Genomic DNA, 142248 nt, shown 5'->3' with positions numbered 1-142248 from the left:
AGTAAAAATAAGCGAAAATTAAAAAAAAAATTAAAACAATTGTTAAGTTAGGTATGATATTAGCAAAATATTTATACCTCCTAATAGTACTAATAGCTTCTAATAGCTCCTATTAGGGCTGTTAGGAGCTCTAAGAGATAAGCTCAGACCCCTAAAACTTGGCCACCCCTAAACTCAGCCACTTAAGTAAATCAAACCCCACCACTTTTAAAGCTATCTATTCTTAACCAAATTAATCTAATATTCCACCCCTATATGCTATTTAGTAAACCGGCCCTAGCCTTTCTATTTAACGCCTTTTAAGGCTTTACTCTTGTCTCCTTAGCCCTTATTTTATCCTCTTTCTCCTCTACCTCCTCTATATCTTATTTAATCAATTATATATTTATAAATTATATAATAATAATAATAATAATAATTCATTGCTTAACGTCCGATTTGGATCCCTATTAGGCCTATATAGACTACTCCTTATGTACATATAGGGAGAAAACTCTATTTAAGAAAACCCCGTAATCCATCTCCCTACCTTTTAGGACTCGCCTATAAGGCGCCTACGAGTTACCTATAGTGCTCCTACTACCTTACTTTTTAACCTCCTTAGGAACCACTGCTGCCGTAATAAGCCTATGGACGCGCTAGTATTATAAACTTTACTCTACTACTATAGAGTTATTAGGGGGCGCCCGTTACTCGCCCCCCCGCCCTCTATTACTATTTCCTTTGCAACCCAGAACTAGTTTAGTACATTTTAGCTAATAAGCCACTAGGTAACCGCCTTAAGGCCTTTTTATATTAAGAGTATTACTTCTTAGTTAGTGCGTAAGGGGCATAACAGTATTATATGTTTTAGTGTTTATCTTAGCTAGCTACATTCGCATCTTAGGCTACCTACTAGGACACCTACCCAGTAGAGCTAGTCTTTTAGTCCTACTATTCCTATTCTTAAGAGTATTGCCATTATATTTTCTGCCTTCGTTAAGCCTTCTCAGAGCCCTAGAGTATTTACCCCCTATAGCGTTAACCATGCTATAGCTTAGGTTCCTCTTGCCTTAGTTAGCCTATATACCTTTAACTCCCATATACCTCTTTAGCGTTGGTTTAGCCAGTATTATATTACTATAAATAGTTTCCCGGCGTTCTTTTGTGCTTTACTTTAGCTCCTTTCTCTCTCTTACTATTATCCTTACTGGCCTCTTACGCGTCTCCCTTTCTCCTCTATATAGGCCTAGGCCCTAAAGCAGCACTATTCTTCTTCTACTTTCTTCACCTATTTCTCCAATATATCTTCCCTACTTTAGGGTTATTAGTTTATTCTCCTATAAAGCGCCCTAGGGTCCCTCCATAGTTTATTTAGGCGTGTCTTAATATACTTTATAATATTAGAGTTACATTCCTTTTATGCCCTTTATATTATAGCGGCTTTAATATATAGTTATAGGGGGGGAATATTAGCTTCCTTCTTAAGCAGTACTATAGCCGTTCGCTTATATCCGCCTGTTATACTCTAAAGGCAGGCTATTTAGACTTTTTAGAGTAGTTTGAGGAGCGATTTAGGGGGGCCTTTCTCGGATTCTCTAATGGCCTAAATACTGGACCTATATATTATAGTTGGCCGGATAACTGCTATATATAGTAAGCGTGACCTTTAGAAGTATAGACCCTATATAAAATTAACGATCCTAGATAATACGCTGTACTATACTTAGCCCTTATAGGCCGCTTACGCTATATATACGCTCTACTAGAGCTTACTATCTACCTATACTCCTAATACTCTTAGGCCCTAAACTAGTTAACCCCTAAAGCCTTAGATATAAATTATATACTAAAGATCTGCAGATTAGTTGCGTTTTCTTATAAAATAAATTAGCTAGTATTTCTCTAGTAAGAATTAAACTCTATATCGCCTTACCTATTCTATATAGGTGTTATAAGCTTTCTCTAGTGTTTTACAATTCTCTACGGCTGTTGGCCCGTATATAATTAGGTTTATATTATTAATAAAGCCTATCCCCTAGGTCGCCCCTTCCTTAAAGGAGTTAAGTAGGTTGCTTATAAAGAAAAGGAAGAGTATAGGCGAGAGGGGTAATCCTTATAGTATTCCTGTTGCAACTGCAATAGGGGGGCTTTAGTATCCGCTAAAGACTAGTAATATTTCTTTTTAACCTATAAACCCTTAAATAAATTATATAATCTATTCTAAAAAGCCTTTTGCCCTAAGGATGTATAGGAGGCGCTTATAGGGTATATTATTGTAGGCGCCACTAATATCTAGGCTAAGCATTAATACTACAAAGTCCCTTCGCATCGGCTATGTAGATTTAATAGTAGTAGCGAGTAGCGTAAGTACTAATAGTGTTAAGCGGTTCTTTCTTACCCCTATTTAGCTTTATAGTAGTAAGGCGTATTCCTTAGCCGTATCTACTATGTAGTTCGCTATCACCCTTTCTAAGATCTTGCTAAGGGTATTCTCTAAGGCAATAGGGCGATAGCTCCCTAAAAATAAGTAGTTTACTTTGCCTTCTTTATATAGGATAAATATTATTATAGCTCTTCTAAGTCTTGGGTAGTAGCTTATTATAAAGTATGCTCTAGCTATATCTATAAGCTAAGGTGCTATTAGTGGTCCGTAGGTCTTTAGGGCTTTATTTAGAATCCCATCTAGTCCTAGTACTATATTATTTAAAAGGCGGCTAATAGTTCTGGCCATTTCTTCGGTTATTATATTGCTATTAACCCTTAGGCGAGTTACCGGCGCTTCGCCCGTAATATCACTAAGGTCTACTAAAACTAGTTAAGAGAAAAATCTTTCTATAAGGATCTTTGCCTTCTTATTATTGTCGCTTATAGCTAGTAATTTACCTAGTCTTCGCAGGGGCGGAAGGTGTAGGTCTTCTACTAGACGTCCCGCCTTTCTTTTTACTTATTTCGCTATCCTCCAAAAACCTTTATTATAGGGGAGGCTCGGGTTAATAGTATGCTTATTTATAAACCATCTCCAGCTATTCCTTACTTCTTTTTTTAGAGTATTCTTTAGCTAGTTTCTTATATCTTTATATTATCTCTCGTCTTTAGGATTATAGCTACTTATATATTTTCTTCTTACTTATTATTAGCTGGTAATAAGAACCGCACATTATACGGACTATGTATATTACGTATAGGGGCCTAGTTTTAAGACCGGGCAGTGCTCTTCTAGCCTATTTTTAATTGCTGCCTAAATTCTTTCTAGTCTTTGGTTAATTTCCTTAGGGGTAGCTAATAAGCCTCGCTTATTTAATATTAGGTGGATTTCTTCTAGGTCTTAAAGTTGTTGTTTAACTATATTAAGGAAGCTATTTATCTTAAGCTTTCTTATTACATATCTTTTACTGTTTAGTTACGCCTTAATATCTAGATCTAGCTATATCTGGATAGAGATATAGTCTAAAGTAAGTACCTATTCTTCTTTACTTAGAGCTTATTCTATAATATAGGGAGTAAAATATCTATTATTTATTTTCCTTCTCCTATTTTAAAGCCTTTAGTATAATCTAGTCATCATAACGGTTTATTAGTAGGGTTATTTTCCCCTAGCTTATATTTAATCTTAAAATTAAATTGCGTAAGCTTCTTTACCTATCTAGCTTATTAAGGTATAAGCTCCTTTATAGTTATAAAGTAGCGTAAATTATAGTAATTTAAGAGTATATAAGTGGTATAGCTTATATACTTAAGGTAATATTGCCACTATTTAAAGCAGTTAGCTATAGCTAGTAGTTCCTTATTATAGGTATAATACCTAACTTTAAGCTCCTAGAATTTTCTACTATAGAATACTACTGGTTTTTAGTAGAGCTAGGTAGCGTCTAAATCCCTATTAGGTTGCAGTGAGATACTAATAAGGGTAAAATTTAATATATTAGTAATTATCATTACTATCTAATCTAGGTTAAAATGCCGCAGTAATAAAGCTTTTATAAACTTTATATATAGTTCCTAAGAGGCCTCCTGGACCTTTTTAGGCTATAACTATAGTTTATACTATTTAGTTAGTCCCTTCTTAGTTTTCTTCCTTACCGCCTTTAGGCTTTTTGCTCCTTAGGTTAGGTCTTAAAAAGCTTTTATAATATAGTTAAATAGGTATTAGGCGATATCTAAGTAGTTATAGATAAAGCACTTATAGAAATTAGCAAAGCCTAAAAATATTTAAATATCCTAATAGCTCTCTAGCTCTAGCCGCTTCTAGATTATCTATACCCGTACTAGGTCTATAACTATACTTATAGGTGTTATAATATAACCTAGGAACTCGACCTACTTAGTATTAAAGATATACTTTAACGCCTTAGCGTAAAGGCCCTAATTATCTAAACATTCTAGCACTTCGCGGATATATTACTTATATTAATCCTTATCTTCTAAATAGATTAAGATATTATCTAAATTAATAATATATATACGGTTAACTAGTCCCCCTAAGGCTCTGTAAATATATAATTAGAATATTATAGGCGTATTAGCTAGCCTAAAAGGCATTACCAGATACTTAAAGTGGCTATATTAGGTCTTAAAAGCGGTTTTTTACTTATCCCCTTCTTTAATATAGAGCCTATAATAGGCGTTTTATAGATCTAACTTTATAAAGATCTTCGCCCTAAATAGTTAATCTAGTATTTTACTAATTAGTAGTAGTAGGTAACAGTTCTTAATTATAATCTTATTAAGACTATAATAGTCTACGCTTAGCCTTATAGTTCTATCTAATTTTAGAATAAAGAGAATCGGCGTGCCTACTAGAAACTTATTAGGCTAGATCCACCCCTTTTCTAATAAGCTATTAAGGTACTCCTATAGGATTTTAAGCTCTTTATAAAAGAGATTATAAATAGGAAGGTTCGGCGGTTATTTACCTTCTTTTAGATTAATTATATAATTATATTCCAAGTTTTATAGAAGGACTTTAGCTTATCTACCTAAAAATACCCTTAGTAAGTGCCTTAGACCTAATAGAATATTTAATAAATTAGGGTCGCGTTTATCCTCTACGTTATTATTAGGTAGATCCCGGAGCTTCCTTAAAATACTCGCGGGTAGTATTACGCGCTATAGTAGTTCCTCGTATATAGTTGCCACTATATAAGAGTTCGTTATAAGTAGATCTAGAGGTTGTCTAGTATAACGCGTTAATTAATTACTATCCCTATTTACCTAAAATAGGTTCTAATAATAACGTCTTTATTTAGATTTCTTCCTATTTATAAGCCGTTGTCTCTTACGTATCCTTCTATTAATAATACTATTCCTCTTGCTTTTTAGTAGGCCGTTTTTTATTATACTTTAGCTTTTAGCTTCTATATCTCTAGCTATTCTTTTAATACTACTTAATTTTCTTCTTATAATGTATTTATAAGTAATAGGATCCCTATTTTATTTCGTCTAATAATACTAATATCCTATAGTACTTACTTATAATAGCTTATAGTTATATATAGGTACAGAGAGGCTTTAGAGCAGATTTAAAGGAATAAAATATATTCTATCTAAATTTAAGGGTATAGCTCTTATAGAGAACAAGACGTTGCGTAAAGAAGAGAAAGTAATAACAAGAGAATCTTATAATTAAATAGTTAGGGGTCTTGGTGGTCGATACGTGCGTATATGCGTACACGGTCTTTGACGGACTTTGGTAGAATTTGATTAATCTTAACAGAACTTGGCAGAAGTCGATCAAGCTAGCAGAATTCGGCAGAATTTAGTCAAAGCGTCGGAATTTGTCTGTCGAGTGTTTCACCGAGACATTCCTACTATAACTGGACTAGTCCCGTTACAAGTTGTGCTACGCGTCCCTAAACTAGCGGCAGTATTATCCCTCCTTTAATAGCGCCCTAAACTACCTCTATTACTCCTATAGTAATTTCTCTAAACTACTACCATTATTGCGTTTACGCGCTTATATTAAACCCGGCCTATACCTATAAGATACGTTGCTTTAATAAAAATAAATCTAAGTATTTCTATTATTGCTAATAAAAGAAGACTTATATTTTAGTATTTTCCATTCTATCCTATTCTAAATTTCGCTAACTAACTATATTAGATCCCCGCTATTTATACATATAAGACTTATAAGCTTTAGCGCGCTATTAGGGATTTCCATCTATATTAAAATAGTAAAAAAAAAGAATAGAAGGTGTCTTCCCTTACTTATAGTGTTTCTAATTTAATAAGGGTTTCTACTACTATAGAAATATAATAGTCTCGGATATATAGTGTCTAGGAACGTATCTCTAAGTAGCTTACCCTTATAAACAATAATATCCGCACTTTTACGCGGGCCTTTTTAGCTAGGTAAGTCTCTTTAGTAATATATTTAGAAACTATATTAATCTCTAGCTAATAGCTTTCTAATTCTTACCTAGATACTAATTTAGAACCTAGAGATAATACTAAAAATAGTAACGAAAGTAAAGATAAACGTTCTCCTTACTAGTTCCCTACCTATACTAGTTTATCTAGTTTCTACCGCTCTAAAAAATAATTAGCGGGAGCGCTAATACTTATAAAGATAAGAGTACTAATAATACTACTAATAATAACGTTAAGATAGAGGAGGAGGCTCCTATTACTACTAGTAGTATTTAAGTTATTATCTTATTCTTTCTCTCTTCTTATAAAATAGCTTTATATAATGCCTTTCTAGTGCTTTTAGGATGCCCTAGTATTAGGAATTAACTTTATACTTTAGGGACATCTTTATTCTAAGCTTTAATAATAGTCTATATAAAAGTAATGCATTATTATAATCCCCATATATAATAAACGAGTAGTACTCCTATAGGTACTTTAAATTTTCTTAAATTTTCTAATTCTTTATAGGATATCTTTTTACTTCTATTTATATTATTAACTCTATTATATATTCCCGGTGCTAAACTAAATACTCTTTTTTTATCCTTAGGGCCTCTTTTTATAAAGCTACTACTTATTCTTCAATAGCGTCCTCTTTAGATAGTATCCCTAACGGTTCTTATATAGATCCTTATAAGCTTCCTCTTATAAAATTTTAGGATCCTATTATAATAGCGAAACGTTCCCGTTCTTAATGCCTATATTTAACCTTATAGTTTTAATTTATAGGGTCTTCTCCGTTATCTTATCTATAGTATATTTATTATTATTATTATTTGTTCTATTTATTGCCCGGTTTAGTCCCTTTTTTAGGTCTATATAGGCTTCTACCTTCTATTTATAGGAAAAATCTCTAATAAAGGAAAAACCTAGGTATAATCTTTTAGCTAATCTTATATGCTCCGCCTTTGCCTAGCCCATTTACCTTTATAGTATATCTACCTTTTATACTATACTTTTAAGGTATCTTAGAAGGTTTAGGAGGTAGTAAGAGGGTTTAGTAATTCGCTTATATACCGCCTTTAGCGTAGTAAGGGTGTCTAGTCCCTAAGGGGCTAAAAGGAGGTATATTCTCCTATGTCCTCCTATTAGATCTTATATACTATTTAAAACTACTAAAGGACTTCTTAACCTATAAGCCATTATACTGTTATATATAGTCCCCTACTTATAAAAAGTATTTAGGTAATATTATTTATACTTACCCTAGTAAATAGTTAATCTTTTAATATATAGTAGTTATAGAAGAGTATTATATAGCGTATAGACTATATAGGCTATCCGCATATATAGTATAGTATAGTATTTAGGATATAGATGCTTACTAGCTATATATTTAGTTTTAAGACCTTTATCTATCCTTTATATAAGGGGAGAGTTAGTATTAACTATAGGGTATACTATATAGTTACTCTTTACGCTTTTGCCGCCTTCTTCTAGCGTTGTTTTTATTTAGTATTTACTTATCTTATAATATATATAGTGGATCTTTACTTATACTAGTGGCCCCCTAGCCTCTATTATCATAGTAATACTCTATTAATATAGCGCTAGGTCTTTATTTAGTATTATAATAGCTTTTCTATTTTCTATTCTCTCTCTACTACTTATAGGTAAAGGGCTTTTTAGCTTATTAGCTTAGGTAAAGTACCCCTTTAGGGGGCCCTTACTCCTTAGTTGCTCTCTATATAGCTGTTACTTCTATATATAAGGTTCTCTAATAGCTCTATAAAGCTAATCTCTAGGCCAATATTAGGAAATTAGAATTTAGTATTAAGTATATAAAGTACCTAGGGTTTATTATTAGTATAGACGGAATTAAAACAAACCTAGAAAGAACGGCTGTAATTAACTAGTAGGTACCCCTAAGGACCATAAAGGGGGTATAGTTATTCTTAGGTTTCTGTAACTTCTATTAACGCTTTATTAAGAACTATAGTAGAATTATTTAGCTCTTTAGTGTTATAGCACTGGCAGAAAATAGCCGAACTTGGTTAGTAGAACTTAGTAAAACTTTGCGGTTACGTAACTAGAGGACTATATAAAAGAACCTTACTTAGGCTGGCGCTACTCTTTTTCTTCTTTCCTTTCTCTAGCTTTTAATCCTCGTTTATAGACAATCCAATTGTATAGGCTTACGCGCCCCTCTTGCCGTACTTGTGCCTTAATTAACTAAGTCGTTAATATTAGCCGCCTTACTATAAAGGACCAGCCCTTCTACTTTAATACCGTATATAGGTAGGCTTTTAATAAGCTTAAGAAACGACTAGTCTCTAGTCTATTACTCATCCACTGTCACAGTACTGCAATAAAGTAGACTAAATAACTACGTTATGGTATAAAGAGGAGAAGAAGGTAGAAAGGGGGTATTGTATATAAATAGTAGGGCCGGCCGCTAAGGTACTAGTAGTGGGCTAGCTAATAGTAGGAAANAGTANAAGANAGTATNAANNAGTATNCGTTAGGTTAGTGCNGTAANAGTACTNCTCTCCCNTAAATNGTTTNGTCNCTAAACTAAATAGATAACTCTAAAATAGGCAGTGTTTGGGGTCGCCTGTTTTTTACTATAAAGATATTAGTTCCGCTTACCGCCCTTAACCAAGCTAATGGCGATTTTCTGTACCGGGTATAGAAAATCCTAATTAGTTAGTTTAGTAAATAAGGTCGGCAGAACTCCACACCGCTACCTAAATTAATCCGTGTGGTGTTTCTTAGTAAAAATCTGGCTAATTAGACAACTTTAACCGCCGGTTAAAGTTCTATAATATTTTAACCACCACAAATTTTAACACGGTAGTTGGCTACAACCTTAGCATAACTTTTCCTTATCTTATACCTAGTCTAGGGGTCCTAGCTTCTTAGGGTATTACTTATAAAAGCGCTATATAGCCTATTCGCAACCCTTTAGGTCTTCTTTTAGCTGCTAGGTTATGTCCTTATAATATTTCTATTTAATCTTATAAGTTAGGCCTTAGGGGTCTTCGTTATATACATTAAGGATTTTCTTAAACTCCTATTTATCTTCTATATTACCGTTATTATCTCTCTCTACTACTTATCCTTATATATTACGGCGCTCTATAGTATTAATATTTGCTTAGCCAGAGATCTCTTTAGCAGCCTAAAGGCGGACCTTAAATATATAGAAAGATTTATTTACTTAGATATAGTCCAGGAGGTCTACTATAACTGCCCCTTAATATACTGCAAGTATAGGGTATAGGCCGTCCTATTTATCGTCCTATTTCTTCTTAGGTTTATTTATCTTTATATTTTCTAAGCTAACTATAACTATATCACCTTCGTAGAATAACGCGCTCTTATCCCTATAGGTATTAGTATTGTCTTTATAGCGTTACTATAAAATCCGGGCTAGGGCCTTAAGCTATATTAATATCCGCTTAAAGCGGTTGGCCATAAAGTCTACGCGGAAGAACTCCTTCTTTACTTATACTAATAGTGTTAGTAGGTAAGGGCTAGCAGGCTTAATTCCAAGGTAAGGGTTAAAGCTATAGTTTGCAAAAAACGGGGAGATACCTATACTTTTATTAACTTAGTTATTTATAGTAAACTTAGTAAGCGGTAGGTAGTTAACCTAGTTGTCCTATATAAAGCTAACAAAAGCATAAAGGTACTTATTTATGGCAGCGTTAGTAATTTTAGTTTAGCCGTCTGTTTCTAGGTACTAGGCTAAGCTTAGTCTTAAGGTTGTCTTAAGGCGTTTACTTAGTCGTTGCTAAAAGTTGCTAACGAATTATATACCGTAATCGAAGATAATTATACTTAGTGTACTATAGAGCTTATATACGTTATTAACAAAGCTATTAACTAGCTCTTTTATTAAGAGTCCTGTTACTAAAATAAGGTGTTATATTTTAGTTAGGCGGTCTATAATAATAAGGATATATTTATATGCCTTACCGTGGCGTTAGTATACCGGCAGCGTTATAATATAGTTAATCGAAATATTGGTCTATAGGTAAGCGGGTAGTTTTAGTAGCTTTAGGAAACCAGGCGAGGTAGAATAGGGGGTCTTAGTATAAAAGTATAGGGCATAGTCTTTAATAAAGGTAGCTATAAATTGGGAGATTCCTAGCCACCAGTATATTTAGTTTAAGAGGTTAAGGGTTTTAACCTAGCTAGGGTAACTAGCGGGGCCGCTATTATAAGAGTAATAGATAACTTCTAGGTAGAGGTCTAGGGCGTTAAGGACGAAGAGATGTTAGCGGAAGTAGATCTGTTTATTAACAATACTACATTCTAATTTATTATAATAGAGTAATTTCCTAATCTTCTTTAGCTAACGGCGAGCTTTCTAATTACGTAGGGCCGCTACTATATCTCTTATAAGTTTATTCTCCTAGTATCCTAACCAAATTAACTTATTTAATAACTTTTCGGCTATTTTAGGGTCTAGAGCGGCTATAAACTCTATATTATTAGAGTTATAAAACTTATATAGCAATTCTTCTAAGATTATAGGGTTAATTTTCTAGGGCGGTATAATGACTTGGGCTTAGTAGCGGAGGTGTTTATTATTAGTATCCTTAGGCCTTATTTCTAGTAGCCAGCTTAGGGCGTTAGGGAGCGTGGCTTTGCTACTAGGTTTATATATAATTATAAAGTTAAACTATAAAAGGAACTCTACCTANTAGACTTAGTNNTANTTTAGCTNCTTAGTAGTTATAAACGTCTATAGGTTCTTATNGTCGGTAATAATTTTAAANNGCTCCTTAGTCCCTTATAGCTTAGGACGCTATTCCTCTAAAGCCTTAATAATAGCTAAGAGTTCTTTATTATAGATCTTATAGTTATACTCTAGCGTAAAGTACTTTATAGAGAAGAATGCAACCGGTTTTAATTTACCGTTATTATTATACTGGGAAAGAACTCTACTAGAAACCCAATTTAATACATCTATCTCTGCTACTGTCTTCTTTATGTAGTTATAGTATGCTAGTACTAGTGCTAAGGTAAAGGCTCCCTTAAGGGCCTTAAATAATTTAGCTTACTTTAGTCCCTATAGCCATCTAATATCCTTTTTTAGAAGTTTTATTATAGGTATAGCGACGGTAGAGTAGCCTTAGATAAATTATTAGTAGAAGTTCGCGAAGCTAAGAAATTATTATAGTTCTTTAATTAATATTGGGTCCTTCTATTCCTATAAGGCCTATACCTTTTTAGGGTCCATAGTTATACTATTAGTTAAGATAATTAAGCCGAGGTATTTTGTTTTAGTAGAGTAAAACTTAAACTTATTAATATTAATCTAAAGTCTAGCATTGCTAAGTCTTCGGATAACTTTATTTATATACTTAGTATACTTAGTACATGTTTTAGAAAAAACAAGGACGTTATTAAGGTAGGCAGTATAGTAGTTATTAAGGGCGTTATATAAGATATAATTAATATAGTTCTAGAACGTAGCGGGTGCGTTATAAAGGCCGAATAGTATAACTAGTATCTTATAGAGTCCGAACTGGGTAATAAATGCTATAAGCCACTTATGGCCCTCTATAATCCGGATTTAGTTAAACGTAGCAATTATATTAAGTTTAGTAAAGTACTTGGCACTATAAAGTGCGTTAAGTATCTTACAGATTAGTAGTAGTAGGTACCGATTCTTAATAGTAACTATATTTAGGCCTTAGTAGTTATAGTAGATTTATACACCGCCACCAGGCTTAGTAGCGAGGAGGAGTAGTACGGCAGCTAGTAAAGTTAATTTATAGATAAAACCCTTATCTAGCATCTTATTAATCTACTTTTTTATACACCTAAGTTTAGCAGGTAAGAGTGGTCTATTTTTATAGTACGGGGCCTAGTTTCCGGAGATAATCTTAATTTTATAGTCCTATAGTTAGTAAGGGGGTGGCTTATCTACGTTTTTAGGGAGAAAGTGCTTAATATATTTACGGAACTCCTTTAGTAAGCGTTATAAAATGTCTTTATAGGTTAATCCTAGTTTACCTTTTAGGAATTTTTTAATATTAGTGTTAACTATCTTCTAGCGTAGAGACTTAGGCTTAGTTTTTAGGTTTATCTTAAGGAAATTATAAAAATAAGGGGGTAGCGCTTTACGGGCTTCTTCTATTATATAGTTGCCCTCTACTAGCCGGCGGAAAGACTTTTCTAATAGGTTTAGTACTTCTATTAGGCCTATAGGCAGCTCTTTAAGCAGCTATTAGTATTCTTCTTATTTAACTAGTTTTACTAGCTCCGCTATATAAATCCTTATTACCTTTACGCCTTTTTATTTATAGAACTAGGTAAAATTAACGGCATAAGTGTATCTAATATTGTCCAGTTTAGGGCGTGTTTAGTTCTTTAGTGCTACGGCTAGGCTAGCACGGCTTAGTCGGCCCTAGGGGGCGGAAACGCGGCGGCGGCTCTATACGGTATGCGCGGGAGATAGATATAAGGTTGGGCGTTATAGAGGGGAGGTCTTAATTACTCTGGTTTTAGTCTTAGCTATAACACCTTTAGCTATTATACGCGCGGTTATATATACGTATAGTAAATAACTTAGAGTTAGGTATTTTATTAACTAGCTTAAGTTAAGCGGGTATATACGGGGGACTTATAGTTCTAGCGGTATTTATATTCTTAGGGGCGGGGCGGTATTTCTTAGGGGTAGGGTAGTAGTCCGGTCTTCTAGAATCTCTATTTTGTTTACTATATATATTAGCTTACCAGTATTAGGTACCTCTTCTACTATTAGCTAACGGTATTTAAGCATTAGCCGTATAATACGTCCGTATAGTACTACTCGGTTATAATTAGGGATATACTATAGGAGATAGTTATAAGTATAGTAATTAGAGTTAAACTTAAGCCCTAAAACGGGGAAGTTTATGCTTAGGTTATGCTTTTTAAGCTAGGGTATTTTAAGAATTACTAGTATTAAGGGTAATAACTTTATAATATAGAAAAGCATAAATTCTATATCATCAGGAAATTTTTTTTGGGGCTCGTTGTTGCGGTTTGCGGCAAATTGCCACAAACCGTACGGTTGCGGTAGGTGGATATAGTTGATAGCAATTTGCGTAAAACGCACGTTTTATAACAAGTTTGCAGCACCCTAATAGTAATTTGCGCGTTTTATAACAAATTTACAGCACCTAATAGTAAATTACGGCAAAATGCTACCCTATAAATAAATAGTGCGCAAACTGTATAAATTGTACAAATTGTAAAAACTGTATAAATTATACAAATTGTATAAATTGTACGAATTATACAAATTGTAAAAACTGTATAAATTGTAACTATATAAATTATAATTATATTATATAATAACCAAATTATNANATATTTCNATAGATTTCTNTANTATACTTTTAAATATATTTATATTATAACTATATAAAATGTAGAGCTATCTACTTTAGGCGTTAAGGGGAAGCCTCTTATGGAGGCTCTAAATTATCTACCTATCTACCTGCCTGCCTGCCTGCCTGCCTACCTACCTACCTACCTACCTACCTACCTATCTACCTGTCTATCTGTCTATACCTACCTGCCTATACCTACCTATTTGTGCCTACCTGTCTATACCTACCTGTCTATATCACCTTAATTCGATTGATCAATTAAATCGTTTATAGTATTCGCTGGCTGGTCGTTTAAACGGTTGTCGTGTGGCTCTGGCGACGGTCGTATGGCGATAACGACGGTCGTCTAGCTCTGACGGTCGTCTAGCTCTAGCGACGGTTATCTGGCTCCGGCGACGGTCGTCTAGCTCTAACGACGGTCATCTAGCTTTGACGGTTGTCTAGCTCTAGCAACAGTTATCTGGCTCCGGCGACGGCCGTCTAGCTCTAATAACGGTTGTCTAGCTCTAACGACGGTCGTCTAGCTCTGGCGACGGTTATCTAGCTCCGGCAACGGTCGTCTAGCTCTGGCGACGGTTATCTGGCTCTGGCGACAGTTATCTAGCTCTAATAACGGTCGTCTGGCTCTAACGGTCGTCTAGCTCTAGCAACGGTTGTCTAACTCTGGCGACGGTTATCTGCTAGCTGTTGTTCTAGTGTCTTCCTAGGTAGGGAGGATATAAGGAAGGGTAAAAAATAAGATAGCTACCTAGGTATATATAGGGGGTATACTTGGCAGAGGTATGTATAGAGGCTATTGGGAATATAGCGGGGACCTAATAGTAGTGTGTCGCGCGCATATATATAAAGGCTTTATATAGAGCTTTGTATAAAGCCTCTATATATAGAGCTTCGCGTAGAGCCTTATGTAAAGCTTTGCGCAGAGCCTTATATAGAGCTTCGCGCAGAGCCTTATATAGAGCCTCTATATATAGAGCTTTGTGTAGAGCTTTATAGAGCTTTATATAGAGCTTTATATAGAGCTTTATATAGAGCTTTATGCAAAGCTTTATATAGAGCTTTATATAGAGCCTCTATATGTAGAGCTTTATATAGAGCTTCATATAGAGCTTTGTGTAGAGCTTTATATAAAGCTTTATATAGAGCTTTATATAGAGCTTTGTATAGAGCTTTATATAGAGCTTCGTATAGAGCTTTATATAAAGCCTTATATAGAGCTTTATATAGAGCCTTATATAGAGCCTTATATAAAGCTTTGTATAAAGCTTTATATAGAGCTTCGTGTAGAGCTTTATGTAAAGCCTCTATACACAAAGCTTCGTATAGAGCATCGTGCAAAGCTTTATATAGAGTATTGTGCAAAGCTTCGTATAGAGCTTTGTGTAGAGCTTCGTATAAAGCCTTGTATAAAGCTTTATATAGAGCTTTGTATAGAGCTTTGTATAGAGNTTTGTATAAAGCTTTATATAGAGCTTTGTATAAAGCTTTATATAGAGCTTTATATAAAGCTTTATATAGAGCTTTGTATAGAGCTTCGTATAGAGCTTCGTATAGAGCTTCGTGCAAAGCTTCGTGCACGAATTCGTGTAGAACTTTATATAGAGCCTTATGCAGAGCCTCTATACGCAGAGTTTTGTGTAGAGCCTTGTGTAAAGCCTCGTGTAAAGCTTTATATAGAGCTTTGTGTAGAGCTTCGTGTAAAGCTTTATATAGAGCTTTGTGTAGAGCTTCGTACAGAGCTTTATATAAAGCCTTATATAGAGCTTTATATAGAGCCTTATACAGAGCCTCTATATTAGGAAATTTTTTTTTAGGCATATTATTATAAGCGAAAATTGGGGTCTGCAAAACCTGCGTAAGTCGCAATTTTAGTAATTTATAGCAATTTGTAGCAATTTGCTACAAACACATAGATAAGGCAGGCGCGTGCATAGGTAGCCTATATATTTATAGCAAATTGCTGCAAATCGCCGCAAATTGCCAAATTTGCGACTTACGCAGGTTTTACAGACCCCGATTTTCGTTTGCAACAACGTGCCCAAAAAAAAATTTCCTAATAATAGTGGCCAATTATTATTTTTACTATAAAGTAATAGGTAATAAAGCTAGATTAAAGTCCATTAGTAAGGCGGAGTAGTTTTAGGACTAGAAGTCTTTTTATTATAATATTATACTTCTTTATAAGCGAGTCTTCGTCTATAAACACTAGTGCTATACTACTACTATTAATAAGGCTTACTGTTTTAATAAGAACTTCTAGGAGTAGGTTATATAGTAAAGAGAGGTAAGTCTAAATAAGGATGGAATTTCTATTATTATTTACTATTTTAAGATTAAATAGTAGCTAGTTTAGAATAAGGTTTAACTAATCTAGTAGCATAGATCTAATCCTTTTATCCTCCTCCCCGTATAGTTTTAACCCTTAAAGGCGACTTAGTCTAAGGGTTGGCCTTTTAATGGCTGCGTTATAGGGCTTAGCTAATAGCTATAGTCTTAGCTAGTATATCCTAACGTGTTAGTCTCTAATAGTGTATATATACTAGGGGGTACTTCGCCGATAATATAGCCAGTTTTATAGTTGGTAGTAACATAAAGTACTTATCCGTAATTCGCGTATAGGACTATTAGCTAGGGCTGCGTTAGGGAAGGGAATTATAGGGGTGGGTTTCTGTATCCGAACCCATATTCTCGTCTACGGTTACCGCCTTAATTACTATCCCCTCTATTAAAGAATCCGCTATAGCTAGGGGGGTTAGCGCGGTAGCATTAAAAGGGGATTTAGATTTTACTAGGGGTTATAAGTATCTTTTTAGTAGCTAGGTTAACCACACGCTATATAGAGTCTATTATTTATATAATGTCTTTAGATATTATTAGGGAGGCTATTACTACCGCTACTAAACTTAACGGCGTCTAGGTTTATTAGGTCATTCTATAGTAATATAGGTTAATAGCCGCTAGCGGCACTTAGCTTAGCGGTATTTAACTTAATATAGTAGGTATAGTTCTATAGGTTATAAGCGAACACATCTATCTGCTTACTCTAGCCTTTATAGTTAGCATCGCTAATCTTATAGCTAAGGGTAAGGGCCAGGTCCTTTATTTTAGAGGAAATATTTTTTTTAAGTAAATCCACTTTTTATTCCTCGGTCTTATTTGCTTTAATTATTAACTTATTAAGCTTTACTTTTTAGGACTAGTAGTTACGCTTACCTTAGCTTAAGGTATCTAACTTATTTTTAGCCACTTAGGTTATATCTATGGTCTTATAGTGTCCTCTTATATATATAAACATAGACTCTTGGTTAGAAAAGGTCTATTTACTTAGGTTATTCGGGTATATGCGTAGCGTATTAAGGCTATATTTAATATAGTTATAAGCCTTATTTATTAGCATATCTAATATATAAAGGATTTCGTCTATTAGGGTCTTAAAGCACTTTATATCCCTCCAGAAAATACCTTAGATTTTTATTTCCTATATTTTAAATTTTTCTTACTTTTTAATTGGTAATCCCTTGCCATTAAATAGGGTTAGATCTTTTGCTTTACGCTTTTTTCTATAGGACTTAGTTAAATAAGGGGAGCTAGTAATAGGGTTCTTGTTGGTAATAGTCTTAGTAAATATAGTGATCTAAGAGCTTAGGTTTTGTATAGTCTTGGTATATATAAAGGCTTGCTATTTATATTATTTAATATATAGTTTAAGTATCTTAAGGGAGTTAATTCTATATTAAGCTTTTTTAAGTTAGGACTTTATAGCTTAGCCTTCGCTATAAACGGCTTAAAGGCCGCTTTTAATACTAGTTAAAAAGGCTATATATATAGAGAGTTGCTAAAAGGTTCCTGCCATATTAAGGTCCTTTAGGTATTTAGGACCGTTTCTAATCGCCTAGGAGATATTAGTATAGGAGGTGTTAAGGAGGCAGGCGAGCGCTTCGCGAGGGTTTGTTAGCGGGACGTTGTCTATATTATAGTAGCCCATTCTAGAAGATCTAGGTAAGGCAATCGGAATCTATAAGGCTGACTATAATACTAAGATTACTAAGACTATACTAAGGCTATACTAAAACTGTGCTAAGATTATCTAGGACTATAGTATAGTATTATCGGTCACGCCGGGTCGCGATTATACTAGAAAAACGGAGATAGTAGACTAGGAAAAATAAAGATCGCAATAGGGTGCAATTAGAGATACTATAAACTATTATAGTGCTGTAATAAAGTAGACTAAATAACTACGTTATAGTATAAAGAGGAGAAGAAGGTGGAAAGGGGGTATTATATATAAATAGTAGGGCCGGCCGCCAAGGTACTAGTGGTGGACTAGCCAACAGTAGGAAACAGTACGAGACAGTATGAAACAGTATGCGTTAGGTCAGTGCTATAACATCCACTTTAAACTAGAACGGCCCTTAATACTAAAAACTAATCCCTTAGATAGTATTATAGCTAGCGTTTATTCCTAGAAGAAGGCAAATAAAAATAGCACCCTATTACTTACTATTTAAAGACCATAGTAGATGCTAAGCTAAACTACCTAATTTATAATAAAGAAATGCTAGATATTATCTCTAGTTTTTAGCACTAGTAAGTATAGTTAAAAAGGATCCCTAAGCCTATTTAGGTAGTTTCCGATTATAAGGCCTTAAAATATTTTAAAATAATAAAGGCCTTTATAGAAGCTTTAGATACGAACCTTAATATTTCTTTAAATAAGAATCTAATAGACTATTTAAATACGTATATGGAGATTGACACTTAATACCTAGATATTAATTAGAGCTCTACCCTAGTCTTAGTTAAGTTAATAAATAAGTAAAATGCTAAGAAATATTAAATATTAACCTGTTAAAGCTGCGTTATATCTAAAACCGAGGGCGAAGATTAAGTACTAGGCTGTAGGTTCTAAGCTGCGCTTAGTTTAAAGAGTGGAGATTGAATATTAAACTATAAATTCTAAGCCGCACCTAATTTAGAAATTGGAGATTAAGTATTAGCACATAAATTCTAAACTACGCCCAATTTAGAGGGCGGATATTAAGTATTAGCCTATAAACCCTAAGCCTTAAAGTTTCATAGGAGCGGAGATCTAGTATTATAACTTAAATCATAAGCCTTAGGATTTAAGAGGAGTGGAAATCTAATACTGCGTTGCGAATTCTGAATTTCCGGATTTCCTACTACCTAGAAACTAGTGCTATAGTATAGATCTTAAACTTTAAAATTTTTCGTAATTAGAGATCTAGTGCTATATTGTAAATATTAAACCTTAGGCTTATCTAAAAGTTAAGACTTAGTGTTATACTATAAGCTCTAATACTTAAACTGCCTTAAGGATCTGGATTTAATACTGCGTTATAGGCTTTAATATCCGGATTACTTTAAGGGCTAAGACCTAATGCTGCGTTATAAGCTCTAATATCCAGCGCTTTAGCTACAGCCTATTTATACTTATATTGCTACTAATATTAGCAAATAGACGTCTCTGCGTCTTTTTTAAGGTTATACTGCTAGCTAGTATAGTACTAGAGGGGAGGATTAGCTAAAGAGACTAGCTTAAAGTTGTATTGGCACTAGCTATATAAGTAGAGGTAGTACTTCTTACTTAAGTAGAGCGGCGGGAAGTACTAGATTTACCTTTAGTTAATTTCTGCCGGCTATAAGGGAGCTAACTCTATAGTGGCTAATATATTAGTCCGTAAGTTTACGTATTAGGATAAGCTTTCTAATTATACTAGTAAGCTACTAAGCAAAGTATATAGTTATTAGGCACTAATATACAATTAATTAGATAAACCGTTTAAAAGCCGCTATAAGCGATAAGCTTAGGTTAATAAATAAGCTACTAAACCACTATAATAACCCTATAAATATCCGTCTATACCTGCTATATAGGCTAATTCCCTTCTAGTATCCTACTGCTAAGTTACTGTAAAGGGTGCTATAATGCGGCAGTTTGCCGTTGCCGTTAACACTAAATTACTATAGATTGCTGCTAATAATAGACTATTGCTAGTAGGATTATTAATAAAGCCACGTTAATTCGCAATAACCGTATATAAAGATCGCTGCGGAGATTAAACACTATGCTATAAACTAGCGCCACCTATATTTAAGCTAATAATACTATTAGACTTCTACTGCGGAGCTTTAAGGCTATACCACGGACTAATACCTAGGTTGTTCTAAGATATAAACTAAGGTAGTAGAGAATTATAAAGATAGTGCGGAGCTATATTAAGAAGCTATTAAGAATAATAGAGGCGCTATAGGGAGTTATTAGGATGCCGAAGGTTAAGTTAAAGGTTTTACGGATATACACTAGACGGTTTTTAAGCGGGTAGCCGTGTATCTAGAGTATACGGATATTAAATATCTAGCTGCTAAGATAAGTACGATAGAGTAGTATATGTAGTCTGGGACCAGTTTACCTATAAGTCTTAGGTTAATATAAGCTAAGATATTTAAGACTTAGTTATATCCGTTTATAAGCTAGATATTAATAATAGCTATAAGGGTAGTAATACTTTAGTTTATAACGGTTGATTAAAACTAGCACTCTTTATAATTAATGCACTAATAGGTCCCTATTAACCTACTAATAATAGAGGCGTTTATAATAAGCTTCTAAATACGGTAATATATCTACTAGATTATAACGCAGCCTATAAGACACTAGTACTAAAGTATTATATTTCTTCCTTATAAATAAAGCGGATAAGCGCGTCTACTTTATCTCCTAGGAAGCTGTAATCTTATTTAGGTAATATTCGCTTAAGGCCCTTATAAGTTAATAAAGGTTAAATATAGAGTATATAGATTTAATTGTCGGATATAATATAACTAGAAATTAAATTCTAAACTGCATCCTAGTATATTATATTAAGTTATTCTTTAATCTACTTCTTAATACTTATAAATAGATTCTTTAAGTACTTACTCTTTATATAAGCTTTTACAGTGTATGGAATTAAACGAGCAACTTTATTGTAAATCTATGGAAATCAAGTAGTATAAATATATAAAAAAGGTGCAGGTAATAAGATAAAGGGGGGTACTAATGCGTAGCTAAAACAGGGTGATACGCAGTCGAGACGGGGTAGTACGCTAGTGAGACAGCATCAGGATTTTTTTTTTAGGCAGGTTGTCGCAGTTTGTTACAGTTTACGGCAAAATGTACAAACTGTACAATCGCGGCGATCGTATATAGTCGTTAGCGATTTGTATAAACCGTACGTTTCATAGCAAGTTTACAGTATCTGCTAGCAAATTGCGGTAAAATGCTAAACTATAAAACTTATACTAGCATTTTGCTACCTTATAAATAAATAGCGCGTAAATTATATAAACTATATAAACTGTATAAACTATACGAACTGTATAAATTGTACAAACCGTATAAACCGTACGAACTATATAAACTATAACTATATAAATTATAATTATATTATATAATAACCAAATTATTATATATTCCTATATATTGCTATAATATACTTATAAATATATTTATATTATAACTATATAAAATGTAGAGCTATCTGCTTAGGCGTTAAGGGGAAAGCCTCTTGCAAAGGCTCTAAATTGTCAATTAGCTTAGTACCTACCTGCCTACCTACCTGCCTGCCTACCTGCCTACCTACCTGCTTACCTACCTACCTACCTACCTACCTACTTGCCTGCCTACCTACCTATTTACTTACTTACCTACTTACCTGCCTGCCTATCTACCTACCTATCTATCTATCTATCTATTTGTCCGTCTATACCTACCTACCTATACCTACCTATCTATACCTACTATCTATACCTACCATCTATGCCTCCTATCTGTACTACTGTCTATACCTACCTATCTATAATTTAGGGGAGAGGTTAGCCCAATTAAAGGCTCTGCCTAATTTAATTAATTAATTAATTATATTAATTTAAATTATTCTTTACAGCCGTTCGCTAGCTATATATTTAAACGGTAGTTGTCTAAGGTGCCTCCCTAGGAGGCCTTAATTCTATTTAATTTAGTAATAGGCTAATATTAAGGCTTTAGTTCAATTTAATCGATTAATTGGATCGTTTATAGTGTTTGCTGGCTAGTTATTTAAACAGTTATTGTTTAACTCTAGCAACGGTTATCTACTAGCTACCGTTCTAGTGCCTCCCTAGGTAGGGAGGATATAAGGAAGGAAGGGTAAAAAATAAGGTGGCTACCTAGGTGTATATAGGGGTATACTTAGCAGAGGCATGTATTAAGGCTATTGGGAATATAGCGGGGACCCAATACAGAGCTTCGTGTAGAGCCTCCGTACGCAGAGCTTCGTGCAGAGCCTCTGTACGTAGAGCTTCATATAGAGCTTCGTGTAGAGCTTCGTGTAGAGCTTCGTGCAGAGCCTTGTGTAGAGCCTCGTGCAGAGCCTCTATACGCAGAGCTTCGTGTAGAGCCTCGTGTAGAGCTTCGTGTAGAGCCTCGTATAGAGCCTTATACAAAGCTTCGTGTAGAGCTTCGTGCAGAGTTTCGTGTAGAGCTTCGTGCAGAGTTTCGTGCAGAGTTTCGTGCAGAGCTTCGTGTAGAGCTTCGTGCAGAGCCTCGTGCAGAGCCTTAGTAGAGCTTTGTGCAGAGCTTCGTGCAGAGCTTCGTGCAGAGCCTTAGTAGAGCTTCGTGTAGAGCTTTGTGTAGAGCTTCGTGTAGAGCTTTGTGTAGAACTTCGTGTAAAGCTTCGTGCAGAGCTTCGTGTAGAGCTTCGTGCAGAGCTTCGTGCAGAGCTTCGTGTAGAACTTCGTGCAGAGCTTTGTGCAGGGCTTTGTGCAGAGCTTTATGCAGAGCTTCGTGCAGAGCTTCGTGTAAAGCTTCGTGTAGAGCTTCGTATAAAGCTTTATATAAAGCTTCGTGCAGAGCTTTATATAGAGCTTCGTGCGGAGCTTTATACAGAGCTTTATATAGAGCTTTATACAGTTTTGTGGTATTTTTATTATAGCTAAAAATTAAGGTCTGCTTAACTGGCTTAAGTCACGATTTTAGCAATTTGCGGTAATTTGCAGCAATTCGCACAGGCTACTTATAAGTAGCTACGTGTTTGTAGCAATTTGCATAGGCTACTTATAAGTAGCTGCGTGTTTATAGCAATTTGTACAGGCTACTTATAAGTAGCTGTGTATTTATAGTAATTTGCACAAGCTACTTATAAGTAGCTGCGAGTTTGTAGCAAATCGCCGCAAATCGCCGCAAATCGCCAAAATCGCGACTTACGCAGGTTTTGCAGACCCTGATTTTCGCTTGCGACAACATGCCCAAAAAAAATTTTCCTAATGCAGCGTACTGTTTTGGCAGGGTACTGATACCGGTAGTCGGTTACACTTTATAATATTCCTAGTATATAATACGATAATATTATACTCCTTAAAAGCCTGCAATAAATTATTATAATTAAAGTAATAGCGTAGACCTCTAGATAATGGACTTGTCTCCTTATATGGCTTAAGTAAAATATTACGTAGATATCTAGTAGCTTTATTTACGAGCTTATATAATATATTTAGAAGCATTACCCATTTCTTAATATTAGTCTTTACCCTTTTCTATTTTTCTATATTCTTAATTAGTAAGGCTAATAATATTATATTCTTATTAAGTATTTAATCCTCCTCCTTCCGAGCAGATATCTGCGAGATAATATTACTATTAATTATAATAAATAAAGCCAAATTGCTAGCGAAATCCGCTACCCTATCCTCCTATATTGCTATTCTAGTAGTAATAAAGTTATAACCAAGTTGGGTAAATAAAGGGGCTATAGGTTTTTAAGACTTTTATTTTAGTAGTGTAATATCTATAAAAGCACCCTTATACTAGTCCTTAATAAGGATAATTATATAGTAGTTGTTGGGATTACGGTGGGGGGGTTTTTGGTATTAATTGTATTCGTCTTGTCCTTCTCTCTCTACATCTATAGGTGGAATTTAATGGACCTCCTGAGCTCGCTTAGGTCATATAATAGAACCCAATTAGTTACAAGCAACCGTATCTACTATATCGTAAAACCTTATTTAGACACTGGCAACAACTAGGAAATAAGAAAAGTAGTAAATAAGTCCGTAGTCTCTATTCCTGTTCCTTTGCAAATTTGGTCCAAAATACCTCTACCTTAGGGTCGTCGTAATAACTAAAATAGGGTTCTATATCGAGGTAGAAGTTAGAAGCTCCCTAATCTCCTTATTTAACGTCATCCTTAGTATTACCATTACTGCCCTCAAAATCGGAGACATATTAACGTATTCTTCGGTCCCTTTCGTCTTTTGTGTGGTTTGTAGACTAATATCCAGATTTGTTGCATATAAAGCACTTTTTACCCTTGTTGCGGTGTTAACGGTTTAAGGGGTAGTATCGTTAGTTAGAGGGGTAGTATCGTCGGTCAGGGGGGTGGTATCGTCGGTCGGTATAGAATGATTTAGTCTCTTATTCTCAATTACCGTACATCGCGATTAAGGATTTAATGTCGCTAATGAGGCCGGCGAGGGTAGTAGCAGGTCAAAAGCAGGCTGGTTTACAAGCTAATACGTTTTAGCACGCAGTAAGGAGCTTATTATAGAATATCGTGTTATTTTAAAAGTCCTTTGCTAACCCGCGTTATAGTTGCCATATCTCGTCAATTAATACCTAAAATGCTTGGCCTATATTAAGTCCTTTTTGAGTAGTGACTTATTTAAGCGTAATTGCATTCCATTTTAATAAGATATCGCGTTTATATTCGTCGCCTTCGAAGTATAATTTAAGGCCTACGCATACGTTCTCAAGGTTAAGATCTTTAAGGTAGGTAAAGTAGTATTTAAGAGCAAGGCCGCGGAGCATAGTAGGAATAGCAATAATGTACGCTTGCTTAGGGACGCCGGCTCAGAGGCAGTAGTTTTAGAAGATCTTAAACTTAAAATCAAAGTTATCTTGTTCGCTGGAGTATTTAACTTTATCCGTATAGAGCTTAGATAAGTTAGTGATTTCCCTTCTAAAGCTTCCTTGTTCTTATAGGGTGAGCTAGTTTATAGCTTTGGTAATTTAGGCCGGAGGTGGGGTTGGAGTTGCTAGGGTAGGGTCGTTGGTAGGGTCGTCGGTAGGGTCGTTGGTCGGGTTATCGGTAGGGTCATCGGTAGGGTCATCGGTAGGGTCATCGGTAGGGTTATCGGTAGGGTTATCGGTAGGGTCATCGGTAGGCCATTTTAAGGGAGTTGGTTCGTGTATAACTCCTAAAAGGCCGTCTGCAATTGACTTCCTTGCCTCCTTCCGTACGTATACTCTATTTTCACGGAGGTAGTCCCTAATCTTCTTCAATTAATCCTTGCCAAGATTATTAAGTATATCCCTTATAAACGACTTAAAATCGTTAATAAAGCTCTCCCATAGGTCAAATCCCTTCCATCTATTCTCCTTGTATATCGATAATCGCCAATTAACGAATGCTTCAACTTCCTTAATATCGGTTGCGGTCGCGTTAATTCCGGTCTTCTATTTTTCAGTCTCCCATTTTTTAGTATTTAACGCGGAGGTAGCCATCGCGGAGGTAGCCATTGCGGCAGTATTTGTTGCGGAGGTAGCTATCTTTTGGTTCTGCAGTTGATTCGATAGTTAGACTAGAAGCGTAGATACACCCACAAACTAGTTGCTCTGAAGGCGTGATGGACGTAGGTTAGAAGCGCGAGTAACCTTATAAACTAGCCTTTAGGCTTAGCAAGCAATACCTTAATTCTTAGCCTTCGACAAGAGGTCTAGAGAATTAGATAGTGCCTCTCTTCGTTATACCTTGCTGATTTGTGCAGCACTAATTAGTGTTGGGATTACGGTGGGGGGGTTTTTGGTATTAATTGTATTCGTTTTATCCTTCTCTCTCTACGTCTATAGGTGGAATTTGATGGACCTCCTAAGCTCGCTTAGGTCATGTAATAGAACCCAATTGGTTATAAGCAACCGTATCCACTGTATCGTAAAACCTTATTCAGATAGTAGTAATTCTTAATTAACGTCTAATACGGATCCTATCTAGGCCTACGCAGACTACTCCGTTATAGGGGGAAAACTTATAATTTATAGGAAGAAAACCCTGCAGTTTAGGGGAGGAAAAACCCTATACGCCACCTCAGTAGGATAAAAAACCCCAGTTTGCCATGTCCGTCCATAGCGACGGCCCTATAGGCCTACGGCTACGTCCTATCCTCCTTAGATATTCAAACTTCTTAGGAACTACTACTTCCTTCTCTAGCTTATCCTAGCTAGGGTTTACTACGTCCTAGCTAGGCCTTACCGTTCGATTGCTGTATACTTATAGTTATATTCCGTATTTTAACCACCCCCTATATACTATCTCTTATTAACTATTACTATATACGCTATACCTTCCCCCCCCTAAGGCCTATCGAAGGCGTAAGGGGGATTTATCTATAAACTACTACTATACTAAAAGGCGAGCGGGACGTATATGCTTAAGTATCTTTTATACCTAGGCCCTAGTCACTAGGCCCTTGCTAAGGGTTACCACTCCTTAAAAGGAGATAGGAAAACCGTACGGTATTATCTAGGCTACTAGGTAGTATTTAATAGTTAATAGCAAGTAACCGCATGCTCCGCGGGCGATCGCCCTAGGGGTTAAAAGGAGCCGTATATTTACTCGTTGCTCGTTCGTTCGCAATCGCTCATTTATCAACGTAAGAGGTCGTTAATACTCTCTACTAAAGGTCAGGGGATATTATCAAATGCCGCGTATCCATATTAGATTGTATAGGTGCCTTAATAGGAGAATAGTGTTGCTGTTATTTGTAAGGGGCACTTAGTAGTGGTTTTTAAGATCTCACTATTCTATATAAAAACTTTTCACCACCGCCTACAATACCTACCACCACCACTAGGTCGTATCGCACGCTATACAACGTCTCTGCGTTGGCTCTAAGTCTAAACTTTAAAGACTTAGGTTCGTAGCCATCACCACATATAGGTGCAGAGTCCGTTTTTGACGGCCAGGATAATTATATATTTAGTAACACTATTACGTTAGGTAGCCCATCTAAATTACTACAGTATTATATTTGGGCTTTTATTAAGATAATAACCGTATATAATAAAACGGATAATATCTATAATATCCGCACTATAGGCTAGGGCGTCCGATATAATAAGAATATAGGTAAGTAAGTTAATACTCTCTACTCTTATTAGATTTAGATAATATTATATAATAACTCTACACTGCTATTTTAGCCTACTTTATAGTATAGCCCTTAGTTATAAGCTATAAATAGATAGTATTTATACACCTATAGATATAATTTTTAGCATAAAGAAAGATAATCATCTTAGGAATTAATTTAGGACTTAAAACCTTCCATCCCTTTAGCTATATAGTACCTCTTACCGGATTTTAGATCCGCCCGACTAATTAATAAATAGAGGTAGTAGATATCCTACTAGGCACTACGGGCGTTTAGCTAGATAATGCGGATATTTTGCTAAACCCTATAGATATCTAGCTAAGGGTTATAGATATATAATCCTCCTTTACTATTCTGCTCTTAGGCTAAGCGCGTTGTTTTTGCTATATAAATTAAGGTATTATCTTTTACAAGAATAGGCTGGTATTATAGTATTTACTATAATTCCTATGTAAAAGTCTTAATATTAGGGCATATATATATCCGGTAGACGTTGCTATTTAATATCTTCCTCTTATAACTAAGCTTAATTAACTAGTCCTTTTTAAAAATAACTAAAGGCCCCTTATTTCTATAAGAGATACTACTATAAATTATTTAGCTTAAATACCCCCTAAATTTAGGGATATAGTAATTAATACTATATTTCTCCTTAGCGCTTCTAGTAATAAAGATCTAGCCTCTACTGGTTTAAATAGACGCTTTATCTATATAATTACTACTACCTATATCTTAGGACTATTCTAGGTAAGAATAGGCCTGTTTTAGCCTGGCCTCTTATTGTTTAGGTATAATAAGCGGTTTCTCTATCCCTTAACCCGCCAACGTCCACAAGGTAGGTGGTCTGTGCGAAACAACAGAATCAAAAGTACGCATATAGTCACGGAGCCTTAATCTTATTAATTCTATTAGCTAGCCCTTATCGATAACGTGTGGACGAATTTTGGCGGGTTAAGGGATAGCAATATGGCGGAAATAGCCCTCCTTTTTAAAGGCCTTATATAAGGATTTCTTGCAGGCAGAGACGCCCTCTAAAAAAGCAATCTCTTTAAATAGCTTTCGTCGGCAGAAGTGATTAAGCTTAGCCCTAGCAACAAGGCGCCGTCTTATTAGAGTATTAATATTTAGCTTTCTTCTTCTCTACTTTTAAGGGGTCCATAGATTCTAGAGAAAATTTAATATAGTTCTGCGAGGTATACTAAAGGAGGTAGCAATCCTTTAGTAATTCCGGCTAGCGTATTAAGAAAGGGAATAAGTAATATTACGCTTATGGTAGGTGAGTTGGGTGCCTAGATCTTGAAGAATTGGGTATTAAATTATTAGTAGATAGTGGCCACGCTGCCGGCGAACAAGATTCGGCATTTTTAGGATATAAGATACAGGGATCTCTTCCCGTTGTTTTATATCATCTAGCTGTTCTAGTAGCTTCTACGTATTTATAACACGAAGAGCTACGCTTTATATAGCTAAAACAGCGCCAGCGCTACCAGGGAGGGCAGGCAGCCCGCTCAGATTACCCCCTTATAATAGGTAAAGTAAGTCTTTATCCCTTAACGTAGTCTGCGGGCATGTGGGCCATACGGGCATATAGGCCACCCTATTAAAATATCGTGAAAAACGCGACGCGTTCCTTAACTATTACCTTAATAGCTACACCACAACAACAAAATCCTCTTTTTTAAGAGGGTAGACTTATTCTAGCTATTAATATCTATAAGTAAGGCCAATTTCGAAGCTTCCGAGCTGCCACTAGCACGTATAATATGCCCTAAACTATAGCCTAGTAACGCAATAAAGGCATTAAAGCAAAACGCGGTTCTATTGCCTTAAATCGCCGTCTTATACTAGCATAAGAAGAGAGCCTTAAGTAGTGGATCCTATTAATAGATTAACGCGGTATACTACCTAGGGCTACTAATATACGAGAGATAGCTAGCCTTTTAGCTATCTAGCACATCGGATTATAACTAGTTGGTAAGTAATAGGTATATAAATTTATTAAGCGCTATAACAACTTTTAATCTAAATGGAATTATAAGTATAACTACTAGTATGCTAAATATAAGGATCCTATACTTATTTAGGGCTAGTTTAAACGCATTTAAAATATAAAAATATAATATAGGATTCTTAATAAAGATACCTAGAATTTTAATAAGACTAGCTTCTAAATAGGTGTTATTATAACTATAAAAGTTATTACTAGAACTAATAAGGCTGGCCGGCCTAAATTAGTATAGCTAGGCAATTAAGAATAGGTTATAATTATTAAAGCTATTAATACCCTAGGGGTTGCAATTCCACTGCTTATTATCTTTAAGGTAGTAATATACTAGGCAGCCTAGTATAAGGATAATATTATACCACACAACTAGTTAATTAGTATTAGTAATAATAGCTAAATAATAAATAAGATTAGCCTAGCCTAGCTAAATCTATTCCATAAGTATATAAAGGATTATACTATTAGCACGTATCGGCTACTAGTACTAGATAGCCATAATAGCTATATATTACCTAAATTTAATTAGTTCTACCTAGATTATTAGATAGTTGTCCTTTATATACTAGCGTATTTATTATATCTACTACAGCTACTAGATATAGGCTGTTTCTCAATCCTTAAGTAATTATATAGAAGCCTTATTAAACAGATTATAGCCTACAGTATTAACTATATTAATAAATATAAATTCCTACTACTATATAGGTAGGCTAGGCAGGTAGCACTATATTAGAATAATATATAGGTAGGATTTACAGCTACTAGCTTAGTTCCATACGATTTAGATTACGTGCTATTGCTACTATATACCAAATATTAGACACCATTACCCTAACGTCCACCATTAAATGCCCCTTAGGCAGCTAAAACGCCTTATAATATTACTAGCCTATAATAGCAGACAGCCCTAATTAGGCGTTATCTTAAATGGCGTATATATAGCCTACCAAGTCTAATAGAATAAGCTCTTAGCTAGCTTATTATCACGGAACCCCACCGCAGGGGCCTCTATAGGAGAGCCCCGTGCTCTTACATACACCTTACGTACAGCTTATATCAGCTACGCGTAGGTATATCACCTCCTTACGCCCTTAACCCTTACAATCAATCGCGCAACGTCTTGTAGACTTCTCGAATATATACGTCTTATAGCCACTGCCCCGTCCTATAACATTACGTTGCGCCTTTTCACTACTAACACCTAGCCTATAACCAATTCTATATCTCCGTAATACTATAGGCGCTACCAGAAGCAGCGTACCTACGAGTTACCTTACTTTATACTTCCAAAGAACCCATAATAGTAAGACAATATTCCTTACTAGCCACTATATTAAACCTAAAGAACAATCTAATACCTATACTTAACCTACGACGCCAATCAATCCCAAAAGAATTCGATTTATCAGCCCTAGCCTTAACCCCTAAGGAGATAAACACTAATAATGTCTTATCTTTTATTGACTATATAACTACGGATAAGTAAGCAGAAGGGCTACTACCTATTAAAATCAAAATATAAGACGCTAAGACGTTTATAAAAATAGTAGCACAAAAACCTAATAAATACTACCGCCTTCTATAGAACTACTACCTAAAGCTTATATAAGCCGAGATGCGTACTACCTAAGATTGCGATATTATTTAAGACCTATAAGCTCGCAAGGCGCTCGCCAATAATATATATTAAGAAACTAAAGATAACCTCCGTATGTCTAAACGCGACATCTAACAGTTAAAGAAGGCTAAGATTGCACTTATTGCTACAGTTACTAAAAGAGAAGGTATAATTAAATACCTATAATCTTAGCTTAACAAGCACATTTATAATAATGCTAGACACCTCTCTACTATATATAACGCCACTTAAGTCTCTACGCCCCTGGCAACTTTACCTACTTAACACTTAATAGAGGGTTAGCGCTAAGTAGCCTTACCTAACGGGAACCCCTACTAAAGCGACAATAAAAGCTATAACGATTAAACCTAAGCTACTACCGCAGAGTCTAATATATATTACCCTAATCCCCTAGTTTTTTAGGGAGACCGTAAAGAATATAGCTACTAAAAGATATAAATCCGCAAAAAACTAACTTAGAGCGCCTACCTTTTTCCTACAGAAGATACTAAGATTAGCTATATTATTGGGCGAATAAAGGGTACACCGTTTAATAGACTCTTCGCCCAATAGGAGACCAATAGCCCCTAAAAGTAGTAGTCCCACTAAAAAGTCCTTAATAATCTTAACCTAATATACCGCGACTATAACCTACTAGCTACCAACCGAGCTAAACTATATACCCTAAAGATAAGCCCTACTAAATTATTTAACGAGTTCTATATTAAATTCTAGGAATATACCAAAGCCCTTACCTAAGACAATACTAAAGACCAAAAAGATCTCCTTAAAAAAGTCACTTATCGCCTTAGTTACGCAGCCGCTAGCTATAACTATAATAATATTTATAATATAGTAGCAGCCATATAGAAGATTAAATGACGACTAAATTAGATTACTACTGCAAACCCCTACCTAAAGACCTCCCTATAGAAGCCCTCCGGACCTACCAAACCACTAACACCTATTACCCTAAGTAACACTATTGGTCCTAATATTGACCTTTCTATACTAACCTTTCCGTAAAAGCTACTAGACGGAGAATATAAGCTACTCCAAAAGCTAAAGCGTTGCTATAGATATTATTAAAAAGGCTGTTATAGCTATAGCCTAAACTGCCTAATAGCTAGATTTAGTAGCTGCCGCCTAATACCTAACCTAGTACCTTAAACACCAAATATATTGCTATATACCACTACCGTACAAGACAAAGACGCAGTAATAGTAGTAGAGTTAGATACGGAAATAAAAAACGCTAAGTTCTAGCCCTAAGTCGTAGGTTAGGACGCCCTAACAATAAGGGGATCTATATATCGGCCTACTTAATAAATAACTTAGTAAAAATAAATAGACGGAAATAGATAGTTTTACCNATAATANGAACTACTGCTAAAAAATAATATAAAAGCTGTTCTATAATTAATTGCGAAGCTACTAATAAATTTATAGATACCTAATTTATATATACTTATAACCTACCTACCTTACCCCTTACCAAAGCCCGCGCCCTATAACTCGCTGATAGTAGTTATACCATATAAAAGATTACCCATATAGTATAACTCTACCTAGATATAAATAGGCACTAGGAAGAACTCTAGGCCTATATTATACTACTTACTAACTNCCCTATTATCCTTANAATAAACTAGCTTAAATAATACANCCCCGCCATTAACTGGAAAAAGAGAGAAGTAACCTTTAACTCTAAATACTGTAGAGAGACCTACCTAGGATATAGCCTAGCCGCCTTTATTTACTCCCCAGGATACTAACCTAAGGAACCCCTTATTACCCTACCTATAACTAACTACCACTATATAAGTGCCGCGGCCTTCTACCATATAGTATGTAGGAAAGGCTAGACCGTTACCGCAGCCTCCTAATTATAATTATATAAGCTTAATAAAGAATAGGACTACGTCCTCTATAGTAACAGAATAGATATAGTTAACCTCCTAGAAAACGATGCCCCCGCAAAACTCTATGGACTTTTACCTTTAGACTTTAAGAAGTTTATAAAGCTTAAAAAAGGACTTACCAACAAGGAACTCTATAAGCTCCTTCTTAAGAGGTACTATAACTTTATTAACGTGTGCTTATAAAAGAGTATAGATATACTCCCCCTACATTAACCTAATAACTATACCATTAATATTAAATAAGGAAAAACGCCACCCTATAAAAGACCCTACCTAATATTAAAAGACAAACTTCTAGTTATTAAAAAGTATATCAACGAACACCTTAATAAAGGGTTTATTCACCCTAGTATATCCCTAGCAACCGCCCCTATTCTTCTTACTAAGAAGCTAAAAGGAGGTATTTAATTCTGTGTTAACTATAGAGGACTTAACGCTATTATAATTAAGAACTAATACCCTATACCGCTTATACGTAAGACTCTTAAACGGCTTAGCTAAGCTAAAATCTATACTAAGCTTAATATCATCGCCGCCTTTAACCGCCTCTAAATATAAGAAGGTGACGAATAGAAAACCGCATTTATATCGCGCTTTAGCCAATTTAAATATACCATTATACCCTTTAGTATATACAACAGCCCAGGCAGCTTCTAAAGCTATATTAATAACGCCTTATAGGACTACCTTAATGACTTCTACTCTGCGTACCTAGACGATATACTTATTTATAGTAATAACCCTTCTAAGTATACCAAGCACGTTTAAAAGGTCCTACAGCGCCTTAGGGACGCAGGACTTTATATTAATTTAAAGAAGTACGAATTCTTAGTTACAGAAGTAAAATACCTTAAACTAATTATTACTACTAAGGGTGTCCGTATGGACCCTAAAAAGGTATGTATAATTACTAAATAGCAAACCCCTAACTGCATTAAAGACATATAAGCTTTTCTTAGTTTCGCTAACTTCTATTAAAAATTTATATATAACTTCTTAGGTGTTATAGCACTACTTATAGTAATAATGCGAATAAAGGGCCTTTTTGCAAAAGGAAGAAAAACATATCTATATTTTATCTGGACGCCTAAATACAAGAAGGCGTTCTAAGACCTTAAAGATGCTTTTACTAAAGCACCTATCCTAGCTTACTTTATATTAGGACAACAACTCTATCTTAAGACTAACTCCTTAAACTATGTTAACGCAGGCATTTTCTCCTAAATAGGTAATAACAGTCTCCTCTACCTAGTTGCATTCTATTCATCTAAGCTTATATTATAAGAATATAACTATAAGATCTATAATAAGGAACTTTTTACAATTATATAAGCGTTTAAGGAATTCTAACCGGAACTCTCCTTAGCAAAACCTAACTAGCCAACTAAAGTTNTTACGGATTATCGCAACCTTAAGTACTTTATAACTATAAAACAGCTAAACTAATACTAAGCATGCTAAAACGAGTTCCTCTTTAGTTTTAACTTTAAAATTATATATAGGCTAGGAGTATAAGGTACTAAGCCTAATAGCCTAATATACCGCTTATAAGACCTTTCTTAGTTTAAAGATAACCCCTATAACCAGTTCTAATAATAGACAATCCTAAAAGTACGGAATTTAGCCCTAGGTATGCTACCTATAATAGAGCTAACTATACCTTAGCTCTATACTATAGAACTAAAATTACCTTTTAAAATTAATAAGCTTATTACTACGGTATATAATACCTCTATTAACCTATTACTATATTAACTTATTACCGCAAAAACCGCTAGCGCCCGTATGCTACTAACTAAACTCTAAAGCTTAGGCTAGATTAATATAACAGCCTTAAAAGTAAAAGAGAACAGGCTCTATTATAGAGGCCGTCTATTTATCCCTAACTTAAAAAATCTACAACGGCAACTAATCTAAATGGCCTACGACCTCTAACTAAGCGGCTACCTAGGCAAAGGAGGAACCTATAAGCTTCTTAGCTGATACTACTTCTAGCCTAAAATAATAGACTTAGTTAAACGCTTTATAGGCACCTGCTATAGTTATAAGCGCGCTAAGGCCTTTAATATAAAGTACCAAGGATTATTATACCCTCTACTAGTACCTATACGACAATGGGCAGATATCGCTATAGATTTCGTTATTAACCTACCACCCTATAAGCGACATGGCCGTACCTATAAGAATATTTTTATAATAATATACCAACTTATAAAAGAGCGCCACTACGTCCTAACCAAAGGCGTAGCTATTAGCGACGTTACTAACGCCTTCCTTCGCGAAATCTACTGATTATATAGGTTACCTAACTTAATTACGTCTAACCGAGGCATATAATTCGGCTCTAATATATAAAGACGAATCTGCTAACGCCTTAGCATCTCCGTTAAGATATCTACATTCTTCTACTATAAAACTGCTAGGTAACTGGAAAACGCTAATGCTAGCATAAAAGCGTATCTATGATAGGTAGTTGCCTATAGTTAAAATGACTAGGTAGATTACCTCCTACTAAGTAAATTCGTAGTGAATAACTACGTCTTAACTACTATAGGACTTACCCTATTCTTCGCAAATAAGGAATATTACCCTTAATCCGGCATAGAACTACTAAAACCTATTAATAAGAAACTGCTATATAGAAAACGCCTTAAGATGCTACTTACTAACTAGCATACAGACTATATAAAAAATCTACTCAACTACTATAAGGGAGAAATGGCCTAGGCTTAAGCAAAGCAGGCCTACTTTACCGACCGTTATAAAACGCCACTACTAGAGATACGTGTTAGCGACTAGGTATGGCTAAATGCACGTAATATCTTTACGTAGAGGCCTATAAAGTCACTTAATTATAAAAACCTCGGCCCCTACCTAATTAAATAAGTTATTAATAGGGGAGCCGTATACAAGCTAGAGCTCCCGCCTGCCCTAGCCACCTACGGGATATAGCCTATATTTTACCTATAGCTACTATACCTTTATTAGCCTAACCCTTTACTAAAGCAGATACAGCCCGAACCCCTATTAGTACTAATTTAAAATAAGAACGAAGATAAGAACTACAAGGAGTGGACCGTTAAACGAATTATTAACTTTAAATACTTTAGTAAAGGCAGAGGATAACGGCTCTACTATAGAGCTATATATATAGGATTTAATATAGATTAGCCAGAATAGTAACTATAGGAAGACTTTAAAAATGCAAAGGATCTAATTAGCGACTTTTACTACGCGAACCTATAGAAACTGGGCTTAAGTAGAGATTTTATACCTAATCCTTTATAAAAGCCCTTATAGAGTTAAACCGTTATATATTACTACATAGGGGCAAATTACCGTTAGATTGCTATTAGATTGCGGTAAAGTATAATTACGTAACCGGAATATTGTTAAGATGTCTAGGAACTTTAACCGGCGGTTAAAGTTATCTAATTAGTTAGATTTTTAGATGCCAAGCCTTATTATATAATATTGTTTCAAGCCTTTAGTAATACCCCCCTTTCTTCTTTTTTATACCCTAAGTGTCCCTTTTATATATATATAGTAACCACAGCGTTGCCGGAGCTCCGCCTCTATAGGAGGGGGGGTAGTATTATAGAACCCCACCGTAGGGGCCTCTATAGGAGAGCCCCGTGCTCTTGCGTACACCTCGCGTATAGCTTATGTCAGCTACGCGTAGGTATATCACCTCCTTACGCCCTTAACCCTTACGATTGATCGCGTAACGTCTTGTAGACTCCTCGAATACATACGTCTTATAGCCACTGCCCCGTCCCGTGACACTTATTAAGGGATACGAAATGGCAATATTAAGTACTATGCTACTTATAAGCGAAAATAAGAAGCTATGTATAGAAAATAGCGCTAGAAAAGGAAGAGGGCAAAGAAGTGCACGTATATAGCTAGGGGGGGTATTTTATTAGGAGTAGAAGGGGCCTCTCGTGTATAAGCTGTCCAGGGAGGTGCAGCGGGGGGGCAGCAGAGGCAGCGGCTGAGCGACCGCAACGAGCACCACGCAAGTGCAGCATGTGCAAATCATTAGAACACACGGCACGTACATGTCCTAGACGTCAGATAACTAGCCAGTAGATAGCTATACCGAATACAATTGTTCGTGGTTGACTAATTCGCTATATTGCCCTCGGTAGCTTGGTGGGGTGGCCCACATGCCCGCATGGCCCACTTGCCCGCAGACTACGTTAACCCACCGACGTCCACCGAGCATATGGTCCGTGCGGAACATCAGAATCAGAAGTACGCGTACGGCCTAAGTAGATTCAATCAATACAATACTATCAAATATGCTTTCCAATTGTACTTCCAACGATATAGACCTTGTTCAGCCGACTTAATATAACGTTTAACTAAATCGGGTCGCCAAAAGCCCACCACCAGAGCCGTGGTCGCTGCCCGATTTTAGAACGGCTTCATATTTCTAATCACGACGATTTAATTGCATTGATCTTATTGGTTGGTTCTTATCGATACCGAGTGGACGAATTTCGGCGGGTTAAGGGATAGTACTAGGCTAAGGTAAGCGAGGCTTAGCGAGCTTTTAGTGTGGGTGAGGCCTTTCTGCCCACCCGAATAGTGACGAATAAGCGTTCAATATGCACGCAAGGATCATGATTTTCCGTTTCAGATTAGCGTACATCAAGTGTGGTCTGAAATTCACCACAAGAACTCGAAAGCTGTAGAGATTGCCCGTACTGAATCCAGGCGCTATTACCAACCCCATCCTGCTTACGGATTGCTAGTAGCTGACCGAGTATTTCTCCTTGAGTCTATACCAGATCCTTCGACGAGCTGTAAATATGCAGACAAGGGTCGTGATTATCCATTTTAAGTTAGCGTGCTTTTCTGATTCTCCTCAACCCAGTTTTTGTGTATCCTTTTTGGAGGAACTGCTTTGAAATCCCAAGGCAAGCGTTACCACCTTCAACAAAATGGCAATTCGCCATCAGATTAATATGGGCTCTGTCACAGGCGAGATTCGAGTTAAGTAGAACGATCCACACGCTAGACTGCGAATCTAAATACAAAGAAAAGAAATCTATTGTACACATCAAGAACGACTCTTAAAGATGCACGCCTGTGCGCCCCGAGTCAACAGCGGTCATGTGATGCGCCTTTTAGTGGCGCATTTCTCCGCTAATAAACTTCCAGTATTCACCAATGAGATTAGCAATAATCTCACTCATCTCACTCATGAACATCAGCTACGTGTCTCATGGGCAGACTCATAGTGCATATCCTAGTCTACAAGCCCGCCGACGAAGGGATCTCCGCAGCGGGACCGTAACAGGCTCAGCGAGGGTTTCTCATCAACCTCAACCAAAGGTATAAATATGCCTCGACCGGCATCCTTTCTTCCTCACTACCTGAAATCAATTCGATCCTCAACTTTGCAGCGAAGTCTTACTCCATCAGCAATCTCCATTGAAGAGTTCAAGAATGACACCTGACGCACTTTCTCTTGCTGGTAAAGTCGCTATCGTGACCGGATCCGGCCGTGAGAATGGTATTGGCGCCGCAATTGCCATTGCTCTTTCTCGCAATGGCGCCGCCGTTGTCATCAATTACGTCTCCGAGTCATCCGAGGCACGTGCTGCCGGCGTTGCAAAGACGATCCAAGCCGCTGGTGGCCAGGCCATAGTAGTCAAGGCCAGTGTCAGCACGCCTGAAGGCGCAAATCACCTGGTGCAGGAGACCTTGAAAAGATTCAAGACGGATCATATCGATATTCTGGGTAAGCCAATGGGAGTGTCCTGTCCTACGCTAACAGCCTTTTAATGAATTGCGTTAGTGAACAATGCTGGCGCCGGACTTGTAGGTTCGACACTTGAGACTACCAAAGAAGGGATTGACCTTACCTTCGGCGTTAACGTGTACGGTACTATCTTCCTCGTTCAAGCTGTCGTTCCACACATGCCTCGCGGAGGACGTATTATCAACATTTCATCGGTTGCATCGAAGCTTGGATTGGACTTTCTACCCATATACGGAGCATCCAAAGCAGCGCTCGACAGTCTAAGCTACACTTGGGCAAAGGAGGTAAGCGATGATACAGGTCGCCGATGAGGCAAGCTAACAAGATGCACAGTTCGGTCGATCTCGCGGAATCACTGTCAACAGCGTTGCTCCTGGCCCCGTCGACACGGACATTGCCAGGGCTGCAGATCCCGCCGGTGCTGGTGGTAATCTCCTCGTGGGCATGACCAGAGCCGAGGAGAGGGTTGGCAAGACCGAAGATATTGCGGATGTAGTCCTTTTATTGGCCTCGGAGAAGAGTCGATGGATCACTGGCCAGTTCGTCTCCGCTAGTGGTGGGATCACTGGACAGTAATGAGGAATGATCTGAGGGTTAAATAATAGACGATCTGAGTTGCGCTACCTTTAGGCTTCTTTCGTCTCTGGGTGCACCCTAGAAATTGGCAAATATGATCAGGTAGAATCAGTGTCTTATCGATAGTGCTCACATATTTTCGACCCCATGTATTCTTTCAATAGCCATTTTTCAAGTGGAAGCTGATCTCACTTCCAATATCGTAAATTACATGAGTAGCAACCTCATCAACCCACGCAATATCTTTAATCATTAGAAGAGCATCATGCCAATCAGCAGCCCCAGTATTAGATATAACATCAACGATCCGTGCCACTAAAACCCCTCTATCCTCTTCGACGATTGTAGATATTATTAAAGCCCAGAGATGAAGATTAGTAAACGAGTACCAGTCGAAGCTATACGCTGTCAGCAACTGCGCGAGCCGTCGGCCATGCTTTGAAATTCCATCAAACTGAATACGAAATTGTCTTTTCAAAAGGCCGAGAAATACCATTGATGTCAAACGAATAATCTCCCTAATGAGGAGGCCCTCGTCGAGCCCTGTTTCGATCTGCTCGGGTAGATTAAAGCGCGGTAGCATCAGAAGCTGATGGGCAACCGGATTTAGTCTCACCCCAATAAACAACTCATCTCTCCAAAACTGCGGATTCGTAGCAGCGCGGTTTACTTCGGATGACAGACTTGCAATGGAGACAAGGACACTAGATATATCTTTGAAAGAAGGATATCTGTCGTTCCACGCCTGTATACTTGCAGTGAGCCCCGGTGATTGTTGCGTAGCATTGGGTACGTGAACAAATTCTTTGGGAACTGAAAATCGAGGATGTGTGTCGAGAAGCATCGATCCTGTCACATCGAGCCTAGATAGTTCTTATGAGCTAGTTTCTTAAACAGCTTAGGTCAACATACCAATTCGTCAATATGCGCAAGGGGGGGCTTTGCAATGTCTCTATGCCCCCCCTCCTCTGAACCACGCGTTCCAAGCCGTCCAAATGCATCTGCAGCCCGGAGAAATTCTTTCCAACAGCCTGACGACTTATTTAGCTGCCGCATTGTCAAAAAATTGTGTTGAAAACATACGCACTAAAATTCGTTAGCGTTGATAAGATATTACAACACCAGGGGAATCTGACCTCGTAGCAACAAAAACCCAAGATAGCTCCAATTATTCCCTCACTAGTATTGTCAATGGGATCACACAGTCGATTATTAACAGAGTTTAGTGCATTAGTGTAATATTTAAGAGCTTCGTCGTTCTCTTGGATCTCAGAGTCATCCTGCCTAGCCATTAGGAGCGCAGAGTGCGCTAGGCTGAGTTGGAAAGCACTCCTGTCAGACATTACAACAGAAATCCAGATGATATGCATTTGCCCTGAGTCTTTTTGTGCTGTAAGACGTTAATTCATGATTGATTTGTGATCGTTGCTAATCTCACCGAAGTCTATGAGCTGCACTATTCGTGAATTAGAAGGAATTGGAAAAGGGGCTAGCGGATCCAAGCCACGACCAGCCCCAAGAGGTCTGAGGCAGTCGGTCGAGAGATATTGGTTGGGAGGAATCCTTTCAGCTTCTTCTAAATATTTCTTCGGACCTTCGTCCTTTTGACGACCATGGTCATTGTTAACTTGTTGAACAGGGACGATACTGGCATAATCGGTAGCTGATGGGTGGAAGTCCGACAGGTTAAATGTATCATTTCTGCGTCTTCGTCGCTTATGCGGACGTCCAGCATCCCATGCATGTCTGCGAATTGTTCGCTGGTTATCAGCATGGGTCAGATCTTTTGGATCGGTGATATTGATGAACGCGAATTGGAATCTTTTACTCGTGGCGGTCGTGATTGCAGCCATTATTATCAGACTTGGTGTTGAGTTTGCATGGCTTGAGCAAAAAGAAAAAAAAATTGTTCATAGCCAACCGAGGACCTTCGGCACAGTTATGATGTGGCGGATAAGTTGGTATTAAAAGGCCATGCCGATCATTTTGCTTACATAGAGTGCCAACCAGCGCTAACTGGAAGGGGTTGGGGGAAGTCCTTTATGTATTACCCAGATGAAATTGTATTTCAATATTTTAAAGCATAAGCGCTCGGACCAAGGATCACCGCCTTCCTAACCCAGAAAAGCCCCTTACGAATCGGCCTCTCACAGATTTCTTCTCCCTACTACAGAGTTATACAACACTCTAAGTTATAAGCCAATGAATACTCATAATCCTGCAGCTTTTCACCTATTTATACTTTAGGCTATCGCGTGTCTGCCTTACTAGTCCGTAATCCTTGCGAGGATGATGACTCTCCGCCCTGGGGCTACCTATCGATAATACACCTCTCGCATCAAAGGTTCTTTCTACTTAGAATTCGTTTACTACTGATAGTATAATAATCCGATATAATGACTTCAGGACCCTATCATGATGAACCGGACAGCGCGTCCTTCTCTGATGAACTCAGCCCAACCGACGGATACTTCTACATCGTGAACATCCCCAAGACAGGTACATGGATACGGCCAGCTCGTCTAATGCCTCAGCGTCAAAAGCACGCGAAACAGAAGCGGGAGAATACAATGAGCAGGCCTTCAAGGTCGTCGAACTCGTCGAACTCCACCATCCTCCGTTAACCCAGATGAAACAACACCATTGATTGATGCGAGTCAACCTCCGACATACTTTGATGCCACTGCCAACCCATATCAAGGCTATACCATGGAACAAAATGAGGGATCAAGGGGTGGAGTGGTAGGAAATGAATCGGGACTTATATTTACTCGTAGAATATCGGCCCAAAATATGGGTTATACCCCAGGTGTCCATCCAGGATACTATGGAAATATGTATTACGACCGCTCTCGAAGGAGGATTCGTGACTGCTATTCTTGCAGCCGATTCATCAAGATCGCTCTGGCCATCTGCGCCGTTGCAGTTGCAGTTTAGCTTGTAGCAGCAGTTACTCACCGGGACAGTCTTGAAGAAATACTAATTCCTTGCTTTGATAGGCGTCCGTTCTCTAGCTAACATGCCTAAGGGTATTTCAAAAGATTTTCCTGATTGGCCCGGACACTGCGACCGTGAACACTATATCAAGACCACTTCCTTCGACTTTGGTAACCCCAGAGACTTCGGCCTTGATGAGCTGGTAGAGGAGCGTGATCGCGTCTATCAGACAGTATTTGGCAGGATCCATATTGTCAAAGCTCCAGACGACCAGAAACCTAACATCCGGGCCAAGCTTTAATTACCCACGCCTAGATCAATTGAAACAGAGAAGCCGAAGTACACAAGACTGAGACTGAGCTTATCACTAAATGTCCGGTGATAAATAATAGTAAAAAAGTAAGCCGGCCAACCTCGGTTTACCGTGGAATTAAACTCGTCCTCTATGTCGTTCCAGGAGTAACGTTAGAGAATTTGGAGATCGGATCAACGCATCTAAGAGTAGAGATTCACGATGGAGTTGACTTCAGCGTTAGAAACTAAGCGAATATTAACCTTGTGTTTGGTGGCCTTCACGCTCATACATTCATATCCCGCAAAACAAGAATCGACCTCGGATCCGGATCAACCAGCGGCACCTACGCTCTCAGAGACCTCCTCTCCATCAAGACAACAACGATTAATGCAGGCACGGGCTCAGTGAGTGGTACCTTCATCCATGGCTCTTCCACGGATTTGAAGCCTACCTCTGGATCGATCACAGCCGACATCACCCCTTACGAAGCCGACACTAGTTCATCCACTCTTCGTACCTTTACGAAATCTGGAATGATGGCTATGAATCTGCGCTCTCCATACAGGAATCGTGGAACGGTTATTTCCAGCTTGACGAACTCACACAAAAGCAACTCGGGAAGTATAAAGTTGACGTATCCGCAGGCGCGGGAGGGACGTATTGAAGGCGGGACCAATAGCAGAAGTTTGAGGAGCGAGGCCCACCTCGTTTAGTCGTGGCCTCGTAAAACCATGTCACATTCAGAATACAACTCTTAACTGTATCTAAAGCCTTTCAACAAAATAAAGTTAAAAAAAATAGCTGTAATATATTTTATTACTAATATTATTTATATAGAAGTTTTTAAGCATTTAAGATAAGTTATTATAAACCTATCTTAAGTTGGTGGGTCTTAGATGTGCGAGGCCACGAGGTGGGCTTCAGAGAACGGTTAGTATGCCCATGACGTCCTATGCATCGCGAACGAACAGAGCAGGCCGCGGCCCTGTCGATCAAACCGAGCGTTATAGAGTGCTAACTGATGTGGGCATGCACCAGCATGCACTGCGATACCCTACCCAGTAAGGGTTCTCCAGAGTGGTGTGGGCCATAAAGCAGCAGCTGTTTTGTTGAGAGTTGAGACTCTTTAGTATGTACTGTACCATCCGTCGCCAAAGGGACGTGATATTAGCCTCGACGCGCCAACGCGAAGCGAGCATCAATAGAACACCGTGCGACCTGCCCCTCCTCCGCCATGGCGGCAGTGCACCTGCAGCGCTGCTATTTCGCCCTAGGAGTATTTTAATGGCGTTGGCTGGGGGCCAGTTGGTTGGCGAGGGCGACTTCGGTTTCGTTTGGATGGTTGCGGTTGAAGCTCGCTTGAGAGCCCTGGTCAGTTTCAAGCTCCGACACATACGACACCGTCAACGTCGCGCCCTGGACAACGCTTGTGAGTCTCCCAACCCTTAGGCATTCTTCTCAATTCAGAAGATCGCAGCTAGGGATAGCTGAAACCGTACCAATTTGAGAGTTTCGGCTTGCGAAATAGGGCTGCTTCTAAGCCCTCGACATCGTTCCTTGTCCGAAATATCAACCGATGCTTGAATATGGCGAGATGTGGGGATTTCTGCGTCTGTTGCAAGGGCAGCGCAAGATACTCTAGGAATGCAACTATGAGATGCGCATCCGAGCCGTAAGGCATAGAGCTTCTGCCACATAGCGGCGCAGTTGCTCCCAGAGAAAGGTAGGACCCATAAGGCCTGCTCCACCCCCGTCCTCTCTTCTTTGGGTGAACGCCTGTGGTGTCTGTATCGGGCTGCCCCAAGCTCTCGCCGTTCCAGATCTCTGCAACCAAGGCGCGCCCCGAAGCTGAACTCAAACCAAGCGGGCAGTGGGTTCCTTTGTGTCAACTCCAACATGTCATCTCATCACATCTTTGCACGGAAATCCTCAGAACCGTCCGGCCCCATATAGTATTGGGGTCCTTCAATCTGCCGTTCCTCTTACTTTGGCCTCGTCACTCTTTAGAACCCAAGCCCTATCCCTACATTCATTTTCTTTTGGAGCGGGCTCCCTTTCCGCGCTGGCAGCGAGAAGGTATCCTCCTCCATACACTCCTTTAGTTCAGTCTTCACCGATTTCTTTTGTTCGGACTATCACAAGAACCAAGCCGTGTGCTACAGCAGTACCGACTATTGACATTCCTTCAACTGGTATTTTATCTTCGTCAATCTTGACTGAATTTCGTACGTTCTCCGAACCTAGGCATCCCTTGCTTCGCCCGCCCTACATCGACATTGCTGGCCAGACGCACGCCGCCACTCTCAGCTTGCTCCACTTCATGCACTGCCTCTTTCGGTTTGACCTTTGCGTAAATACAGCTTTTCACGGGATACACCCACGGGCGATACTGGGCAAACGAGGCCAAAAATGGAATTTAATGTGGCTCAGCAGTAAGCCTGCCTAGATTTACCATCCATTTGCGATTCCTGAATGCTGACCACCATGTGTAAAGATTTCGACCGGCGTCTAATAGATCTTTCACAACCAGCCAGAGTCCGTCCCGCCATGCAACACAGATAATGTACCCCTACCGCAACATGCCCTTGCAACCTCAGCAGACCCAAAGTCTTCAGCACGCAAGGCCCCCGCAGCCTTTTCCCACGTGGTCTGTCCAACAGAACCACAACCCGTACACCCAAATACAGAAAGGGCCTATTGCCAATAATAAAGATGGCTGCGCTCAAATGCAGTCGGTAGACAATCCAGACGTGTCTGCTACGCACGCGTCAGGAATGACTGCTCAAGCTTTTCGCAACTTGAATGTGCAAGACCCTACGATGCAATCGGAATACTTTCATGGCTCCGTTATTGACACAAGTAAGCCTCCCGCTGACAATGATTGCGCTTGGCCTGACATGTATCCCAGGCTCATGGGGCCATAAAGTTTGTGACGACATGGAGTTTCCTAACTTAGACCCAGACATGCCCGAATTCAATCACGGCTTAATGGGCAGCGATGAGGATACAACGATTATTGACTTAAGGCAGTACACAGGCCTCGAGAGCGACATGGCCGCCTACAACTCGACTACATCCCGAAGGATGTCCGAGTCCTCCTTCTCTATGTCTAGCACTAGTGGGATGGCGGAGGTCTCAACTTACGAAGAGATGCCAGCTTCAGAGGCCGTTCCATACGCGTCAGACTGCGAGGCTTGGAACAGCCTCGAGCCTGCGCCAAGCCTCTTATCTCCCCTCGCCTCACCAAGACGTACGCAACACGAGTCGTTAGTGAGGAGTGGGAGTCGATCCCGGGCATCCCCCGCGCCGCATAACAATATGCGGTCCTCACCATATACGATGGACAGCAGTCGCCTCAAAAGATGGTCTACCGGACACGCCCCCACCTCGACTCCAACTGGTTCGCGCACGATTACGCAAGTCCAGGATAGGTTCGCCTCCTATGGGACTCGATTGAATCCTCACCACTCAATGCCTGCATACCCGCCAAGCGCATTAAGCAACTTCCAACTGCAGACGCAAAATGTGCTGTATTCACAGCCACATCCTCTGCAGTCCAGCAATCCTGCGTTCTTCGCTTCCCCGGACCAGCCATTTCCTCTCGAACTGCCACGCCCCCTTCCTTCTCAAGGCCTCTTCCGCCTGCTTCAAAGTAACGCCGACAGGAATAGTGGCTGCTCTTCGCATTTTGCGGATCTTTCCGATCCTCCAGATCTTTATTCATCCCTTCATGAAGAGCCTTCAAATCCGCCAGAGTCCGATACGCATCCATCTAATCCAGATTTAACCCCGCATGAGCAGGATCTCCGCTTTAGTGGAGATTTGTACACCCCGCGATGGGTTCGCGGCCATGGCAACAAGCGTGAGGGCTGGTGCGGGCTGTGCAAACCTGGAAGATGGCTCGTGCTGAAGAATAGCGCCTTTTGGTACGATAAATCGTTTACGCACGGAGTTAGCGCTGCAACTGGTGCCGCATTTCAAGGACCACAAGAAACAAGGCGAACAGAAGGCAACTTAGATGTTTGGGAGGGTTTGTGTGGAAGTTGTGGCGAGTGGATCGCACTGGTTAGTAGTAAGAAGAAAGGAACGACATGGTTTAGACACGCTTATAAGGTACTTGTGCGGCCTCCCCTAGATCTATCCGTACTAACATACTCCTAGTGCCACACGCACCCAAAAGTGAAAGATGGCCCTAAACGTCGCCGTGAAACGTCGCATGCCGCCCGCGCACGTGCTGTGTCATCCGCTTCTGCTACGTCATCGTCATACCCAATCAGCAAAGAGCCGTCGCAAGATTTGCATATCCAGTCCCAATCTGGTTCATCCACGAACCCTACCACCACTCCATCCAAGGCACCCTCCGTGCATGCCAATATCGAACCCAAGCAGGAGCCTGTGGGAGAACTCTTCAGTCCACCGTTGCGTTCGATATCGACCTTTTCCGGGCAAGGACAGTCTCAGGCCCACTTACAAGGCCAGCATCAGCATCAAAACACCGAGCCGGAGTTAGCCGGTGTGAAGGCCATCTCGCCACTGAACAGTCTTGCGAGCATGATTTAGCAACGTCCTTTTGTACATGTTTTCTGCTTCATTTTATTTCTTATGGTCGGCATTCAGCGGCTCCCCACCCCTTATGGCCATTCCCCGGGCCCCTTCTGGCGTTTTAGAAACGGCGGACAGCGATTTTACGCATTTTTGCTTCTGATGCTGTGGGTTCACGAGGTCATAGGACTCGACTTGTACGAGGCACGAGCTGCGCATTTCGGCGACTAGGGACATGNATCAAGGGCAAGCGGGTTTTTTGGTTTCGTAGGAGCGAGCAAGTGAGCGCGTCTTTGGGTTCCGAGCTTTACGCGCTGCGCTTTCTGGCTGATAGGCCATCTTTGATGAGATACGAATTCTTTAGGTAACTTTAGATAGGTGTATAAACAGGCGCACTTTGTATAGAAGACATAAAACGTAGCAGATGTGTATCGGATTGCGGCTTCTCTAGCGATTACTAACTATTAACAACCTATGCGGCTTTTTTGGATAAGTTGTAAGTTATAACCGGGAGACAGGGAAAGCTAGGGCTGACGGGGCGCTTGTTACGACAGGGTCCATGGTGCCAAAGTTTCCCGGCTTATCTGGCTGTCTCATCGACCATCAATACATACATCCCGGCACGTATATATTGTAACTTCCCCGGTTCTAATAGATTTCAGAAATATCGAATAAACCTCAACCACATTTTGAAAAGCAGCACACCTTATCCCATGCTCTGTCAACATAGGTCCAGATCGTGACTAGTTAGATCAAAAAGAGGAGATATTAGAGAATTATATTTTAAGTCTTGTTAGTATTATTATCATTAAACTATAATTTAAAGGATAATAAGCACAAGAGCGCGTTAGTTAGTAGAGTAGTAGTTTTCAGAGTTAATAAAGATCGCAATTAGAAAAGTCCATTAGATTATATGCCTATAATTTCTGCCATTATTATAATTGTAAGAATATTAGTATTATACCGGGCGAGTAAGGCACGAAAGGAGCGTATAGCGGAAATTATATAGAAAGAAAGGTTTAGAAAGGAGGAGGTTGGCATTCTCGTATAGAATACCAACAGCATAACGCTTGGCGGCACCCCTACTTCTGCGTGTATAACAGGGTGTCTCGATTCGAGGCTTAGGACACGGGCAAAGACGTAGGATTTACAGTTGATGCAGTTGTTTTTTTCCAGACTGATGATGAAGGCGCACTATTTGCTGTGCATCCAGCGCTTGAGGCGGTGCCTGAGACAGCGCTCGATGCTAAACTCACAATCGTACTGGCGGGCTGTGTTTGTAACTTTTCCATTCTGCAACCGCTGCACGGCGAAGATTCCCGGGTCTATTGATAGAGTCGGCGAGGAGCAGTTCCCATCATACGCGTAGCACTTCGTGCTGATACGGTCATTGCGCCAGCGTGGCTAATAAGCCGTCAATTGGCTTAATAAGGCTTCGATTGATTGATTAGATTATTAATTAAGGTATTTGGATTGGATAAGTTGTTAAGATTCGATTGAAATCGATTGCAAATGACGGATAGACTGCTAAGTTAAAATCTACTACTGTTTTGCGAGTAGGCAGACCCCTTTTAGGTATAGAAGAGTGAATACACAGACCACGCACGAACCAAAAATAACACGAACGTGTCCTCTACACCTCCCTTTACGCATGATTCTACGCGTATTCAGGTAAGTTTAGGAGTCTCAATCCGATCCAAACCTGTCGAGCTGGAGCTGATCACTACTATATTGGGTTAGACCAGGAGTCCTGTGACTCATCCACTGTGTATATATAGCCTCATTTTTTCATAGATCAATCTTCACACGAGTTCCACGGTTCGACAAAACCGGATTGAGATAGATAACCACGTAGATTGATTGAATTGGATCCGTCGGTTGATTGATTACGGATCGGTCGCTTAATTAGTCACGCTGCGTTGCGCTGGAGGGTGTTGGAATAGCTGTTCATTTTATCGGTTTCACAGTTTCAACTCCCACGGCGTAGCTTACAGCATGTTCTGAAACAGCACTAGACATACTGTTGTTGTGAACTTTTGAATTCACTGACAGGACTACGGGTTCTACAATTAGTCTGTAAAGCTTCAATGGGAGTAGTATGTGACACTGTCGGAGATACAGAAACCTATGGATATGCAGAAATCACTGCCGAGGCGATAAGCACTGCCGCTTTTTGTTTCGGAGCAAGGGACATGGCCAATTGCTGCTTCGCCATTTGGTTAGTAACAAGTTGATGCAGAGGCAGAGGAGAATTTATGGCCATACAGAGTAGAAGGCTAGCACACACTGGAAACATATGGGGGTCAGACCTTAAACTACGACTTCCAATAGTAGACGGACACGCACCCAGCTGTTTCGGTGTTTTAGCTCTGACGCGAAGGAATGAGAGTGTCTAAGAGAAAGCTCGGAGCGCTAAGTGTATTGGCCGTAAAATTTCGTCCTTGTGGATGGTATGTTTCCGCCGCAGATCCGCCATGAATTGGGGTATTTTGTTGCATTGCGGCACAGCCGGCGCTAACAACACCACCACACGTAGGAACGAAGGACAGAGGACTTATAGGCAGGGAAACGAAAGATAATTTTTTTACTCGAAATTCGTGCTCGGGTGGTCAATGTGATTTTGAATGAGAGTTGAATACATTAGGCCATGCTGGCACCTAATTGATGATAACACTCAGCCACGTCCCACCAGACGACTTTGCTTCCTATATCATTTTGCTTTTCATTCAGCATGATATTTCTAGCTCATGTTTGATTAATAATAGAGGATAGTCGGATAAAACTTCGCCTCAAGTATTCCAGGCACGTGATGCAGCGGACAGCTACTGCTGTGCATCCAAGATAGAAAAGACCATGCATTTAACAACTCCACAGCATGAGACGTAAACTAACATAACACATAAAATCGCTTCAAAACGCAGTATCTCTCAGAAGTCATGCTAGATGCCCGCCAGCAGTGGTCCTGTTAGGGTCGGGAAGGAGCCCGCTGGTATCATAACTCATCTAGGGATTGGACCTCTTGGCCATCTCCTTTCGAATAATTGCGCTTCTGACCCTTGCCAGGCTTGTTCGTAGAAGTGGTTATGTAAAATCCAGCGAAGCCAGGTCGGCGCTTTAAATACAAAATCAAGTTCTTAATGACTTCTCATATGGCGGTGGCAGAGTTGTGCGAGGCTTGATGGTTAGATTTGAAGGTGTGATCGGTATATGTAGGTGATTGTTGTGGACACTTCGTTCCCTTTCTGCGATGCTGTTTGGCGATAGACTCTCAATTCCATGGCTTCTGTTAGGTCGCTTTGCAAAAAGTCTTCTGAGACGACTAGGGCGCTTTAACTCGCCAGGAAAGAATCCATGGAGGGTATCGAGGGACTCTCTGCACGATTCTCTGATAACTTCACAACTTCCGGCCCCATCCCGGAGTGACCCAGCGTCTTCGACAGCTTTGAGAAGGGCTCTAAGCTGGTTTGCGCATTCATTAAGATCATTTCGGCTGATATGGAAGGAGCCCTGCTCTGTTGGCGGCGTTGAGTAGCCGCATATGCAACTAGTGCTGATAGAAGATGTGCATGACATAGCAACTGAATCATCTATGGCGGGTACAGTGGATGCTGGGACTGGAGCTGGGGCTGTGGTTGGAGCTGGGAGAGGTTCCCTTGAGTTTTTCTCATCCCCCGAGGAGACCTGCTCCGAGGACTTTTCATCGGACACCAGTTTCGATGGTTCTGTTGATGCATGCATCAATCCAATTCTTCGAATTACCGTTTCTAAGGTGTGAGATCTCGCGTTGGCTTGCTCATTGAGTAATATTAATCGGTCAATTTGACGCCGTTGATCGTCAGGGTTGGAAGGACAGTGACTTGACCTAAGAAAAAGTGAGCATTTACTAGAAGTGTAATGATGCGGTAATATTCTCTATGTGCCCCTGTTTGCTCTATATATGAAATGGATACTCACCCGTCGTTTCCGGTAACTTTTCTCGCATAAGTAACAACGTTCAGCATGAGGACCAAGGTGTTTTTCAACCTCTCCAATCGCACTTGAAGAACGTTTAATTTCGGCTCAACAAGTGGCCACTTCAGCCTCTTTAATTTTGACATCGGAGACTTCCCATTGCCCTCAAGGTCGAGGCTCTTATTCAACTCTTTCTGGATTTCTTTAAAAACCTCCTCGCAGCCATGCACTGCTTCTCGAGCGGCCGTCAGCGCGCTTTCACACTGCAGTTGGGCTGCATCGTCCTGCCCAAGCAAAGTACCAAGCTCTGTGATTACAGACGAAGTAATTGACAAATCTCGCGCAATTTCGCGGACGTTCTTGTCGGCATTAATGACAGTCTCGGTATAGTTATAAAGAGTAGTAGAAAGCTGGATCCCGGTGCTCGCAATGGCAACAATGGAGGCCGTGATGCTCAGAGGGTCAGCCATCACGCCCCATTACAATTGGGATGAATACGCGAGTACTCAGTACGCTTTCATCGAGGGCATTAAAAAGAATGAGAGATAAGTAAGAGATTGGTGGGGCACTAGAGTTTCACGAGCAGCGGCGACGAGCGAGGCTGTGCTGACCGCCCCCATAATCCAGATGGAGCTGAGCTTTTGAATCTCTGTTCATGTCGAGCTAAGAGGCAAGGGTAACGCAGCCAATAAGAAGAGAATGAATCCGAGATCACTCGGAGAATTGTCGGTTAAAACTATAGTATAGGTAGATGAACCTGTTTTCAGAGCTAACAATCCACATTACCTTTGAGCTTATCGAAATCTTGTGCTTTTGTACTCATTTGCATTTGCAGGTTTAAACCCCATTTTCGAGGAGAGGATCTGCAAGAGTTAGGATTGTGGCAAACAAGGTGGCTCGGCCATTGCGAAGCCGAATTCGTACTCACTCAACTCATCATTCTTTCGCACAGGCTGTCATTCCCCACCTTCTCATCTCTGTGGAATAAATCAGTCAATTTTTACAAAATTCCCATCAAAACACAAGTTTTTCACTTTGAAAGGCTTTACCAGGCAAAGATGAAGCTCCTTGAACTTCCACTGGAAATAGTTCGAGCCATTGTCGAAGCTTTAGTCAACGATGTCGGCGTTTGTAATGTTCTCAGATACAGACTCGTTTGCCGTGTGTTTTGTATATTCCTTTGCTGCATGTTCGTCGCGAGGCTAACATATCCGTAGAGCTATTGAGTTGCGAGATTAAGCATGAAGTGTTTGCTATGCAGCCTATCAGCGCATTCGGGAACGAACGTGCTCGAGGCATGCTGGTCAGCTACATGAACTCATTCCTGTTTAACAAGACCAAAACGCTTCGTGGAGCTCACGACTACCTGCCTTCAATCATCCGGAAGACTGTCGACACGCTCATGATCCATAGCGAAGTTCGAGCAGAGGATCAGCGTACAGCGTACACAAAGATCCTCTGCGCAACAGTTGCCCATGCCTGCTCTAGTCCGCTTGCTCTTTTGCAGAAGGGTCCTTTCCAAACCGATGGACGGCCCACCCGTGAGCTGGATGATGCTCTTACTGCGGCGGCGGCGGTTGGAAATCTTCCTTTGGTTGAGTATTTCATAGGCGAGGGAGCAGACGTGACGTGCAAGACGCCGTTCTTTGGAGATCCCATTGAGGCCGCGGCATATCATGGTCAGACAGAAGTCCTCTGGGAGTTGCTGAGACGATTGCCAGCTGGTCCCATCGTTACCACCCGAATTGGAGCCAGACGACCAGGCCGCAGAAGATTATTTGTTTCGTCTCCTGCACGAAAAGCACTGCTTGCCGCTATACCGGGGAACCATGAGGAAACCATCAAGTTACTAATAGGAACAGCATCGGCCAGCCTATCTCTTGATGATATGGTGGTGATGGCCGCAGCTGAAGCAGGCCACAGCAATCTAGTGCGACTATTCCTTAACCAAGCGCACCTGGTTGACGGATGGGAGCGTCGTAACGAGATTTTTTTTGAGGCCTCCCGGCGGGGTTTCGTCAGCATAGTCCGGATGATGCTGGAAGAGGAAAACGTTGATGTAAATCAAGTCCGCTGGCTCACTCAGGATACCGCACTTCAACACGCAGCAGCGAATGGGCAGCTCAAAGTCGTTAAGATACTCCTAGATGCTGGAGCTCAGCCTTGTGATACCGACGGCAATGCGCTCTACCGAGCTGCGAAGTACGGCCATGAAGAAGTTGTAAAAGTTCTTCTCGAGCATGGTTACGATATCAATGGATTTGGAGCAGAGGACACAGCACTGGTAACCGCTGCGGAAAAAGGGCACTTCCGCATGGTGAAACTTCTCATAAATCTCGGAGCAGACCTGACTGCTGGACACTGCGGCGAGATTGCCCTCTATCGCGCTGCCGCTAATAACCACGCGGATGTTGCTCGCCTTCTCATAGAGAAAGGAGTAAATATTGATGGAGTGGATCCGATGCTAGGTGTGTTAGTAATGGAACATGATGGAATGGTGCAAATGTTGAAGGATATGGGAGCTAAGAACGTGCAGGCAATGGCAAGTCTTTATGCGAAGAGGGTTGTGGATGGAGAGCATCCCAACGAAACATATCGCAGCAGTCCCGACTGGCCGAGATCAATGGGAACGTCATCTCGAAAATCAAGTCTAGCAACATGAGCCGCTGGTATGACTTGAAACAAGTGGTCATCAAGCGTTCGAGACAGTCACACAATCTAAGGAGCGGTTTTGGCTCTGGAACACTTTTTCTAATTCTTCTTTTGGGGCTTCAAGGAGACATTTTGGTAGCGTTGATGCTATGTGGCAGTCGTTTTGGTCGAATGTACAGGGCTACAATGTCTCAATGTCGTTGTGTATTCCAGTATTGTCCAATATCGGAATTTGGTGGCCCTGAAAATATATTGATACTCTTTTTTATTGAGAATTTTCAGATTCCAATCACTTGGTAAACGACGCGCTTTGTTTTTTTCCTGCGGACGCTTGGATTTCTTTCAGCAACTGCGCTGTGATTATCAAAGATATAGTAACCTTGAATATGGCGTTGGCGAATTCAGAAATTGAGTCCTATAGCTACATAAATGTGTCTATCGAACGAAGGTGACGAGGCTAAAATGAGCAGAATGATTCAATATCAGAGATATACGATTTGAAATGGATAGAAGCATAGCACGATAGCGGTTCGTACAATGACGGATCAAGCTGAACAGGAGACGAGGTCGAGGCCGCCAGGAGCCGCCAAGCGGAAAGAAGAACGCCGAACGCCAATACAGCAAATGACGAATAATATGTTGCAAAACGTTTTCAAATTGTTGACTATTACGAGTTACGCCGCCCTATGCTGACCACTAGTTAGATCGCACGGGTAGTACAAAAATGCCATTTGTGCCTGCGATGATGAGGCGATGCCCGCTGAAAACAGGATTCAAGAAAGGGAAGGGGAGGAATGAGCCAATCTATCGAGCACAACTCGTGCCTTCATGAGTCTCCTTGTATCCAACTAACTCCGAAAGATCAGGCTTAGTAAAGACAAGAATGAAAAATAGCTAGTGGATCAAGGTGTTGGTGTTGGTGTAGGTAGTTAAAATGGGAAACCACCTGGGTATTGCTGGCTGCGTCGGCCGCCACCGCCCATGCCGCCCATACCTGGCATTCCACCGCGTTGGCCGAATGGGTCTCCACCAGGGGAGCCTGCGGAGAAGGTAAATGATGATCCGCCTCCGCCGCCGCCACCGAACATGTTGAATACTGGATTGTTGTTAGTCTCTGAAAGCAAAAGACTGGTAAGACAGAGACCTACGCATTTCGGGGTTGATTTGGACACCACCCATCCCAGGTCCGAAGCCGGCGCCACCACCACCACCAAACATTTCTGAAGGGTCAACAAGATCTTCTCCGCTGTCGTAACGCGCTCGTTTTCTAGACAATCGAGTTAATTGCATTCATGAAGCAAGGGGACCGAGCTTGCGTGACTTACTGTGGATCGCTCAAGGTCTCGTGGGCTTCTTGAATTTCTTTGAACCGGTCCGCTGCAGTTTCGTCGTCTGGGTTCTTGTCCGGATGATGTACAATGGCCAACTTTCGGTAAGCCTTCTTAATTTCATTCTCGCTAGCGTCTTTCTCCACACCAAGGATTTTGTAGTAATCCTTCCGCTTGCTCTTTTTGAGCTCAAGCTCTGCAGTCCGAATCTCCTTTGCAATACCTGGTTCTGAAGGATTTGATTCCTGAATTGCCTTGTATTCCCGGACGGCTTCTTCCCAACTGCCTGATTCACCCAAAGCCTTCGCCTTCGTCTTTCGTGCTCGCGTATATGATGGATCAAGTTCAAGTGCTCGTGTGCAGTCTGCTATAGCTGGGGTGTATTTTTTGAGCTATATCCAACAGTCAGCCATGATAAAAGTGATGTCCATCTTCATAACTATGCTTACCCTTGTATAGCACAAAGCTCTGTTTTGCAAAATCTTAGAATTGGTCCCTTTATTAGACGGATCCACTGCCAATGCTCGCGTATAAACGTCAACAGCTTCTTGGTACTTTCCAGCTTTAAAAAAAGCATTACCCTCCTCTTTCATTCGCTCCAGCTTCTGTACCATGCGTAAGTATTTAACAGCATCCTTAAAGTCAGGGTCGCAGTTAAGTGCCTGGCGGAAGTGTTGTATGGCCTTCTCATTGTCCCCCTGAGCGTATAATATTCGACCTCTCAGAACCAACGCGTCAGGATCTTGGCCGTTGTTCCGTAGCAAAGACATTGCTACGTTCTGGGCGTCACCAAGCGAATTGACATTTCCCATCTTCAGATAAGCTTCGCCACGCATCAATTTCCATTTCCTTGGTCTGTCCACACCGGCTCCCAGCCCACGTTCAGCTTGGTCAAGTGCATGCACCACCATTGATCCTGATGTTCCGCTTCTTAGCTGTTCTTCGGCTTGTCGTAGGTGTTGCTGCATGCTAATCGCAGGCTGCTTGTCCTTCGCTGACGCCGGTGGGTTTATTTGTGAAAAAACTGCAAGGGCTTCGTCCGGGCGTCCGAGATTGGTGTAGAGTCGACCGAGTCGGAGAAGGATTTTCATGTTATTTGGGTCGAGTTCGTCGGCTTCCTTACAGTCCTCCAGAGCCTCAATGAAGCGGTTGGCTGACATAAGGGCAGCTGCACGATTGGAGTAGTAGGTGGCATTCTTAGGATCGAATTCAATGGCTATCCGAAATTGTAAAATTAGCACTTTTCCTCTCCAATGGATCTAATTGGAAAAGATGCAAGGCAGCAGCCATCCACCCAAACCAGATTCATTGTTTTCAAAAGTGTCGCACGAACCTTTCGAGTATTCCATGATAGCCTTGGCATATTCTTTTGCCTTGAAGAATTTGTTGCCGGAAAATTTGCAGGCTTCCGCATCGGCCGTTGGTTGAGGCTGCGGTTGTGGTGGAGGCTGAGGCTGGTGCTGGGGTTGTGGTGGTGGACTGGTGGGAATTCGGTGTGGAGGAGGAGCTGGGCCGGCTTCTTCGCCATTCGAAGCGTTGGCCTTTGGGAAGGCGCCGGGAGCCTGAGGAATATTCGCTGGACTTGATGGAACAGGCGAGGATGTAAACTCACGGTCGATATCCATGGGCGTCGGGGTAGGCTGGTCGCTCATGGCGGATGAGAGTCGCCTCAACTCGTCCGGAGGAAGGTTGAGAGGGTGAGAGTCACGGTCGTATTTGGCGGAGCGCGAAAAGCTTTTGTTGGAGTGGGTAGAGTTAGATTTCCGGTCTCGGTCGCGGTCACGGTCTTTTGAAATTCTCTGGAAGGCTTTTTTCTCGGGTGAAGATGGAGGGGTCCCTTGCGATGAGGTGCCCGTGTTGTTATTGTTAGGCGTTGCGTCTTGTTTCTTCTTTGAGGATTTCGAGAAGATGGAAGGCAGCACCATCGGGCCTGAGCAGCGTTACACTGGCACTTTGCTAGGAATAGTTTTTGTAATGTGACGGGGAAACCTAAATCGGCGCTGAGTTGGTGTCGCTTCAGGGTCTTTGGGAGGCCTTCATCGGTACGTAGAACATTCTAGGCGTTAAAGCCTGCCTGCCTGCGCACGGTGAGGCTGGTTGTCAGCCCGCGTGAGCCAGGTGCTTGCTTTTGTACCTGACAATTCACCGAATCCAGTAATGCTCCTACAATGCCCACTTTGCCTACTTCAGTACGTTTACCTGCGCTACTGCTTTCTGCAGCTGACCTTAGAGACTTGCGTGCTCCCATGGCCCTTGTATATAGATGCTATTGAATTATTAAATCTTGGCTCGGGCCGAGCATCCGCCCATGTCACCGCCTACTACCTGTTCACCTGGCCTTGCTTCGCACTAGGTTGATTGCTTTGAAACATCCTGGTAAAGGCCTGCTTGCTACGCATTGCTGCTGCCAGCCTGTCTCGCAAGCGCAGCCTCTCTCGTTTGACTCTAGCAACCGCGTCTTTACCCGTTATCCACACGTGATCACGGGCCCTAAGCCCGAAGCTCAACCTTGGACAGTTCCCAACCCGCCGCTGCTCTCGTCTTCAGACTTAGCCATAGCAACCCCTCTATTCAAGTGTCAGCCAGTTCTCACAGGACTCTCTCTTGTTAGCCCCCAGACCAACCGAGCTTTCTACCCAGGTTTCTGCCCAGCAGTCCTATCTGCATCTCATCTGCATCTCCCTGCCTTTGTCGTGGTCACACAACTGTTCTCGCTGCTCTGGCAGGTGCCCTAGGGGACTGACTTACTTTTGAGGCTGCAGCCACAAGCGAAAAGCTTCTACAAATATCGGCAGGAGCCCTTTCAGATTGGGGCTACATCACCGATCACCTTTAAAACCTCTTACTGGCTTCCCCATCAGGCATATTCCCAATATGGGATTAGCATACAACATTTACCTCAACTCTCACCGCATTTACGGTTGTAAGAACTGCAAGACGCATCTTTCGAATCACGATGATATCATCAGCCGGGTCAGTTGTCTCTACTTCAGTCTGGAAGGCGACCCGGGTCCTGAGCGTCGGACCAGCCCATGCTAGGCGGCATTAGCTGACTTGCACACTGGAACAGAACTTTCGAGGCCAGCATGGCAAGGCCTACCTCTTCGATTCTGTCGTTAATGTCACCGAGAGCGAACCTAGCGAACGAAACATGACAACTGGCCGCCACGTAGTCCGTGACATCCAATGTCGGCAATGCAAAGATACGGTGGGTTGGAAGTATGATAAAGCGTACGAGGCGTCAGAGAAATACAAAGAAGGCAAATACATCCTTGAGGCAGAATTACTTTGTACTGTCACTTAAGGGTGGCTTTTTGAACTCTTGGAAACACGTTGATGAGGGATAAGCGTAGCCATGGCGTTTGGATTGCATCAGGAATGGCGTTTTAATACGGGATTAAGTGGGATTCTAAGCAGTATTCGGATATGTGGTGTTATAACTTGGATGTTCAGATACAGGCAAAACTCCTTAGTACGATATGGGTTTTGGCACCAAATGTATCGTAATCCAATGGTATTGTGTATCAAGAGTCAGATTTTCCTCCTTACGGGCTAGATGTAACCCCTTCCCATACAACTAGTTACACCGATATTGGTGGTAGAGCTGAATAATATCGTCGAAAGTCAGATAATCGTTAGTTACACCAAAAAAGTCTTGATCAAGGCGTGTAGATCATAATACAAAATATACCATTAATCCATTAACCCGCCGAGCTACGTCCATATGTTATCGATAAGAATTTAGCCAATCAGATCAATAGGACCAATCGCCGTGCTCGGGAATATGAGACTGGTGATCCACTAGATATCATATAAAATAATCTGTATAGTTTATTTCTTAGAGTTAAGTCGCTCAATATGAGGTAGCCAACTCGTCCTTTCTGTAGAACGGAATCTGATATATTTTACACACAAAATGTCCTTGGCGCTCGCAGAGGCCTCTTCTAGTATTTACTATCTCGTGGTTTCCGAACAATATTTAGTGAAAGCTTTGATAGAGGCTTCCTCAATCGTTCGTAGTGTCCCTGGAGATGATCTTGGAGCCTGTAGAGATCGGGGGATAGATTTGGTGTACTATAGTCGTCAAAATCGTCTAACTTGAAAAGGTATAAAATCGAGCTGCGGCTGCGGCTCCGGTGGTGGGTTTATAGCGACCCGATTTGGTTGAACGTTATATTGAGTCGGCTGAACAAGGTCTATATCATTAAAAGTACGGAAAGCATGGTTGATAGTATTGTATTAATTAAATCTATATAGGCTATACTACGTAGTAGGCTATAGGCGTATGGTGGTCCGTGCGGAACACATACTCGACGGACGGCGGGTTAAGGGATATACCTGTTATCGTAATAAAGAGTTTTGCCTGTATTGGCATATTTCTTCTACGCCCAACAGCAGACTGTTGAAGATGGTTTGCGGGCTTTTCAAGGCTTTCGGTACGTAGCCTGATTCGTCAATCCACTTCTACTGGAATTCTTCCACTGCAGTTTACCCCTCCCTAACTACAATGCATCTATTAGGACACGACTTCTCCCATGTAAACCCTGGCCTCAAGCCTCCAATTATCGAGGTCGGCAGCTTGCGCCGCAGCATCCAAACTACCCCGCATGTCGCATAGCCTGTCGCCGCCGGTTCTTGAAATCGGCGGTAGCGGCATATTTTCCAAACCATTTCGTGTGAGCAGGTGGCGTCACAAACTAGATTTGCATAAACTGACTCCACTCGCGGGCGCTTTAAACCGTGTGTTGAAGTTACCCTTATTTTTTCCCTTGCCATTAGATTAGGCTTGGATTACCAATATCTTCATAGTCTCTGGCTTCCTTCATTACATCAAGCCGAGTCCAAATCTAGCCATGGCCAAAGATACAATGCGTTCAGTCGTTTTCAAAGGCCCTGGGAAAGTGGTGATTGAGGATCGACCAATTCCCAAACTTCAGGACACCCAGGACATTATTGTTAAGGTGGAAAAGACTGCTCTATGCGGAAGGTATAAGTTGATTAGAAACCGCTTTAACACCTAGAATAGATACTAAGATTGCATTGGTTGTAGTGAGCTTCATGTATTCCGAGGCCACCAGCCAAGTCCGACGGATTTTATCATGGGCCACGAGTTCACTGGTATTGTCGATGAAGTTGGTTCAGACGTGAAAACAGTTAAGAAAGGAGACAAGATCGTGTCACCGTTTACAGTATCTTGGTAAGTTAAAATATTATATGTATTGGTACCAGAATTCTAACGGTATTTAGTGGAGACTGCTTCTACTGCAAAAACGGGTATTCTTCACGATGCGAGAAAGGCTTGCTTTTAGGAAGTGCAGCCCTTGATGGCGCCCAGGCCGAATACGTACGACCTCGCCCTCGTTGCTCCGAATTGGTTGGCTAACCGTGCGACAGGTAAGAGTACCCTTAGCGGATTCTACGGTAATGAAGGCACCAGAAGGAATATCAGACAACGCTTTAGTTCTCATGGCGGACATATTCCCAACTGGCTACTTTGCTGCTCATAACGCTTTCAAGGAGTTAACAAAGGAGCAAATTGCTGAATCCACAGTTGTCCTCATTGGCTGCGGGCCCGTCGGTCTCTGTGCTCTTATCAATGCGGTAGACTACAAGCCGAAGCACCTCTTAGCTATTGATTCGATAGATTCTAGGCTGGAGCTTGCAAAGTCTCTAGGCGCTGAGCCACTGAACTTTCAAAAGGACCGCCAGGGTCTAGAGAAGAGGATTAAGGAGGTAACCAATGGCCGTGGCGCCGATGTTGTGATTGAAGTCGTAGGTCTAAGCCCTGCGCTGAAGATGGGATTCGAGATTTTAAGGCCATGGGGCATTATTAGCAGCGTTGGCGTGCACAACGGCGAAGTAAAAATTGTCGCCATCCTTGATCGGCCAGTGGCTAACCTTTGGTCCAGATTCCTTGGAGCGGGAATCAAGCATACGGCAAGAATCTAAGAATCCAGATGGGAAGATGCCCTGTGCGGTCCATTTTCCCTCAATCATTAGAGAGACTGAAGCAGAAACAGCATCTTCTCGGGTGAGTCGGGACCTCATCAAATTTCCCACTCGCCAAGTAACATGTCTCTAATATTTGCTAGCTTCATGGCCGATAAGATCATGCCGCTCTCAGACGCAGTGGAGGGCTACGATTTGTTCGATAAAATGAAGGCGCAGAAAGTGGTGTTTGAAGCGCAGAATTAATGGCTCGCGACTCAGAGTACTGTATGTGCTCCTCCGGTGGGTTTTTGCATAATGGACGAGGGGCTCTCGTTGGCCGCCAAGGAATAATTAATTCCTGCAGAAGGCGAATTTAGGACAAATTGTAGGAACGGATGTAGCCGTTTTTGAGCCCCCTGGTCCTAGCATCTCACGTCGTCGTAGCGGGGTTACTCCGCGCTCTCTTTTTTCCCGTAGAGTCTACAAGAATTAAATAAAAACATGCAGAGCTGGAATGTGAGGCTTTCGGAGGCTCGTTCCTAAAATCATTCTAGCGACTCTCTGCTCTCAATAAATGCCCGAGTTAAATCAAGTCCAAATATTCGGAATTAGTCTTAAGATCCCCTCTTGCTTCGTTGAAGGTCAAGGCTTTCGCTAAAACCGGGGCGCCCGCAACGAAACTGCCAGTCGAAACCCAAATATTTCTCGCTTTGTTCTTTCGTCGTCACCTCAACATCTCTTTCACAGGATCGCTCCACCTCCACAATCTCCCTTCAGCACCCTCCACACTCCCCCTACCTATTCGCCCTCCTCCTTTCTCTTCCATCTTCGCCCTACCTCCTCTCAGAACCTCCCACCGACATTGACCTCATCTCCTCCCCCGCCACTTCCGCAAAAAGAAAGCTAGTGGGTTTCCCTGCTTTAAACGCCCATGAGCTACCTCCCATTCGCCATTCACATCGCTAACACTGCTCATAAGTCGCAGACCGAAGCTTTCCCTCACTTCACTTCGCTTCGCTCCTACAAGCCCCACTTCAAGTAGGTCATTTCTCGCGTTAGTAACACTAGTGTCTCGGATTTGGAAATTATTAACACTCCACTAGACAACCCTAATTCATTCATACATCATGTCAGGCGAAGAAGCTTCTTCACAAGCTGCCCAGGATGTCGGTGATCTCTCTCACTCGCTCAACCGGCTGAGCATGGGTGACGGCCAAGATGGCGGACCTACACCCAGAACCGAAGAGGAGTATGCCGAAGCCTCACTCACCCTGCGAGCAATTGTCTCGTCTAAGGAAGCAGGTGTCATCATAGGAAAGGCGGGGAAGAACGTCGCTGATCTTCGCAACGAAACGGGCGTTCGTGCCGGTGTCACCAAGGTCGTACCAGGCGTACATGACCGCGTGCTTACCGTCACCGGTGCTCTTCGCGGGATCGCCAAGGCATATGGACTTGTCGCCGGAGGACTGCTCGAAGGTGCGCCTCAGATGGGCATGGCTGGGCTTATCAGGAATGACGGAACTCAGCGTAAGTCAAATATTCATGTTTCATTAGCAACTCTCCTTTGAACCCCATTCTATTCATGAAACCATGTATTCCATTCACATTAGGCATCGGGTAGTACATCATTTAACAATTTGGTTCCACAGCTGTTCGCCTTCTGATATCTCACAATCAGATGGGTACCATCATTGGACGTCAGGGTCTGAAGATCAAACAGATTCAAGATGCATCAGGTGTCCGGATGGTTGCGCAAAAGGACATGCTACCGCAGTCTACCGAGCGGGTTGTCGAAGTTCAAGGCTCGCCTGCTGGAATTGAAAAGGCTGTGTGGGAAATTGGCAAGTGCTTGATTGACGATAGCGAGCGCGGCTACGGAACCGTTCTGTACCAACCCGGAGTTGGGCCCATACCTAACGGTGGCAACATGGGTAGCGGTAGCCGTTCATACAATCGCACTGGACACGGCGCCGATTTCAGCGATGCGCCTCCAACGTACAACAATCGACGTTCTGGATCCGATGCCGCTAGCCGTCCCCCACCACCAACACATACCGAAGAGGGAGAAGAGATGCAGACTCAGAACATCAGCATTCCATCCGACATGGTTGGCTGCATTATTGGCCGTGGAGGGAGCAAGATCAGCGAGATAAGGAAGAGTTCCGGTGCTCGCATTTCCATTGCGAAGGCTCCTCACGACGATTCTGGCGAGAGAATGTTCACCATTACCGGAAGTGCTAGCAGCAACGAGAAGGCCTTATATCTGTTGTACGAGAACTTGGAAGCCGAGAAGATGCGACGAAGCCAGGTGCAAGAGTAGGAACAGACGAGCTAGAAGCTCGATTTTGTCTACCGGGTTTTCCTAATGAGTGGATAGTGTGTGGATTTAGATGGTGGAAAGGCTCGCGGCCGTTGCGCATATTGCGCGCTGGTGGTCGTCTCGGTGCCGTTCTTCTGCTCCATCCATCCATACCTCTTGGTAACGCCTCGATACCAACTTTCATCCAAAAGCGATGTACTTTCTTCTTTGTGCCCTAATGCCTACCCGGGCGGACTTCAGCTACTTCTTTCTTCTCGTCAGCCTCGACCTACACATCTCTGCAAATTGAGCGCTTACGATTCATGACTTATGCTTTGATATCCGCGCTCCTGCCTCCAACATCACAGTTGGAGCTAGGTGCAGCATTCGGGCTCTTCTTTTACTTTTCTTTCCGGTTCAAAGGCTTGTCTTGTTGACGAGCTCCTCACAACACTCTCTGTCTCCACACAGTCTGAACCGATATTTTCACCACACTTCTCTCCAAATCGCATTACCAGTCTGTAACCCCCTCGGTCCTCACTCTTTCACACACATGTCCTTTACTCAGCACACCTTTATCTCTCTTCCTCTACTGCAAATCACGATAGTCAATCAGCCTCACTAGCTTCTACTCTTCACACACCACACCTCTTGTCGAACTTAAGAATCTCTCACCCTTACCCGACATTTCTGCGCTAATAGCGCATTACGCTATATCTCTTCAACCTATGTATGTAGAGTAATGCAAGTGCGGCTAGACATTAGGATAATTTTCTCAATGTTCTAGCTATTGTATTGTGTTCTTACTTGCGAAGCTGTAGCCAGCTAATTAGTGAAGTTGATGCTAAGTAAAATGTGTCCATGGCCTCTTTGGTCCAATGTTAAAAGATATGCTACATTGCTCTAAGCAGATTAGAAGGCAGTGATCTGGGATGTTTCCGTATTTAACTATTCAGCTGTGCTCATTCACCTTCTGTCGGTTTCGTTAGTTCAATCACTAACTCAAGTGTGTTCAGAGCAACATGCGCCCTCTAACTCTTCCCAATGTTGTCTTTAAACTCTTCATGCTCCTACCTGCACTCATAAAAAACCCTGCCATCCAAATCCTGTACCGTGTTCTGTCCAGGCAACATTTAATCCGTTACGAACGGCCTCAAATTGCGCAAGGCAAAGTCGTCCAGCGACACATCAGGAAATCCCCACATCTGACGCACTAACTCCCACTCATCCTCAACGAACTCACACAACTTCCTCACGACCTCACAGACCCGACCTCCGCTCCTACAAGCCCATCCGCTCTCGACCCTGCCCTTCCTCCCCAAACAAAACAAGCCACAAGCCGCACCAACACTCCGATCCCTCCCTTCCCAAGCATTCACCCAGCTTCAGCTCCCCGCAACCTCACGCCCGGGTCGACGTCCCAACCCCGATCTTGAAGCGCGCGACGGCTCCGATGGCGCCACATGNGCCGCGCGCCTCCCCCAACCTCGCGCTCCTGTGCTCGAAGCTGGTGCAGGAGTGCGCGCACATCTGCCCGCCGGCTGTTTTCCACGAGGCGAAAAGCGCCAGGCTGACGTCGACGCAGAAGCTGTGGAGCTGGGATGCGGAGGGGGGGGCGCGGGGGAATACGGTGTTGTGGGGATGGGAGAGAGGAAGGGGGAGTAAATGGGAGATGGAAAGCGCCGGGTTCTTCCGTGCCGGCTAACGTGGGTGATAGGGTTATGACGGTCCACTACTACCGCCTTCCTAATTAGGTTTACTGCCTTTCTAATGTAGTATATTCCCGGCTCCAAAATCAAAATAGTACTAACTTTAACTCATTTTAAATGCTTATAATTAAAAAAAAATTTACTAATACTATGGCGTCTCCTTAAGTTATACCTAGGCATACTTAGTAGGATTTAAATCAGACGAGTAGGGTAGCTAATTAATTACGTCTACAATATTCTCTTTAAACTACTTAGCCACAAGCTTTAATTTATATATTAAAGCGTTGTCCTATATAAATTAGAATTTAGGCTTATAGATTTAAGGTATCTAATCGTCTAAAACTTAAACATAAGATTAAGTAGAGTACCCCCTTTAGGCGACTCCTTGTCCCTTTCTATAACCACTAAATTAGACCTTCTAAGAGCTCTAGAAAAGCTTACCTATACTATAGCTATATACCCCTTATCCTATTTATATAGTAGTATATAAAAGATGTGGGATTATTGTCGACTAGAACTTCTCTTAACCAAATACTCGTCGCTGTCACGGAGTAAATACAAGCGGCGATAATATATAGCAAGGTAGATATTATTAAGATATGTGCATAAACTGTGTGATAAAGTCAAAACGTTGCGTAAGGAAAGAAGGTAAGAAAACGGGAAGAAAGGGTATATATGGTTAACTTAGTTGCTTGGTCAACACATACACGGAGCAGAATAGGATTCGCGTAGTAGTCCTGGCAGAACTTAGCAGAATTCGTTGGAACTTGGCGGAATATAGCAGAATGCGGCAGATTACCGTTAGATCGCCATAGATCGCGGCAAATTGCGGTCTCGTGGTCGGTCTCTAATTGCTGAGTCGGTGGAAACAGGTGGACGTGTATGAGGTGTCATGGTGGTGTCCCGTGACAGTCGCTTTATATAATCTTAGCCTATCTTAATCGCTCCTACTTTTTATATTTAATTCCCTACCTTAATTAAGCCTTTACTAAGTCCTTTATAAGTAAAGGCCGCTTCTTAGCTAGTTATTTTTATATATAGTATTTATGTAATATTTAATATAATATACTTTAGCTTATAGGAAGACCTAGCTTAAAGTCGAGCTCCCTATATATAATTATAGGCTTTATACAAACTATTCTTAAAATCTTATATTTATCTTAAACTGTGTATTTTAGAGGACGTCTAATTTAAGAGGTAGATATACCTTATAGGCGTTAGGGTGCTTTAGATAAGGTTTCTAGTACGGTTAATTTTGGCAGGCTTGATTCGGTCGCAATTTAGGGGGCTATAACTCCTGCTCTAGCAAATCCTATAACTACTCCTCTTTTATAACGAGCTAATTCCTTCCTGCGAGGAATATTCCCGCTAATTAGAGCTAACGCATGGCGTGGCGTAGTTAAAAAGTAGGGTTAAAAAAGTAGAGGGGGGGACGGTAAAAAAATTTGGTGTGGGCTGCACGGTCACTTTTGACGAGGTACTGTGGCAGTCGCCCGTCATAACCCTTCACCCACGTTACTTAACCATCTATCGATCGATTCCATCCGTATGCCACGTTCATGCCTGCGTGCGTGCATAATAAAATTAGAATCCGGTCAATCTGTGGCCGCCTTCCGATCCCTGGCTTCCGATCCTAGTTTGGGTTGTAAGTGATGGCGTTCCACGCCGATCTCGCAACTAAAAAATTTCCCTACATTGCTTTCACTTTTGATATTTTGCAATTGTCAATATGAATTTGCAGCTGATCAGTGGACCAAAGATTTATCGAGCTGCCAGTTTCTGTATACTCAAGTTCCCGCACGTCAAACCCCTCGCTTTTCATCAGAATGCTACAATTACCAGATCCCACCATAGACCTTGACTGGTCCGGTTACGTTGGCTCGATTCAGTGGCATTTCGGCGAGGTCGCAAAGAAACATCCGGACCGAATATGTGTAGTAGAGACGGAGTCGTCAGAAGCTCCCGAGAGGAGATTTACCTACAAGCAGATCTACGAAGCATCAAATGTTCTGGCACACTACCTCCACGACGCAGGAGTTACCAATGGAGATGTTGTTATGATTTGGGCACATCGCTCAGTTGACTTGGTTGTCGGCATGATGGGCATACTGGTATGGCTTTCCTCCCTTTTTGCTATTTCTATCTCCCGACCTATTGATATACTAACCTCGCTCTTTCCTTCTTTCTACAAGGCTTCTGCGGCGACGCTGGGTATCCTCGACCCAGCCTACCCACCAACGAGACAGAAGATCTATCTTGAAGTCGCTCAGCCCCGTGCATTAATCAATATTGCAAGGGCAACGGATGAGGCAGGACCTTTGGCCCCAATTGTGCGAAGGTATATTGATGAGGAGCTCCAGCTGAAGGCTGAAGTTCCTTCACTACGCATTGGTGACAGTGGTGTCCTGTCCGGAGACGAAGTTGGTAACGAGGATTTATTTGCCCAGGTCAGAACAAAGGCTTCTTCACCGCCCGATACGCAGGTGGGCCCCGATAGCGCGCCCACACTCTCTTTCACTTCCGGCAGCGAAGGAAGGCCCAAAGGAGTGCTTGGCCGCCATTTCAGTCTCACTAAGTACTTTGGCTGGATGGCCGAGACGTTCCAGCTCAATTCAGAGAGTCGGTTCACTCTTTTGTCGGGCATTGCGCATGATCCCGTGCAAAGAGATGTCTTTACACCTCTGTTTCTTGGAGCACAATTGTTGGTTCCTTCAAAGGAGGACATTCAGCATCAGAAGCTTGCAGAATGGATGCGTAAGCACAAGCCGACGATCACACATCTGACGCCTGCTATGGGCCAGATTCTCGTCGGTGGAGCGACAGCGAAATTTCCATCTCTGAATATGGCTTTCTTTGTCGGCGATGTTCTCACGACGAGAGATTGCCGGAGTCTGCGGGGACTCGCGGTCAACGCCAACATAGCTAATATGTACGGTACCACCGAGACCCAGCAGCGGTGAGCTACTATGAAATACCGAGCCTGGCGAAGGATTCCAACTTCTTGGACAAGCTGAAAGATACCGTACCAGCTGGGAAGGGCATGAAGGATGTACAGCTTCTGGTTGTGAATCAGGAAGATCGGACCAAGCTGTGTAAGGTTGGAGAAGCGGGAGAGATTTACGTCCGTGCCGCTGGTCTTGCTGAAGGTTACAAGGGAGATCAGGCATTAAACGACCGGAAGTTCCTCATGAATTGGTTTGTGGACAACAAGACGTGGGTGGAAGCCGACAATAAGAACAGCAAGGGCGAAGCGTGGAGAAAGTACTACAAAGGACCGCGAGACAGGCTTTATCGGACTGGGGACCTGGGCAGATACCTGGAGTCTGGTGATGTGGAGTGCACGGGACGTGCGGACGACCAAGTCAAGATTCGTGGTTTCCGAATTGAGCTCAATGATATAGACAGCAACTTACGCCAGAACCCCTTGATCAGAGACTGTAAGACGCTTGTCCGGAGAGATAGAAACGAGGAACCGACACTCGTCAGCTATATTGTACCAGAGCTGAAGGAGTGGCCCCAATGGCTCAAAGCTCGAGGCCTAGAGGGCGTTGAAGATGAAGGGACTGACATTGGTCCTACAAAGGTCTATTTTAAGAAGTTTAGGCGGATGCAGACGGAGGTACGGGACCACTTGAAAGGTCGTTTACCCAGCTATGCAGTGCCGACCATTTTCATTGTCCTCAACAAACTGCCGCTTAATCCCAATGGGAAGGTTGATAAGCCAAACCTCCCCTTTCCCGATATCGCGGAACAAACAGAAGAGGCTTCGGACGAGGATTTGAAGAGATGGGAGTCGCTGACGGAAACTGAGCGAACTGTTGCAACCAAGTGGGCTGATCTTATTCGTGGTCTTAACGCGAAGACTGTTACACCTCAGAATGATTTCTTCGATCTTGGTGGACATAGTATCTTGGCCCAGCAGATGCTACTAGACATACGCAGAGAGACCGGAGCAAATGTTTCTATAAACACACTCTACGAGCACCCAAGTCTAGCTGGTTTCAGCGCGCAGGTTGACAGGCAGCTGAGGCCAACAAATGGCGTCAACGGCGACGGTGCGGGAGCAAAGGAGAAAGATCTTGCGTATGTTCAGTCCCTGGACGAGCTTCTCAAGCAGTTGCCGACCACATATCAAACAGCGGATCCAGCGACGACCCGTGCATCAGCCAAGCCGACGGTCTTCCTCACCGGTGCAACTGGATTCTTGGGCGGTTATATTATCAAGGACATACTGGAACGAACCAGCCGTACCGTCAGACTGATTGCCCACGTGCGAAGTGCCAATGATTCAAAGGCTGCACTTGATCGACTACGACGTTCTCTACAGGGTTATGGCCTATGGCGTGACGAGTGGTCGACGCGATTAAGCTGCATTGTTGGTGATCTATCAAAGCCACAACTTGGCATTGAGCAGCACACGTGGCAGACCTTATCTCAAGAAGTTGACGTAGTAATTCACAATGGCGCCACAGTCCACTGGGTCAGGAGATACCAGGACATGATGGCCTCAAACGTCATCTCCACAATTGACGCTATGAAGCTCTGCAACGAAGGAAAGCCCAAGCTTTTCGTATTCGTCAGTTCTACAAGTGTACTTGATACTGACCACTACGTCAAACTCTCAGAGCAACAAATCAGCACTGGCCAAAATGCTATCTCTGAGGATGATGACATGCGGGGCAGTCGGACTGGTCTTGGCACTGGCTATGGCCAAACGAAATGGGTGTCTGAGCAGCTCGTCCGTGCGGCTGGAAAGAGAGGTCTCCGGGGCTCTGTGGTTCGACCTGGGTACATTCTAGGCGACTCAGAGACCGGTGTCTGCAATACCGATGACTTCCTAGTCCGTATGCTGAAGGGCTGCATTCAGCTGTCGGCCCGGCCACGAATCATCAACACTGTCAACTCTGTTCCGGTCAATCATGTTGCTCGTGTGGTCGTGGCTGCTGCTCTCAATCCTCTCCCAGGCGGCGTACACGTCGTCCATGTTACTGGCCACCCGCGCTTACGCATGAACGAATACCTGTCGCTTCTCGAGTTCTATGGTTTTAAAGTTCTAGAGGTTAGTTATGACGCTTGGAGGGACGACCTCGAGAGATACGTCTCTGCAGGTGGCCAAGAGAAAGATCAAGAACAACACGCGCTGATGCCGCTCTATCACTTCTGCGTCAACGACCTGCCAGCTACGACGCGAGCTCCAGAGCTTGATGACAGAAACGCTGTCAAGATTCTGAAAGCAGACGCCGAGAACTGGACAGGAATCGACGAGAGCGCTGGCTACGGAATTAGCAGGGAAGATGTAGGCAGATTCCTAAGGTACTTGGCCGAGATCAAGTTCGTGAGCTGGCCCTCAGGCAGAGGAAGGGCATTGCCCGAGGTCAATCTGAGTGCAGCGCAGTTGCAGGCGGTTGGAGCTGTGGGTGGCCGTGGTGGTGTATCGAATTAAAGGGAATAAAAGGTGAAGTGTCAACTGTTTTGAAGTAGTTATTTGTGCTAAATGGTATCTCTTCATCCTCTAGTCCATATCCTCGAGGATGTCTTATATTAAAGCCTCCCTGAGATGTCGCCAATAGACCCCGTCCGTATGCGAGGCCTAGCCATGCCACGGCAGCCGCCCTCCTGTGAAACTAGAGCCTGTATGCGAGTCTGTCTTCATGACCCACCCACACCCTTAGGGGCATCTCGTATCTAAGCCACTTCCAAAGATCGCCAATAGGTTCGTCATGTGAGGGCCAATTTTCGGCGTTTACGGCGGCCTCCTTCCTTTTATACCTTCTATACCTTCCTCTTATAACCCACATATCTCGTATCTAAGTCGCTCCCAAAAATCACCCACAGAGGCTATTCGTCATGCGAGCCCCTTAGCTCTGCTTTTCACCCGCGACCTATTAGAGGATATATATTGACCTGGTTGCTAAAGGCAACAAGTTCGGCCTTTTTATTCTATATAGTAGCTAAAAGTTAGTGGTAGTGCACTGGGCGCTTACCCTACCCTACTACTAGTCTATTACTAAGGGTGCTAGGGGGTGTCTTATTTAGTGAACTTCTAAGTTTCATCCTTATATACGCTAAAGTACGCTTTATATTATAATTCTATATACTTTATAGGGGTATATTAGAGGATATATATTAACCTAGTTGCTGAGGGCAACAAGGTCGGCCTTTTTGTTCCATACGACCCTCCCCCTAGATCGCTAAACCTATGCCAAGCTGCTGAAAGCGCGCCGACATGATAGATAGCTGAGGCTGAAGGTCTTACTGATCTCGCGGCTATGGGGCCACCTCCCGGATCGCAAGGCAGGGGCGTCCTTTGACGCTCTGAACGGAGCGTTAATAGCAGTGCTACCCCCAAAAAATTTGTTTCGCGCTTCCCGTTTATGACCTTTAACTCTTCAGGTAGGGTAACCCGCCCCTAACACTAACTTTTAAATTAGAAGTTAGAAGAATGTGGCATTCCTAGACACCTTCTCTACCAATCATACTTGCGCAAGATGCGGCTATAATTAGATGGAAGGACGGAAACGAACATGCTTTAAAGATTCATCACTGATAAACTTTCTCATCTTCAATTCTATAACTGCTCTATAACGTCTAGGGATATTAAGGTGGAGCAACTCTTGTATAAATTAGTGCAGCAGATATGTGGCGAAGTTGCGATTAGCCATTACCGGAGCAAGGAGGATGCTATACGTGTAGAAAGGGCGACTAAACCCCTTAAAGTTAGATTGTGTGTACCACCAGGAAAGGTCAAGGCAGGTATTAGCAAATTCGAATCTTGAATCTTGCCTGGAGAGAATTCTATTTCCGTCTTTAGACATGTCTCCAATCGTAGGTACGGAATTAATGCAACCTCTACTTTGCTGCTGATTAATTAAAAGAGAGTGTAATCAAGCTAATATATAAAAATAGGAGTAAACTATAGAATAAAAGGGTCGGCCTTGTTGCCCTTAGTTACTAGGCTAATATATATCCTCTAATACACCCCTATAAGTATATAAAATTATAATATAAAGCGTACTTTAGCGTATATAAGGATTAGGTTTAGAAGTTTACTGTGGGGGGCTTTGCAGGCAGGGGGCTGTGAAGTAGGAACAAGATAGATTGTAGAGGAGACGAATCCTTGAGGAGGTAAGGCCTCTGGGATCTGGGAGACTATGTACCACGGGGGTGTCCGGGGGTTGTCCTGAGGGGACCTCCGCCGCTTTAACCTGAGCCAAGGGTAAGCAGCCTAAGTAGCGGGTGAGCTGAAGCTGAGCCGAGGGTTCTTAGCGCCTGATCGAAGCGGCGATGCTAACTGACTAAGTTAGATTGTGCTAAGGGGAGATTTGGTCTGTGGCTACCTGTGTAAGGCTGTGAAAGATATTAAGGAACGCAAAGAGCGGCAGTGGAAACTAAAGAAAATAATAGATTGAAGAGCAATTGAGCAGTGTTTCAAGTAGAAGCGCAGACGGCTCCCTATAATGTTCGTTAGAAATTAGAGATAATGGAATTGGATGCTGGATGTTCTTCAGCCCTGTGATAGCTAAAAAAAAATGAACAATGATTTGTGATAACGTGAGCGATGGGGTTATGACGGTTCCTACCAAATTTCGTCTGTGCGTAGTTTTGATGTTCCAAACCGTCATAACCCTATCGCTCACGTTAATGTGTGGGATGACGGAATTATTATTTTAAGACACGGGCACCGAGGCTGAGGCTCCTGCGCGTGGCTTCAAGCACAGACCCTGGCTAGCCTACGGCAAAGATGACAAAGGGGTAGGGCTGCAACTCCGCTCATCGAAAAGGTTGTTGCCAGATCATCCAAATGGCGAATACCACAATATAGACACTCGCTCCACCTTACTCTTCAATTTTCTCTCCGCGTATCTTTCCTTGTATTTTGGCTTCTCATTCCTCATGTCCTGAACTTCACAGCTCCTTCTCATTCGCTTCGTCTCTAGACGCATTGTAGACCTCTCGCTTTCTTACCCTTACCTCGTGCTTCAATTATCGATATATTCGCGACTCCATGGCTCGCACGAAGCAGCTCTACCCTATGCAGCGCGAACCTTCCGAAGTGTTCAAGCGCTCGAACGGCGCAATCGACACGCACATGCGCCTGGATGGCCGCTCGAATGGATTCGTGAAAGAGCCTGGGCATAAAGATGTAGAACACAAGCAACCTGGCCTTCCCCAGCTGCTAGTTTGCGTGGGTGGAATATACATGTCATTGTACGTCCACAGTCAGCTCCTCCACCAGTTCAAGGCCCCTCAGAGTGTGGATTTGAGTATGGCTAAGGGGTTGCTGACAACTAAGTGATCTGGGGATATAGTCTATCATGGGCCCTCCTCCAGGAACGTATTACTACAATTCGCTACGGCCCCTCTTCCGCGCCTCAGCGCTTCACCTACTCCGTCTTCCTCAACACGATCCAGTCCGCCTTCGCTGCTGTGACAGGTTATCTCTACCTCCTCTCCTCCACACCCAAAGGCTCTCGGGCCCCGCCCATCTTTCCCTCGCGCACTATTCTCGGGCCCCTGATCCTCGTCTCCATAACCAGCTCACTAGCATCGCCCTTCGGATACGCGTCGCTGAAGCACCTCGATTACGTGACGTTCATCCTGGCCAAGAGCTGCAAACTGCTTCCGGTGATGCTGCTGCACATCAGCGTATTCCGCAAGCGATACCCAGTGTACAAATACGCCGTCGTCGCGCTGGTCACGCTCGGCGTCGCGGTCTTCACGCTGCACCACCCGAGCTCGACGAAGAGGGCGGGCAAGGGCAACGCGAACGGGTCCAGCGCCTTCGGGCTGCTGCTGCTGGGCATCAACCTGCTGTTCGACGGGCTCACCAACTCGACCCAGGACTACATCTTCGCGACCTTCCGCCCCTACTCAGGCCCGCAGATGATGTGCGCCCAGAACATCATGAGCACGCTGCTGACCGTGGGCTATCTGCTCGTCTCGCCGTTCGTCGCGCACACGCCCGTCGGCGCGTTCTTCGGCATGCAGGGCAGCGGCGGCGAGCTTAAGGACGCGCTAGAGTTCGTGACGCGCTATCCCGAGGTCGGGTGGGATGTGCTCGGCTTTGCGGCCTGTGGGGCTGTGGGGCAGGTGTTTATTTGTGAGTCCACTTCCCGACGACTGTTGGCTTCTGGTCGACTAATTACGGAAATAGTCTATACGCTCTCGCATTTCTCGTCGCTGCTGCTCGTCACGGTGACGGTGACCCGGAAGATGCTGACGATGCTGCTGTCGGTTGTGTGGTTCGGGCACCGGATTCAGGGCATGCAGTGGCTTGGCGTGGGGCTCGTTTTTGGTGGGATTGGTGCTGAGGGACTGATTACGAGGAGGGAGAAGGCGGCGAAGGAGAAGGCGAAGCTGGCGGCCAAGGCGAGTGGGGAGGGGAAGAAGGAGTTGTGAGGCTAGACATCGAATATGTTGCATTTCATGGGACTGCCCTGGGCGTTGATGGGAAAGAACATAGAGTAAATGGGCATTGCTTTGTATATAAGTTATGGTAAAGGAGCTCTGTTAGAAGCCCTGTTCTCATATTTAAGAAATAGATCTAACGCCGTCTTCAGCTCAGCTATACTATACGCTGTTGATGAAGTAGTACAATCAACCAAGCAGAGCACCACCCAATGACCTTATCAAGTATACGCCTTGACTTGGTGGCGTATGGACAGTGGTGAATGCATAGATCTCATCTGCATTGCTGCTATGGTAGGTGTCCTTTCAACCGGTCGGGTGCATGTATTTACATTTTCTAAGCTACAGAACTCTTTACGCAGTTTGATCAGCGGTAACTCATCGTCGAATTAGCTTGATACGTGCCTTCCGCGCAACAGTCGTCAGCCAGAGGGATCCAGAGACATCGGTTGACAAACCAGGAAGCTCTACGCCGGAGACACTGCCGGGAGTATTTCTGAATGTTTGCATCTTGCGTGGGGCTCTGTTCCTCCCCTTCCAGACATTAAGCAGATACAGTAACGTAAAACCCCCCCAAGCGAGACATCCCCCCAGCGAGACACCTTAATTACCTGATTCTGAGCCACGCTTATTAAAATAATATTATATTAAATCTATTTCTGAAATAGAGTATATCTTAAAAAACGAACTATATATTTAAATTTTTACTTTATTAAGTAGGAAGGAAGATAAAAATATACTCTAATTAAAAAAAGGGTGGGAAAGCCTGGTTTATTAGTGATAAGGATCCACTAGCGTGCTGCGATCTTCACGCTAAACTGAAGAAACTAAAAATCTTTAATAAAATTTTATTCCTTAAAAAAAATTTATATACTTTTTAGGAGGGTTTTTTAGAGTATACTTGCTTTATTTTAAATTTTTAAATTTCAGAAAAAGCTATCTTATTGCTACTAAAATTGAGAAAACGTGTTAAAAATTGTCTCGCTTGGGGGGGTGTCTCGCTGGGGAGGGAGGCACGTTAGCTATTGAAACCGGCTTCCGCCTCGCGCGCAGCCGTTGGAAGCTTTCCCTCGCTTCTCGACCAAGCTTCTTCTTTCGGGTGCCTAATTATAGCACCTAGGCCAGCCTCCAGACTCTGCCTTGAAAGCCAAGAGGACTCCGCATTTCTCCGAACAAGTTGCCGCCACAGTTGGTTTTACTATCGGCTACGTTGGAGATGAAGACAGTCGACCGCAACCAAGAGATCCGTAAGGATATTCATGAAGCTGGAATTTCAATGGCAGACTCTACGAAGTTTGGAGCCGACCACGGAGCACGGGCAGGTAACGGCAGGCGTGATTTTGATGCCTAAGGACTCTTAGATAGGTTGAATTCGAAAAATGTAACCCGACCAGATGCATGCCCTAGGACAAGAATATTACCTTGGACAGCCGATGATGTTGCTCGATACTCAAAAGGCAGCCAAAGTATATTTTTCGTTTTGTAGGCCACCCAAGTCTCTTTTAGAAATAGACCTCTTATAGAGTTTAATTGGACAGGAAGTTTACTAGAGAAAGGGCTGATATCTAACTGTCCTCGGTCTGTTTCTAGGTATAACCCATTACTAGAGAATAACAGGCTAGTGATTACAACGCCAACCTTGAACGTCTGGCGCGCCGCTCCCGAGTCCGCGTCCCAGAGCCTAACGGTCTTGTCGTCTGACCCCGACGCGACTAGCCGGCCGTCCGGTGAGAAGGCGACGGCGTAGATCAAGCCCGAATGGCCCTCGAACGTCTGGCGCGCCGCTCCCGAGTCAAGCCCGAATGCCCCGAACGTCTGGCGCGCCGCTCCCGAGTCGCGTCCCAGAGCCTAACGGTCTTGTCGTCCGACCCCGACGCGACTAGCCGCCGTCCGGTGAGAAGGCGACGGCGCCGGCCAGTCCGAATGCCCTTGAACGTCTGGCGCGCCGCTCCCGAGTCCGCGTCCAGATCCTGACGGTCATGTCGCTCGACGCCGACGCGACTAGCGGCCGTCCGGTGAGAAGCGACGGCGTAGATCAAGCCCGAATGGCCCTCGAACGTCTGGCGCGCCGCTCCCGAGTCCGCGTCCCAGGCCTGACGGTCATGTCGCTCGACGCCGACGCGACTAGCCGGCCGTCCGGTGAGAAGGCGACGGCGTGGACCCAGCCCGAATTGGCCCTCGAACGGCGCGCCGCTCCCGAGTCCGCGTCCCAGAGCCTGACGGTCTTGTCGCTCGACGCCGACGCGACTAGCCGGCCGTCCGGTGAGAAGGCGACGGCGCGGATCGAGCCCGAATGGCCCTCGAACGTCTGGCGTGCCGCTCCCGAGTCCGCGTCCCAGAGCCTGACGGTCTTATCGCTCGACGCCGACGCGACTAGCCGGCCGTCCGGTGAGAAGGCGACGGCGTTGATCCAGTCCGAATGACCCTCGAGCGTCTGGAGCGCCGCGCTCCAATGCGTCTCTACCTTCGGCAGCCCCTGGATCCAACGAGGGATTTCATGCTTAAATAGCATCCGAACTAAACTCATCTCTGGTGAAAACACCAGGGCTGAACAGTATATTTGAAACGGAGCCTTTTCAATTATCCATCGATTATAGATGGTAAAGCGTTTAGAATCGTGAATAAATGCAAATAACTTTGGACTTTCGTTTAACTTGAACGTTTTTAGCAAAAATCTGGCACTCCGTTGAGGGATACCTACGTCAATTTCTGATTCCAGATCCTTAATCATGAGTACTCCCTCAACTAGTTGACCAAGAAGAGCTAGAGCTTCAATCCAATGAAGAAAATGCTTTTGGAAGAATTTATGTATCTCTCCATCGTCGTAGAGAATTTGGTTCTCTCGAGCAGTGCCGGAGTCCATATAAGAGATCAAATGCTTGATCCAGTAATGACATATATACTTGATCGGAACAAGAGGACCATCATTTCTATCGATTAGAGGAATTTCTGCGATATCTCCTCGCTTCTCCAAGTCGTACATGTCCTTGCGCAGGTAGTGCGGCATGATGGCTAAGGACCGATGGATTATCTTACTGTGCTCGTTTACTTCATTGAATGGGAGAATAGTACGGCCATCACCGCTTACGAAATAGTCTTTGGCGGACTGGTGAATAAAGTATATCGTCTCCTGGCGGATCGTGAGGAATGAACCACATCGTTCGATTATATCGATCAGCGCTTGATCGTCACAGTTATGCCCCTCTGGTAATGACAGGAAGGAGACTATTTCCTGAAAACGTAAAGGTCGATATGCAACAGCAGCCGAGGATAGAATATTTTTACACATTTCCGCCTCGAACTTATCTTGATCCATCACTTGGCTTATCATCCGCTTATAAAGCGTATTAAGCCCGCGTGGCATGCATTCGAGCTCCCGTTTCGTTCCCAAAAGTGATACTTTTTCGAGTCTTTTACATGCAAGGTGCACCCACAAGAATGTGCCTTCTGCTTTCTCACGAAGTTGGCTATTGACTTCAGTCTTGAGGGGGTAACTATAACGCTTGCTTCGAGCGAGCTGGTCGACCTTGGAGTCGATATACACATCCACGCCACGCGAAATATGATCAGAGTTCAACTCAAGGCTTATCTTTTTCCAAACTCCATCACGTCCTAAATACTCCTCAATTTCGGGTCGATTGCGGCTCGAGACAATCCATTTGATCCTTGTTGCTGCTTGAGGTATCTCATAGGCAATAGTCTTCAATAGTTCGCGTAATTGGATGTCGCACTCGTCGAGAGCATCCACCAAAAAGTAGGTTCGTTGTAGGTTCGAATCGTTTAACATGTCTAGGAAGATTGACTGCAACGTATAGATTGCGCTCTCGCCTTCAAATATGTCCTTCCCTGCGTCGTCGCACCTCTTTAGCATATGCCTGACTAGGCTCCTTTGCTGTGAAGCAAGCATGTAGATAAGACCTCTTAAGACAGACGTCGCGCTTCTAAGACGAGGTTCTGTACTTTGACAGAAAAAGTAAGACAGAATGGGTGGTTTCGGCGACTTTTCTATCGGCGCTGACAATTCGTTCACAAGGGCAATCATCATCATAGTCTTCCCCTTGCCGGGGTCACCTTTTATCCACAGCAGTTGAGCGTCATCACTGTTCTTCCAGCGGCGAAAGTCCCGATCTTCCAGGAGCCAGGAGAAGCAGTCCGTAAGTAACCGGTCCTTGCTCTTCTCAATTCTTATTTTCTCAACCTTAGGATCGGTGTTCCCCTTAAAATCTTTTAGGCATTGATTGGCATTGGCGTTTTCTAGTGATTCTGCTGAAAATAAATATTGATTACAAAGTCATAATTTGTATTCTTATCTAGCGCGTACCTTTCTGCAAGACAGTATTGTAAGTTCCTTCCTCACGAACGGCTTTTGCCCATCTGTAAATTTCCCCCACAACGGTATCGTAACCGGTACAGTTTCTGTCCACAAACTTGGTCATATCCTAGAGAAATAAGCGGGCTAACTTTGGACCTTAAGTGACAACGTACCGTGTGGGTTGCATGAAGTCCAAAGCTAGAATAACCAGGAAGTATGGCGGACTTCATTTCGACAACCTACGTAACATTAGTTGTTGCTTCTGTTCCTATTCCTGACTGCTTACTAGGCCCAAAACTGGGAATGGCAGTTCTTCGTAGAAGCAGGTCACAGCAATTGGTTGATTCTTGGCCGCTCTTGATCTTAGAATCTCATGGAATCTCTTCTGAATTGTAGCCAACATCTCAGAGTCAGGTTCCAAGACTTGAACAATTTCTTTATTCGTTTTCTTCACAATGTTGAGTAGTCGGGTGCCATATCCGCCCCAAGAAGCCAGATCGGCACCAAAATGTGGAGTACCCAGGAAGGCCAGGCCAACTGTTCTGGCTTCCATTTCCTGCAGATGGACCTCAGGGCTTGATCTGGAGAGCGCTAAAGCATTTTGAACAACCAAACCGCCGAGACTGTGCATGACGAAGATAATTTTTCGGTGCTCAGAGTCTGTGCGCTCTCTACGACGAGTGAGTGCTCCTAGCAAAGCTTCCGCATGATTGCCTATGCGATTGACTGAAGCCGCGCTTAACCAATGGACAACATCTGCATCGTAACCGAATGAAAGTATTCGAGCATCTGGTATATCCTCCTTGAGTAGCTGGCTCGGCCAGTGAATCTGACGATTTTCATCTAACCATGTATTATATGCATTACCAGTTAGGCCGTGCACGAATATGATATCCACAGTCGCAGTAGATTGATCCGAGGGTTCGTACAGGACCTGTAGTCCAAGATTGTCGCCTTTCTGAATGGCTGAAGGTTTGTCATTGCTTGCTGTTTGCTGAGGCAGCTTATTCGAGTTGAGTGAGGCGTTAGCCACGCCTGTTAAATTCGTAGTGGTTAAAAAAGGACGAATGATTTCGCCGGACGTTGATTCAGGTGAAGGTTGAAGTTGGTTGCTGCTCTCAAGAGCGGTAGAGGTGGACTGATGTGGATCTGCGGGAGTTTTTACTTCATCCTGAACTCTTTTCCCGCGATGAGAAAGTTTTTTCAGCCATTTAGGGGTCGGCATATTTATGATGCTTAGGCCATAGCCGTTCCGAGGTAACAAAGGGTCACGCGACCAGGATAGGTGTTACATGGAAAGTGGGATGGGGAATGTCAATCAAGCTCCCGCTGTCCGTGTGTTTGCCAAGAAAATTGATGGCCGTCGCAATCAATATCGCAGGTCACGTGGACTGTCAAAGGTGACCCCACTGTTGATTCCCAAAGCTGAAACGGGAAAGGAGCGAAGCGTACTGTATTATGCCGCCCTAGGAGGTAGCAAGGTTCACCGCTATGCAACTAAAGACGAAAAGTCACGAGTTTAATCAAGGTGCCAGTTCTAATATGTATCCGAAGCTCTTAAAATGGATACGTTGACAATAGCAAGGCTAGTTCAGGCCATAAGTGAGGAAAAACTTTCAGTAGCTGCGCTCAAGGCGGAAGCCGGTTTCGCTAACGACTCTATACCCATCTGTCCCCCTCCAATGGAAATATTGCTCTGGAAGATATTCTTCCGTCTATATTTCATGTTTCATCCCTCCTCTTGAAAGTGTTCCTCGACATGATGTGCCACAGCCGCCTCGTCTCCCTCAAAGTTCCCACAAACCGGACAAGTCGCCGTCGCAGAAGCAAAATCCACCGTCCCCATTCCCGCATTCACATCGGCAGCCCCATCCCCACCATCCCTCTCACCACTCCCACCACCCAAATCAGGGAAATAATCAGCAAGACTGCTCCCCCTACCCACCCTCTCCCCACCATACTCACCCCACACGCCGTCCTCGTCCCGCACATCCGTATCCCTCCCCCATCCACCCCCCCGCGCCCTCTCCACCCCTCCACCAACCTCCCCATCCCGCCCCACCTGGGCCCCAGCCCCCCCGACCGCCTCCTCCGCCGCCAGCGCCTCCGCCTCCCCACACAGGCCCTGCACGCGCCCGACGCGCCCGTCTCGCAGCCGCACCTTGATGCCGCGCGGATGGTCGCCGCGCGTGAGCAGCTCGCCGACGATGCCGCGCACCTGGCGGCCCGTTGGCTGGTCCGCTTTTAGTATGATCGAGACGGCGGTGCCGGGGTGTACTTGTGCGGTTGTGGGGACGGGGCGGGGCGCGTGGGGAGGGGTGGTGCTGGTGCTGGCTCTGCCTCTTCCGCTGCCTCTGCCGCTGCCTCTGCTTCTGCTGGGGGGTTGTGAGCCGCGTGGGTTGGAGGGCGGGGGTTGGCGGTTTCGTGGGCGCTGCATTTTGGAGAGGTGGTGCGGTTGGGTTGGGTGGGAGGAGGCTGGGTTGGGGAGTGTAGAGCGAGAAGATAGGTTTTGGAACTGTGGATTAGTGGGGACTGTCTAGTTCGGGGGAGATCGGGTTGGTGCTGGTGCTGGTGCTGGCAGAGAGCGTATGGGCATATTAGAGGGATTACTCGGTCCTGGTTTGCTGTCTGGCGGTTCAGGTCAAGGGTGTGGGAAGGGGGTGTTGTTTTGAGGTTGACTGTTGGCGTCATTTGCTAGAGGGGTTTTGCGAGTTAGCGGATTTATAGGTAGCTCCAAGCACGCGATTAGCAGTTTTTTTTTTTGCCGTTGCGCGCTCGAGGAGTCAGATATCTGCTAATATTTTGAACGCACCATTGGCAACTGGAAACGTCTCTATCTCCTCCCATTAAGAGTCTGAGGGACCTCAAAAGCAAACACGATATGTCGCTTGCGTGCATCGCTAAATCACGACTATGATTAATTTGGTACTAGTATCTCGTGCAGCTTACTTGATTGGCTGACCCGTTATCGATAACAGATGCACGCAAACCGACGGGTCAAGGGATAGACACCCTAAGCGGGACACCACTCGTTTTATTTTGCCATGCGACACGGGCTTTACACCGGCGTCTAAAGAGCCTCGGAGGATCTTATCTAGTCTAGTTTCGTTCCCTTAAGTAAGTTAAGTCTTTCTTGATAGCCTAATGCAATTACCTTTGAGCGCTGTTGGGGCTGAAGCCAATCCGGAAAGGCGTAGGTGGGAGACCACGCTGTGTATCGTGTATCGAAGCACCAAAGACTACTGGCGTCCGCGCATTAGACCGCCTTCAGGATTTGGGTTGTGAGTGGTTCGGTTTATTACTATGCACTGTTGGTAAGGAATCCTTAATATATTCATTAGGGAGGCTTCCAGCCACCAGTCCAGCCGACGAACTCAACATCACTCCAGTCCTTTCTCTACATCATGCAACCCTTCTACCTAAATCGCGCTTTACACGCTCCAAATTCTGTGTAGGCTCGCTCAGCCTTGTCGCTTCTCACGGACCAAATTTCCAACAGCTACGTTTATGGGGCGCTCGATTCTGATTCCCACGAGATTCGTGTCTTTACGCTTTCCCCGGCACCGGGTCCGAGTAGGTAACTGGGAAGCTCATCAAGACCTCCTTAAATGGTGCTTTCAGTTATAATGCTTTGTCCTATCAATGGGGGGAACCCAACTATTACCTCAGCCATCAACCTCGGAGGGGATGTAGGTTTTAAAGTAACTACATCCTTGGAGATTGCCTTGCGCAATATTCGCAGACTTGACCATGCAATCATCATCTGGATAGACGCCATATGCATTAGTCAGCAGGATATCAAGGAGCGAAATCACCAAGTCGCAATGATGCGAGACATTTACTCTAAAGCAGCTGCGGTCCGAGCCTGGATAGACCAGGAAACAGACATCAACAGCCCTGCCTTCCCAGCCCTGCCAGCCCTAAATGAAAGCAGTAAACGAGAGGACTTAGGCGAAGACCCAGATGTGTGGGCCCCGATAGCTGAGATATTCTACAGCTCATATTGGGATCGTTTGTGGGTACAACAACTGGTGTTTGCAAAAGACATCGTTGTCCATTGTTACGGAGATACCATTCCCGGATTGCCTTTAGGTGCTTTCAATGGCTCGTAGGCCTTCGTGCTAATGACTTGCAAAAGGGCTCCTTAACCAGTAACAATGGCTGGGCCGATCTTTCGAGGAGCATGAAATTGGCACAATCACCGTCGAGACATCATTTAGTGGCGTAAGATGCTTGCTTTAAAGCAGCTTGTGGATTTCATATCCTTTGTATCCCCTCAAGTTGATGACCAACTGGTTGACTTGGATGAGCGACTAGCGGAGAGTTCTCGACCTCTTACTCTTCCCATTTACTTTCTTGGCGTCGTCAGAAATGCTCGAAGACTGAAGGTCACAGATCCGCTTGACCAGGTTTATGGGATGCTTAACTTAACTGTCGACTGCCGGCCTGGCGACATCGACATAGATTACAAAAAAACCCCAGCAGAAGTTACTGTAAGCTTTGCAGTGTGGAGGAATTGAACGAGCGACTTGATTGTAAATGTAGCTCTAAAGCGTCTATATATACACGAGGAAGGTATAAGGAATAAGATAAAAGGGGAGACTAATATGTAGTCGAAACAGGGTAATATAAGATACACGAGGTATACGAGGGTAGTGCTGACGCTAGTGAACAGGGTAATATGCAAGGTCCGGTAGTCGGTTACAGTTACTGACGTTGTAAATTCATGTCAGGGCACTGAGCAGGCTGATGGAATGATACATATGATACTCTATGAGGAAGAATCTCAGGGGCTCGAAGGCTCCGAGAAGATATCTACACGATGGCCCGCGCGCTGTCACGTGACACGTCGCTGAGCTCAAAGAGACTGCCCAAGTACCCCCCCCTACCAACAATTCATAGTAACCAAATACCGCTACTTGCAATTCCTCCCATATACCCATCTCCCACTGGAAGGTGAATTGGAGCTTCTTGGACGTCCGCCTTGGGTACCAAATTGGAATGAGGCTACTGGTGCAGGGTATTTCGGGACTACACGCTCGGCGTCAGGGTTCCTTCGAGTGCTCAAAGATCCCTTTCCAGCAAATGCGAATATGCCTACGCTGCGTGTTAAAGGCCTTCGTGCAGATACCATCGAATCATTGATATCTGTGAAAGGTAGACTTGGACCGATTATTGAACCTTTTAAGCTTATAGATAGCGATCGGTCCCGGCCTCCAGGGCGTTGAACTCGGACAGGCATTGTGGAGAACCATAACTGCATTAGCAAAGACTCTGACCGGGCCTACCATTTCGCAATCGAACATTTCGCATGACATTTTCTCAGACGAGGAGCTTTCCTTATATACAGTATTGATTCTGCGTACGGCCTCTATCATAGCTCATGGAGTTGATTCCGTATTGCCAAATTTTCTCCGAGTTCATGAACTTGAGGACTTAAGAACCATGTCGGATGAAACGTTACAAGACTGATTTACAAACATGCACAACCTTTCTAGTCTCGATAAATCCATTGTCCGCTCCATTGATGTGCAAGATATGCTTCAGCACGGCTTTTCATTCGACCCTGCCAAGTTCAGAGACTTTGTTCCCTCCGTCAAGCTCACGCCGTTAAACAGCAGTCTTACAATTAGTCGCGAGCAGTCATTCATCATCTCTGAGAAAACCCCTTTGGAAGAAAACAATGAAATATGGTGCTTTTCGGATATTCAACGCCAAAGATCTTGCGGCTAAAAGAGGATCACTAGAAGGTGGTGTCTCTGGCGTATGTAACTGGGTTTATGGAGGGAGAGGTTGTGCTTGGAATTGGCGCTGGGGACGAAATAGAGGATGGCCAGCGAATTGGAGCTTATGAGGTCCGCACCATTCTGCTGTGCTGACGAGTTATACAAAAAGGAGTGGTTATCTGTTATGCGATGAATTATGAAGCTGCAGTTTGAAAGAAAATCATCGTGAGGATTTCGAAGAACATGTTAGCCGGTCCGATGCCCGGTAGCCAAAGCAAGTTGATGATGAGACGAGACAACCGGTGAATTGTGTCTTATCACCCTACCTACAAAAAGTTCCACAGGCCTATTCCAACTCGTTTGCATGATTATCCATCAATTCATCTTCGTATTTTGTTCTCCAAGCATTAATGCCTTCGTCTCATGTATTCAGCAGCAAATTTACCTCGTGTTCCAAATTTAATCGCTTACCCTCAATCTCAGTCACTTGTACATTGCCCTGCTCGTGGGAAGATGCAATATCGTCTTTGTCAAAAATGCTGATGTTACCACAGTGTATCCCTACCCCTGACTATCTCATGAGTTGTGCGGCCCGGGTATGAGAGTGAAAAAGTAGCGAGAATTGGTCGCATCACCGTCCACTTAGCCGTTATGCCATTGATGATTGTGAGAATTTCTATAGTAGTTAACAAAATAAATCCCCCTTGGTCTCGAGGTTTCAAACATTCGAACTACCGTGCTTTCTGGGTGGATTGATAGAATTTGAGAGTATATTCAGGCCATGACAAGTTCGATCCGCCACTTCATCGATTGCGGTCATTAGTTGGATGTGAGGGGTAGAAATAAAACGAGTCGCCCTCACCGGCCACTATCCAATCGTAGGCCGCAAGGGAAAATAAATGCTAGTCAATGATGGGATATAGAGGATAACTGGCTGAACACATGAGGAAGATTTCTATCAAGAGTTAATAGTGAATTTCGTCATAACCGCCTCAAGAAAGGTAAAATTCCAAATGTATTTCGTTACGGAAGACACCACAATAAACGTAATTCCTTTCTCAAGACCCCGATATAGGAAAGACGCATTGCTGAACTAATGCGGGGATCCCAAGGAGGCTTTCTTGGAACATATTACTGTACTGTTTTGGAACAAGTAGAGGTGGCAGTGCTCCTAGCCGCCCTAGTTGTCGCTTTGGAAGATATGCTCAAGTGATGAAGATAACTAATGTCCGCCCTAAATTAATCCATGTTCTTCAGAGACCTGACTCCGCATACTCTACATATTGGGTTGTTGATTCGTGATTTACGCAAGTCAAAGAAGCTCAGCAGAAATGAGACATCGAAGGACAGTTCATCTTTTTGAGAGCAATGGAGACTGAGCAATAAGGTAATACAAAGCCAACGATACTAAAATCGCGACGGTAGCGAGAACATAGAGCTGAGGTAATTAGTACAGTATCAATCATGCTGTGAGACTGACATGACTAGGTTCCCGGAGACCTTGATGAAAGATATTATTCTCTAGATTCATGTCAAACATGCTGTTGTTGAGGTATTCCTTTTACATGGCGAAAACCTCCTTCCCGGCACCCTAGCGAGCTGGTGAAAAGCCCAGCTTGGAAAAGAAAATCCTAAGCTTAGTGACACATAAGCCTTCAAAAGCAGCCATCGCGACCAGCAGCCAGGGGGCAGTATCGTGATGTATTCCTTATTCTATAAGAGATGCTTCTTGAGATTTTGATGAACTGTCCATAGAGTAACGAGGATCTCGGTGATCGTATGATGTTGAAAGAAGCTTGACGCTCAAGTAATATCAGCAGAAACCCGAGGAAGCTTGACGTCAGAGGTTCCGCGGTATACCCATAAGAGGGTCATTAACAAAGTGCTGGTTTGGAATTAGTTAGAGATGACTCTTTGGAATAAGTTGGAACGGCAACACGTGGCGGTTGCGATAAGAATACTTGTAAGGCCCCCGGAAAATGCACAGCCTCTTACATTACCGAGACACCCCAGTCGCGCTTACTAGAAGAGCGGCTGGGGTGTCTCTAAGCCAAGCCGGGTGAGGAGTTTCCGAACTATTTGGAGCATCTAATTACCTTTCATTGTCTTCACATGTCTTTTGAAGCCACCAATATGATCTTATTCGTAGTCAATGTGGATAGAATAAATTCGCCTTTTTGGTGGCTCGAAGCTTATCGCTCGGCCGACGGCAACATATATCTGGCATCAGCTGCACATAGTTCAATTTGTGTACATGTGAATTCCGATAAGACGCTTCTGCAGAACGCGTAACCCTCTAATTTCGAGGTTCAAGTGCAAAGTAGACGATTCGAATTGAGAATTTGAAACAACCTTGCAGATCCTTTTGTCTGACGGGACCCCAAAATCTGCGGGTTCCCTGTGCCGAAGCGCTAAGCTGACATCCGCCAATGATGATTCGCTGATTTATGTGCTTCTGCTTTTGTGATATGCTCCGCCACCACTATCCCCGAATGCCAAACAATCCCATCACCGATTTCGATGAGTTGCTCTCGCATCATAGGTGCTGGGCATACCAAGCACGCCTGATGACTTCGAGGACGCGTGTCTAGCAGCCCTGGGTCCTTTTGACCTTCGTCGGTTTAGCTACGGCTCCCCGCTTTGGACGAGGCGCTGAACACAAGAGCTCCATCCCAAGCCATGCTTATCTTACCTCTTCGGGAGTTGCTCTGTAAAACCAGCGTAAGCCAGCTCGCTCGGAGCTGCGGTTCAGCATGTCATGATCTGCTGCGGTGCTGTTCTTGATCTTCATACATATTTCTGTTGCTCTCGCAATTTTATGTTTTCCGCCGTGTGGTAATTTGCTTTTAACGATACTCGTATAGCTTTATTTGTCAAGCCATTGTGTGTCACTAGGCCAAGCCTGCAACGAAAGGCTAATAATTCAGCCCACCCTCTTACTTGACGCATGCCGGTCGCACTGTGAACCTCTCACGACTGAACCTGCCCCAACCAGTTTGAACGGGAAACATGAAGAGTATCCTCTCTGCAGCCCTGTTGGGGCTTGGTAAGAAACCTCTCCCCTATACCTAGCGGCTATGCTGACTTGCATCTCCAATTTCAAGTATCGAGAGCGTCTGCACAAGTTGCAACGGCTTGTATTACATCCGACGTTTGCTATGGTCTTAATATTCCCGCCGACACTGCTTCATCTGGCAATGGAGACGTTTTCTTCCAGATCTCAGCCCCCAGCACTTACCAATGGGTTGCTCTAGGCCAGGGCACTGGAATGACTGGGTCCAATATATTTGTCGTGTATACTTCAAGCGACGGGAAAAATGTGACTCTTTCACCGAGGCTTGGGACAGGACATGCTGAGCCTAAATTCAATAGTAAAGCGGAGGTATCATTGTTGGATGGCTCAGGGATTTCCAATGGGAAGATGGTCGCCAATATCAAATGTAGTTCAGATCAACCAGTTTCGCGCGTGCCTCAACTAATTCGAACGCAGGTTCAAATTGTCAAAGCTGGTCCGGTGGATCCATGGATTTCACCTCATCGTCTGGGAAGTGGATACATGGGTTTAAATCAGGTGGAGCGTTGAACTCCGATGATACATCCGCGACTATCTCACAGCACGGTAACGGTGACGCTTCGACCTTCAGTTGGGATTTCACCAATGCCAAAGGTGGAAACAGTGTCAACCCTTTCACAGCGGTTTCGGCATCAGGCTCCGGCACTGTCGCTGGTGCAACTGGTACAAGCAGCTGTGTGCCAAGGCCAACCACAGGTACCTTTGCAAATGCTGCCGCAACAACTACCTGGCCCTCCACGATCCCAAGCGAGTTTGCTTCAGCATTCCCGACTAATTTCCCTAGCGAATGGCAATCTCGTTGGCCTACCGCCAAGCCGACGGGTAGCTACAGTTGGAATAGTAAGTTTCCCGGAGCAAACCCAACTAATTGGCCCGGCTCACCTTTCTTAGAACGTGACGAAGTCAATTACTGTGATTCTTCCTCAAACGTAAACAACGGCAATGGCAATGCCTTCACAGTGTTGTCTCTGCTGACACGGGAGACGAAAATGCTCATTGCTCATGGTGTTATGGCCGCTCTTGCATTTGTTATCCTCTTCCCTGTGGGAGCTATCAGTATTCGGCTACTAAGTTTCCCCGGGTTGGTGTGGTTCCATGCTGCATTCCAGGCATTCGCGTATCTGGTCTTCCTCGTTGCCTTCGGGTTGGGTGTTTCTATTGCTAATACTGAGGGCGTCGTAAGTACCAACCCATGGAACTACATTTATGATGTTATCAACTGACTGGTTTTGTAGCTCACCGAATACCACCCAATAATTGGTATCGTCCTTTTTGTGGCGATATTCTTTCAGCCTATCTTCGGCTTCCTCCATCATTCACTCTACAAAAAGCATAACAGTCGCACACTCTGGTCCTATGTCCACATTTGGCTTGGTAGAATTGTCATAACGCTTGGAATCATCAATGGTGGCCTTGGGTTTATGCTGGCAGACACCATGGGTGCAGGTTCACATACCGGGATGATCGTTTATTCCGTTGTTGCTGCGATCGTCTGGCTGGTGTACGTGTTAGCCATCGTGCTTGGTGAGAGGAGGAGAGCGAGAATGGCCCACGACAGCCCACCGAAGTACAGCGAGACTTCATATGATACGCCACCAGCGCCAATAAATCCCCCAGCGGAAAGAGCAGAGAGCCCAGGCGCACAAGGATATTACAGTGGTGGTCATAATGGACCCAAAAATCAGTAGCTGCGTTTAATCTTGCATGCATTGGAGTCTAGTAGCATTGCAGGAGTATAGTAATCAATGGAAACTTTTTTGGGAAAATGTATGCTAGACAATTGGATAAAACCCTACGAAGTTAATAGACATATCTTTTCAGTGATGCCTCTTACAGCTCCATGAGTATGTTCTGGGCAACGTGCAGCTCAGAACTTACAGTCTATTTCCTATAACATCATCTTGGAGATTAGGTCTTTTTTGTGGTGGGACCAGGATCAGCGCGTTGGAGGGCTTCGTGGCTGAGGCGGGACTGAGGGGCACCGTTTTCGCGCCAATCTTCCATCGCCCGTACTGGAGCACGACAACACAAAAACATCTCCACCACGAAACGCTCCACACCCATCAGTAGACTCTCTTATCGTCTTCCCCCAGCAACATCCTACAGTGGCTCACTTCTCTGATCCTCGCGACTTTGCCAACAACTCACGATGGGAGAATCAAGGTACGATGGGTTGTTAGGCTACAAGAATCTTTCCCAGCACTACTTCAGCTTTGTGATCAGCACACGCGCGCAATACGGGCTAAATGACTAACGTTTGGGATGTATAGGCAGGAGCTTCTTGCCTGGTTAAATAACCTCCTCCAGCTTAATGTCACCAAGGTCGAGCAATGCGGTACTGGGTATGCGCTCCTATGCTCCGCTTTCCTCAACATCCCTATGACGCCACATTTCTCCCGCGGAGAAACCCACAAAAACAAAAGCAAGGAACTGTGGGATTTTATGTGCTAATAAAACTGTGCGCAGGGCGGCGCTTTGCCAAGTTTTCGACAGCATCTACTGTAAGCCAACACTTCCACCGGTCAGCTAAGAATATCAAATGAAATTTGACTGACATATCTGGGTGTAGATGATGTGCCAATGGCTAGGGTAAAATTCAACGCCAACACTGAATATGCCTACTTGCAAAACTTCAAAATACTTCAAAGTATTTCGCCTTCCCCAACCCACTTTGCCTAGCCATAATCTATCTACCTTTCTACAATATTAGTATCATAGCTAACGAGATATTTTCCTCAGATATCTTCACAAAACATGCCATCGACCGACCAATTCCGGTAGAAGCGCTCATCAAATGCAAGATGCAGGACAACCTAGAGTTTCTGCAGTGGACGAAGCGATATTGGGACCAATACTATCCCGGTCATGATTACGACCCACTTGCGCGAAGAAAAGGCGCCGGAAGTCTTCCTAATACTGGCGCCCCTGCACCACGTGCTGCTCCGGCAGCAAGCACCGCGCGACGAGCCGCCCCAGCCAGCAACACAGCTGCACCCAGGACTCGCACGCCGCAAGGTGGAGCTGCAAGTGCAGCGCTAAGAGAAGAGAATAATGTTTTGAAGGAGACTGTTTCCGGGCTGGAGCGAGAGAGAGATTTCTATTTCAGCAAGCTCCGGGATATCGAACTGTTGATCCAACAGGCAATGGACGCAGATCCAGAGTTGGAGAAAGATGAGGGTGGTCTGCTGAAACAGATTCAGACAATCTTGTATTCAACTGAGGTAGGAAGCCTATCCCCCGACTCCCCCTTTATGCCCAAGGATGCTCTTGGGATGTGTCTTGTGATCGTGCTTACTAGTGGTGAAATACTGACCAGGTATTATAGGAGGGATTTGAGATTCCCGTCGAGACCGAAGGCGACGTTCCTGAGGAAGAGACATTCTAGAGGGTTTCGCGTCTTGCATTCAGCGGGGGTCCAAATGTTTCATAAGTTCCTCTACCACAGGGCTTATTCGGGATGATTGATGATGTTTGCATGGTTGCGAGGTCACTTCAATTTGGAGCAGACAAACAAAGATGATGGAGCGGATAGTGGATTATGTGTGATTTGCGGGGGGCGTGGAATTGGAGGTTACATGATAGAAAAACTGACTCAGCTCGACGCTTCCTGCCTTTGGAAGTGGAGGGTGCTCGGGCCAGTGTTTTGTATGCAATGCATGATGATCTGGATCGCTCACTTTCAGTAATGCTTTATTTGCTGCTCACAAGTTGTATTTGGTATACATACTGTAGCCGAAATCATTATGGATTTGCACTGTTAAATCCGGTAGAAAAAGTCCATGCCGACCAGGTTCTTGCCTAGGTATAAAGTAGCAGGGTCCGCATCGTCTAATGGTGTCATGGTTTTCTCTCGATATCCATTCTTCCCAGCCCACCGAAGGATCAGCTAAATCTCCCCACCAGTGGGTAGACTGAGGAAGAGACGGTATCCGGAATTGCAATCAACTGGTCTAAAATCCAGTCTATCTGCTGCATATCATTGATCTACTCGAAATTGGTACGGCGAGCGGTGTTTGGCTCCGGAGGAGGCTAAGCAAGCATTTTGGTAACAGTTGGCTGATGAGGGTCTCACTCTACTCCCCCAATCTCATCCCTCATAAGAAAACCGATCGAGCATCTATCTACTATTCCTACCATACGATGCCTTTCACGTGTTATCTTCACTTCTCTAAAGCCCCACTATGATCGAGACTCCTCCATAAACGTAAGTTCTATGACTAGTAGAAATACCGGTGTGATTGACAGACAGCTCCGTCGGGAACTACACCGCCCTGGCGCATCCGGTTGAAAGCGCATGTTGATCTTGGTGATCAAACGGCAGAGTTTATACCTTTTGAAGTAATACGCATGGCCACTTTAACGTATTTTTACCCTTTTTAGGTATAAATCTACGCATTTTGATTAGCGTGATCAACACGCGCTCTCAACCGCATGCGCACATGGCGGCCAGAAAAGATTGAAACCAGACAGAGCACCCACCCAGGAGCGCCACCAAACATAATTCTGTGGCCTTCTTTTGAAGCAAGCGAAGTGATTGGGCTGCTTTTGAATGCAACTCTCGAAACCCAGAATCATCGATTGCATAATGTTGGGGGAGCACAGCAGGTTAAACCATAACGTCTTACTACATTATTTCTATATCAGGTCCTCACGTTCCTGATGTGGCTGGCTGACGGCGGGACGGCTCGCTTGTGCACCCAAGCCACATCCGGAAAACGTACCTCTGGACTTCAACTTCGACGAACACTAAGCCTTAACCCCTCTTTGATGCGTATACCCACACGGCTAGAGGGTACCCCCGACCGGCTAATACCGACTCTTGAAAGCTTGAACATGCAAAGTGTCAGGTTCTGCATTTCTCCTCCCCAGTTGATGCGGTTCACAAAGCCTTCTGAGCAACGATGCCATCACAGGCCAATCCTGAAGCAAGTATGAGACAGATACTGCAGTATCTAGCAGAGCTAACTGATGTTGATAATACCGGAGAATCTGCTCATGTGTCAATTGCAGTAGGACGTGACAGAATGCTGTACTATGCAGCTTCGTTCAGCATAGCAGTTCTGGAACGGCGCTTACGTCCACTTCCGTGAGCGAAAGCAGAAGGAAGATATGGAAAGGCCTCTCTATTGGACACCATGGTTAGCTGTCTGCACCCTACAAATAGTAAAAACGCAAAGATGCTCAGCCGACCTTAAACAAATATGAGCGTTATTGAGCCTGGATCTTACCGAGGCGTACGCGCTCCGAGTGCATAAATACCTGAAGATCCCTCGAAGGGTACAGCCCAAACATCAACCTCTCTGTCTATTCCAAAATCCAAGATGTCCCTTACTAGCACTCTTCCAGTCATTCTTCCACCACCAATCCATGAGCCATACAAGTATCAATGGGCTCGCTATGTTGCCCGGGAGAAGCTGGAGGCTAATTTCTTGGCTCTCAAGAAGAAGATCGAAGAGTCCAAGTTGAAGAATTGGGATTCTGCTGACAGTATCGAGCAGCTTGCCTTGACAAAATCTAAGGCTTCTGAGCATCCAGGTTCAGACCTTACTGGAGCCAAACCCGGTAAACAACTGAAAATTGGAATTGTGGGGGCAGGATGTGCCGGGATGTTCACTGCCATGATCCTTGATGAAATCAAGGAGAGAATAACGGGCCTTAGAGATGTGATATCTTACGATATCTTAGAAGCTGCCGGGGAAGAGAGACTTGGTGGTAGGCTATACACGCATGAGTTCTCTAAAACGCCGCACGACTACTACGACGTTGGAGCTATGCGGTTTCCCTACAACAACGTGATGACAAGGTAAAACTCTTCCTCCGATGTGCTCTTGAAATCTCAACTGTAGCGCTCACTCCTGTCAGGACTTTTCAACTCTTCGAGCATCTAAAGATGTTGGATGACTTAGTACCATATTATATGGACGATGAAGAGAAAATGTGCCCATCATATTTCAACGATTTTCGTCGGGTGGGCCCAGTTCCCGAAGGTGAAGAGAACCCTTACGGTATAAATACCGCTAACGAAGAAATTGTTCCGAGAGCGTGAGTATGTCCTTAATCGCTTGAGAGCATCACTCCTTCTTATCTGAACGCAATTTCTCTTCGTTTTGTTTGCGCTACAATTCCACCTTTGGTCTTTTCTTATAGGCTGCTCCTGTTCGAATTTCACCATCTACCTTCCACCGGGGAGATCTGCTGACGTTACTGGTAGTCTGATGAAACAAAACCCTTCAAAAGTAATAGAAGAAGCCATAAAGCCATTTGTTGACCTTCTATTGAAAGACTTGGATATTGATCCGAAGACGGAGCTAGACGTTCCGAAAAAGGATCCGCAAAGGAATGTCCACCCTGCAGATCCTTCTGACCGCCGTTACCCAGGATGGGAGTTGCTCAAAAAGGCTGATTCAATGAGTACACGTCAATTTTTGAGATCGTAGGTTTCTATCACAATTTTATTCTAGAAGAACGAGACTCTAACCGAGCACAGAACAGTCATACCGGAAATTGAGGAAGATAAGGTGAGAGGACCTGGCTACAGCTTTAACACCATCGAGTGGCTAGAGACCTTCACCTAGTAAGCAAGCTACCTTTGCACACAATGTTACTCGCTAACTCGGATTCAACAAGCGCGACTGGATGGTACAACCAATCTCTTTCAGAAACTGTTCTGGAAACGTTAGACTTTTACGTTGCACAAGAAAAGAAGCCAGAAGGCGGAATGAAGATAGACACCAAGACAGAGGCGAAGACAGAGAAAAAGCCGTGGAGTAAGACTGGATGGGTTTGTGTTGAAGGTGGAACTCAAAAGGTTGCTAGGAAAATGGCTGAAAGGTTGAAAAAGCAACCTGAATTCCACAGACAAGTGACAGGCATAGCAACCGACACTGATCTCACCATGACGCTGGCGATAAAACATACCGAAAAGGGATCAAAAGTGCGAGAAACTCGCAAATACTTTGCCGTCTTTAACTCTACCACACTTGGTGCTCTCCAGCGCATGGATTTGACCAAGGCTGGATTACACTATGGTACCAAGCAAGCTATTCGCTCACTCGGCTACGGTGCATCTTGCAAAGTAGGCATGAAATTCAAGAAGGCCTGGTGGATGTTACCACCTCATAACATTAACAGCGGTGGGATTGCAAGAACCGACCTCCCGCTCCGCGTCTGTGTCTACCCATCATACAATATCCATGACGACCCTGAAAAGCCGGCTGTTCTCCTTTGCTCTTACACCTGGGGTCAAGACGCCCAGCGCATTGGGGCTCTCATATCACCGGACTCCCCTAGCAACGAGGAAGAACTCAAAGAGCTTCTCATCCATAATCTTGCTCTCCTCCACGCCGAGCCCGGCACCTACGATGCTGTTCGCAAGGTCATTGAGGACAACTATGATACCCACCACGCCTATGACTGGTATGCCGATAACAATATGTCCGGCGCATTCGCCTACTTTGGCCCTAGTCAGTTCTCTGAGATGTGGCCCGAGTTATTTAGATCGAACGGCTGGCTTTTCTTGATTGGGGAGCACGCGTCGGCTCATCATGCATGGATTGTTGGAGCACTTGAAAGTGCTGTTAGGGGGGTATTCCAGATGTTTGAGGCATTGCACACGCAGAATCAGGAGAACCAGGATTACATTAAAGCTATGGAATTTCTGGATAGCAAGGACGTTGGGCCGTTTGGGCCACTGCCAAGGGAGCTGCCAAAGAGGCAGAAAGATAAGAAAGTCGACAACTCAACGGACGTACTAGAGGAAGGCAAGGATTTGACTTTCACGGCGGCTCAGATTCTTCTAGGCTTTCTTGAAATGATGTTCGAGACTGACCAACTGAAAGCGAGTAAGGAGTCTACCTAATAATACGTCAATGCGACCTGTGGATAATTAACGAGCGGCTATAATCAGTATGTAGAAGCAAAATGATGAAGAAGCTAAATCCAATACAACTCCTATCTAAATGCCACCCATTCTTCCGCCCTATAGCTTCAAAAGAAGGCATATATTGTCTACGGCACAGAAATACTCGGTACCGTTTTAACTTTCATTTGCAATATATATGCCTAGCCAAGTAGAGAAAGAATGACTACTTAAGAGACAGGTCTACTCACCTTATATTACGACTGTGAAGTAGCGTCATAATATTCTGTCATGGTGTACTAGCAACTCTTGAGCAGAATTGACTCCTTTTATATTATAAACACTTGGAATTCTTGGGGTCCGGAGTGCATTGTTGTAGAAAGGCGCCGGCACGGTCAGTTCCGAAGGCTGAAAGTTCATTCCCTTCTTCTGTAATCAGCCACACTTGTTTATACTTCTATAATCATCCCGGACTCCTTACCTTTATATAGAGCTGCTTTCTTAACTGCTCTAATCCTTTGTTGGATCAGAGGGTCCTTTAGAATTAGTTGGCGCTTACTCGCGTACGAAGCACTCGGGTCATTCTGGCCCCAACGCCATCCAAGGCTGCCACGGCAGTCGGCTTGATATGAACATTTCCTCTGTACCTACAGCTCACAATACTAAATACGAGATTATCCCTTCGCCTGGCAAAATTCGTCCTTCGGTTATTGATAAGAACAAAGCCAATAGAACCAATTGGGGTCTCAACTTGATCTATTGGCTTTGTTCTTATCGATAACCGTAGGACGAATTTTGCCAGGCGAAGGGATAGAGATATTCATAGGACTTGGGTTATGATTACCTTACTGTTAGTAATCCGTACACGAATCTATATGTGAGGGCCAAGAGACTGAGGGCCCAAGCTGAATTGTTGAACGCCAATTGGTACCAAAAATGTTGGTGAACAAGCCCGCAAGGATGTCACGTGATGAGGCTTGGCGCTTGATGAGGACAAACCTTATCTCATGAATCAGACGCTCCGCAAAAGATTTATTCCGGTGACACTAACTCCTAGACCAATCAGAATAGCGCACTAATTTCAGCCCCTTGCGCACCCCCCTGCCACCAGCAAAATCTTCTGCGGAGCGTCTGAGGACTTATCCCTTCGTCTGGCAAGTTTTTCATGGACTTTTCGTATATGCACGCCTCATAAGCCAATCTAGAGGCTCTATACTATGTAAAGCTTGGTGTTAAAGCCTCTGGTCAGTGCGGTAGCAAGGGTGCTGGCGCCTCATTGACGCTTGGATATCGAATAACCGCTGGTTGAACCGTTCAACCATTTGTAGCACTTGATACACCTTATTTAACGTATATAGCACGTCCTCCCTTATAACCTTAGGCTGGTCCTTTACTGGCTTATCCTCATTAGCGTTAAGAACGCGTATAAAGTAGATAGGTGGTAGTAATTTGGGGGAGGACTCTGATGGAGGATTTTCCCACACAATCACCAGCCGGTTAATGGAGGAAGGGCGGAAACCTGCAGTCATGGCGTCATATATCGCGACTTTTTACCCAACTTCCTTAAAAAAATATATATAGAGGTGTTTTTGGTGGTGGCCTTCTGCAGTAACGTATGTGATGGGGTTTTGACCGACACCCTAGTTTTGACCGAGCTAGCGTACCGCCTGCTATTTAAGTAAAGTTTTATTGTTCTGCCAAAATTAGAGTAACACATATATTTAAAAGGCGGTGTATCGTGCTAACGCTTACCTAGGCGTGATAGATACAACTTAGGTAAAATTTTGATGTTCCTTTCGGTCAAAACTAGGGTGTCGGTCAACCCCATCACATACGTTATTTCATCGGCATCGCAATATTGACGCGTTTTGGTGAGGTTTGCTAATAAAATCACGCTAGCTAGGGTGCCTGCAGCATGCTAACCCAGGCAGGAGCGCCTAAAGCGCCCAATACGAAAAGTCCGTTTTGCCAGACGAAGGGATGGGCGTCGCTTTGGTGAGAAATGAATGTTTTAAAAATCAAATTTTGTATATTTCTACGAGCGACGTCCTAACCACAAGAGTTATTATATATTTTATTAATGTAATAGATTCTTTAGCTAATTATATCTATATATTTATAACCCCCTACTAGGAATACTAAGGGGCGAGATACATCGTCGTAGAGCGTAAGTTAGATTTCTAAAATGAATGTTTAACTAAACCGACCAACTACCTATATCTAACTTCTTATAAAATAGAGCTATAATATCGCCGTAATATAGAGGCGATAGAGAAGACAAAGGGCTTTCAGCTCGTACTACTTTAGAGATAATTAGACATAGAGAAGTATATAAGGTATGGCAGTGAGGCAGTAGGGCGAGATTGCGATCAAAACTGACCGACTACCTATATCTAACTTCTTGTATAATAGAGCTACAATATCGCCATAATATAGAGGCGATAGAGAAGAAAAAGGGCATTTAGCTCGCAGTATTTTAGAGATAATTAGACGTAGAGAAGTATATAAGAATGGTAGTAAGGCAAGATTGCGACCGACGAGACGAAAATGCGACCGACGAAAATGCGACCGACGAAAATGCGACTAACGAAAATGCGACCAACAAAAATGCGACCAACGAAAATACGACCGACCGCCTATATCTAATATTTTATATAATAGATAGAGAAACTAAAGAGCTCCTACCTTATGGTATTTTTATAATAACTAGACGTTATTAAAGGGTTGAGATATTGCTTTGTAATGGAAGAGTCGTCGCCTAACAAAAAACATTGAGTTCTCATACAAAGGGCGCCCATAAGCTCTCAGACCCTCGGGGAGAAATTCCTCTCGGTGTGATCTGATTGGTCCAGAAGTCCACAGGATTAGGGTAAGGTCCACAAGCGTAGCGCTAGCCCTTAGCTACCTCGTGGCGCAATTTCTCCCGGGGGTCTGATTTATGAGATAAGACAAACCTCATCCACCACCAATACACAACGTTTTAACTCTATAACCTGCTCAGCAATAGGTTATCCCTTAACACGTCAACTTGGGCACCCGTGTTATCGATAAGAGCCTACCAATCAGATCAATAGAATTTAATGCCTGTGCTTAGGAATACAAAGCTTCTGATTTCATAGCGAAATAATATATAAGCTTATCTTGGAGTTGAGTCGCTTGATATAAAGTCTCTAGCGGCCGTACTTCTTGCAGAACGGTATTTTATAGATACTGCAGCTAAAATAAGTCCCTGAATGACGCTGCCGCCTAGATAAACGCGTTGTTCAAGTTTTGGTGTTCGCGCACGGGCCTTATCCTCTGGGTGCCCTAACGTGTTAAGGGATAAGCCCAGGTCCGCGCCTAACGAGCTAAATCTAATTGCTTTATTATTACCCACGCACGTTCGTCCCGTGACACCTATGCACGTACCTTCGCTACCCCTATTTATCGACACCTATGCCTTGTAACGTGGTCCGTGCGGAAATACCGTTTTCAAATTAACGCGTGTATCTATGTAGAATTCAATTATTAATTACACCGCCACCATGCCTTCCAATCGCGCTAGAATTGATATAAACCTTGTTTAGAAGACTTAATACAACGTCCCCTTAAATTAGACTACGAAAACAGCTCCTCCTAAGCCCCTGGCCGTTGCCCAAATTCGACCTCTCCATATTAACAATTAGGGCCACCATATTCCTGAGTACGGGCACCAATTTCAGCTAATATAATTGGTTAGTTCTTATTGATAACCTAAGGGCCCGTTTTGACGTTTGCAAGGGATACACATTTCCTCTTCTGTTTCTACCTATTACGTAGTCATTTGTGCGATAGCATGAGCAAATAGCTAGCAATCAAGCTTATTCTAAATTGTATCGCTGACCCCTGTGATACCACCGCGAGATATCTATTAAAATCCACTAACCTTTATATACTAACTAAATTCTTAAATATAAGCTTATAAATATACAATCTATTCCTATAAAAAAATTTTTTTATAAAGCTTTATATTTAACTTAAGAACTATAATATATATTAAACCATTTTTATAAATAGGTGATTTTTATAAATAGGTGATTTTAATATCTTTAGTAGAGTTATAGTATGTTAAAGTTGATGAATTTTTGGTGGTTGATAGGCAAACTTAAAGAGGGAGCCTTCCGTTGTCTGTGAAAGGGAACTCAATGGACTTGCAGCTATAACTTCGACGACATCAAGGTATTCTGAAATTATTAGTAGTGCTTCTGTTGGTTCGTCTTATATAAGGGAACCATCAGCGTTCAAAACCCTTAAGTTAGATGGCTTCTCTCTGCTCTAAAGCTGCAACTGACAGCCGGAGTCATCCCGAGGACCCCTCCCTCTATGGTTCACTTCCGCGTGAGAGTTGGATTACTAGTATATCACATCGAGCTTCGTTGACGAATAAACATATTAAAATGAATTCACCTCTCCCAGTCATGTCTTTAGAAGATTTGTTCAGTTCGATGAAGGCTCTTGACCTGGGCCGATCACAGGATCCAGAAGCCACCCCGCTCCAGAATGGGAAGGTCACTGTTACAGGAATGAAATCGAGACCTCGAGCAGACTCAGTGCACGAGTCCTCCACAGCCTCTTTGAAATCACAGGGCAAGCCAGAAGCGCAATCATCTAAGTTTGCCACAGCTCAGAAAACCGAGCGTAACGGTCTTCTAAAGTCGCAAAGCTTGAACAAGAAGAATGGACAGCCAAAATATCCCAAGAAAGGTCCTCGGAAGACGAATAATCAGACCAGTTCGAGTGCACTACCAGCAGAACAGCTGGAAACAAAAGCACAGAAAGCTGCGCCTGTAGCTCCCGCAACCTTGCATAGATCAAAGAGGGACCAGCAACCAAGGCATCGCAAGAAAGGATCTAACCAAGCGAAAATCCAACCACAATCAAGCGCACTACCGTTGAGGGAGAAAGAGTCGAAAGCCGACGAAGTCCCCAAGAACGCCCCTCAACAAGCCTTCCTCCGGACAGGATCCGGACAGTAACTCTTGGCAGTAACTTTACTGTCCGAATCTTTTGCCAAGTTCAATTCTGCCGGTGTAAAATCAGTGGCTTGGAGCTTGTTTTTAGTGTTGTAGATCTTAATCTTAGGGCCGTATACCAATTACATCATAATTAAGCCATGCTTGAGTCGTGATCTGCACCTGCATCGTAAGTCTTGGCGTGGTGTTGTATGTGAAAATATTCAATTGTAAGGTTTGGAAGGGGTTATAATTTAATTAAATTGTAGGTATTATAATACAAAGTCTCCGCGGCGTAGTGGTATAGTAAGTTCTGCAATTGCTTTGATTTAGAGCTAGCCAACATAATTACACCACTTTTCCTGAAGTTCTTGAGTGGTCTATTAAGCCACAATGCAAATATATAGGTTTAATATGATTTAGGGCGTTAAAAATAAGATGAGAACAACACGATCAATTTAAAGCCTTGCTGATACGTAATTTAATAGGAAATAACCTTTTTTTTTGACGTTTTTAACACGCTACTAATGGGAACTAAACCCGCGACCTTCTGCTGCGCAATTAGGCTAAGGCCTCGGCGGTAATGCAATAAGGCTTATAAGGCTCTGCGGTGATGCAATGAGGCTATGGCGATGCAACGAGACTCAGCGCCGAGCATTGGAAGGAAGTCAAGGCTGCTTGGTCACTGCAGGAGAGCCACAGTGCTCGTGGTGGTGTCGAACTTCAGGAGTATCGACTATTTGGGGCGTCTCTGTTACTGCGGTAGTCTCTGCAGTGATAGAGATACCCTAAATAATCGAGGATCGCGATCGTTAAATCGTACCGCCGGAAAGCTTGCCATAGACATAATCGACGACCCCCTACTAATATCAGTAATATTAGTAGCAGGGTCTAGCTAAGTTATAGAGGACTTCTTTATATGCATATCAAATATAGTATAAGGTAGCGTATACCGTACACTTAATTACTGGTTTATATAGGCAGGATAACTATTGCTTGCGTCTTAGTTTATGCCACATTAACTTCCTCACCCGGTTCAAATTATAATAACTTAAAGTTAATGTCCTAAGTATTAAGCTTTGTAAAAGAGTTGTTGGAGTCATTAGAGTCGTTAAAGTCATTAAAGTCTTGGCTAGAGGACGTTGTAGGTAATTATAGTGAATAAACGAATATATTTAATAACATTAACTCCTACTCTGGCTCTACCCTTAATATAGGTACTTTAGGTAAGCTACCCCGTAATATAACTAAGTTATTTAATAGAGACTTCTTGGCAGGCTTTCTAGAGGCTATAGGTAAGGTTAGCGACTAACGTTTCCGCTTCTTAGCAGCTGCTCGCGGTAAGTCTTATAGTAAGCACTGCAACCTCTTAGGCGCGGTTAATATAGGTAGTGCATTTAACAACTCTATACTCTTAAATATTTTAAGCTCCTTATATATACCCACTACCAGCCACTACCTGTTCTTTTATCGCTTCTTATATTGTTTTACCTACTCTCTATTTCTTACTACTTTCTTAGCTTACTTAAGGCTAGTAAGACTACGCTTTCTAGCCTTACCCTTTTTCTTAAACTCTACCTTTAAAGTTTAAATAGTATTAGGTAGCTCTACTAGTATAAGGTTATCCTTATTACGCAGCTCTTTAAATTTAAGAAGAAGCTGCTAAGTCTGCCGCCGGAATAAGTCTGTAAGAACTTTTACTTACTTAGGTGGATATATATAACGGAACCTTATAGCAAAAACTACGGTAGGCTTATTAATGGGCTAGGTGTATAGGTAATATAAATTAAAGTTAACAACGTAATAATAACTAGTGGAGTGGTTGCCTAATAGATTAACTCTAATTATATTCTAAGAATTACTATAAGGAAGGAACTATAGTCCTTTAAATACACGACCGTACTCCTATAAAATCCTTCTTATATATAATATACGTATGCTTTATCTACTCTGTTATAGATTATATAGATCCTATAGATTATATAAATTACCTTATATAACCTTAGTTACTATTCCTTATTACATAGTTCTATTGGCTCTATCCTAGACTATACTTAAATTAACTAACTAGCTTCTTTCGACTCCTCTTTTAGTAGTTATAATATTATACTTAAAGTGTCCGTAATACTATCTCCCTCCTTTTTATCTTTATCTTTAAAGATCCAAAATATCTCTAAGTCGTTTATTAGAGGTGTAATATCTATCTAATTAATTTGGTTAATATTATTACTTATTATACCTAAAGCTTCTTCTTTTTCTTTAACCGTTTGTTATACTCGCACTATTACTATAATATTATTTCTTAGTAAGATTATACTATTTTCGTATTCTTATTATTCGAAAGAGGGGTTAGTCTATATTATATTGGTAAGTTTATCTTTGCGATAACCGTCCTTTTACTTAGAGTATACTAAAGTAAATATTTATTCGTCCTATAACGTTTACTTTATCTTTAATGCTAAATATATATAACCTATTACTCTTAATAGTTATCTAGTTCCCTAATTAATTTGTCTTAGGGTTTTATATTTAATTTACTGCTACGCGGCTAGATAATAAACTGTCTATTACTCTAGCGGAGTTATACTATTTTTATAACGCTAAACGGGAGGCTACTAATACTTAGTAAAGGGCCCTTAAGTCCTGTCTTGCGGCGTTTACTTGGTTAATTTATCTTAAAAAGGTATATAAGAAGGTGCGTTTTAAGGAGTAAAAGCTTATAAAATAGGGTCTATAGGAACTTAATAATAAAAGAACAGATTCTCTTCTAATAGAGAAAAAAACAGATCTAAGTAGTTTGGCAACTACTCTTCTTAGGTCCCCCTTAGGTAACTTATTTTTTAGTAATTTTTTTTATTAATACTGCCTAACCTAATTTCTTCTAATACTCCTATACCTTTTCTATAGTATTCTTTAAATTCTCTAGTAGTTCCTAGGTAGTCTTAGTATAGCCTATCTACTTAACCTTATACTATATTTTATTGTTAATATCCTTATAACTAACGATCTTTAAAACTTACCATTTATCTTCTTTCTATCCTCTATACGTGTCTGCTTTGTAAATTAGTAGCTTAATATTTCCGTATACTGGCTCTAGTATTATAATGTGCTATATAAAATAGATCTTTATTTTAGCTAGTAGGTTTAACTTAAACGTAACTAGTAAAATCCTCTACGTAATTTTAAAAGGTCCTAGTCTAACGTAATTTAACTTCTTACTTAATTATTAACTCTTGAAATTTTTATATAGTAGCTATACTTTATCTCCCTCCTTAAGATCTAGTCCCTTAGATCTCTTAATATTATAATACTTTTTTATTCTCTCTTATACTTTCTTTATTAATTCCATAAGGTCTATATAAAGATTTATTAACGTCTTTATTCTTTCTTTAGCTATACTACTCGTTTTCTTTACTTATTATAGTAATAACGATATTCTTAGCTTATATCTATAATTTGCCTTAAATGGTAATATGCCTATTCCTTCTTAAGGTGTTATATTATATGCTAACTATATAACTAGTAATAGCGATACCTAATTATTCTATACGTAATTAATATAATGTCTTAAATACTGCTCTAGTATCTAATTTAATCTTTCCGTTTAACTATCTGTCTGCGGATAATATATAGTAAAAGTTACTGCTCTAACTCCTTATTCCGCTAAGAATACCTCCTAAAATGCTGCTATAAATCTTAGATCTCTATCCAATATAATCTTATTTAGTACTCTATGTCTTATAAATACTTCTTTAATATAGATTCTAGCGACATCTTCTGCTAAGATTTCTTCTGTATATACTATAAAGTATCCCTACTTTATAAGCTTATCTACTATTACTAAGATCGCGTTATAATCTTATCCAGTAATAGGATCTCTTAATTTTAGTAACTTAATAATAAAGTCCTATAATATAACCTCCTATAGTCTTTCTAGTGTTTTAATAGGTTATAGCCCTCTATACGGCTTATGCCTTATTAGTTTATTCCTTTAGTAATCTAAATACTCCTTTATAATCTTTTACGCTAAGCCCTAGATTCTATTAATAATATACTCCTCCTAGAGTCTTAATACTAAGCCTATAGCTCTATTATGCCCTTAAGTTAATCCCTTATTGTCGGAATGTTAGTTATATAACGTGGTTACAAGACCACGAAGCGAGATTAGCTAATCTGACCTTGGAGCAAACCCCTATTTCTAAACATTATTAACTATTAACTTCAACACCGCATACGTACCACTATAAGTAATATTCGTGCACGTTAATAAAGCGAGTATACCGATACTAATTAGTAGACGTACAGATTAGGAAATACGTAATAGTAAAGCTCAAAATCATATATTAGCTTAACTGCTAACGCGTCAGATTGCAGAGCTATCGCCCTATTTTAGTTAAAGGAGAAAACTACGTTACCCTTAAAGCTCGAGACCACGTATTAGCTTGCTAATGCGTCAGATCGCCTAGAGAATCGTATCTTTACTTAAAGAGAGCTACGTTATCCTTAAAGCTCGAAACCACGCATCAGCTTAACTATTAACGCGTTAGATCGCCTAGAGGACCCTTAAAGCTTAAAACCACGTATCAACTTAACTGTTAACGCATTAGATCGCCTAGAGGACCGTATCTTTGCTAAGAATTATTTACAGTTTCCAAGAACTGTAGATTTGTCGATAGAACACATACATACCTTTATATTTTTACCTTAAACCTTAACTCCTTCGAACCGATGACTACCCTTATACCTACCCTTATACACAAAGACATAACAATATGGAAATTAACTAGAAGGAAAGAATTACTAAATACGGCTACGGAATTGGCTTGGAAACGGCTATAGATGACGACCTAACGGAGTATATAGAGACTAAGATGCACCTATATACACAATCTAACCTTATAGACTTTGCATTGTAGATAGTATTTTAGGAAGACTTTAAGAACTTTATACCAGAGACCTTTAAACGAGTATAATCTAATACTAGAATGGGAATCCGTTAATACCTAGTTAAGAAAGGAGTATATATTATTAAGTAAGATAAGAGATATTCCCTTAGTAAGGTGCTAACAGACGTCGCTAATAAAGAAGAGTTTTATAAATGGATAAATAAGGAGCTTATCGCGGCCCTTGCAGAGGTAAAACTAATAATTATAACAACTCTGCAAGACTAACTTAATTTAACCTTAGACAAGCTTGCTACATCTCTAGCCCCACTACTAGCTACTTTACTAACTCTACCAGCTATCCTAGCTGCCGTACTACTAGCTACTCCGGTTACTGCACTGCCAGCTACTCTAATTACTACCCCCGCTACCCCTGCTACCCCTCCTAGTCCTTAATCCTCTAATTATAACTAAATCTACGCTCTTATTAACTAACTGCTATAGCTAAGAGAGCAGCAGCCATAGCAGCTATATATATATACACTACCTAAACTAGCCGTGCCTAGTATGGAGTAAGGACCTAGATATAGTAAGGAGGTAGCTATAATTATAAAGATCTATATAAACGACCAAAAGTACAATTAAGTTAATAACAGCTTTAACTTTAAGCTAACTATCTTTTATAATATCTGTAAGAGATCTAGCTTACTACTAGAAGGCTATATAGTGGCATTCCCTAGTATACTAAAAGGGCTTACTTAGGACTATTACTATAATAGTAACCTTAAGTTAAAACCTTTTACGGAAGCCTATTACTATATATAACAGTTCTTTAAAGGGCTAGAATACTACTATAAGAACCTTACGGAGTGGAATAGTATAACCCTTTAAGGAGTTATAGACGAGAACCCTAATAAGTTAATTTATTAGAACTTCTAACTGCTTATAGATAAACTGCTAAAGTAATGTTATAAACTATACCTAGACTTTTATACAAACCGCATTTTTACGAATAAGTTGGTTACTGCTTATTAGGGAGTGCTAGTATACCGTATTACTGTCTCTAACCCTTTAGAAGACCTCTCTTAGTTAATTAGTAAGCTATAATCCTCCATTATTACGTAGGAAAAAGAACACTCCCTATAGGCCTTAATAAGATCATCCCACTAAGCCTTTTTTATAGATTAACGTTACTATTAAAATAACCAAAATTGAGACCGAAACACTAATCGCTACGGCAGCAATCGCCCCTATAGAACTAACGGCAGACTAAAGGCCAAGTACTACGTCTGTAAGAAGGAGGACTGCCGTTTATAGAAATATATAAAGGAGGAGCGTAATTAATCTAGAGACAACTATAAGAGACGTTTTATTAATATTAAGGGCCGTAATAAGGGCAACTTTAATAACTACTTTAAACAATACGTCGCCGCCTATAAAAAAGATAAAGAGGATAACTTAGACTTTAAAGCCTATATATAAGACGCTAACGACTCTAGAAGCAATGCTGGAGAACCTAACAATAGTTCTACCTATATTACCACTTTTAGAACACTTACTATAGAGAAAGTAACATCTATAAGCGTAGAGCTAGCTAATAAGGCTTATACACACCTACTTATAGCTTTAAAACTTACCACGGAGTTTACTATAAAACCTTACACGGAGACTAACCTATTCGCCTATAATACGACCACAACTATAGCGTTATAATACACCTTAACGGTCTTTATGGGAATTATAATCGATATAGGTGCTTCGCGTAAGTCTATAGCTGGCTACAGCCAATTCCAAGCCCTATAGGCCGTAGATAAGTCTATAAGTCTTAATACGTTAACTAAGGGCTAAGTAACTGTCTAATTCGGGATTAGAGCCTCTATGTCTATCGGAACTATAGACGTTAACAGCCCTATAGGCAAGATATAATTCCATATTATTAAAGCAGATACTTCTTTCCTACTTTACTTAGTAAATATAGATAGACTCTATATTAAATATAATAACCTAAAGGACGTTATTATTACTCGCACTAAAAAGGTGCTAGTAGTTAGACGATTTGGCCACCCGTTTCTTATATAGAGCTTCTCTTTACAGTCTTATCTAGTTAAGTCCTTTAACGTAAACCCTTACTACTTAACTAACGTAAAGCTATAATGTCTATACTGTTAATTTAGTTACCTATTAGTTAATAGACTGCAAAAGCTTCTTAATAAGACTGGCCACGGCTATAATACTAATAGATCCACTATTAAAGAGCTAACCAGACTCTGCCACTACTGCTAAAAGTTTAACAGATCTTTAAGTAGATTTCGCTTCACCTTATAAAACAACGTTAATTTTAACTATAATATTATCGTCGACATTATATATATTAGCGGCTCCCCCCTATTATATATAGTTAACAAAGCAACTTAATTTTAAACTGGTAGATGGCTATGAGATATTAGCGCCAAGCACACTTAGGACGTTCTATAAATGTGCTAGATTAATAGCTATTTAGGACTACTAGACTTAATTACTATAAACGCTAGGAAGAACTTTATTAGTAAGAAGTTTAAGCACTATGCTGCTACTATAGGAGTAACTATAAAGTTAGTTCTAGTTAAATCACACAATTCTATTGGAATGGTAGAGCGCTACTACGGTCCGCTACAATAAGCCTACTAAATTATTATATCTAAAATCCCTAAAATTAGCAAGGAGATAGCCCTATAAATAGCTTTTAAAGCTATTAATAATATAGCTGGCCTAGAAGGCCTAGTCCCTATACTCCTAGTCTTTAGAGCCTACCCCTAAATGGTTAAATCGGACGCACTATTACCTTTAGTCGTATAGCGAGCTGCGGCTATTAAGAAAGCAATAGTAGAAATCTAGAAGCTATAAGCTAAATAATAAATCGCTGACGCTCTTAATACGCGAAATAGATAATAAACTAACGCTATTTACGGCCTCCTACCTAGTTCGCCTATCTTAGTCTAGAGAGAAGGTAATACTGGCTAAAGCGGTTATTAGGACGGGCTATATATGCTACTTACCGTTAATGGTAAGACCTATACCGTAAAGCTACTAAATAGGCCTATAACCTTCCGCTCTACGGTTATAAAACTTTACCTACTAGACCTATAAGACTTAGTTAAACTACAAGAGTCTATTAAATTAGCTGAACTAGTACCTATACTAGCTAAACCTTAATCGTTACCTAAAGCTAAACTATAGCTACCGCTAAAGTAAGGCAGAGGTCGCCCCCGTAAATACCTATTACTTATAGCTGTTATAGACACGGCTGTTACGGACGCTATAATAGACATAGATGCCCTTACGGGTGATATTATAGATATAGCTAACATCGCTATCTACTTATAGGATAACGATACCGTAGATATAGCTAACACTACTATTTACTTATAGAATGATGGCAATACCTAGTTTAGTACTTTATGGCAAAAGGAGGTTATAGGCCTACTTAAGAAAGGCGTCTTTAAGATTATTAAGCTATATAATATACTAAAGGGGGTTAGACTCTTTAATTCACGGTTTGTTAATAAGATTAAGAATAAGGAAACTAATAAAGCCTTTAAGAAATTACAACTTATTATATAGGCCTATAACGATTTAGAGAAAGAGCTAGTCCTTACTTAGTTACTAATAATTTAACGAGTTAGCCAGCGGCTAATTCTCTGTATTGCTGCTACGCTACTATAGATATAACTCTACCTCTAAGATATCTTATAAGCCTATATCTAGTCTACTATAAACCTAAACCGCGAGTTTTATATATAACCACTATACGAGCTAAACAAATAATTGGGAATTAATAAGGACTCTATTCTAAAGGTTATAAAGCCACTTTATAAAATGCCTAAAGCTAAAAACCACTAGTTTAAGACCTACTATTTATACTACGTTAATTAGCTGCGAATGGACTAGTCTACATATAACCCTTACTTACTTTATAGTAATAAACCTTTTAGAATCGTCGGCTTATAGACTAATAATACGCTATTCCTTATAGATAACACCTTTATAGAGGCTAAATAAAGCAAACTATATAAGGCTGAATTTATAGCTAAGGAGTAAGAGTAACTAACTACTAATACACCAGTTAAGTTTAATGGAGGACTTATTTAATTGGCATGAGATAAGAGTATTACGCTAATATAAACGCCAGTGTAAGAACCTTAGTATAGTTAATACTACGCTAGCAGATAGTACTAGCTCTAGAGGAATTACGCGCGGCCTACTTACGCTAAAGGACTAGTATATCGCTTAACGCGCTAGAGAAGCCTATATTGCCTTAGTCTGTTAACTAAAGGCTTTATTTAACTTATCCTTTACTGCCCAGGTAACTAATCCTAAAGAGGTAAACGTAAAGGAGTTAAATAAGCGCCTAAGTTAGTAGATTCAGAACTTATATAGAGGTCTTAAGTTTGTTAAATTAGAGGCTAAGACCCTATAGCTCTTAGTCTTTATAAACGCTTTCTTTACCAATAATAAGGACCTCTCTTCGCAAATTAGCTATGTTATTATACTAGCTAACGCAACTAAGAAGGCTAATGTCATCTATTAGAGCTTAATTAAGTGTAAAAGAGTCGCTAGAAGCGTTCTGGCTTCTAAACTCTACGGAATAGCTTACGGCTTTAATATCGCCGTCGTTATTAAGTCTACGGTAGATAAGGTCCTACAGATTAACCTCCTACTTATGCTTTATACTAATTTTAAGTCGCTATATAACTATCTTATACGACTTAGAACTACATAAGAGAAGCGATTAATAATTAATATAATATGCCTATAATAAGCCTACGAACGTCGGCAGATTACGGAGGTTAAATAGATTAATAGTAAAGCTAACCCTACGGACGCGATGACCAAGGAAAAGCCTTACGTTGCCCTATAGCGACTTATTAACACGAACTAAGTTAATATATAGGCTGTAGGTTAGGTAGAGCGTAAGGAGCAATAGAAGCTAGTTATTAGGTTATAATAGTACTAGAGTACGCCACCCGCTATATTCTGCGGACCCTAAATTTAATTAGCTAATTAGGATTTTCTATTCCTAGGATGGAAAATCGCTATTAGCTCGCTTACCACTAGCGCCTTAGCGGCCCTCGCGATATATCAACCTACTACCCCTAATAATTCTTCCCCTTCTTTTTCTTAGCTTAGTATCCCTATAATACAGCATTCTACAAGCTTTAGTTTAGAGGTATTAGTATAAGCCGTAATACTAGTTATATAATTACGGACCTATAAGAGGAGCGTAGAAACTATTGCGTATTAATTAGATCTTTAGCTATTACATATATACTACAAATAGTTTAAAAATAGACTTAGCTTTAGAGTATAGATTAGCCTTCTTCTTAGAGTTACTCTAATGTCGGAATGTTAGTTATATAACATGGTTATAAGACTATAAAGTAAGACTAGCTAATTTAACCTTAGAGCAAACCCCTATTTCTAGACATTATTAACTACTAACTTTAACACCGCATACGTACTACTATAAGTAATATTCGTGTATATTAATAAAGCGAGTATACCGACACTTATAAAAGTCCTTTACGAATTACTCTACTATACTTCTTAGGATTTACTTTACCTTACAATTTTCGTATATATCCGTCTATAGATCTTCTAGTTATACTTCTAGAATTCTTTATACCTAAAAGCTCTCTAATGTCTTATAAATCCTTTCTAGTTTATTATCTTTTAAAGTTACTACAATTTTTGGATAATTATACTAATTAATTCGTCTGTATCTTTTTGTAGTAAAGCCCCTAATAGCTTTTTATCGTTTTATAGTTTAGCTTTTTAACTTAGAGTGTCTACTCTTATATTGTCTGTACCTTTAGTATACTAAATCTTAAAATAGTATTCTATAAGCATTTCTGCCTACCTAACCTATCTTTAGTTAAGTTTTTTTGTTATTAGGAACCCCATTAGGTTCTTATAATCCATTTTAACTATAAATAATTTATCTATACCTTATAAAAATACTCTTTATTTCTTTAATGCTATAACTATACCTAATAACTCCTTATTGTAAATGTTATAGTTTAACTCTAGTAGTATTATCTTCCGACTATAATATGCTACTAGGTGCTATCTATCTTAATATCTTTATATAAAGCACGCCCCTAGTATATAGTCTAATGTATCTATTTCTACAACTATCTCTAGTTCTAGTTAATAGATTTTAAGAACTAGCTCCTAGGTAAATAACTCCTTAACTTTTTTAAAGAGTTCTTTCTATTCTTCTCCCTATACCTATAGTTCTTCTTTCTTTATTAATCGCGTAAATGGTTTAATATTCTTTAATTATTACGCTATAAACCTTCTATAGTAATTGCAAAACCCTAGGAACAATCTTAACTATATAACGTTCTTTAGTTTTTACTAATTTACTATAGCCTTAATCTTTTTTAGATCTATGCTAAATTGGCCTAGTTTAATAATAAATTTAATAAAGTCTGTCTTCCTAGTAAAGAACTCGCATTTCTTAATTACTACTAGCATTTGTTTTTCCTATAGTCTCTTTAAGACCTATTTAACATATTCCCCATATTCTTCCTTAGTTATTAAGTAGATAATAATATCGTTAAGATATACTATAATAAATTCATCTAAGTGTTCTCCTAATATATTGTTAATACGCTTCTAAAACGTTGCTAGTGCGTTTATAAGCCTAAATTGTATAACTAATAGCTTATATAGTCCTTCCTTTAATTTAAAGGCTGCCTTTTATTTATTACCTTCCTTAATTCTAATTTAATAGTACGCCTATCTTAGATCTATCTTTATAAAGATTTACGCGTTGCCTATTCTATTTTAGATTTCGCTAATTAAGGGTAAAGGATACCTATCCTTTTTAGTAATGCTGTTTAACTATCTATAGTTAATACACAGCCTTAGTTTGCCGTTCTTCTTTAGTATAAATAGTACTGGATAACCCGCTAATGTGTCACAGTGCTGCAATAAAGTAGACTAAATAACTACGTTGTGGTATAAAGAGGGGAAGAAGGTAGAAAGGGGGTATTGTATATAAATAGTAGGGCCGGCCGCCAAGTCGCTAGTGGTGGGCTAGCTAATAGTAGGGAATAGTACGAGACAGTATAAAACAGTATACGTTAGGTTAGTGCCGTAACAGTACTTCTCTCCCCTAGACGGTTTGGTCCCTAAACTAAATAAATAACTTAAAAATAGGCAGTGTATAGGGTTGCCTATTTTCTACTATAAAGATATTAGTTCCGCTTACCGCCCTTAACTAAGCTAATGGCGATTTTCTATACCGGGCATAAAAAATCCTAATTGGTTAGTTTAGTAAGTAAGGTCGGCAGAACTCTATACCGCTACCTAAATCGGTCCGTGTGGCGTTTCTTGGCGAGAATTTAGCCAATTAGATAACTTTAACCGCCGGTTAAAGTTCTATAATATCTTAACCACCACAAATTTTAATGCGGTAGTCGGCTGTGACCTTAGCATGACTTTTCCTTATCTCGTGCCCAGTCTAGGGGTTTTAGCTTCTTAGGGTATTGCTTATAGAAGCGCTATATAGCTTATTCGCAACCCTTTAAGTCTTCCTCTAGCTGCTAGGTTATATCTTTATAATATTTCTATTTAATCTTATAAGTTAGGCCCTAGGGGTCTTCGTTATATATATTAAGGATTTTCTTAAACTCCTATTTATCTTCTATATTACTATTATTGTCTCTCTCTACTACTTATCCTTGTATATTATGGCGCTCTATAGTATTAATATTTACTTAGCTAGGGATCTCTTTAGTAGCCTAGAGGCGCACCTTAGATATATAAAAGGATTTATTTACTCGGATATAGTTTGGGAGGTCTACTATAACTACCCCTTAGTATACTGCGAGTACGGGGTACGGGCCGTCCTATTTATTGTCCCATTTCTTTTTAGATCTATTTATCTTTATATTTTCTAAGCTAACTATAACTATATTACCTTTATAAAATAACGCGCTCTCGTCCCTACGGGTATTAGTATTATCTTTATAGTGTTACTGTAAAATCTGGGCTAGGGCCTTAAGCTATATTAATATCCGCTTAAAGTAGTTGGCCACAGAGTCTGCGCGGAAGAACTCCTTCTTTACTTATACTAATAGTGTTAGTGGGTAGGGGCCAGCAGGCTTAATTCTGAGGTAAGGGTTAAAGCTATAGTTTGTAAAAAACGGGGAGATGCCTATGCTTTTATTAACTTGGTTATTCGTAGTAAACTTAGTAAGCGGTAGGTAGTTAACCTAGTCGTCCTATATAAAGCTAATAAAAGTATAAAGGTATTTATTTACGGCGGCGTTAATAATTTTAGTTTAACCGTCTGTTTCTAGGTGCTAGGCTAAGCTTAGTCGCAAGGTTATTTTAAGGCGTTTACTTAGTTATTGCCAGAAGTTACTAATAAATTATATGCCGCGATTGGAGATAATTATGCTTAGTGTACCATAGAGCTTATATATGTTGTTAATAAAGCTATTAACTAACTCCTCTGTTAAGAGTCCTGTTACTAAAATAAGGTATTATATTTTAGTTAGGTGGTCTATAATAATAAGGATATATTTATATGCCTTGCTATGGCGTTAGTATACTAGCAGCGTTATAATATAGTCGATTAAGATATTGGTCTATAGGTAGGCGGGTAATTTTAGTAGCTTTAGGAAACCGGGCGAGGCAGAATAAGGGGTCTTAGTGCGAAAGTATAGGGTATAGTTTTTAACAAAGGTAGCTATAAACTAGGAGATTCCTGGCCACCAGTATATTTGGTTTAAAAGGTTAAGAGTTTTAACCCGGCTGGGGTAACTAGCGGGGCCGCTACTATAAGAGCGATGGGTAACTTCTAGGTAAAGGTCTAGGGCGTTAGGGATAAAGAGATATTAGTAGAAGTAAATCTGTCTGTTAATAATACTATATTCTAACTTATTATAACGGAGTAATTTCCTAATTTTCTTTAGCTAATAGCGAGCTTTCTAATTACGTAGGGCTGCTACTATATCTCTTGCGAGTTTGTTCTCCTGGTATCCTAGCTAGATTAACTTATCTAGTGACTTTTTGGCTATTTTGGGGTCTAGAGCGGCTATAAACTCCGCGTTATTAGAGTTACGGGACTTGTGTAGTAATTCTTCTAAGATTATAAGGTTAACTTTCTGGGGTGGTATAATAACTTAGGCTTAGTAGCGGAGGCGTTTATTATTAGTGTCCTTGGGCCTTATTCCTAGTAGCTAGCTTAGGGCGTTAGGGAGCGTGGCTTTGCTATTAGGTCTATATATAATTATAAAGTTAAACTATAAAAGGAACTCTGCCTACTAGACTTGGCGCTAGTTTAGCTGCTTAGTAGTTATAAACGTCTATAGGTTCTTATAGTTGGTAATAATTTTAAATAGCTTCTTAGTCCTTTATAGCTTAGGACGCTATTCCTCTAAAGCCTTAATAATAGCTAGGAGTTTTTTATTGTAGATTTTATAGTTATATTCTGGCGCGGAGTGCTTTATAGAGAAGAATGCGACCAGTCTTAATTTTCTGTTATTATTGTACTAGGAAAGGACTCTGCTGGAAGCCTAATTTAATACATCTATCTCTACTACTGTTTTCTTTGTGTAGTTATAGTATGCTAGTACTAGTGCTAAAGTAAAGGCTCCCTTAAGGGCCTTAAACGATTTAGCTTGTTTTAGTCCCTATAGCCATCTAATATCCTTCTTTAGAAGTTTTGTTATAGGTATAGCGATAGCAGAGTAGCCTTAGATAAATTGTTGGTAGAAGTTCGCGAAGCTGAGAAATTGTTATAGTTCTTTAATTAATGTTGGGTCCTTCTATTCCTATAAGGCCTATATCTTCTTAGGGTCCATAGTTATACTATTAGTTAAGATAATTAAGCTAAGGTATTTTGTTTTAGTAGAGTAGAACTTAGACTTATTAATATTAATCTAAAGTCTAGCATTACCAAGTCTTTAGATGACTTTATTTACATACTTAGTATGCTTAGCGCGTGTTTTAGAAAAAATAAGGACGTTATTAAGGTAGGTAGTGTAGTAGTTGTTAAGGGCGTTATATAGAATATAGTTAATATAGTTCTGGAATATAGCGGGTGTGTTATAAAGGCTAAATGGTGTAACTAGTATCTTATAAAGTCCGAACTGGGTAATGAATGCTATAAGCCACTTATAGCCCTCCGTAATCCGGATCTAGTTAAACGCAGTAATTATATTAAATTTAGTAAAGTACTTGGCGCTATAAAGTGCGTTAAGTGTCTTGTAGATTAGTAGCAGTAGGTATTAATTCTTAATAGTGACTATATTTAGGCCTTAGTAGTTATAGTAGATTTATATACCGCCGCTAGGCTTAGTAGCGAGGAGGAGTAGTACGGCAGCTAGTGAGGTTAATTCGCGAATAAAACCCTTATCTAGCATCTTATTAATCTACTTCTTTATACACCTAAGTTTAGTAGGTAAGAGTGGTCTATTTTTATAGTACGGGGCCTAGTTTCTGGGGGTAATCTTAATTTTATAGTCCTATGGTTAGTAAAGGGGTAGCTTATCTGCGTTTTTAGGGAGGAAGTGCTTAATATATTTACTAAACTCCTTTAGTAGGCGTTATAGAATATCTTTGCAGGTTAATCCTAGTTTGCCTTTTAGGAATTTTTTAATATTAGTATTAACTATCTTCTAACGTAAAAGCTTGGGTTTGGTTTTTAGATTTATCTTAAGGAAGTTATAAAAATAGGGGGGGAGCGCTTTACGGGCTTCCTTTATTATATAGTCGCCTTCTACTAGCCAGTAGAAAGACCTTTCTAATAGGTTTGGTACTTCTATTAGGCCTATAGGCAGCTCTTTAAGCAGCTATTAGTGCTTATCTTATTTAACTAGTTCTACTAGCTCCGCCATATAGATCCTTATTACCTTTACGTCTTTTTGCTTATAGAACTGGGTAAAATTAATAGTATAGGTGCATTTAATATCGTCTAGGTTAGGGCGTGTCTGGCTCTCTAGTGCTACGGCTAGGCTAGCACGGCTTAGTTGGCCTAGGGGGGCGGAAATGAGGCGGCGGCCTTATATGGTACGCGCGGGAGACGGATATAAAGTTAGGCGTTACGGTGGCGCGGTTTCTATTATCTAGGTCTTAGTAGTTCTATAGCCAGTCCTTACTATAACGTGAGCTATAGTGTATATATATAGCATATAGCTTAGTTCTAGGTATTAGGCTAGGCGGCTAGGGTTTAAATAGTGCCTAGGTTAGGGTTAGTTTCTTAGTAGTAGCGGTATAAAGCGGACCTTCTTCCTTAGTCTCGGCAGGGCTAGCTAGCCCATTATTTTAGTCTTAAGTGCTAGGTTAATCTAGTCTTCCACTATCTTATTTCTTTATAGCTATATAGGCTCCCCTTTATTAGGAACGTCTTTTACTATTAGGGCTTTATATATAGTCCTAGGCACTAGGNTTANTAGTNCTAAGTNTCTATATAGGGCNTCCCTNCTAACGTNNGNTATCCCCNANNGGAGGNAGTGCCTANAGTAGTAGTCTAAGTTNAAGCGGATCTTAAGTTTCCTAAAGCTAGGACAGGGCTTATACTTCTAAAGCTAGGGCATACCTAGGATAATTAGGGTAGTGGGCGAGAGTTTAGTAATAAAAAAGAGTATAGCTTTAGTATAGAGGCCGATTAATATTTGGGCGGTAAAGTAGTCTATAATAAGTGAAGTTAGGATACTATCTACGAGGCGCAGTAGCCTAGGTACTAGTAGCTTCTTAGTTATAATGTTATACTTTCTTATAATAGACTCTGTGTTAGTAAATACTATTATAGTACTACTAGAGTCTACTAGGCTTACTATATTAATATAAACTTAGGGGTATAGGTTATATAATAAGGAGAGTTAGGTTTAAATAAGGATTAATTTCTTATTACTGTTTGCTAATCTAAGATTAAGTAGCAGTTTATTAATAGAAAGAATTAATTGATCTAGTAATAGGGACCTAATCTTCTCGTCTTCCTCCTTATATAGTTTAGACCCTTAGGCACAACTTAGTCTAAGGGTTTGCCTTTTAATAACTGGGGTACGGGGCTGTCTTAGTAGGGCGGTTTAGTGTCCGTCTAGCTGGCGGTATCTATCTCTATTTTAGTTAAAGTATAGGAAAATAATACCTTACTAATAATATAGCCGTGTTTGTATTTACTAGCGCAAAGTCGCTAATACTAGGCGTTATTAATGGGTTAGGCTCCTATATAGGGCATGGTTTGGAGTAACTAAGCCATAGGGTTAAAGGGGGGGGGTTATCTGCTACGGCTATAATAGGCTCCATGGTTACCGCGTCTATAATAGACTCCACAGTCGCCGCGTCCGCGGTTATTTATTCGCGTTATTTAATAGAGTGGCATTAGAACTAGGTTTACTATCTTAATGGGGTTATAGGCATCCTTCTAGTGGCCGGGTAGGCCATAGGCAAGGCATAGTCTATTGTTAACGCGGCGCTTACGCTCTATGTCTAAGATTCTATTAAGGTCTATAGGTTCTCTAGTTACTACTAGGGTTAGGGTTAATATAGGGGCAGAGGCTTAGGCAGATAGGTGGTAGTTAGTATTCTTCTTAAGGTTAGCTTAGTATGTATAGTTCGCAAGGTTCTTAGCAAATATATCTATCTACTTACTCCAACCTATATAGTCGCTGTTATTGATTTTATAGGCTAGTCTAAGTACCAGCTCTTCTATCTTTAGAGAAATAAACTTTTAAAATAGGTCCACCTTCTATTTATCTATCTTTTTAGCGCGGACTATTAGCTTATTAAGCTTTCCCTTCTAGGACTAGTAATTACGCTTACCTTAGGGGAAATAGTTAAGCTTGTTCTTTATGACCTAGATTATATTAAGGACCTTATAGTGGGCAGTAAGGTCTTTAAGCATATCTTCCTTAGTAGGCCATTTCTACGTAGATGTATTGTTTGGGTTCTTATATATAAGCTCTAGGCCCTACTTAATAAACTCATAGGCCTTATTCTCTAGTATATCTAAGATATAAAGGATCTAGGACTAAACTATATTAAAGTAGTCCTAGTCCCGGTCGAAGACTCCCTTAATCTTAATGTGCTAGGTCTTAAAATTAGCTTATTATTCTAGTAGGGTGCCTTTTCCGCTAAATATTAGTAGGTCTTTAGATCTTCGTTTTTTCTACTAGGTTACTACTATTGTTATAGGGGTTAATTGTTTTAGAACGGTAATAGTCTCTACCTAGGAGTTAATAGTTCCTATTTAGAAAGCGATAAGGGCATTAAGGTTTTTATTAGCTTTCTTATTAGCGGTGTTTATATTATATATACACTATAGTCCTACTTTAATGTTATTAAGGAACTTATTAGTATAGTTAATAAGGGTAAGGTAAGCTTTACTAGGCTTAAAGGTCTTAGGGTATAGTAGGGAGCGGCGGATTATCTACGCGATATTAGGGTATATCTCTATAAATAGGTCTACAAAAACGTCGCGGGGGTTCTAGGTTTCGGCTATTTCAGCGTTATTAGTGTCGCCTATTTAGGCGCTAGGTAAAAACTAAGGATTGTTCTAGGACTGTACTAGGGACGTATCAGTTTTAGTAAAGGCGCGCGCAGGTTACAATTGCTCTAGGGCGGAGGTCAATTAGCTAGGGTATAGGGAATTAGTGATCGCGATAGGGCGTAAATTAAAGATACCACAAACTGTTACAGTGCTGCAATGAAGTAGACTAAATAACTACGTTATGGTATAAAGAGGGGAAGAAGGTAGAAAGGGGGTATTATATATAAATAGTAGGGCCGGCCGCTAAGTCGCTAGTAGTAGGCTAGCTAACAGTAGGGAATAGTACGAGACAGTATAAAACAGTATACGTTAGGTTAGTGCCGTGACATAATAATTGCGATAGTCTAATATATCCCTTTTATAGGTTTTCCTAAATAAACTCTTTTAGTGCTTTACTTTCTTCCTTAGTAAGCTTATAGATTAAAAAGAACCTCGGACTCGTTCCTAGTTCTAATTCTATCTTATAGTCTTATGCTATATACTCTAACAGCTTTTTACTTTTTAGTGACTATAGTTTCTTACCGTACTTATTATATCTTTTTAGTATATAATTTAGTCCTTTCTCTATTTCTTTATAGGTCGCCCCTATTTAGTACTATACTAACTTAGCTTATTATTATATCTTACGTTATTAAGTATCTTTAATATTGACCTAACCTATAATCTAGTTAATCTTTAGATTATATTCCTATAACTAAGGCATTCCTAGTACTGCCTTATTATTTCTTAATAGTAATATATTAAAAGATATCTTAATCTATCTCCCTTTAATGGTTAACTAAATAGGTCCTATTTTAAGATTGATAATACCTCCTTTATAGGCTATTAGATCTCCTAAAATTGTTACTAATAGGTAAGAATACTCTTTTTTCCTATATAGTAAACCTATCCTTTTAACTGCTACTAATAAGATATAGTTCCTTATTACTCTACTATCTATTAATACTTTAAACTATTAATCTTACTATTTAACTTATAAATTTAGGTATTGTTCTTAAATTCTTTTAAGGGTCTAAGGCTCTACTACTAGTTCCCTTTAGTCCTATAGGCCTCTACTTTTCCTAACTATTAGCTGCTTAATCCTACTTATACTTAGTTTATCTTTAGCTAATACTTAGTTCGCTTTTTATCTTTAATATACTATAGATATATATTTTCTAGGCATTCCTACTACTATTGTCCGTCTAGGCATTCCTACTACTATTATCCGTCTAGGCATTCCTCTATAAGGAATCCTTTTAGCTAAAGTATTAAGTTACCTAACTCCTAAACTTCTACTAAATGCTAGCTATATATATACTTAGCGTTTTAATACTTTTATTCTTTTACTAACTAATATATTCTTATAGGGTATTTCCAATGCTTATTTTTTAGTGCTTGGTATATATTATATATATTATCTACGCATATAATCCACGTCAATATATAATATACTGGGTGCTTTAAGTTAACTCTTAGCTCGTCTTTATCCTTAAGTTTAAACCTCTCTCGCGTTAATCTAAACGTCGCGACTTTATTTATAGGTACTAAGATACGTCTCTCGCTTCTCTAGTCCTCTAAATACTCCTTTAGATCTTTTAATATTATAATTAAGGCTTCCTTAATGTGACTTATTACCTTTTCCGTAATTAGGTAGTCCTAAATAACTTTCTTATCTAACCATATATAGAAATCTTCCCACTTATTATTATGCCTTTGCCTATACTACTTTTAGTATAGCTGCTAGAGTATATACGGCTCATCCGTAAAGAAGTATCTTCTTATTACTATATTGTAACAGCCTTTTATATATTGTTCCTTAAACCTAGTTAAAATCCCTAAATCCTCTTCTTGTTCTAGTTTAGTAAGCCACTTAGCTTTTAGTGTGCCTGCTCTAGGCCTATTAGTAATTCTTTATACTAGTGCTCTATCCCTTATACGTCTTAATGTACTAAATCTCTTATTTAGTTTCTGCTCTTACTATAAGGTAATTCTCGCCCTAAATTCCTCTATAGTTTCTTTCTTTTCGCGTCTTATAAGTAGATCCTTAAAGTCTTCTTACTTCTTAATCTTAGTATTAACTTTTTAATTTTTAGGCCAAATACTATATTCCCCTAGTAAGTCTTTTAGGTCTATATATCTGTCTCCTAGTCTAACTGCTATTTATATTATAGATTCTCTAATCTATAAAGAAGCCTCTTGCCTCTTATTTATAGGTGTCCTTATTTATACTCTAAATTCTTAACCCCTTTAGATTTGTAATCCCGAGCTTACTTCTATCTTAAGCTTCGCTCTAGCCTTAGTCTAATTAGGCTTACTTAGTGTTCTTATTTTATCTTAAGAGTCTTAAATCTCACTTATCTCGTCTTAAGAATCTTATATTTATAGGAAACTCTATCCTAAGCTTATTTGTATATTTTTAAACTAAGCTACTACCCTACTCTATTAATTACTGTTTATCGTGGGTCCTTAGGTTTACCTTATCTTATCTTAATAGTCTTAGTTATCTCTTATCTTATCTTAAGAATCTTAAGCCTTTAGCTTCTTGCCTTTATTAAGTGCTAAAGTAGCTTACTATCCTACTTCTCTTATATCTTATAAAGCGATAAACATCATATCTAGTAGGGTTTTAATCCCTACTAATGTTCCCTATTCTATAGTGGAATTATCCTTTACCTCTATTATAATATCTTTAAGGTCTACGTGCTCCTAATAAGCCGCTTTTATTACCTTATTATTATAAAATGTTTTGCCTATATTAAAGTTATTATCCTTAATATCCAATCTGCGAACTAGTTTATTAGTTCCTCTATACTTTATAGATTTTAGCTCCTATAGCTAATAGCTTACGCTATACTTAGCGTCTTTATAAATTTAGTATACGTTATTATAATAAAACGCAAAACTTCTAATTAAACACTCTTTTGTTCCTCGTAGTATACTATTATCCCTCTATATATATATATCTTCTACTAGTAGTTAGGTTCCCTTTATTATATAGTAACTTTAACTATCTTTATAATCCCTTATAAAATAATCCTATTTCCCGCAATTTATATAAGCTCTATCTTTAAACTATTAACTTTACTATAGAGTCCGCCTAAACGTCTTCTACTACTAAGATCCTTAGTTTAGCCTTTACTCCTTAGTCCTATAATTACTAGATCCTTAACCTCTAAGTTTTTATAGTTTCTTACTCTATCTCTTATAGGCTTCTTTAGTACTACTTAGGTCCATTAGCTCTACGCTATACTATAGTTTTTAACTTAGCTTTAGTTAATGCGTACTCTACGCCTTATATAACTATAGAACTTTATCTTAGCCTCTCTTAGCCTATTCCCTTTAGTAGATCTAATTATTAATCTTAATTACTTAATCTATTAATTCCCTTAGGGTGTCTATATCTTCTATTAGGATAATTATATCTTAAATTTTAGCCTTAAGTCCTTACTTATACTGTGCTATAAGCGCCTTATTATTCTACTTTACTTATATTACTAGCGTCTAGAACTACGTTATATACTTAATTACTAAAGTTTATTATATAATATTTTAGAGTTTTCTTTCCGTTATAGTTACTACCTCTAGGTCTCTAAATATTTATATAAGTCCCTCTATAAACCCTTCTGTATAATTACAGCACCTGTTATACCAAACGCGTGCTTACGCGTTCGGTACACCAGGTACGCGTTTACGCGTTCAGTGCACCAACCACTCGCTTACGCGTTTGGTGCACTTATAAAGCACTAACTAATTAGGGGGGAGGTATATCAGTATATAGACCACGTAGTCTGCTTTATATAATCAACAGTTACCATCCAAACAAGTATATAATACTACATGTATTTCGTACCCGTGGATATAACTCACTCGTGCTATTAAGTTAGTATAAACACTAATTAGTAAGCGCACACAGATCAGCAATCACTTAACACCTCCCCCCGAGCGATACACACGACAGCAACCACCCGTTTAGACTCCTAGTACGACCTACTAGAAGGTCAGAAGTTGAAGATTACAGACTTATCTCTAACTCTGTATACTTATTTAAGTCTTAGTACGGTTTACCGGAAGTTATAGACGCGAATACAGACCTATACGGAACCCCTATCCTTAACCCCCTCGAACCTTAAACCTCTTCGGACCTTTTACAGAAACCCCCTACCCTCCTATAAACCATTACGGACCCATTAATCGATTTTACGGACCGTTATAAGACCTCCCCCACCCGTTATAAGCTGCTACCACCCACTACGTACCATACTATACTATAGTATGGCAGATATTAATAAGCAAGTCAGCAAAGGTCAAAAGAAGTAGAGACAAGGCGTCGACGTTACGTCTATAAACAACATTAACGACTATATTAGCTTTAAAATCCTTAAATACAAACACTTTAAGCTTATAAATAACGACCTGTGGGAGTAATACAAAGAAGACTTTACGGACTTTACAGAAGCTATTTTTAAGGCTTACAACCCTACTACCATCTATAACCTACGAACCCTTTTACGTTACCAAGGCGTATAGATTAAAAGGGACAAATAAGTTACTGTTACACGGTCTCTATATAATACACTACGTAAGGAGGACTAAACGGAATAGACTAAAGAGTAGATCTTAGATTATATTAAAACCAGCAACCTCTTTACCTCCTTTAAACTTAACAGAATCTCTAGCCTTATAGCTAACCTATTTAACCAAATTCGTTCTATAAACCTAAGTGGCATTAGAATTAATCTTACTGGCTAAAGTATACCTAATACTTAAGTTACGGACCACAATACCCCCGTAACCTAAATTACGAACTATAATACCCCTATAAACCAAAATACGGACTAAATTACCCCCGTTATTTAAGTCACAGATCTATAAGCCATATATCCGCAAGCCACAGATCCGTAAGTTATAGATCCGTAACCCACCTAAGTAAAGACCTACGGTAAGGAGCTAGCTAACCTAGCCAAGCTCTATACCAACGAATCTAAGTATAGCGGTAAAAACGATAACTTTAACTTTAAACTCACTATCTTTACGGACCTCTATTGGAAGGCTGATATTCCTAAATAGGAATTCAGCCAAGCCTACTCCACTATACTACGCGGCCTAGCACTTAACTACTACTACACTAACCTTAAGAGCAACCCCCTTAGTATTCCCTTTAATAAGCTATATAAAGCTACGTATAACTACTTTAAAGGACCGGAATATAAGCGTAATATTCTTATCTAATAGAATACGACTAAGCTACAGACCGTAATCAACAAGAACACTAAAAAATCGACTATAGAGTGCCTACAAATTCTCATTAAAGACCTTTAGCACCTATAGCACGGCCTTAACACTAAGCTTTAAATAGACAACTTCCTACACAATAAACTTATTACAGCCTGCCAGGAAGTAGAGCCCTATAAGTACGCCTACTACAAGCCTACAGATACCTTAGCTGGCCTTATTAATGACCTACACTCCTCTATTATAACGTATAAAGTCTTAAACCCACCAGGCAGCACTTAAGCCTTTATTGCGGATATTCAATATCCGTAAACAGACTTAGACGTCTACTTTACGGACCGCCGCTACCGCCAGCAGCACCCGTACCGACTAAGTCCCACCCGTAACCCCCGTAGCAACCCCTGTATAAAAATATACCCCCGCAAACAAACCAGCCAGAAGTGCTTCGTGTGCGGTAAGGAAGGATATTAGTCTATAAGGCATACCCAAAAAGAACGTAACAAGTCTAAAAAGAGACTTAATAGCCGTATTAACTAGTTTATTTTAGAATATAAAGGAAAGGAAGTAAAAGAGCCCCCTAATAAGTCAATAGAAGCCCTTATAATTAACTTTAACTTAGACGCTTAGGAATAAGAGACCTTAGAGACATTCCTAACCACTTTTGGACCTTTTATAGACAGCTAAGCCTTTAATATTACGACCGTATTAGCCAACCGTTCCTTTATACACTTAGTTACGCCCAAAAACCATTCCGTAAGTACCCCCGTTACGGATGTTATAGATTATAAGTAGGACCCATTTACATATATCACCACAGAACGCTATACCCCTAAGGAATTCTACGGTATTATAATCAACATAGGTACCTCTAAGAAGTCTACCGTAGGCTACGGACAATACCTCGCATATAGAACCACTATAAATAACAATACGGATATTAATATTACGCAAACTGGGGCCGTAAACGTCTAATTCGGCATCGGCTTAACCGCATTAATTAGATTAGTTAAAGTTAAGACTCTAATTAGCCTAGTTAACTTCCACGTAGTAAAAGCGGACACCCCCTTCCTACTCTATCTTGCAGACATAGACAGGTTATAGGTATACTATAATAATGTTACGGACACCCTAATTGGCCCTATAACTGCCCTAGGAAGCAAGCATATTACCCTACCAATTATACAATAATTTGGACACCCGTTCCTTATATAGGGAGAGACTTTACAGACCTACATTCAGGAATCTTTTAACTATAACCCGTGCTACCTTACTAGTACGGAGATCCACCACCTACACCGCCGTTTCGGCCACCTATTAGCCGAAAAGCTATATAGAGTCCTTAAACGCTCTAGATATAACAATATTAATAGGAAGGCAATTAACCACCTAACTAAATACTGCTCCTTCTGCCAGAAATACGGACGTTCCCTAGGCCGATTTAAGTTCACCCTTTATAAGGACCTTAACTTTAACTACTTAGTATACGTGGACATTATATATATTAACGGCAGTCTAGTATTATATATAATCGATAAGGCAACCTACTATTAAGCCGCCTGTTGGTTACAAAATATATCCGCAAAATACACTTAGGATATTTTACGGACCTACTAAATCAACACATACGTTGGACCTCCGCAGTATATCACCCACGACGCCGGTAGGAACTTTATCAGCAAGAAATTCCAGCAGTATGCTACAGCTATAGCTATATCAATAAAAGCTGTTCCAGTTAAGGCGCACTAGTCCGTTAGGCTTATTAAGTAAGCTTACTTAGCCTTACGGAGAGCTTACTAGATTATTATGGACGAGTATAAGGATATCTAAAAGGAACTGGCTTTATAGATGGCCGTAAAAGCTATTAATAACACCACTGGCCCCGACGGACTAGTACCTACCCTCTTAGTTTATGGAGCCTACCTAAGGATAAGCAACCTAGGCCCTTCTGCCCCGTCTATTACGGAACGAGCAGCTATAATATAAAAGGCAATAACTAAAATAGTTAAGCTACGGGCCAAGTAAGCTATTAATAACGCCCTATACTACCGCAACGGACCTAACATAACCCTAGTATACGACCTCCTGCTTAACTCTAAAGTCCTTATATAGCGTAAAAGCGGCAGTTAGAATGGACCTTATTATCTACTAGCCGTAGAAAATAAGACGTGCTGCGTATAGCTTCCTAGTAGGCCAACCAGCTTCAGAAGCACGTCCGTAAAACCCTACTTTCGGCCTAAAAATACCCATGACGTCAAACCAGACAAACTGGAAGCACCCGTTAAACTAGACGAACCGGAAGCACCCGCCGAATTAAACGAACTAGAAGCACCCTTATCTACCCTAGAAGTCCTCCAGAAACCCACTGAACCTACTAAACCTACCATAAAGCGTGGTCGAGGACGCCCCCGAAAGCACCCCGTAACCAAGAACACCATAACAGAAAATCACCTAACCTCCGCAGGAATATCCGCAAGGCAATCTCCGCCTGCGGATATATCAGTTCTAGTACAGGAAACCCCGTTTACGGAGTACCAGAAGCTGGGAACCACTGGTTCAAGACATACCACCAGCATTACGTTAGTAAGCTTAAAATGGAACAGTCGACCTACAACCCCTGCCTCCTATACAGCCCATCGAACGGCCTTAGTATTATTGGACTTCAAACAGACGATACCCTATTCCTAGCAGACCAGACCTTTATAGACGCTAAAGAAACTAAACTACAAAAGGCTAAGTTCTTAGCAAAGCTATAAGAGTAGTTAACTAAGCAGAATCCGATTAAGTTTAATAGAGGCCTAATTATATAAAAGGGCAACCTAATTAAGCTAACTTAGGAACGCCAAGCTTAAAACCTAAAGCTTATTATAGCAAAGCCTACGGACCTCACTAGTTCCCGCGGAGAGACCTATAAGACCGTAAATATAAAGGACTAATACGCTGCACAGCGTGTAAGAGGCGCCTATATTGCCACAGTCTGCCAACCCAAATCTGCCTACGACTTGTCCTTTGCGGCCCAGGCAATAGATCCATAAGAAGAAAATATTAAGCAGCTTAATAAGCGCATTTAGTGGCAAATTAACAATGCAGTAAGGGGACTTACTTTTATACCACTAGACCTAAATTCCCTTAGCCTACTAGCATTTACGGACGCCTCCTTTGCCAATAATAAAGACCTATTATTATAAATTGGCTTTATAATTGTACTTACGGACCGCAATTAGGACGTAAATATACTGTACTAGTCTTTAATTAAGTGCAAACGAGTAACCCGTAGTATACTAGCTTCTAAACTATATACACTAGCTCATAGATTTAATATAGCAGCTGCAATTAAATTAACGGTTTAGAAGATTCTATAACTGGAGCAGTTACCCCTAGTTTTATACACCGATTTAAAGTCCCTTTACAACTGCCTAGTTAAACTAGGTACAATACAAGAGAAGAGGCTCATAGTTAACCTAATGTGCTTACGTTAGGCTTATAAACAACGTAAGATTACGGAGGTTAAATGGATCAGCAGTGGAGATAACCTAGTAAACGCCATAACTAAGGCAAAGCTGTATTAAGCCCTTAAAACCCTAATTAATATAAATAAGCTTAACCTAAAAGTCATAGAATGGGTAGAACGGGATTAACGGAGCACCTACGGTATGTCTACAGCCCGTTGGAAGGCCATATAGCTCGTTATACGGTACAGGTAAAAAATAGTGGAAAGCTACGGTGGAACTTAGTGGACTCACATGACCTGCCGAATTTTATAGGGTAATTAAATTAACCAATCACGATTTTCCATCCCCAGGATGGAAAATCGCCATTAGTTCGCTTAGCACTAGCGCCTTAACAGCCCTTAAAATCTGACTTACGGCTCGTTTACTGCCCGTTAAAAGGCCGTACGGTTCATTTTACGGACCGTAAGCAGAACTTACGGCCAGCTTGGGGCACCATTTGGAAGGCAGCCTAGACGGCACCTTAGGGAGATTTCCTATATATTTTCCTTTGTGTTCTATAGTTTTATTAAAGCAATTACGGAGGCTGTACACAGGTGGTTTCATTTTTTAAGTACTGCCAGTATATAATTATAGCACCTGTTGTACCAAACGCGTGCTTACGCGTTCGGTACACTAGGTACGCGTTTACGCGTTCAGTGCACCAACCACTCGCTTACGCGTCTGGTGCACTTATAAAGCACTAACTAATTAGGGGGGAGGTGCATCAGTATATAGACCACGTAGTCTGCTTCATATAATCGACAGTCACCATCCAAACAAGCATATGATACTACATGTATTTCGTGCCCGTAGATACGACTCACTCGTGCTATTAAGTTAGTACGAACACCTTCCTAACTTAAAAATATAAACCACACCTCTTAATTAGTGGTTGTTATTTTATTTACCTATATTTCTATAAGGTAAGGCTTAAACTACTTAAGTGCTCTTCCTAATAGGAATAATCCTATATAGGCTATTTAATCTATAGGTGTTAGTAGCTTTACCCCTTCTTACGTAACCTTAAAGTGCATTTATATAAGAAATCCTTTAAGCTTTAATTTTTCTCCTAAGTACCTTTTAATTAATGGTAACTTAATTCTTACCGTATCTATTCTATTAACCCTTTCTTCTATTACTATACTATTTGCTATTAACTAATTAACTATCTCTTATAACTGTCCGACCGTTATAGGTTGCTAAGAGTTAGTATCTACTATACTAGTGTCGTTACCTAATCTCAAAGTAGTTGCCGCCGTTAATAGCGTTATAGCTAGTGCTTTTAGTGGCATATTATTTAACTTTCTATATTTAATATTATAACTAGGTAGTAATTATATAACGGAACCTTATAGTAAGAACTATAGTAGGCTTATTAATAGGCTAGGTATATAAGTAATGTAAATTAAAGTTAACAACGTAATAATAACTAGTAGAGTAGTTGCCTAATAGATTAACTCTAATTATATTCTAAAAATCACTATAAGAAAGGAACTATTTAGGTAAAGACTATAGTCCTTTAAATACACGACCGTACTCCTATAAAATCCTTTTTATATATAATATACGTATATTCTATCTGCTCTATCGCGGATTATATAGATTCTATAAATTATATAGATTACCTTATATAACCTTAGTTACCATTCCTCGTTATATAGTTCTATCGGCTCTATCCTAGACTATGCTTAAATTAACTAACTAGCTTCTTCTAACTCCTCTCCTAGTAGTTATAATATTGTACTTAAAGCGTCTGTAATAATATGTCTTTATAATTACATTATAGACTATACTTACCGCACCTAATACTATATCTGCTCCACCATTACTAAAATAATCGCTGTTAGTGGTAGCTTTATTATTAGCGCTAAGTTAAGTGGTATAGCTTAGCTGCCAGTTAAACGTAATAGTAGGCGGCCCGTTAAGTAGCTACTACGGATAGAGAAGACTTAGTAGTAGTAACGCTAAGTCTTATATAGCCTTCTCCATCTAATAATAATATGGGAGGCTATATCGAATAGGAAGGTCGTAGTTACTTTATGCTAAATAGCAACCGTATTTACTGTAACCGTCCTTAGTATTAAATCTATAAGTATAAAACTCTAGGAGTTGCTAACTTGTATAAGCAATAACTTAACTCTTTTTAAGCGGTTTATACCTTTAGTAGTCTTTATTAAGTTAGCCAAATCGCCTATAGTTAGATTTAACAACTTCCTATTCGTCTCGTATAAGCCTAATAGCCTCGTTAGTTACCTGGCCCTATAGTAACCAAAATATATAGGTATCTTAAAGCTGGAAAGACTCCCTATAATTCTTATACTCTAGTATCTTATACTCTTTAAACTTCTTATTAATTACTAACTTAATCTAAATAGCAACTTTTAATAATTTAAGCTCTTTATACAGCCTTGCTTTTATCCTTAAGTAAATTAACTCCCTTTACTATAAGGTATTAGCACTAAGATTATAATAGCGGCGCGTATATACTCTATTAAAGTAGGCTTCCTTTAGGCGCTAGTGTTTTTTAACTTTAAGAGCCTTTAGCTAGTTAAGTTAATATATAAATATAGTATAATTGGCTTTAAGTTTAATAGAATTCTCTAACTTAATATACTTCTACATTAATGTTATAGACGCTTTAAGTACAATGTTATAACTACTTGGAGAAGAGTTAGAAGAAGCTAGTTAGTTAATTTAGGTATAGTCTAGGATAGAGCCAATAGAACTATATGATGAGGAATAGTAGCTAAGGTCACGTGGGGTAATCTATACAATCTGTAGGATCTATATAATCTGTAATAGAGTAGATAGAGTATACATATATTACGTATAAGAAGGATTTCTTAGAAATATAGTTATATATTTAAAGGACTATAGTCCCTACCTAGATAGTTCCTTCTTTATAATAATTCTTAGAATATAATTAGAGTTAATTTATTAGGTAACCACTCTACTAGTTATTATTACGTTATTAACTTTAACTTATATTTCCTATATACCTAGCCTAATAACGCACCTATTATAGTTCCTGCTATAAGGTTCCGTTATATAATTACTACCTAGTTACGGTATTAAGTATAGAAGGTTAAACAACATGCTACCAAAAGCAGCTACTATAACGCCATTAACGGCGTCAACTACTTCGAGGTTAGGAGAAGATACTAGTATAGCGGACACTAACTTATAGCAACCTATAACGGTCGGACAACTATAGGAAATAGTTAACTAGTTAACAAAAAATAATATAGTACTGGAAAATAGGATTAACGGGATAGGCGTAGTAAAGGTTAAGTTACTATTAATTAAAAGATACTTAGGAGAGAAATTAAAGCTTAAAGGATTCCTTATATAAATGTACTTTAAGGTCGCGTAGGAAGGAGCTAAGCTGGTAATACCTATGGATTAAATAGCGTATACAGGATTATTCTTAATAGAAAGAGCACTTAAGTGGTTTAAGCCTTACCTTATAGAAATCTAGGTAAATAAAATAACAACTATAAACTAAGAGGTATAGTTTATGTTCTTAAGCTAGAATAGATTTATAGAGCGACTTATATAAATATTTAGAGACCTAAAGGCAGTAACCACGGCAGAAAGAAAACTTTAAGATATTACGTAATAAACCTTAGTAATTAAGTATATAATATAGTTCTAGACGCTAGTAATATAAGTAGAGTAGAATAATAGGGCGCTTATAGTATAGTATAAGCAAGGACTTAAAGCTAAAGTCTAGGACGCGATTATCCTAATAGAAGATGTGGAAACCTTATAGGATTTAATAGATTAAGTAATTAAGATTAACAATTAGATCTACTAAAGGAAATAGGCTAAAAGAAGTTAGGATAAAGTTCTATAGTTATATAAGATGTAAAGTACGCATTAACTAAAGCTAAGTTAGAAACTATAGTATAGCGTAGAGCTAATGGACCTAAGTAGTATTAAAGAAGCCTATAAAAGATAGAGTAAGAAACTATAAAAACCTAAAGGTTAAGGATCTAGTAATTATAGGACTAAAGAGTAGAGGCTAAACTAAGAATCTTAATAGTAGAAGATATTTAGGCGGACTCTATAGCAATGTTAATGGTTTAAAGATAGAGCTTATATAAATTGCGGGAAATAAGGTTATTTCGTAAGGGATTATAAAGATAGTTAGAGTTACTATATAATAAAGGGAATAAGACTAGTAGTAGAAGATATATATATATAGAGGGATAATAGTATACTATAAGGAATAAGAGAATGTTTAATTAAAAGTTTTATATTTTGTTATAATAATATATGCTAAATTTATAAAGACGCTAAGTATAGCGTAAGCTATTAGCTATAGGAGCCAAAATCTATAGAGTATAGAGGGACTAATAAACTAGTTTATAAATTAGACATTAAGGATAATAAATTTAATATAGGCGAAATATTCTATAATAATAAGGTAATGAAGGTAGCTTACTAGGAGTACGTAGACCTTAGAGATATTATACTAGAGGTAAAGAATAATTCCACTATAAAATAGGGAACATTAGTAGGGATTAAGATCCCACTAGATATAATATCTATCGCTTTATAAGACGTAAGAGAAGTAGGATAAAGAACTACTTCGGTATTTAATAAAGGTAAGAAGCTAAAGGCTTAAGATTCTTAAGATAAGATAAGAGATAACTAAAATTCTTAAAATAAGATAAGGTAGACCTAAGGACCTATAATGGACGGAAACTAATAGAGTAGGGTAATAGCTTAGTTTAAAGATATACGAATAAGCTTAGGATAGAGTTTCCTACAGGTATAAGGCTCTTAAGATAAGATAAGTGAGATTTAAGACTCTTAAGATAAGATAAGAACACTAAATAAGCCTAGTTAAATTAAGGTAGGAGTAAAGCTTAAGTTAGAAGTAAGCTTAGGATTAAGAATCCTATAGAACTAAGACTTTAAGACACAAATAAGGACTATTAACTAGATTAGAGAATCTGTAATATAAATAGTAACTAGACTAGGAGACAGATATATAGACTTAAAGGACTTACTAGGAGAATATAGCGTTCGGCCTAAAGATTAAAAAGTTAATACTAAGATTAAGAAGTAAGAAGACTTTAAGGATCTACTTATAAGACGCGAAAAGAAAGAAACTATAGAGGAATTTAGAGCGAGAATTGCCTTATAGTAAGAATAGAAACTAAATAAAAGATTTAGTATATTGGGATGTATAAGGGACAGAGCACCTATATAAAGAATTACTAATAGGCCGAGAATAGGTATATTAAGAGCTAAGTGGCTTACTAAACTAGAATAAGAAGAGGATTTAGGGATTCTAACTAGGTTTGAAGAACGATATATAAAAGGCTGTTATAACGTAGTAATAAGAAAATACTTCCTTATGGACGAGCCGTATATACTCCAGTAGCTATACTAAAGGTAGTATAGGTAAAGGCATAATAATAAGTGAGAAGATTTCTATATATGGTTGGACGAAAAAGTTATTTAAGACCACCCTATTACGGAAAAAGCGATAAGTTATATTAAGGGAGCCTTAATTATAACATTAAGAGATCTAGAGGAACGTTTAAAGGACTAGAGAAGTAAGAGGCGTATCTTAGTACCTGCGAATAAAGTTATAACGTTTAGATTAACACGATAGAGGTTTAAACTTAAGGATAAAGATAAACTAAGAGTTAACCTAAAGCACTAGGTACACTATACGTTATTATAAATTGCGTATATAGACGATGCGTATAATATATATAAAGCACCTAAAAATAAGTATTAGAAATATCCTATAAGAATATATTAGATAATTAAAGAATAGAAATACCGGAACGCTAAGTATATATATAGCTAGCATCTAGTAGAAGTTTAGAAGTTAGGTAACTTAATACTTTAGCTAGGAAGATTCCTTACGGAAGAATACCTAGACGGATAATAGTAGTAGGAATGCCTAGAGAATACGTATCTATGGTATATTAAAGAAAAAAAGCGAACTAAGTATTGGCTTAAGTTGGACTAAGTATAAACAGGATTAAGCAGCTAATAATTAGGAAAAGTAGAGGCCTATAGAACTAGAGGGAGCCAGTAGTAGAGCCTTAGACCCTTAAAGGAATTTAAGGACAACACTTAAATTTATAAGTAAAATGGCAGAATTAACAGTTCGAAGCATTAATAGATAGTAGAGTAATAAGGAACTATATCCTACTAGCAGCGGTTAAAAGGTTAGGTTTACCTTATAAGTAAAAGGAGGAACCTTACTTATTAGTAATAATTTTAGGAGATCCGATAGCCTATAGAGGAGGCATTATTAATCTTAAAATAGGACCTATTTAGTTAACCATTAAAGGGAGATAGATTAAGATGTCTTTTAATATATTACTATTGGGAAATAATAAGGTAGTACTAGGAATACTTTAGTTACAGGAATATAATCTAAAGATTAATTAGGTTATAGGTTAGGTTAATATTAGAGATACTTAATGCCGTAAAATGTAATAATAAGCTAAGTTAGTATAGTACTAAGTTAGAGCGATATACAAAGAGACTAAGTAAGGCTTAAGTTATATACTAAAGAGATATTACAAGTATAGCAAAAAACTATAGTTACTAGAAAGTAAAAAGCTGTTAAAGTATATAGTATAGGACTATAAGATAGAATTAGAACCAAAAATAAGTCTAAGGTTCTTTCTAATCTATAAGCTTACTAAAGAAGAAGGTAGAGCACTAAAAGAGTTTATCTAAGAAAACCTATAAAAGGGATATATTAGACCATTGCAGTTATTAGCAGGATATCCAGTACTATTTATACTAAAAAAGAATAGTAAACTAAGGCTGTGTATTAACTATAGATAGTTAAACAGTATTACTAAAAAGGATAGGTATCCTTTACTCTTAATTAGTGAAATCTAAGATAGGATAGGTAATGCGTAAATCTTTATAAAGATAGATCTAAGATGGGCGTACCATTAAATTAGGATTAAGGAAGGTAACAAATAAAAGGCAGCCTTTAGGTTAAAGGAAGGACTATATAAACTATTAGTTATACAATTCGGGCTTATAAACGCACTAATAACGTTTTAGAAGCGTATTAATAATATATTAGGAGAATACTTAGATAAATTTATTATAGTATACCTTAACGATATTATTATCTACTTAATAAGTAAGGAAGAATATAGGGAATACATTAAATGGGTCTTAAGGAGACTATAGAAAGAATAGATGCTAGTAGTAATTAAGAAATATAAGTTCTTTACTAGGAAGACTAATTTTATTAGATTTATTATTAAACTAGGCTAACTTAGTATAGATCTAAAGAAGATTAAGGCTATAGTAAATTAGTAGGAACTAAAGAACGTTATATAATTAAAATTATTTCTAGGGTTTTATAATTACTACAGAAGGTTTATAGCGTAATAGTTAAAGGATATTAAGCTATTTACGCGGTTAATAAAGAAAGAAGAACTATAGGTATAGGGAGAGGAATAGAGAGAACTCTTTAAAAAAGTTAAGGAGTTGTTTACCTAGGAACCAGTTTTTAAAATCTATTAACTAGAACTAGAGATAGTTATAGAGATAGATATATTAGACTATATACTAGGGGTATACTTTATATAAAGGCATTAAGACGGATAGCACCTAGTAGCATACTATAGTTAAAAGATAACACTACTAGAGTTAAACTATAACATTTATAATAAGGAGTTATTAGGTATAGTTATAGTACTAAAGAAATAGAGAGCATTCTTATAAGGTATAGAGAAACTATTTATAGTTAAGATAGATTATAAAAACCTAATAGGATTTCTAATAATAAAGGAACTTAACTAAAAATAGGTTAGATAGGCGGAGATACTTATAGAATACTATTTTAAGATTTAGTATACTAAGGGTACAGACAATATGCGAGCAGATGCTCTAAGTTAAAAAGCTAAACTATAGAATGATAAGAAGCTATTAGTGTAACGGAACCTTGTAGCAAGAACTACAATAGGCTTATTATTAGGCTAGGTGTGTAGGAAATGCAAGTATAAGGTCAAAAACGTAATAATAACTAGTGGAGTAGTTGCCTAATAGATTAACTCTAATTATATTCTAAGAATTACTATAAGGAAGGAACTATTTAGGTAGGGATTAAGGGTCCTTAAATATATAACCGTACTCCTATAAAATCCTTCTTATATATAATATACGTCTTATACGCGAGGTATATAAGTTCCTCTTATTCCTCTTATTTAATACGTAGCATATTATATAACCTTGGTTACTATTCCTTATTATATAGTTCTACCGGCTCTATTCTAGACCGTGCCTAAATTAACTAACTAGCTTCTTCCGTCTCTTCTTTAAGTAGTTATAATATTGTACTTAAAGCGTCCGTAACACCATCTCCCTCCTCTTTATCTTCGTTCTTAAAGATTTAAAATATCTCTAAGTTGTTTACTAAAGGTATAATATCCATCTAATTAATTTAGTTAATATTATTGCTTATTATACCTAAAGCAATTTCTTCTTTATACGCCCAACGTCGTGCCCGCACTGTTACTGCAATATTATCTCTTAGTAAGATTATACTATCTCCATATTCTCGTTGTTTAAAAGAGGGGTTAGTTTATGTTGCGTTAGTAAACCCATCTTTATAATAACCGTCCTTTTGCTTAAAGTATACTAAAGCAAATATTTGTTCGTCCTATGACGTTCGCTCTACTTCTAATACTAAATATACGCAACCTATTACTCTTAATAGTCGTCTAGTTCCCTAATTAATTTATTTTAGGGTCTTATGTTTAATCTGCTGCTACGCGGCTAGATAATAAACTATTATAAGCCCTTACTAAGTTAGAATGTTCCTATAACGCGGAATAGAAGGCCCTAGATACTTAAATTATGGCATCTACTTATCTGCTTTATCTTAAGAAGGTTTGTAAAAAGGTTTATTTTAAGGAGTGGAAACTTATAGAATAAAGTCTATAGGAACTAGGTAATAAAAGAACGGATTCTCCTCTAATAAAGAAGGAAATAAATCTAAGTAGTTTAGTAACTGCTCTTCTTAGGTCCCCCTTAGGTAACTCATTCTTTGGTAATTCTTCTTTATTAATACTACCTAACCTAATCTCTTTTAATACTCCTATACCTTTCCTATAGCGTTCTTTAAATTCTCTAGTAGCTCCTAGGTAGTCTTAGTATAGCCTATCTACTTAACCTCATACCATATTTTATCGTCAATGTCCTTATAATTAACGATCTTTAAAACTTACTATTTGTCTTCTTCTTATCCTCTATATGTGTCTACTTTATAGACCGGTAGCTTAATATTCCCATATACTAGCTCTAGCATTACAATATGCTATATAGGGTAGATCTTTATTTTGGCTAGTAGGTTTAACTTAAATGTAACTAGTAAAATCCTTTATATAATTTCGAAAGGTCCTAGTCTAATATAGTCCAATTTCTTGCTTAGTCGTTGACTTTTAAAATTTTTATATAGTAGCCACACTTTATCTCCCTCCTTAAGATCTAGTCCCTTAGATCTCTTAGCATTATAGTACCTTTTCATTCTCTATTGTACTACCTTAGCTGTCTCTATAAGGTCTGCATAAAGATTTATTAAATTCTTTATTCTTTCTTTAGCTATACTACTCGTTTTCTTTGCTTGCTATAGTAATAATAATATTCTTAGCTTATATCCATAATTTGCCTTAAATAGTAATATACCTATTCCTTTTTAAGGTGTTATATTATACGTAAACTATATAATTAGTAATAGCGATACCTAATTATTCTATGCATAATTAATATAATACCTTAGATATTGTTCTAGTGTCTAGTTTAATCTTTCCGTTTAACCGTCTGTTTATAAATAATATACAGTAAAAGTTACTGCTTAAACTCCTTACTCTGTTAAGAATACTTCCTAAAATACTACTACGAATCTTAGATCTCTATCCAATATAATCTTATTTAGTACTCTATGTCTTATAAATACTTCTTTAACATAGATTCTAGCGATATCTTTCGCTAAGATTTCTTCTATACATGCTATAAAGTATCCCCACTTTGTAAGCTTATCCACTATTACTAAGATCACGTTATAATCTTATCCGGTAATAGGGTCCTTTAATTTTAGCAACTTAATAATAAAGTCCTATAATATAACCTCCCATAGTCTCTCTAGTATTTTAATAGGTTATAGCCCTCTATATAGCTTATACCTCGTTAGTTTATTCCTTTAGCAATCTAAACATTCCTTTATAACTCTTTTAGCTATCTTTTAGATTCCGTTAATAATATATTTCTCCTAAAGTCTTAACACTAAGCCTATAGCCCCATTATATCCTTAAGTTAGTCCCTTATAGAAGTCTTCTATAAACTACTCTGCTATACTTCTTAGGATATACTTTACTTTTTAATTTTTATATATATCCATCTATAGATCTTCTAGCTGTGCTTCTAGAATTCTTTATACCTAAAAGCTTTCTAATATCTTATAAACTTTCTCTAGTTTATTATCTTCTTAAGTTGCTACAATTTTCAGATAATTATACCTAATTAATCTATCTATATCTTTTCGCAATAAAGCCCCTAATGGCTTTTCCTTATTTTATAGTTTAGCTTTACGGCTTAGAGTATCTACTTGCGTATTATCTATACCTTTAGTATACTAAATCTTAAAATAGTATTCCGTAAGTATCTCTGCCCATCTAACCTGTCTTTAGTTAAGTTCCTTTATTATTAGGAATCCTGTTAGGTTCTTATAATCCGTCTTAACTATAAATAGTTTCTCTATGCCTTGCAAGAATACCCTCTATTTCTTTAATGCTGTAACTATACCTAACAACTCCTTATTATAGATGTTATAGTTTAGCTCTAGTAGTATTATCTTCTAACTATAGTATGCCACTAGGTGCTATCTATCTTAATACCTTTATATAAAGCACGCCCTTAGTATATAGTCTAATACATCTATCTCTATAACCGTCTCTAGTCCTAGTTAATAGATTTTAAGAACTAGCTCCTAGGTAAATAACTCTTTAATTTTCTTAAAAAGTTCCCTTTACTCCTCTCCCCATGCCTATAGTTCTTCTTTCTTTATTAACCGTATAAATGGCTTAATATTCTTTAACTACTGCGCTATAAACCTTCTATAGTAATTACAAAACCCTAGGAACGATCTTAACTATATAATATTCTCTAGTTCCTACCAATTTACTATAGCCTTAATCTTTTTTAGATCTATACTAAGTTAGCCTAGTTTAATAATAAATCTAATAAAATCGGTCTTCCTAGTAAAGAACTCGCATTTCTTAATTATTACTAGCATCTATTCTTCCTATAGTCTCTTTAAGACCCATTTAACATATTTCCCATATTCTTCCTTAGTTATTAAGTAGATAATAATATTATTAAAATATACTATAACAAATTTATCCAAGTATTCTTTTAATATATTATTAATACGTTTCTGGAACGTTGCTAGTGCGTTTATAAGCCTAAATTATATAACTAATAGTTTGTATAGTCCTTCCTTTAACCTAAAGGCTGCCTTCTATTTATTGCCTTCTTTAATCCTAATCTAATGGTACGCCTATCTCAGATCTATCTTTATAAAAATTTATGCATTACCTATCCTATCTTAGATTTCACTAATTAAGGGTAAAGGATACCTATCCTTTCTAGTAATGCTGTTTAACTATCTATAGTTAATACATAGCCTTAGTTTACTATTTTTCTTTAGTACAAATAGTACTAGATAACCCGCTAATAACTACGATGGTCTAATATATCCCTTTTATAGATTTTCCTAGACAAACTCTTTTAGTACTCTACCTTTTTTTTTGGTAAGCTTGTAGATTGGAAAGAACTTTAAACTTATCCCTAGTTCTAATTCTATCTTATAGTCCCATACTATATATTCTAACAGCTTTTTACTTTCTAGTAACCATAGTTTTTTGCTATACTTATAGTATCTCTTTAGTATATAACTTAGTCCTTTTTCTGTTTCTTTATAGGTTGCTCCTACTTAGTACCATACTAACTTAGCTTATTATTACATCTTACGGCGTTAAGTATCTCTAATATTAACCTAACCTATAATCTAATCAATCCTTAAATTGTATTCCTATAACTAAGGCATGCCTAATACTACCTCGTCTTATCCTAATAGTAGGATATTAAAAGACATCTTAATTTATCTTCCTTTAATAGTTATCTAAATAGGTCCTATTTTAAGATTAATAATCCCTCCTTTATAGGTTATTAGATCCCCTAAAATTATAACTAATAGGTAAGATTGCTCCTTTTATTTATAAGGTAGTCCCATTCTCTTAACTACTGCTAGTAAGATATAGTTTCGCGTTACTCTACTATCTATTAGCGCTTTAAACTACTAATCTTACCAATTAATTTATAAATTTAGGTATTGTCCTTAAATTCCTTTAAGGGTCTAAGGCTCTACTACTGGCTCCCTCTAGTCCCGTAGGCCTCTACTTTTCCTAACTATTAGCTGCTTAATCCTAGTATACTTAGCTTACTTTTTAGCCAATATCTAGTTCGCTTTTTATCTTTAATATACCATAAACACGTGTTTTCTAGGCATTCCCACCACTATCGTCTATCTAAGTATTCTTCCGTAAGGAATCTTCCTGGTTAAAGTACTACACTTCCTTCCTCTTAGACCTCTGCTAGATGCCATCCATATATATATTTGGCATTCCTATACTATTACTTATCCGTTATCTAGTACATTCTTATAAAGTATTTCCAATTCTTTTTCTTTGGATTCTTGTGCATTTTGCATATATCGTCTACGTATGTAATTTATAATAACGTATAGTATACTAGGTGCTTTAGGTTAACTCTTAGCTTATCTTTATCCCTAAGTTTAAACCTTTATTATGCTAATCTAAACGTTATAACTTTGCTTACAGGTACTAAGATGCGTCTCTTACTTCTCTAGTCCTCTAAATATTCCTCTAGATCCTTTAATGTCATAATTAAGGCTCCTTTAATATGCATTATAGCCTTTTCTGTAATTGGGTAGTTTTAGATAACTTTCTTATCCAACCATATATAGAAATCTTCCCACTTATTATTATGCCTTTGCCTATACTACTTTTAGTACAGCTACTAGAGTATATACGGTCTATCTATAAGAAAGTATCTTCTTATTACTGTATTGTAACAGCCCTTTATATATCGTTCTTCGAACCTAGTTAGAATCCCTAGATCCTCTTTACTCTCTAATTTAATAAGCTACTTGGCTCTTAGTATGCCTTCTCTTAGCCTATTAGTAATTCTTTATACTAGTGCTCTGTCCTTTATACGTCTTAATATACTAGATCTCTTATCTAGTTTCTATTCTTACCATATAATAATTCTTTGCCTAAATTCTTCTATAGTTTTTTTTAGTTTGCGCCTTACGCTCTAATCCTTAAAGTTATCTTACTTCTTAATCCTAGTATTAAACTTTTAATCTTTAGGCTAAACACTGCGTTCCCCTAGTAAGTCTTTTAGGTCTATATATCTATCTCCTAGTCTAACTGCTGTTTATATTACAGATTCTCTAATCTATAAAGAAGCTCCTTACCTCTTATCTATAGGTGCTTTTATTTATACTCCGAAATCTTAATCCCTTAGATTCTTTAATCCTAAGCTTGCTTCTAACTTAAGCTTAGCTCCCGCCTTAGTCTAACTAGGTGTTTGTGGTGTTCTCATCTCGTTTTAAAAGTCTTAAATCTTACTTATCTCGTCTTAAGAGTCTTATATCTATAGGAAACTTTGTCCCGAGCTTATTCGTATATTTTTAAACTAAGCTGCTACTCTACTCCACCGGTTTTCATCCATTATGGGTCCTAGGGTATGCCTCATCTCGCCTTAAGAATCTTAGTTATCTCTTATCTCATCTTAAGAATCTCAAGCCTTTGGCCTTTTACCTTTATTAAGTGCCAAAATAGTTCACTATTCTACTTCTCTTACGTCTTGTAAAGCGATAGACATTATATCTAGTGGGGTTTCGATCCCTACTAATATTCCTTATTCTATAGTGGAATTATCCTCTACCTCTGGTATAATATCTTTAAGGTCTACTTACTCCTAATAAGCGGCCCTTATTACCTTATCGTTACGGAATATTTCGCTTAGGTTGAATTTATCGTCCTTAATATCTAATCTGCGAACTAGTTTATTAGTTCCTCTATATCCTATAGGTACTAGCTCTTATAGCTAATAGCTTGCGCCATACTTAGCGTCCTTATAAATTTGGCATGCGTTGTTATAACAAAACGCAAAACTTCTAATTAAACATTCTTTTATTCCTCGCAGCACATTATCGTCCCTCTATACGTATATATCGTCTACTAGCCTCATGCCCTTTACTACGTAGTAACTCTACCCACTTCTATAGTCCTTAACGTAATAACCCTATTTTCCGCAATTTATATAAGCTTCTTCTTTAAACCATTTCTCTTACTATAGAGTCCGCCTAAATATCTTCTGCTATTAAAATCCCTAATTTAGCCTTTGCTCCTTAAACCTTTAATTACTTAATCCTTGTCCTCTAGGTTTCTATAGTTTACTCTATCTCTTATAGGCTTCTTTAGTACCACTTAGGTCTATTAGCTCTGCGCCATACCATAGTTTCTAACTTAGCTTTTATTATTGCGTATTCTGCGCCTTATATAACTATAGAACTCTATCCTAGCCTTTCTTAGCCTATTCCCTTTAGTAGATTTAATTATTAATCTTAATCGCCTAATCTATTAGTTCCCTTAGGGTATCCGCATCTTCTATCAGAATAATTATATCCTAGACTTTAGCCTTAAATCCCTGTTTATATTATACCATAAGCGCCCTATTATTCCACTCTACTTATATTGCTAGCGTCTGGAACTATATTGTATACTTAATTACTAAAGTTTATTATATAAGGTTCTAGAGTTTTCTTTCCGCTGTAGTTGTTTCTTCCAGGTCTCTAAACATCTGCGTAAGTTATTCTATAAATTCTTCCCAACTTAAGAATATAAATCGCATATCTTGGTTAGTGGTCGTCATTCCGTTTACCTATATCTCCGTAAGGTAAGGTTTAAACCACTTAAGTGCTTTTCCTAATAAGAATAGTCCTATATAGGCTATCCGATCTATAGGTATAGGTAACTTTACTCCCTCCTGTAAGACCTTAAAGTACATTTACGTAAGGAATCCTTTAAGCTTTAACCTCTCTCCTATAAATCTCTTAATTAATAATAGCTTAATCTTTACTGCTCCTATCCCATTAAGTCTTTCTTCCAATACTATATAGTTAGCTATTAGCTAGTCGACTATTTCCTATAGCTATCTAACCGTCG

At 40.4% G+C, this 142248-nt stretch overlaps 18 protein-coding genes across 18 annotated transcripts; 13 read left to right on the top strand and 5 right to left on the bottom strand.

The window, feature by feature from the left end:
* Positions 1–37521: 37521 nt before the first annotated feature.
* K441DRAFT_608762 (NAD(P)-binding protein) lies at positions 37522–38809 on the top strand (the record flags this gene model as incomplete). Its single annotated transcript, XM_067645483.1, has 3 exons — positions 37522–38233; positions 38270–38517; positions 38567–38809. The coding sequence occupies exons 1-3, from the start codon at positions 37918–37920 to the stop codon at positions 38807–38809; spliced, it is 807 nt and encodes a 268-aa protein (XP_067505569.1). The 5' UTR covers positions 37522–37917.
* A 157-nt stretch (positions 38810–38966) lies between these two features.
* Positions 38967–40662, bottom strand: K441DRAFT_676407 (uncharacterized protein; the record flags this gene model as incomplete). The annotated part of the gene is made up of 5 exons (XM_067650950.1): positions 38967–39672; positions 39722–39840; positions 39893–39895; positions 39946–40199; positions 40248–40662. 5 exons carry the CDS (start codon positions 40660–40662, stop codon positions 38967–38969), a joined length of 1497 nt encoding a protein of 498 aa, XP_067505568.1.
* A 3788-nt stretch (positions 40663–44450) lies between these two features.
* K441DRAFT_676406 (uncharacterized protein) lies at positions 44451–46601 on the top strand (the record flags this gene model as incomplete). The annotated part of the gene is made up of 4 exons (XM_067650949.1): positions 44451–44473; positions 44536–44900; positions 44950–46154; positions 46203–46601. The coding sequence occupies 4 exons, from the start codon at positions 44451–44453 to the stop codon at positions 46599–46601; spliced, it is 1992 nt and encodes a 663-aa protein (XP_067505567.1).
* Positions 46602–49709: 3108 nt separating this feature from the next.
* Positions 49710–51004, bottom strand: K441DRAFT_676405 (uncharacterized protein; the record flags this gene model as incomplete). Its single annotated transcript, XM_067650948.1, has 2 exons — positions 49710–50445; positions 50538–51004. 2 exons carry the CDS (start codon positions 51002–51004, stop codon positions 49710–49712), a joined length of 1203 nt encoding a protein of 400 aa, XP_067505566.1.
* Positions 51005–54115: 3111 nt separating this feature from the next.
* On the bottom strand, positions 54116–56439 carry K441DRAFT_554560 (TPR-like protein; the record flags this gene model as incomplete). The annotated part of the gene is made up of 5 exons (XM_067643232.1): positions 54116–54282; positions 54335–54453; positions 54512–54906; positions 54964–55730; positions 55848–56439. 5 exons carry the CDS (start codon positions 56437–56439, stop codon positions 54116–54118), a joined length of 2040 nt encoding a protein of 679 aa, XP_067505565.1.
* An 858-nt stretch (positions 56440–57297) lies between these two features.
* Positions 57298–58142, top strand: K441DRAFT_658147 (yippee zinc-binding protein-like protein Moh1). The gene is made up of 2 exons (XM_067648294.1): positions 57298–57487; positions 57585–58142. The coding sequence occupies exons 1-2, from the start codon at positions 57389–57391 to the stop codon at positions 57816–57818; spliced, it is 333 nt and encodes a 110-aa protein (XP_067505564.1). The 5' UTR covers positions 57298–57388; the 3' UTR covers positions 57819–58142.
* Positions 58143–59205: 1063 nt separating this feature from the next.
* On the top strand, positions 59206–61130 carry K441DRAFT_658145 (putative alcohol dehydrogenase). Its single transcript, XM_067648293.1, has 6 exons — positions 59206–59501; positions 59565–59711; positions 59762–59858; positions 59909–60373; positions 60424–60545; positions 60607–61130. Exons 1-6 carry the CDS (start codon positions 59368–59370, stop codon positions 60707–60709), a joined length of 1068 nt encoding a protein of 355 aa, XP_067505563.1. The 5' UTR covers positions 59206–59367; the 3' UTR covers positions 60710–61130.
* Positions 61131–61572: 442 nt separating this feature from the next.
* On the top strand, positions 61573–62765 carry K441DRAFT_676400 (putative RNA-binding protein rnc1; the record flags this gene model as incomplete). The annotated part of the gene is made up of 2 exons (XM_067650947.1): positions 61573–61972; positions 62095–62765. 2 exons carry the CDS (start codon positions 61573–61575, stop codon positions 62763–62765), a joined length of 1071 nt encoding a protein of 356 aa, XP_067505562.1.
* Positions 62766–65974: 3209 nt separating this feature from the next.
* Positions 65975–69983, top strand: nps1 (putative alpha-aminoadipate reductase). Its single transcript, XM_067652816.1, has 4 exons — positions 65975–66098; positions 66213–66564; positions 66646–67382; positions 67433–69983. The coding sequence occupies exons 2-4, from the start codon at positions 66280–66282 to the stop codon at positions 69894–69896; spliced, it is 3486 nt and encodes a 1161-aa protein (XP_067505561.1). The 5' UTR covers positions 65975–66098; positions 66213–66279; the 3' UTR covers positions 69897–69983.
* A 2475-nt stretch (positions 69984–72458) lies between these two features.
* K441DRAFT_686383 (UAA transporter) lies at positions 72459–73852 on the top strand (the record flags this gene model as incomplete). Its single annotated transcript, XM_067651985.1, has 3 exons — positions 72459–72661; positions 72763–73553; positions 73608–73852. 3 exons carry the CDS (start codon positions 72459–72461, stop codon positions 73850–73852), a joined length of 1239 nt encoding a protein of 412 aa, XP_067505560.1.
* Positions 73853–75499: 1647 nt separating this feature from the next.
* Positions 75500–79503, bottom strand: K441DRAFT_716195 (uncharacterized protein). The gene is made up of 6 exons (XM_067653973.1): positions 78460–79503; positions 78347–78412; positions 78183–78300; positions 76563–78115; positions 75675–76514; positions 75500–75645 (listed from the first exon to the last, which is right to left on the bottom strand). Exons 1-5 carry the CDS (start codon positions 79396–79398, stop codon positions 75897–75899), a joined length of 3294 nt encoding a protein of 1097 aa, XP_067505559.1. The 5' UTR covers positions 79399–79503; the 3' UTR covers positions 75500–75645; positions 75675–75896.
* A 399-nt stretch (positions 79504–79902) lies between these two features.
* K441DRAFT_554007 (uncharacterized protein) lies at positions 79903–80610 on the bottom strand (the record flags this gene model as incomplete). The annotated part of the gene is made up of 2 exons (XM_067643210.1): positions 79903–80121; positions 80257–80610. 2 exons carry the CDS (start codon positions 80608–80610, stop codon positions 79903–79905), a joined length of 573 nt encoding a protein of 190 aa, XP_067505558.1.
* Positions 80611–81799: 1189 nt separating this feature from the next.
* K441DRAFT_695455 (uncharacterized protein) lies at positions 81800–82285 on the top strand (the record flags this gene model as incomplete). The annotated part of the gene is made up of 1 exon (XM_067652815.1): positions 81800–82285. The coding sequence occupies one exon, from the start codon at positions 81800–81802 to the stop codon at positions 82283–82285; it is 486 nt and encodes a 161-aa protein (XP_067505557.1).
* Positions 82286–86568: 4283 nt separating this feature from the next.
* K441DRAFT_633987 (iron reductase domain protein) lies at positions 86569–88803 on the top strand. The gene is made up of 5 exons (XM_067646394.1): positions 86569–86945; positions 87004–87339; positions 87390–87812; positions 87864–88150; positions 88208–88803. Exons 1-5 carry the CDS (start codon positions 86909–86911, stop codon positions 88658–88660), a joined length of 1536 nt encoding a protein of 511 aa, XP_067505556.1. The 5' UTR covers positions 86569–86908; the 3' UTR covers positions 88661–88803.
* A 175-nt stretch (positions 88804–88978) lies between these two features.
* Positions 88979–90786, top strand: K441DRAFT_658132 (uncharacterized protein). The gene is made up of 6 exons (XM_067648292.1): positions 88979–89135; positions 89243–89314; positions 89439–89473; positions 89542–89619; positions 89712–90193; positions 90298–90786. Exons 1-6 carry the CDS (start codon positions 89122–89124, stop codon positions 90355–90357), a joined length of 741 nt encoding a protein of 246 aa, XP_067505555.1. The 5' UTR covers positions 88979–89121; the 3' UTR covers positions 90358–90786.
* K441DRAFT_65686 (uncharacterized protein) lies at positions 90405–90851 on the top strand. The gene has a single exon (XM_067648077.1). It carries the CDS (start codon positions 90511–90513, stop codon positions 90772–90774), a length of 264 nt encoding a protein of 87 aa, XP_067505554.1. The 5' UTR covers positions 90405–90510; the 3' UTR covers positions 90775–90851.
* Positions 90852–92293: 1442 nt separating this feature from the next.
* Positions 92294–94830, top strand: K441DRAFT_686378 (uncharacterized protein; the record flags this gene model as incomplete). The annotated part of the gene is made up of 5 exons (XM_067651984.1): positions 92294–92775; positions 92835–93014; positions 93184–93405; positions 93460–93546; positions 93600–94830. The coding sequence occupies 5 exons, from the start codon at positions 92294–92296 to the stop codon at positions 94828–94830; spliced, it is 2202 nt and encodes a 733-aa protein (XP_067505553.1).
* Positions 94831–99193: 4363 nt separating this feature from the next.
* Positions 99194–99960, top strand: K441DRAFT_658130 (uncharacterized protein). Its single transcript, XM_067648291.1, has one exon. It carries the CDS (start codon positions 99246–99248, stop codon positions 99822–99824), a length of 579 nt encoding a protein of 192 aa, XP_067505552.1. The 5' UTR covers positions 99194–99245; the 3' UTR covers positions 99825–99960.
* The last annotated feature ends 42288 nt before the right edge of the window (positions 99961–142248 follow it).

This window comes from Cenococcum geophilum, assembly GCF_001692895.1.
Source record: "Cenococcum geophilum 1.58 unplaced genomic scaffold K441scaffold_15, whole genome shotgun sequence".
Classification (NCBI taxonomy): Eukaryota; Fungi; Ascomycota; class Dothideomycetes; order Gloniales; family Gloniaceae; genus Cenococcum; species Cenococcum geophilum.
This window is presented reverse-complemented; position numbering and strand designations above follow the sequence as displayed.

Bases quoted from the DNA above. Each gene is read 5' to 3' on its own strand.
- K441DRAFT_658147 (XM_067648294.1), top strand. From the start codon at position 57,389: ATGGGATTAGCATACAACATTTACCTCAACTCTCACCGCATTTACGGT. The intron at 57,488-57,584 runs GTCAGTTGTCTC...ACACTGGAACAG, and splicing joins ACGATGATATCATCAGCCGG to AACTTTCGAGGCCAGCATGG.
- K441DRAFT_658145 (XM_067648293.1), top strand. From the start codon at position 59,368: ATGGCCAAAGATACAATGCGTTCAGTCGTTTTCAAAGGCCCTGGGAAA. The intron at 59,859-59,908 runs GTACGACCTCGC...ACCGTGCGACAG, and splicing joins ATGGCGCCCAGGCCGAATAC to GTAAGAGTACCCTTAGCGGA. The intron at 60,374-60,423 runs GTAAAAATTGTC...CCTTTGGTCCAG, and splicing joins TTGGCGTGCACAACGGCGAA to ATTCCTTGGAGCGGGAATCA.
- nps1 (XM_067652816.1), top strand. From the start codon at position 66,280: ATGCTACAATTACCAGATCCCACCATAGACCTTGACTGGTCCGGTTAC. The intron at 66,565-66,645 runs GTATGGCTTTCC...TCTTTCTACAAG, and splicing joins TCGGCATGATGGGCATACTG to GCTTCTGCGGCGACGCTGGG. The intron at 67,383-67,432 runs GTACGGTACCAC...TGAAATACCGAG, and splicing joins AACGCCAACATAGCTAATAT to CCTGGCGAAGGATTCCAACT.
- K441DRAFT_716195 (XM_067653973.1), bottom strand. From the start codon at position 79,398: ATGCCGACCCCTAAATGGCTGAAAAAACTTTCTCATCGCGGGAAAAGA. The intron at 78,301-78,346 runs GTACGTTGTCAC...TTATTTCTCTAG, and splicing joins GACTTCATGCAACCCACACG to GATATGACCAAGTTTGTGGA. The intron at 78,116-78,182 runs GTACGCGCTAGA...CAGAATCACTAG, and splicing joins CAATACTGTCTTGCAGAAAG to AAAACGCCAATGCCAATCAA.
- K441DRAFT_633987 (XM_067646394.1), top strand. From the start codon at position 86,909: ATGAAGAGTATCCTCTCTGCAGCCCTGTTGGGGCTTG. The intron at 87,340-87,389 runs GTAGTTCAGATC...ATTCGAACGCAG, and splicing joins GATGGTCGCCAATATCAAAT to GTTCAAATTGTCAAAGCTGG. The intron at 88,151-88,207 runs GTAAGTACCAAC...CTGGTTTTGTAG, and splicing joins TTGCTAATACTGAGGGCGTC to CTCACCGAATACCACCCAAT.
- K441DRAFT_658132 (XM_067648292.1), top strand. The intron at 89,474-89,541 runs GTAAGCCAACAC...ATCTGGGTGTAG, and splicing joins AGTTTTCGACAGCATCTACT to ATGATGTGCCAATGGCTAGG. The intron at 89,620-89,711 runs GTATTTCGCCTT...TATTTTCCTCAG, and splicing joins AAACTTCAAAATACTTCAAA to ATATCTTCACAAAACATGCC.
- K441DRAFT_65686 (XM_067648077.1), top strand. From the start codon at position 90,511: ATGTGTGATTTGCGGGGGGCGTGGAATTGGAGGTTACATGATAGAAAA.
- K441DRAFT_658130 (XM_067648291.1), top strand. From the start codon at position 99,246: ATGAATTCACCTCTCCCAGTCATGTCTTTAGAAGATTTGTTCAGTTCG.